Source organism: Rhinolophus sinicus, linkage group LG09 (genome assembly GCF_036562045.2).
Source record: "Rhinolophus sinicus isolate RSC01 linkage group LG09, ASM3656204v1, whole genome shotgun sequence".
NCBI lineage: Eukaryota > Metazoa > Chordata > Mammalia > Chiroptera > Rhinolophidae > Rhinolophus > Rhinolophus sinicus.
In genome coordinates, this window is record NC_133758.1 from 41,498,854 (window position 1) to 41,643,032 (window position 144,179).

The 144,179-nt window shown below is 42.1% G+C and overlaps 1 protein-coding gene, 1 long non-coding RNA gene and 1 pseudogene across 5 annotated transcripts; 2 read left to right on the forward strand and 1 right to left on the reverse strand.

The window, feature by feature from the left end:
* Window positions 1-28,017: 28,017 nt before the first annotated feature.
* On the forward strand, window positions 28,018-29,467 carry LOC109452344 (histone-lysine N-methyltransferase SETMAR; annotated as a pseudogene).
* Window positions 29,468-42,811: 13,344 nt separating this feature from the next.
* Window positions 42,812-73,211, reverse strand: GATA6 (GATA binding protein 6). 4 transcript variants are annotated; one of them, XM_019741248.2, is made up of 9 exons: window positions 73,099-73,211; window positions 72,103-72,214; window positions 69,588-70,750; window positions 64,977-65,146; window positions 61,228-61,353; window positions 60,266-60,353; window positions 60,067-60,170; window positions 44,071-44,202; window positions 42,812-43,915 (listed from the first exon to the last, which is right to left on the reverse strand). In XM_019741248.2, exons 3-9 carry the CDS (start codon window positions 70,711-70,713, stop codon window positions 43,862-43,864), a joined length of 1,800 nt encoding a protein of 599 aa, XP_019596807.2. In that variant the 5' UTR covers window positions 70,714-70,750; window positions 72,103-72,214; window positions 73,099-73,211; the 3' UTR covers window positions 42,812-43,861. The 4 variants fall into 4 exon arrangements, with proteins under 4 accessions (XP_019596807.2, XP_074196345.1, XP_019596808.2 ...); XM_074340244.1 differs by lacking the exons at window positions 72,103-72,214; window positions 73,099-73,211 and adding an exon at window positions 71,149-71,847; XM_019741249.2 differs by lacking the exons at window positions 72,103-72,214; window positions 73,099-73,211 and adding an exon at window positions 71,000-71,094.
* Window positions 73,212-73,715: 504 nt separating this feature from the next.
* Window positions 73,716-77,838, forward strand: LOC141573158 (uncharacterized). Its single transcript, XR_012498784.1, has 2 exons — window positions 73,716-76,459; window positions 76,587-77,838. It is a non-coding gene; the product is annotated as an uncharacterized LOC141573158 (long non-coding RNA).
* Window positions 77,839-144,179: the final 66,341 nt, after the last annotated feature.

A 144,179-nucleotide genomic window follows, 5' to 3' on the forward strand; every position in this document is an offset into this window, starting at 1 on the left:
AAGAGAAGCTGATAAAAAGGCAAGGTTTTTACAAGCAGGTGTAATCTTTGGGCCTGGTTTGTGATTCTAGAGCTAAAATAAAAAATGATCACCCTAATAAAGACTCTGGAAGATCACTACGTGAAAGTTCTATTGCCAGACCATGCCTTATGCCAAGTCAGTGGATATTTGCTGGAGAGTAGTTCAGAGGTCAGTCCCACATAGGAAGAAAGAAGGACAGAAGACGTAGAGAAGTAGCCTCTGGAGAAGGGGCTTGAGACATACCTGAGGTTTATTGCCTTCAGACAAAGCAGAGGGCCTCTGTGTGGGTCTCATCAGAGGCTCACTGACTCAGAGAACATTAGACCTTAATGATTTCAGCCCTTTCATCTTACAAATGAGGACACTGAGGCCTGAAAAAGTGATGTGCTGTGTCCAAAGGTTCAGAACAATCTGACAGGTGACACCCAGTGTGTGGGGGTATTTCTCCAAATTTAAAGCATCAATCTGGGCTAACCAATTTTCCTGATTTTGAGCACAGAAGTTGCCAAGGGCTATTTCCTCATACAAAAGGCCTGTCCCATCTACCCTCAGAAGTATCCCAAACAACCAGAAAGAGAGTTACTGAGAAAAACACTCACCCTTGACATATTTTTTTACCAAATGAAAAGAAAAAATAAATAAATAACTCAGCACAGTAGTGACTAATTTCTGACACAATTGTATAAAGTATTTGTAGGGAGCCACTAACAGAACCATTTGGAAAGTTTTGTATTTTTTCCCTAAAGACCTACATGCTGCCCAGAGCCGACTGTAAGCTTGAAAGACTTTGCTCTGACACTTTCCACTTCCTGCTCATCCTCCTGTTACCAGGATGTGAAGGGGGTGCAGAGGATGAGAGAAACTTCCTGCTGCTGCATAGCTGAGGCTAGGCTGACCCAGGCTGGAGGAGGCTCTGTCCAGTGGAGCTGGGAAGGAGGAAATCTTGTTTCCTCTGAAATCACCCAAGAGGTGGTACAGAAGGACGTGTAGGAAGTCAGTTAATTGTGGCTGAAGTCACAATCTGTTTCTTAAACATGAAGATCACCACTCCGATTACCTGCTGAGAGAGAGGAGGGAATAGAAGGAAAGATTTCCTCTGTCACTGGGAGAAGGGGCTACATTGGTCAAAGAAGGTCACATGACATTCCCAGCCATGAAATCCAGAACCCAGGCACCGTGGGTGCCTTGCCCTCCCATAAGCAAAGGCTAATGGCACCCCACTTAGCTTTATGCACTGCCAAAAGCAAGCAAGCAAAAAAAAAAAAGTCTAGTTTTGAAAGCTTCTCCTGTATAGTTCAGACAGGATCATTCACCATGCTTGGGAGGGGGCCCAGGGAAGGAAGGCATTTGGGAACCATTGTTAGCTGGAGAAAAAAATGCTCATACTGTAAACATGTATAAATGGTCTGGGTAACTTAGTTGCCCAAGATCCTGTTGCGAACTTTTACTCATTACTCTTATTGTTATTGTCAGAGACATTCCCTCCTACACATCCTTCCTTGCTCCTGGCAGGAGACATGTCTTGATCAAAAGCAAAGAATATTCTCTCTCCCCTTCCAATTATGAAGGATGGGGCTGGTTGGGGTGAGGGAGAAAGTACACTGTCAGAGCAGTTCACCATTAGTAAGGAACAGGGCTTTTCATAGGCATGAGCCAAGCAGAATAACTTACTCCAAATAGTGACTTCTGAAAAGGAGCTACAAGCCCCATGATTTAGGGAATTATGAAGGGCAATTTAGAAATACCTTTCGGAAAGGAGACATTGACAACACGATTTCTATCAAACCCACAGAGACTGGATACCACACACAACCAGGAACTGAATACTCTCATGTAGGAATTTACATTAAAGAAGTCTTGATATAAACAGGGCAACCTGAAATGAAGCTGCATTCTTTTTCCCCATTAAATCAGGGTTTGGTCCAACCTTAGTTTACCAGCAAGGAACCCCTGAGATGGAACATGGAAGTTCATCTCTCGAGGCCCAGGTCCAAATGCCACAGTCTCCTCAAGGCCCTCCCTGGATTCCCCAGTCAAAATAATCATCCTTTCTTTGTGATCCCACAACACCTTCCTCCTACCTCTATGGAGAGAGCTTTGCCTGGCACAAAATAAACACTAAATTACTATTCACTTAGTGGCTTATTAAAACATAAATCAGTGAATGAATGAAAGATGTGAGAATCGTGGACAAGTCTTTCAAGGTGAAAGCACAGCCTTTAATCTATAAGTGCTGTGCAAATATTTCTCCACCTCTGGGAGTAGCATATCTTTAGGAAATAAACTTTTTGGAAGAAAACAATAATACACTTCCTAAAGACTAGAAATTAAAAGAATAAAGATTGTACTCTGAGATTTAAATTTTAAAATCATACCCAAAACAAGAAAAGGAATACTTGTAACTTATTCTTCAAGTATTGGTAAAAATTAACTCTTTCACCCCTGAAGTGCAGGGTCTTGGTAATTAATAGAGCACAGTATTTCTGATCTAGTTTATTCTGAGGTGAGGGCTGGAGCCACGGTGTAGGAAAATATCTTTCACCTCACATACAAGAGAAAAGAATTGGGGTCATTCTGATATTTTCGATGGCCCTTCTACCTCATCCTCTCCTCTCCCATTGCAGCCCTCCTTCCATTATCAGGGCCATTCCTCATTGATGGTTCCCTTTTTTCATTGAAGAGGTGGCAAGGGTTTAGAGAGCTGCCTTCTTTTCCTCTGACCCACCTCCCTTTCTGGTGCCAACTCCCATTTGGAGGAGAGTAAAGGAATTGTTTGTGTAAGGAGTGGCTCGGCCTTCCTTTTCGGTCCCTGTTGCCACCCCCTCCTCCTCTGAGCTTTACCACCTAATTCCCAGCAGCTGGCTTTGTTGCTGCAATAAGTGGGAAGGGTTTCTTAATGTGGCACAGAGGTGTCTGTAGGCAGGCAACTATGGGACACCGCTGGTCACAGCTGGCTAAATGTGGTTTGAGAGACTTGTTTGTGCTCCTGTGTGACTAATACTTACCTACCGGCTGGCTGGCATGAGACCTCTCTCCTACTCATCTGGCACTTGTACACAATCAATGGGCTTCCCAGACACTGCCAAACTCATTCATTGGCAAGACAGAGAGGCTGGGTTTCGGTGGGACTGAACAGAAGGGCTCCCAGAGGCCCTGGGGACGCAGAGACATCAGGCATGTTCTTCCCTTGAGGGTTTACACCCTCTCAGCTGATGGGGATAATTTATGGATGGTTCTAGCAAATAGTAGGAAATACATGGGAAGGACTTTAACTTCTCTAGTTGAACAAGTCTTTGTCTATTTGCAAAATAATATTATGTTTAGGAAAAGAAAGGGAGGTTTAAATTAGTCAAGGACTTAGAGTGATGGGCAGCATATGACAGGCTTTGGGGTTAAAAGAATTAGTAAATAAACAAATGAGTGAGTGAGTAAATGAATGAATGGACTGATAAGGAAACGTGGAGGCACAGGGAAGGCAAACAGTCTCTGTATTCTAGGAATTTACCCAACAGATACCCTCCATATATGCAAAATGACTAATGAACAGATTAAATAAATTATGGTACATCTGTGTTATGGACTACAATACTATGTGGCTGTTAGGAAATGAAACATCTGGAACTGGCCTGGTGGCTCAGGCGATTGGAGTGCCGTGCTCCTAATGCCGAGGTCGCCGGTTCGATTCCCACATGGGCCAGTGAGCTGCGCCCTCTACAGCTAAGATTGTGAACAATGGCTCTCCCTGGAGCTGAGCTGGCGTGGGCTGGCGTGGGCTGGCGTGGGCTGGCGTGGGCTGCTGCGGGCTGCCGTGTGCTGCCAGGAGTGGCCAGCAGCCAGCATGAGTGGCCGGCATCGAGTGAGAGCTGCCGTGAGCTTCTGTGAGTGGCTGACCGACAACTGGTGACCGACTGCCTCAGCTGGGGGAGCACAAGGTTCATAATACCAGCATGGGGGCCAGCCCAATGGTCAGGCGGTTGGAGCTCCGTGCTTCTAACGCTGAAGGCTGCCGGTTAGATTCCCACATGGGCCAGTGGCTCTCAACCACAAGGCTGCCGGTTTGACTCCTCAACTCCCGCAAGGGATGGTGGGCTCTGCCCCCTGCAACTAAGATTGAACATGGCACTTTGAGCTGAGCTGCCACTAAGCTCCCAGAGGGCTCAGTTGTTTGGAGCACGTCCTTTCAACCACAAGGTTGCTGGTTCAACTCCCACAAGGGATGGTGGGCTGTGCCCCCTGCAACTAACAACAGGCAACTGGATCTGGAGCTGAGCTGTGCCCTCCACAACTAAGACTGAAAGGACAACAACTTGACTTTGAAAAAATCCCAGAAGTACACACTGTTCCCCAATAAAGTCCTATTCCCCTTCCCCAACAAAAATCTTTAAAAATAAATAAATAATACCAGCATGAGCCAGGGAGCTGTGTCCTACACAACTAGACTGGGAAACAGCAGCTTGAACCAGAGTGTGTGGCGGGGGAGGCAGGAAAAAAGGGCATGGGGGTGGGCGGAATGAAACTTTGTGTGAATAAAACAAAAGCTAAGAATAGAACAGAATGGATAGCATGCTACTATTTGTATGGATAAAATATTTTTTTTATATATTTCTGTAAATGCATAGACTGTCTCTGAAAGGATACAGCGTAAATAGCAATAGTGATTGTGTCTGAAAGGAGAAATAGATGGCTGGGGCCCAGCGGCAGATGGAGACTTTCTTCTCATTGGGCACCCTTTTATATCTTTTGAATTTTACACTCTATATGTATATTACCTATTCAAAAAAATCAGTACATTTTTCTATTAATCAAAAATAAAATTAAAAGAATAGGTGAATTTATAGCTATAGAAATAAACATATCAATCATATATTTAAAATTGAAAAAAGTCACAAAACATTTACAGTATGATACCATTTATGTTTCTAAAAATATGTTGCATGTGTGTATACATACACGTGTGTATGTTAAGACATTTTTAAAAGTTGTGGCAGGGGAATGGTGAAGAGGAGTTTACTTTTTATTCTATATATTTCTATAATATTGAAAACCTTTATAACGTGATTATTTAGTAATTAAAAATATAAATCTTAAAAATCAGACAGCTCTATATGTACTGACTAGTTGTCTCTAAAATATAGTGTTAGATAAAAAAGGAACAAAATCATATACATATATATTATGCAACTGTTTGTGTGGGAAATTTGCATATAGAATGCATGGAAATTCTCTGGAAGGTATATGTGGCATTGGCACCAAGGGTTCCCTCTGGGGAGGGAAAACGAGTGGCTAAGGAATGGATCAATAGGAATATTTCCTTTACGTGGAGTACAATTTGTGTATTTTGACATTTTTGTGCCATATCTATACACTACCTAGCACTCTAGTCAAATTTTTAGCTTATTTTAATTTTTAAAACATGGAACTTCCTTATTAGACTAAATTGTATTACAAATAAGATTAAAAACCTGAAAAAAGTTGGAACATCAAGTGGCTTATTTCCCTCAACACACGCACTCCTGATTCCCATTCTAGAACCTATGTTTTCTTGGAAGCTAGTTTTTCTAGGCACACAAAAAAACACTCCTCAAAAGACCAAAACACAACTTCCTTTCTACTCTCTCTGCAATCATCATCCAAAACACAACTTCCTTTCTACTCTCTCTGCAATCATCATCCTTTTGAAATCCAGCCTAGAGGCCTGCCCCTGGGTAAAAAAAATATTGAGACAAGACTAAAATCAAACTATTGCAATATTTGCTGGAAGCAAATTATTCTAATCATTCAAGATTGTTTATCAAGAGCCTATTATATATGTACAGGGACTGGCAACTCACACCCCCATATGTCTCTCTCTCTGTGTTTTTTTTTTTAATAGTAGCTTTGTTTTATAAATTGTCTTCTTTTTTCCCCCTTCTTCCACCCCCCTCCCCCACTCTGGTTCAAGCCATTATTTCTCATTCTAGTTGCGTAGGACACAGCTCCCTGGCTCATGCTGGTATTATGAGCCTTGCGCTCCTCCCGGCTGAGGTAGTCGGTCGCCGGTCGTTGGTCGGCCACTCACAGCAGCTCATGGCAGCCTCTCGCCCCTGCCAGCCACTCACGCTGGCTGCTGGCCACTCACGCTGGCCACTAGCCACTCATGGCAGCACACGGTAGCCCACGGCAGCACACAGCAGTTCACACCCCCATATCCCCCTTAAATGTGTCAGGCTCACAGATATTGAGGCCCACTTTTTAAAACTCAGATTAATGCAACCGATGGAATGTTTATTTTTAATTCTACCTGTTTCAAACCCTTCTCAGCTACCAATCTGAAGCCCACCATCAAGACCAACAGTAGCCTGGGCCCTTTCTTCTTTCTCTGACCTCCCGTCCTAAACAGCTCTCTTCTTTCACACTATCAGTCCTTCCATTATATTGACTACTTCTTTGGCAATTCACTGTGCACCATCCTGGGACAGATGACTCTTCTTTTACTGTGAATCCATGATTCATATTTGCTGGTAATAATTACAGTGAGAAAGATCTAGGACTTACGAGGCAGGAAGACAAGTGGGCACATTTTGGTGGTACAGCCTGGCAAAGAGGAGGGAAACCAGGTTAGATGCATAGAGCTTTTTCACTGCCTTCCTGGCAATGGGGGAGAACCCAAGAGAGGAGAGGGAGGAGAGAGGTGGGGCAGCTTCAACCCCTTGGATCATGACAGGCCCGGTCAGCGCTCCACAGCCTGAGTTCTAGAGTGGGGTCTAGAAGCCAAAATGTTGGTGCTCCACCCATGGCACTCCCATCCCTCCCTCCCACACCCACTTCAATGAGCTTTAATTCCCGCAGCAGCTCCCGCAGGCTTCCCTGAAGGACCAACCCTCGAGCTACTGGAGCCACTTTACGCAAAGAGCAGAAAGCCAGAGGGCCTGCAACTTCTTCCCCACAGCAGCCCTGCCCAGTAACTCAAAGGTGCTGGGATAGTTCTGAGGTATAATTTACATTCTTGGATTGTGCCCCCTGGGGACTTCTCCTGAAACCACACCCTGGCTTGAGGACCTCTGCTTCCCTGTCCTGCTTCTCCTGCTCCCTTACTTGTCTCCCCAGGGATCATGTCCTTGATAAATCACATTCACAGGCAACCTTCTCTGGGGGCCTGCTCTGAGGAGGTTGTCCTAAGACAAGCAAGGTGGGGGCTGGGGAAATGCCCTTGGCAGTTGGAGAAGGGAAGCAACAGAGTTTTGTTTGCTTTTTATTTTCCTAAAATATCCAAGTTCTTTTGTGCAACACCAGTTGATGCAAGCGAACAGGATGACGCTTTGACTTCTGGTGTACTTGCATCTCATTGACTAAACTGGACTGTAGTAACCAAGGGCAAGGCCAAGTAATTAGGCTACATTCATGATCGTAACCTCCACTTACTGGACCACTCTATGCACTGTGCCAAGAAGTCTCAGCTCGTTCTCTCCCTGTTTTCAATTCCTCAGAACAATCCTACATAATAGTGTCCGCATTTTATAGACTAGAAAACCGAGACTGAGAAATGAAGTAACTGGCCCAAGGAGACACATCAGCGAGCAGGCTTGCCTTCTCCTGTAACTTGTTTGTGCATGTTGAACCACAATGCTAGATTCTCTGTATCCCCTGCAGGCCACACAGCACCTTGAAGACCATACTTCCTCAAAACTCTTTCCTGATTTCTCTGAATGGGAGAATCCTAAAAATAACAAAAAATAACTCTTCAAATTAGCAGATTGCAAAATCCTGATATTACTCAAATCTAAAATAATCTAGGTGGGGGAGGGGAAGCTAAAAACAGTTTATTTTAGGATCACAGATGTCCATCAACTCTCCCATACCCTCCTAAAAAGGCATGGCTAGAAAACAGGTCTGAGGTCTCCATGGTTGATCTGATTTCAACTTTACAACTTTATAACTTCCACTTTCTCCCTTGTTACACATGAGCTTTACCTTTGTCTTTCCCTCTTCCCTCCCAAGTAGGCCAGGTGAGAATTTTTATAGAAATGTTCTTTGTACACTTATAAAAAGTAAGAAAAAAAGTGAACACTGAGCTTTTCTGGCTGTCAGGAAATGGTATCTATAAAATAGTATTTACAAAATTAAACTCAAAACATTGTGGGTCATAGTAAGAAGGGATACCACATAGATGCATATAAAATTCTTAAGATGGATTAAAATTAATTCTTTGTTTGCTTCATTAATTGGAGAGTCATTCCATGCACTAGCTTATTCAGTGGTTATTAATATATTTTAAACGACAGCACAGCACCATTATAAAAAATGCTGAGCACTACTCATTTAAAATTAAAAAGAAAGCTCCATTTTATTTATCAAGCTTGCTGCCTCTCTTCTCTATCTTTGTTTTGGGCTCAGATTGTGGGTGTATCAAATAGGACCAGGGACCTTCTCTTCCCTGTGCAGAAGCAGCAGTGTGTTCAGGGCTGAGAAAGCATCAGAGGTGGGGATTGGAGTAGGGGTGGGGGCATGAAGGCAATGGTGTGCCTGTGGAGCAGCAGAGACAGGGAAGGGAAACTGCAGAGGTGGTGGCATGCCCAGTGGCCAAGCCAGAGGCAGGATGGGGAAAATGGGGACCACAGAGGCAGCTCACCAGAGAGGCAGTTGGAGTAATAGGGAGATCAATGGCATACAGGGCATTGAGCAAATAAGTATACACAGTACTGAGGATCACGGGAGGCTGCTTCTCATCATTAGAGATGAATCTGCAAACATTGAAAGGGAGAACGCCAAAAAGAATATTGAGGTGTTGGATTCAAGTTAGATGCATCGGTGTGCACTCATTTTATAATACATGCACAGGAATAGTGTGTGTGTGTGTGTGTGTGTGTGTGTGCCAGATCTTGGATTTCTAAATATCACCCTCTACTAAAAGAAATTAGAGAGCCCTCTGGAGACATGACTGATTCCTAGACTGGGGCAGTGAATCTGAAATATCTTGTTGTGCAGGAAAAGTTAAAAAAAAAAAAGAAAAAGAAAAGAAAAAAATGAGGAGGACATGATTGGAGCCAGTTTGAAGAGGTTCTCTCTGGTCAAATATGTATCACTTTGAGCATCAAAAATAAATAACGATAGAAGCAGATAGCCCATTAAATAATAGGACTCCATGCATCTATTCATATATGAAAAGCAAATAAGTAAAAAACGGAAAGTTCTGCTTACAATAGAATGTCAATAGATGGCAGAAGAAATGACAAAAATAGAAAACCATTATTTGACAGCCATCACCTTGGTGGTTGATTCATAAGGGAGTCATCAGCGGAGACTTAGGCTGGTGGGAACAGGATATCGATGTGGTCTCCTCACAAAATCTTAATCAGTTATGAAAGGAAAGTGGAAACGCTATGGTGGAAAAAGCAGATAACAGAGGCTAACATCTCCAGTGGTGAGAGAGCTGACAACTTCTCAGTGCACGGCATCATTTCTATAGGATTCGTGCCAAGAATGCATGGCCTGAGTCTGGTCATGAGAAGATATCAGACAGACCCAAGGGTGGGCCACCCTACAGAATGAAATGTCAGTACTCTTTCCACTCAAGGTCCTGAATGATAGGGGAAAACTTAAAGAACCAGTCCAGATCAAAAGAGTCGGTAGAGATTTAACAGCTAAATGCAACATATGACACTGAATTGTATCCTGGACAAGAAAGAAAGACGTGACATCAATGGGTCAGTTGGCAAAAGGTAAACGGAGTCTGTGGGTGAAATGATAATGTCTAGAAGTGACTTGGATGGCTGTACGGTGGTTACGTAGGACAGTGTCCTTGCTTTGGGGAAATACACACTGGAATAATTAGGGGTGATGGAGTAGCATGTCTGCAACTTGCTCTCGAGTGGTTCAAAAAAAGACTATATATAATTATTTATGTATAATATGTATAATCAAACTACATATATGGAGAGAGAGAGGGAAGGTAAGAGAAAGAGCCTGCAAATATAAAATATTAATAATTGGAGAATCTGGGTGAAAGGGATACAAGGTTTCTTTGTATGGTTCCTACAACTTCCAAAAGTTTAAAATTATTTTAAAACAAATTATTTTTACAAAATAGAATCTAGGCAGCACTTGAGATGACCAAGAGAGGTATTAGAATGGAAAAAAAACTAAAAGCCAACAAAATGGGAGTTGGAAAAAAAATCAATAAAGCAATTTATGACCTTCTCCCTCTTGTCCCTTTAAAGCAAATGGATTGGAAAATACCTCAAATAGAATTCCAACTGGTTCCCTCCCAAGCCAAACCTGACTCTATGTGTTAATATTGTGCAGCAGAACAAGCAGGGGCTTTGCTGTCAGACAGACCTGGATACAGAAGCTGCACGTGGAACTCTGTGCTCTTGGGCACATTATTTACCTTCTGAGCCTCAGTTTTCTCATCTGTAAAATGGGGCTGGTCATAGATATTTCACAAGTTTCTTTGAAGATCGAGGGGAGATAATTTACAGACAACACATAGATCATCCAGGAGCAGACCGTATGGAGACAGTTGTTGAAGCAAAGTTCTCACCGAGAACTCACTACTCTTTGGGGTTTACATTGCACATCAGTGAGTTTTTGAATACTGAAAGCTTAACTTTCACTCCTGAGTTTGTCATGTAACAGTTTGTGTTTAAAGGAAATAAAGCAATCCAAAAACTGTTGCAATTAGGGATCGGGATTGCTATACACAGAGAACGGTATAAAGGGGACCTCAGATGCATTTATGATTCTGATACCTGGTGAGACAATTACTGTTTAAACAAATTTGTAACTTGCTGGGTGTTATTTATTTACCCTGTGCTTGGCAGAATGTGCACAGCAAAATTCCCTCCATCTACTTCTGAAACAAGTGTTCCTCAATCACAGTCCCTCTATTACACCCTGAAATTTATGACATTTCAAATAAAATGTCTGTTGCTGACATTTGCCGGCTTTGTGAGAGGGTTTTGGTGTTAACCAATATTGACTTGTCAGTTTTCTTGACTGTAAGCCCCTCAAATCCCATCTTTGTAACCCACAGAGGTAGGCGGTGATGGGTCCAGAATTTCTATACAGGAGACGATGAGGTTAAAAGGAGAGAATTGGGAAACTTATCTTGACCGAATGTTTTTACAGCAAGCGCAAGTTTGATACAAATAGCTAAGTTCCCTCAGAATTTCACACAGAATTGAAAAATAACAATTGTCCAGATCAAAAGACATTCTTAAGATGACTATTATCATGATTGCTGGGTCGGCCACTGTCCTCAGCCCAGTACCTGGCACAGAGCAGACTTTCACACCAGCCCACCCCTGTACTGCCAGCTGAATTGTAGACGTTTAGATTCAGCTCTCAATGACAAGGCAGAGTCAGTCACCGTGCCTTCACTGGGCTATTATCAGGTGCTACTCTGTCTGTCCTGAGACTCTTACACTCAAAAGCACAAGACAAAGCAAACACCTGTGGGAAGTAAAGGCAAACGTAACTCAAAGAAGGTGTATAACCACAGCTATGTCGTCCTGGGTGGAGAGGGGCTGCCGGAGTGATTGTGGTGATGGGCCACCTGGGACTAATGTGGAAGGAGTCGGAGGGGAGGTCAGCAGACCCAGCCGCACTGTTTCTTGCTGCCAGTTGAAAACAAAGGTCTCAATTTTTTTTTTAACTGATGACACCTCCCCAAGGAGTCTAAATGGTTAAGCCACCCCCAGATTCCCAGGTTCAGCCCTTCATTCTTTCCAGGGACTGTGTATAGCCTTGACTTGCCTGTCTCTAGGAAGATCTTTCCGCCAAGAATGGAAGCAGAAAAAGCAGGCTTTGGGATATTTTGGCAAGTTGACCCAGTGGCAGGCCCACTTCTGATGGCTACTTTGCATCCATGTTTCTGGTGCGTGGTTGCAGGACCAGGTGCCCTATAGGACTCACCAGCCCTCGGAGGACAGCCTCTCAGAAGCCACAGTTGGTCCTCAGAGGGTCTTTGAAAGCACAAAAATGTTTGAAGCTCAGAATATTCTCTCCCATCCACAGTAGCCATCCTGTAGATCTGAAACACTTAACTGATCATTAATCATGAGGAACAGGTTTTGTGGGCAGACACCCGTACAAACTCCCAACTGCCATTAACTTGTATGTCGAGAGGTGAAAACACTGGGTTCTGAATACCAGGAATGTGTTTCTCGCCAATTGGAGGACGATTGGGTGAAAAGAGAAATTTATGCAATGCAAGCTATCTCTCTTCTTTCTTCCTCGGATTTTTCTCTATCTTGAGTAAAGTTCATTTTCTAGAGATCAAGCCTGGTTGTAAACACAGTCTTTAAAACCTTTGCACTGCTTTACTGCAGAATTTATGATCTGTTTACATTTGAGGCGAGGAGCAGGCAAGAGGGGTAATCCTGAAGCCTTTGGTAGACTACTCAAAAGAAAAAAGGGAACGTAAGACACATGAATAAAAATACTTCCTTGTTCCATCCATGATTTGTGTGTGCAGAATTCTCCCGAAGGGAGAGGTCATGCCCTAAGGAAATTGGCCCAACCAGCCCTCTGTAACCATTAGAATAAGCCACTGAGATCTTAAGACAAACTGCCAGAAACGCACAGATTTCAGCATTTGGAAAATGCACATGAAAATATCTGAGGTAAATGCCTCAGTGGCGATTTGGAGTGATGCCAGCACTAATGCCTTCTGGGAACTAAATGACAATTGCCAGCGTGGCATTGGATCTTCCCTGAGTGGAACTTAAGTTCAGCTGGGTCCAGGGCCACAAGAGAGTCTGGAACTGTCCCAGTCACTCGGTGGACACCTGGAATGAGAACCTTCCAAACAGGAACTGCCATTTTGGTGAGGACTTCTGAAAGTCAGAGGCCAAGGCTTAGTAAGAATCAGATAATCCAAGATTTTTTCAACATAAATCACAGAAGATTTAAATTCCTCCCTCACCGCTACAGAATTATTTGTCATCTCAGTAACAGAAGTTTTAATGTAAATGAATGGATAAAGGAGAAGAATTAAAAGACCTCGGTTCTAATGAGAGCTGATACCTACTGGTTATGTGACCTCCAGCAAATGACACCCAGCCTCCAGTACCTCACCAGTATATTGGACACTAGTACTTGCCACTCAAAGGTACAATGAGGATAAGATAGTGCATGTGAAAGTGTTATGAAAAGTTAATATCACAAAACGTAAAATATTTTATTACTAATAATGGTGATAATGGCTATGATAAATACTTTTGAAATAAACTATCAGCCTCCTACTCTAGAATGAATGGGTTTTAGAAAGAGAAATGTTCCCATTTTCTTTTATTTTTTTTATATTTTTTTTTTATTGGGGAAGGGGAACAGGAATTTATTGGGGAACAGTGTGTACTTCCAGGATTTTTTCTTTTCCAAGTCAAGTTGTTGCCCTTTCAATCTTAGTTGTGGAGGGTGCCGTTCAGCTTCAAGTTGTTGTCCTTTCAGTCTTAGTTGTGGAGGGCGCAGCTCAGTTCCAGGTCCAGTTGCTGTTGTTAGTTGCAGGGGGCACAGCCCACCATCCCTTGCGGGACTTGAGGAATCGAACTGGCAACCTTGTGGTTGAGAGGACGCGCTTCAACCAACTGAGCCATCCGGGAGGCAGCTCAGCTCAAGGTGCCGTGTTCAATCTTAGTTGCAGGGGGCGGAGCCCACCATCCCTTGTGGGACTTGAGGAATTGAACTGGCAACCTTGTGGTTGAGAACCCACTGGCCCATGTGGGAATCGAACTGGCAGCCTTTGGAGTTAGGAGCATGGAGCTCTAACCGCCTGAGCCACCGGGCTGGCCCCAGAAATGTTCCCATTTTTGTAATAGGTCCCAGTTAGGGCACCCAGGACAGCCACAGCTTTTGCAGATCAGCTTCACCTGTACGAGCTCCTATCTCAAGGTACAGTCTGACAATGCTTTCGTCAGAGGGGGTGTTGAGGTCATGGCTGGGTGTGGGCACTGCCATGTTAGTAGAGGAGAATCAACAGGATAGGGTCAGGAAAACGGGCTTCTATTCCTGGCTTGGTCACTTATTATCTCTGGTATTTCAAAGAAATTGTTTGATTCCTTTGGACATTCAGTGTTTAGGACTGATGTAAACCATAGGCTTCCTAAGTCTTTTCTAGTACTAAATTCCTATGCTTCTCTATCAGGTAATAAGTAGATAAATTCAAAAATAATAAATAGTTGACATCAGGGGGTGTTTTTATTATAAGCCATATGTTAAGTCACAAAAGGGATTAAACTGAGATCTACTGTGAATCAACATCAAGCGAGAATTAACTTGGGTTTTGTTGAAAAGACTTCTAGTTACTCTGCACTGGGCTTGGCAGCCATTCTTACAGGGTACACTTGCAGTGCGCTGTTTGAAAGACAAGATTAAAAATCTGTAATCATTGATTTAAGGAATTTGAGTAATACTGTCTGGCTTTTTACCAGGCATCTTAAATATTTAAGAGAGAATGTGTCAATATTTGGATTAAACAAAAGGAAGATACAAGAACACATGCACTCTTGGTTACTGAGATAGCCCCCACTTCAGTAAAGAGGCAGATTTTCTTGCCAGCATAAAGCTGCCCTAGTGTCAAACACGAAGAAACAAAGTAGTAAACAATTTGAATTCATGTATGTTCTATCCTCCTTAAGGCTTCTTTGAATCTGCTAATATATGAGACATGAAGTAAATTGGATTAGATCATACAAGGTTTGGAGGGAACTAGTTCCTTACAGGTTTAGCTCACATCATTCAATTCCAAAATATAAGGGAGAGAATGTGAGTGAGAAACTGTAAACACTAAATCTATATAATAATAGAGTACTCATTTAGAGCACGTCAAAATTCTGGAGAGTTGAAATTTCCAAGCAAACATAAGAAGATATAAATGACTTCTGAAATGTTTTCAGTCTAGCAGGTTCAGGATGCATTTGCCATTGCCTAATTTTGGGAAAGCCACATCATTTATTTATGGGTGCATTTGTTCATTCATGCCTAATAAACCATGTGCTAGGCTGTGCAAGGTGCCTGCTGGGTGAGCGGGGCTGGCTAGTCCATCCTGCCATCTTTCTCTCAATACTCTTATGAATGAGTATCCATTGCCATGAACTTTGTTTTAGGAAGTGTGGCGGGTGAATTCTCCTGCTCTTGGCTTAGATTCTCTGACATGGTGGGGGGGAGGGGTGATGGGGAAGGGGAATAAGCAAGATGATGGCAAACAAGGTGTTGACTCCTGCAAAAATAAGAGGACTCAGACTGCTAGGGCAGGCAAGGAAAGAATGCTAACAATGGAAAACTCTCACACTTTCTTGTCCCAAAAGACGTCCTTGCGTATTTCTTTTAGTAAAACATGCTACCCAGAATGAACTGAGGGGTTTTCACTGCCTTGGGCCTTCTAGAAAACTCTATGGCCCTTAGGAGATGTTCAAACTTTGTTGACTATTGACAGAATGGGCTTAACACATAAAACATGGCTACTAAATAAGTGAAATTTCACCTCAATCCTGGAACTTGATTTATCCACACAGGGCCCCAAACTCACCCACATTATAGCGTCATCAGATGTTATGGCTGCAAGACCTTATTTAATACAATTTCCTTATCTTACAGATGAGCCATCTCAGACCCAACATCACCACAGAGACTATAGCAGGAGCACTAGACTGGGAATCAGGAACAGACTCCAGGCCTATCATTTCCCCTGTTTATCTAAAGGGTCATCTGGAAATTCCTCCAGGAATGCAGGAGGCAATGCGGTGTGCTGGTTATGACTATGGTCTATCGGCAAATTTGGGATGTCCCCTGACTGAATGTGGCCTGAATGTCTCTGAACCTCAGTTTCTCACCTGTAAAATGGGGAAAATAATAGTGCCTCCCACACTGGACTGTTTTAAGGTATAAATGAGGGAAGGCGTGTAATCCCACTGCCCCTGTGAAGCCGAGAAGATATGTTGCACTGTACGTGCCATGCAAGCCAGCCCAGGGAATCTTTGTGCCCCTTGTACACTGCGAAGAAATCATAGCCATCATCAGAAGCCACTGGGCATGTCTGAGAGACATCAGAGCCAACCTCTGATGATGGAAGGGACCCATCTACTGGACATCCCTCCAGTCACTACATCTCCCTTTGAGGAGAGGAGCCAAGAGGCTGAGGTCTGGGGAGGACAGACATGGTCTCAGTCTCTCCAGACCTGTCTGCTGGAGAAGTCTTTTGGGGAGGAAAAAGTGACCCAAAAAAAGTGACAGGCAAACTGATGAGTAAGAGCATAATTGCAGGATATTCCTAAACTCCAACACTAAAGCAAAAGGATTATTGAATAATGTTAACTTTACGCAGCATTTCAAAGAAAGGGTCATAGAGGTTTGTAGGAGGAAGAATTTCCATTGCAGTTGCCCACAGCAACTTTAAAAATCTTTATTAGACATTTCTCAGCAATCTTCTCATCTGCTGCTCCCCCTCCACCGACCCAGAGAGCGGTTCTGTCTCGCTCCTACCCCATGAAATGCCTGGTCCTGCTGGCTACTCTTTCTCTGTTGGATGTTTTCCTCTTCCAACCCCTCAACTTTGAATCCTTCTTTCCACCATTGTATAGACTGGTCAGCTCTGCTACCTCATATTCCAAATCTGGCACATTTTCAAAGACATCACCACAAAATGCTGTCCATCTAATAACATCCAGCATTGTTAGAAGGCAGCTGTGGTTATAGATAGCAAAATTTTTCCCTTTTCATCTTATCATATTGCTTTTATCCATAGTATACATGCTTACTGGTCAACCCATCCATTGGGCCCCTTTTCAACTGAACCCATACTCCCCTTTCAGTAACTACCCTCCTCCATGCAGTCATATGTTTCCAAGGACATTGACCTTTATCCCAGCTCCAGTGGTAAACCCTGACTAATCTGAGCCAATTAGAGTATAACCATTGCCTTTGCCAACGGATGAGTGTATAATTAATTAGGGACAATGAGAAGTGACAGGAGGCTTTCTGAGCATTTCTGGGAAAGGAATTTCCTTGCTTTTCTAAGAGAGTTATAGGATGCCAACTCTCTCCCACTAGACGTGAAGAAACAGTCTTAAGCTGACTGCTATCGGCTGCCATCCTACAGCCCAAGGTGAAGCAGCCTTGGGATTGGCAGACAGAAATGACTGAAAGAACCTGGGTCTTAGATGTTTGGGGGCCTCTGGACCTCTAGCCGAAACCAACCCTATCTCTGATGTCCATTTACTTAACCAACTACTTGTTTAATCCAGTTTCAGTTGAGATTTTTGTTTCTCACAGTCAAAAGCATCCTGAGATAGACCCCATTGTTACCTATGTACTGATCTTAAGATCCAACTAGACCACAAATTCTTGGAGGACAAAGACTTAGATTTCTGTTGTATGTCCCACAGCAGGTGGGACAGCATTGCATGTACGGCAAGAATTCAAGTATTCAACAGTGGGCTGGTTTGTTGTTATAAGATCCTTAAAATAAGGATCATTGGTTTTTGTACATTCACACTGAAGTATTAGTTGGCGCTCAGACACCCATCAATAAACAATTATTAGTTACTTAAAATAATGGCATTGGATATTCTGGAATTTTAACCATTTTGGAGTCATAATTATATATTACAACTCTGAGCTTCAGGGAATTTGAACATTTTCCTCTATCTTATCCTCTGTATTCCTAGGAATCAACTTCCACATAGGTAGGATCTGGCCAAACCCCCACACTGCAGAATCTCGATGGTTTTTAATAAATGTGTTGTTGAATTTGGAAACAAGATTTTAGTGGACATATTAACAAACATTGAAAAAATAACCCTTTCAAGGTAAATTCAGCTGAAAATTCCCCAAAGTCTAAGACGGAAATAAAAACGAGCTTAATCAAGCAGCAAGTCAATGAGCTGCACCTGCTATCCCACAGGGTACAGACTATACTGTTTCAGGAACCATACAGCAAGCAAAATATTCAGAAGCACCCAGAGCCTTTGACAAAATTATAACACACAGCAGCACTGTACAGTCTGTAGTCCAAGCGTCAACTCTGACCAGACTCGATGACGTACGTGTTTAGCAAATACATTTGCACTTGCACAGAAAGCCTGCTCAGAAGCCACACACGTCCTCTGGAGGCCTTCAGTAAGACTCTATGCATAGTAAACAACCAAGCACTTGTGCCGAGTTTAGGAAAAGAAAGATATATTTATTAGGCTTTCTGACAACACATTAAAATTCTCGTGTTGGCTCAACATAGTGTCGATAATTTATGTAAGATTTCCTGCATATTGCAGTGATCAACCTGCAAATTTCTATCCCAGGCTCCAAGTTCTCTCTTGAGCTTCATTCATCCTATGCCTGGAATCCCCTACCACTCATCTAGAACTCTTATGCTGTCACTCTGAGGGCCCCTGAAGTCCCCAATTCCCTAGGAGATGGGGACATTATCAGGCACCTTACCTGAAAATAAACTTCACAGCGTTCTCCACTACTCATCTCCCAGACTGCATTTACCATAATGGAAATACTTTAACAGATATTTGCTAATGTTTTCAATGTGTTTACTTATATCTCCTTTGTACCATGATCATGAACTTCTGAATGACAAGGACCTTGTCAAATTTATTCAAATTGGGCAACAGGAAAAAGACATAAAGCAAATGGGCTTTCATTGTTCCTTCTCCTCTGTTCTGGCATGCTGCTCCTCAGACATCTAGTGCCGTAGATACCGCCAATCTCTGGTCATTTGCTTCCTCTCCCTCTTTTCCCATTTCAAAATGGATCTTTCCTTTGCCCCAGCACCTCTGCTTTCTGCCAAATTTTCAAATACGCTACATTATAATGAGTATGGGTTACTAAGCTATCCCAGCCAATTGGCATAAAAGGAAGACAAATGATAGGAATTTGATGTAACATGACAATAAAAGAGATTTTGGCTCTAGGAGCCTACAGAGTTCAGTCAGGTGGGTATCTATTTGCATTACATACTAAAGCCAGCTTTAGAAAATGGCCCACCATGACACCCCACAAAAAGTAGAGCTTTAATATATGGTGTTAGTAACAGAGCAATAACAATAAGAATCACTTTCCTATATACACTTCTTTCACTGCTTACGAAGCACTTTCACATATATTATCTCATTTTTGACATGTGTGAAAATAAAACCTTAGAATCTAAGTGGCTCTTTAAGCATGCCACTCAACATTTTTTAAGGCAGTTCTTACAAACTTAGGGAAATTGCTATTTTGTTTGCAGGTTCACTCTTCTACTTCCATAGACAGGCAGGAAAGGACTTGAAACCATTATCGTCTTATTTTCTATTATACATCTCTACTATGCTATGACCATCTCTGTGTCTTGGAATGTTCGTGGGAGGGAAGGAGAAGCTATTTCTTCCTGCTAAGAAACCCGATAGCAAGGCAAGCAACATGTCAGGAAGTAGTGTTCTTCCGCAGAGGAAATGCTTATGACTTTTTGACCTTCAAGGACTACATAAAGGGAGATATCCTTCCTCACCCCCTCCCCCATGACCCCATTATGCCACTTAGGAAGGGATGAAAGAAGCAACTTCAGGGAAAGGGTGGAAGCTGGAGACCCAGGAAATTGGGGGTTGATTTCACCAGGCATCGCCAGCATGTTGGACCCAACCCAAAAGATGAGTTTCCAGCCAGGACCTCTACACCTTCACACAAACATAAACACTGTAGGGGTGTGCCTGCCGAATCTCCAGGTGGTAGTGCAATTCCTGCCTTCTCCCCAAACACGCACATTCACAACTCCCCAGATTCCAATTGGGAGTAGGAGGCAGAGAGTGGAAAGGCAGGTCAATCAGATACTTAGAGATGAAACATCCCAGGTGTGAGGCCAGAGGCCAGGTGGCTCTGCATGAAAGGAAGGTGGCAGTTTTTGTTTATCTAGAAAATGCAGGAGGGAAGGCCTGGCATACTCAAAATACCTGTTTCTCTATTCTTTTCATCCAAATTAAATCACTGGAGAAAGATAGGATTTCACAATGTCTTGTGGATATAACAATTTCTAGTCTCTGCTTACCAAAGTCTTCCTCCTCATAAAATACCCCAGGAGATATAAAAGCTAATCAGGTTATGTTTTATAGGAGGGGTACTCAAGGGAATTCAAGAGCAGTGAATGGTTCACTTTTTAGTTTCCAAAACTTTGCTCCACAGTTGGGGAAATGCTACATATGATTTCTCCCTCAGGAAAATTCCCAGTGCCTCTGAGCATATTCAGTGCTCTTAGGATGCATGGATGAATAGACAGATAACTATAGTAAAATCTGTATATCAAAAAGACAAAAGATAATAAGTGTTAGTGAGGATACAAAGAAAAGGGAACACTCGAACACTGTTGATGGGATTGCACATTGGTGCTGCCACTATGGAAAACAGTATGGAGGTCCTCAAGAAATTAAAAATAGAACTCTGATCCAACAATTCTACTTCTGGGTATTTATATGAAAGAAATGAAATCACTGTCTCAAAGAAATATCTGCACCCCTATGTTAATTGCAACATTATTTACAATAGCTAAGACATGGAAACAACACAAGTGTCCACCAACGGATGGTGGAAGAAATGGGTAAATGTGGTCAAAAAGTATAAACTTCCAGTTATAAGATGAATAAATCCTAGGGATGTAATATGATGCAACATCATGACGATAATTAACAATACTGTATTGTATACTTGAAAGTTGCTAAGAGAGATTGTAAAAGCTGTCAACACAAAATAATGTAACTATGTGAGGCGATGGATGTGCTAACTAACTTTATTATGGTAATCATTTTGCAATATATACACATATCAAATCATTACATTGTACCCCTTGAACTTACACAATGTTATATGTCAATTATATCTCAGTAAAGCTGGAAAAAATAAAATCTCTAGCCCCTACGTGGTTGCATCTAGGTGTGCCCACCTGGAACCCTTAGGTTGCCAATAGTTCACTTTGTGAGCTCTAAATAACTACTGAAGCAGCCCACTTTGGAGACATCTGATGCTCTTTGACGTTTAATAGTTTGCCAACCTAAGATCTCTCACATGTATTTAAAAGCATGTGTTTATTTGACACATGCAAACTAAAGAAGCCCAGAAGAGTTAAATACAAATTCAGCATTAAGTATAATAAGTACTTGCCTGAAAAGCTACACATTAGAAACTTCTTATAATAAACCTTTTCTGGGAGAGGATGAGATCTTTTTAAGTAGAATTCCAGTGACCACCACCATGTTTCCCCGAAAATAAGACGTAGCTGGACAATCAGCTCTAATGCATCTTTTGGAGCAAAAATTAATATAAGAGCTGGTATTATATTATATTATATTGTATTATATTATATTATATTATATTATATTATATTATATTATATTATATTATATTAGACTCGATCTTATATTATAGTAAAATAAGATTGAGTCTTATATTAATTTTTGCTCCAAAAGATGCATTAGAGCTGATTGTCCGACTAGGTCTTATTTTCCAGGAAACACGGTATAATTTCTAGCACATACTCAATACATGTTTGTTGAAGGAACATAAGAAAGCAAATGAATTTCAAACTATCTCTTTCCATTGAATTTGCAGACACGTGCCAAGTTTCAGGTCAGTTACCTTCCAGCTATTCTCATGCTTACCAGATTCATAGTACCACCAACTTGGAGAAACAATCTCAGAGAGATAGGGTTATAGACTTCCCATTTTTATTAATCTGTTTGTTCCCACATCCTTGACTTTCAGAAATTAACCTTCTAAACTTCTGGCCTTCTTCACTTCAAGAGATACAGTAAAAACACGGAGTTAAGTTCCTTACTTAATCTAGAAGTCCTAGAAGACCTGAGTCATGAACCTCTAAGCATGGTACATAGGATTCTGAATGGTCCTGTCAGTCACTGATTTGCTGACACTTCAAACAAATGATATCTACAAAACGGATGTGAACTTAGGCCGTTACCTCTCAGGGTCAAAGAACTGATTGAGCAAAAGAAGCCAGTGAAGTGAATAAAAACAAACTGGAGAAAGGAGACAATGAAAATGTATTAGTGTCAGCCTCCCAGTTGCTCACAGGACCATCAGGCACCGTTGTCTGGCTTTCCTCCGCATGGCCTGGTCACCCTGCTCGCTCCTGCACTGTGCCATTCCAGGAAAGGCAGCCAGACTTGGAGCGGGACTCGCTCTCTGAGCACTGCACACACAGCACCTACACTCATCCCTTCCGTCATCCACTCCCCACGTTCAAAATTGTATTCTGCCCAACAGTGTGAATCTACTTAATGCCACACACCGGTATGCTTTAAAATGGTTAAAATGGTAAATTTCAAGTTATATATTTTACCACAATTTTTAACAATGAAAAAAAAGAACGTATTTATCACCAGTTGAAGAGCAAACCTAACAACTATAATACATTAGAGGATAAATGAGCATTTATCATAATAACAATAGTTAACATTTATTGAGCCCACACCAAGGCTCGCATTTAAACAGTCTATCCACATAATAACTCCATGTGATAGAGGCTAATATTATAGCATAAATGAGGAAACAGAGACACAGAGAGATGAAGTCACTTGCCCAAAGTCACACAGTAGTAAGAGTAGATGTACCAAGAGACCCCAAAGACATAGATAAGCAATATATGTGATTTAATTAAATGCAATTTAAACAGTTATGTTTACCTGTTAGGAGTTCACTCCTGGTAGGGCACCAAAATGGGTATTAAGGAGAGCCTAAATCTACTGGAGATTCAAATCAGCATTATCACGGCAGATCTGCAGCATTTCTGGAGCAGTTATAACATTCCAAAAATGACTTACAAGTGCCAACTCTTCTGCAACCCACATGTCAGAACACTCTGTTTAAATGCCTCATGTGGACTTCACATGGTAGCTAATGGCTTCTTTTAGCTGACTAGCTTTCCTTCTCTTCCCTCTTCCAGGTCTGTTTCCTGAAAATACCTGAGGCTGCCATTTCTGGGCCACATGTATTAACTGTTTCACCAATACAAAGTCCAATGTGTTCGCTGGAATTTTAACAACACAAGAATGACTCCCATGAGACAGAAATCCTATGAGAAGAGACAACAAAAGCAAATCACAGAATACTTATAAAGAAAAAAAAAATGATGAAGTTACACCAGAAATCACCATCATTTCCCGTATCAGAGAGACAGCACAACACTAGACAAATACATGCTGAGTTTAAATTCTGACTCAACAATTTACAGCGTGAATCCTTTGCATTCTTTTGCCTCAGTGTTCACTTCTGTAAAATGGAAGCAGACCTATAGCTACTTCACAAGTTGTTATAAGAAAAAAGAGAAAATGTATATAAAAGCATTTGTTGAACTATAGAACAATATGTAAGCAGAGTTATAGGTATCCGTCCTATGTAATTTATATAAAAATAATAGCAAATTCATAAGCATCAACACATTTCAAATACAAAAACAGATTCTGCATTAGAAAGAACCCATTTGTAGAAACAGCTGATTCATCTAAGTTGTTTTAAAACCTGATGTGAAAGGCTCTTACCAGATAGGATTTTGATTTCTATCCTACTTGATGTAATATCTATTTAACTAATAAAAAACTTTAGCTAAAATGATCAAGGGAGATTAACTATATATCATTAATATCTTAGGATAAAGTAAAAAAGGATAAATTTTTACACTTTGTTGATGTCAACAGAGAATGAACAATCCCACATATTTGACCCAAGACATTTTTATATTTGAGAAATCCTCTCTATAAAGTTTACCCTCCATTCGGAAACTTCAAATATTAATTGCCCAATGTCATTAAATGATTACTCAAGAGGTGTTTGTGTGTCATTCCCTTTTCTATAGCCGTGAATTCAATTTGGCGGGACTCAAAATGCTCCATGAAGTGTAGTTCAAGTCGATAGTACCCCAATCAAGCATCTAGAAGAACGGCAATACCTCCCAGTAGCAGAAACTCCAGATACTTTTCTGAACACATGGGTGACAGCTCAGAACCACCCGCTTTTTGTGAAGATTCTTTCTTTAGTGGTCTTCCCAGGAAGCCCCATTCATTTCCAGCCCCGGTTCTACCTCCCCAGAACAACCACTCACATCTTCCAATTATTAACAACTTACAACGGCAACATTCCACCTTTGCCAAGTGCCAGCAGCTCTGTCTGTTCTCCATGGCACATGTAAAGGCACGGCCCTTGCCTTGTGGGCTTGTGATGTAAGGAGGACAAGAAATAATATTTAGATAAGACATCAGATCCAGAGGCTGATAAGATTCAAATGTGTGTTGCTCCCTCCCCTCTGTATCCCTCTTCAGAAAGGAGCCAGGGCTGAAAAGATGGGTTGTTCGGGTGAGACCCTTCCACGAATTGGGAGATAGATGTTTGAGAGGAGTCCAAAGGGGCAGATTTGGGCTGAGGAAAGATAGTGAGAGAGTGAGTGGGAGGAAATGAAGGTGGAAGAATAAGTAGAAACCAAGAAGGGATATTTTAAAGGGACTGAGAAAGCACCTCAAAGAGCAGCCTGTGAGATAGTTTGAAAGCAGTGAACACTCCCTCCAGCCCCACCAAAGCAGAAGAGTAGCACCATCTTCCCAGACCCCTACTTTCAGTTGTCACTGCTATTTCTTTAAGAAAACAATTTAAAAGAAGACAAAGTATCTACGCAGCAAACTGTTCCTTGGCCACTTAAATAATAGAAAATCTAGAAACAATCAAAATGTCCAACAGAGGGGTTGGTTAGCACATTGAAGGTGTCAATGTGATGAATATTTTGCAAACACTGAAAATGATCATTATGACGACAATGTATAACCATGCAGAAACATGTATGGTATAATATTAGGAGAAAAAAAGCACAACACTAAATGGGTATGTTACAATGGCCTTGACAAAACACCAAATAAACGTGTATGTGGACAAAAACCAGAAAAAAATGCAAATATAAAAATACAGCAATCATATTAGGATGGTAGCATTAAGGATTTTTTTAAACTTTTTAAAAACTTTTTTTTTTAATTTTTATTGGGGAATATTGGGAAACAGTGTGTTTTTCCAGGACCCATCAGCTCCAAGTCCAGTCGCTGTTTTCAGTCTAGTTGTGGGGGGTGCAGCCCACCATACCATGCAGGAATTGAACCAGCAACACTTGTTGTTAAGAGCCCGTGCTCTAACCAACTGAGCCATCCAGCCATGCCCTCAAACTTTTTTAGCATTCGTTTAACATCCATCTTTTTGGTTTAAAAAGTCTTAAATGCTATGTTGGTCTCATTAATGGAGACAGCCTTCCAGTATTAATCCAAGTATCTCAGAAGGGAAGAGGGAGGGAGGAGGTGGAGTGGTTTTCGTTATATCACCTATAACCTATACTGCTTTAGCAAGGTAGAGGGGTGCTAATTAGCAATTTCTCACATTTGCTAATGAATAAGCCACCTCTGGGAAAACTGCTCACAGGTCACTTGGGGGCTCCCCCTACCCAAGTGAGTTTTTGGCTTGAAATCGAAGCTGTGAAAGCCCTAGATGCTAAACAGCCACTTGGACCATTTGCCTCAAATTCTGATAGCCCGTCTTGTCAGTAACGCCTGGCTTCCCTGAGGCCAATTTCCTCGCTGTTCACTGTTCGAGTGAGATCTGAGCTTGGCATCCCTAAGCCAAGCCTAACCATCTCATTCAGCCTTGATTTTCTCGGTATTTTGTTTCTTAAAACTTGGCACCATGGATAAAATTAAGAAAGGGCTATTTAAGTGCTCGGCCACAACAGCACAGCCAAATTTTTTTTATGTCATTTTAAAGAATCACTTTTGTTATACTGTTTTCCACCCTGATCCTAAACCTCCTGTGAAAGTGTTAACTCTCACAAATACAAACACATGCAGAGCTAGTTTCCTCCCTCAAAGGCTAACAAGTAAAGCATCACCTATTTTGCAGACCTGGTTAGTATTTAAGCAGCACAAGTGGTCTGAGACCCCAGGGCTTGGAAAGCCAGAAACCTTGAGGTACATGGGGAAGAGTCCTGAGAACCATAGCCCACGTCACCTATCTCACCCACCAGCATGAAGCTGAGGCAAGTCACTTCACTTACTGAATTTTTGTTTCTTCATTATCCAGAGGATGAGTAAGTAATACGCAGCCTCCTTAATAGTGTCATTCACCCACCCATTAACCAGACATTGTCACAGAATCAAATGAGATACAGGAATAAAACATTTTAAAAGTTTTATACACATGTTAGTAACATTATTCAAAAAAACAAGCAAAACACAGAATAGGGTATGTTTCAGGGATGCTAACTGCCCTCAGGAGCTGACATCGAGGGCACAGCATGGGAACCGGCCTGGAATGTCTGTAACCCTAGGGAGATCCAGGGCTGTCCCATGGTAGCAGAGCCCTTTAAAGAGCCACCACAGGTCACAAGCATCTATTAAAGAACAAAAGGGAAACTAGCCCAAAAACCAGAGAGAAGCAAAACCTAGCGCCTGGAACTTCTGGGCAGGAAGGAGCCCACAGCCAGAACCTCCAGGTTCTCATTACCCATCATCAGAGCCTGCAAGAGCCCAGCAGGTCCCGCCCCTTCCCACCAACTCCAAGCTCACTGTCAGTGGTGTGGGCCCCTGAGCCACCCACACGTCAACACCCTGGGTTTCCCTTGGATCCTCTCCCACTGGTGTTGCCAGATGATGAGATCATGGCACTTGACAAAACCCTCTCTTTCAAAAGCACCTTTTATCCAAATGGATAAAAAAGGAATTGAACAGACTTTATCTTACTGGCTGTGCCATCTTTGGCAAAGGCCACAGCTCACATACTCAATTATTGCTGTTATTTTTAATATATATTTTTAGAGCAGTTTTAGGTTCACAGCAAAATTGAGTGAAAAGTACAGAAAGTTCCCATGTACCTCCTATGCTACACACACACACACACACACACACACACAGCCTCCCCCACTATGGCCATTCTCACCACAGTGGTACGTTTGTTACAATCAATGAAACACCTCATCGCCCAGAGTCCATAGTTTACACTGGAGTTCACTCTTGGGGTTGTATGATGTATTTCATCTTCAAGGGAGAAAACAGGCGAGAGGGATTCAGAAATTCACAAACCAATCCCTAAGCAAGGACTCCACTCTCCACAACCGGAATGTCCCTCTCATTCATCTTTAGTGCCAGCCTTTTCTTCTTCAATCATCAAGCCAGGGAACACTTGATGTGTATTAACATGTGGGACAAGTTTTCTTTTTCTTAAGGCATTTATACCAGTGTTTCTCAAATTTTCACGTGAATACGCATCCCTGTGAGTCTGGTTAACTCTATATTTTGCTGGAATAGGTCTGGTGTCAGGTCTGATCTGTTCCAACAAACCCCTAGGGGACACCAATGCTGTTGGACTTCAGAACACATTTGAGAAAAAAAGCTCTGGCTTCAAGGTGTGGGAGCAGGGGTGGGAGCTTTCAAGTTAAGTGGATTTGGGTTCCAATCATAGCTTTGCCACTTACTGGCTGCCCAGCCAATGATTGGATCTGTAAAATGGGATGAGCCAACCTACCTTGCAGGATTCAGTGAGATCGTGAACGCAAAGTTCATTTCAGAGTTGCCACTCGAAGAGATGAGCAGCAACTGTTATTATTCCTTACATTGCTATCATCCTTATTGTTACACAGGTAACGCTTTTTTTTTCTTTTCATAAAAGTGAAAAATCCTCTTCAAATTTCTTTCAGTTGTGAAAATAGGTGTACCAATGGAGGCTTTTCGTAAAAGCAAAGTGGCATATCATGAACTTTTGGAAAAAGGGATACTCTTTGCTTTATACCATTTCAGTTGATGAAAGATTTCATAGGAACATTCTACTTTTATTAAGTTGGTGCAAACATAATTGCAGTTTTTGCATTGTTGAAATTTGCCATTTGATATTGGAATACATTCCTAAATACATGTGGTTATGTTACATATCATTTTTAACGCACATTTCTCACTTTATGTTTTTTTGCTAATGAGTTATTATTGCTTGCTGTTTATTTTATATTTATTTTAGACTATGGAAATGATGTTAGACAAGAAGCAAATTTGAGCGATTTTCTTATTCGAGTTCAAAATGGGTCGTAAATCAGCAGAGACAACTCGCAACATCAACACCACATTTGGCCCAGGAACTACTAATGAACGCATAGTGCAGTGGTGGTTCAAGAGGTTTTGCAAAGGAGACGAGAGTCTTGAAGATGAGGAGCACAGTGGCCGGCCTTCCGAAGTTGACAACGACCAATTGAGAGCAATCGCCGAAGCTCATCCTCTTACAGCTACACGAGAAGTTGCCAAAGAACTCGACATCGACCATTCTACAGTCGTTCGGCATTTGAAGCAAATTGAAAAGGTGAAAAAGCTCGATGAGTGTGTGCCTCATGAGCTGACCGCAAATCAAAAAATCGTCGTTTTGAAGCGTAGTCTTCTCTTATTCTACGTAGCAACAACAAAAAACTATTTCTCAAACAGATTGTGACGTGCAACGAAAAGTGGATTTTATATGCCAACCAGTTCAGTGGTTGGACTGAGAAGAAGCTCCAAAGCACTTCCCAAAGCCAAACTTGCACCAACAAAAAGATCATGGTCACTGTTTGGTGGTCAGCTGCTGGTCTGATCCACTGCAGCTTTCTGAATCACGGCGAAATCATTACATCTGAGAAGTGTGCTCAGCAAATCAATGAGATGCACTGAAAACTGCAATGCCTGCAGCCGGCATTGGTCAACGGAAAGAGCCCAATTATTCATGACAACGCCTGACAGCACGTCGCACAACCAACGCTTCAAAAGTTGAACGACTGGGCTACGAAGTTTTGCCTCATCTGCCATATTCACCTGACCTCTTGCCAACCCACTACCACTTCTTCAAGCATCTCAAAAACTTTTTGCAGGGAAAACGGTTCCACAACCAGAAGGATGCAAAAAATGCTTTCCAAGAGTTCGTCGAATCCCGAACACGGATTTTAATGCTACAGGAATAAACAAACTTATTTCTCATTGGCAACAAAGTGTTGATTGTAATGGTTCCTGTGTTGATTAATAAAGATGTGACTGAGCCTAGTTATGATTTAAAATTCACAGTCTGACACCACAATTACTTTTGCACCAACCTAATATTATTAGATAGCAAGGGAAACCTGTGTCTGATTTTGATCAGTTTGTCCTTTACCCATCTCTGTAGACAAAAGCCATACTCTTTTGCAAATTTTAAATACAACCAAAATTTTTTTCTTCCACTCTAGTTTTTACAAAAAAAAATCAAGAAACAGCATTCTCTCTCTGCCCTTGATCTTCTCTTTCAAGACTCTGATCTATATTTCAGCCTTTCCCACTTGGCCTCAGATATATTCATTTGAATTATATAATGCTAGATTCAGACAGAACTTTAAAAGGTCTCAGTTGAACTCCCTCATTTTTATAGGAAAACTAAGTCCCAGAAAGATTAGGTGCTTTGCCCACCCTCTTCCTTTTCTGGGAACCAGAAGTTGGGTTTAATTGATTACACAAGGAGGCCACTAGACTGAGACCATTCTAATGACATAGTGGCCTACATAAACCAAAAGTCTGTAAATGCCTCAACGTTAAGAAATTAAAAGCTAAGGACACCAATAACAATCAGCCAATGAGGTGTTCCCAAATAAGGCAACAACTTAAGCTATAGCCAATTAAATCCTTTTCCTTGCTTTGCTTCTGCGTCTTCTCTATAAAAGTCTTGCCCCTGCCTCCTGTCAATGGAGCACAGCACTTCAGGTTTGGTGCTTCCTGATTCAAATCAATTTTTGTTCAAATTAACTCTCAAGAATCTTAATATGCCTCAGTTTATTTTTTAACACATCACTTTCCTTAAATCAGCTTTGTGTATAATAAAACACAACTCTCACGTACAGGGGACAGTGGGGGAGAGGCAGAGTGATACACAACAGCACACTTCAAAATCATGTGCAAATATAAAGAAATCCTCTAGATTCGTGGTTCCCAACAAGGGGGGTTTCATAGGCCAGAAAAAAAAAATGTAATTGGAGGTGTTATCAACTTTTTATTTGTCAAGAAAGAACTGTTTTCTGTAGTTACTATTCACCATCACCATCATCCCATAAATGAAATAAATATTTTATACCAAAAAATCAAATGAACATAGTCTCAGAATAAAGAGCACTTATAACTTTAAGTTTATGAAAAACTCAATTATATCTCCTTATTTTTCTCATTGTACTGCAAACCAGCAATCAGAAGTGAACACTGATTTTTAATCTACATTGAGTCACAAATACCTTTGAGAATCTGATGAAAGCACTCCACCTTTCCCTAGAAAAAATGCACATACCTACATACATATGAAATTTCACAAATAAATCCAGACGTTTGTAGGCCCCAGGTCAAGGTCACCTGAACTTAGCTGACAATTTAGCTTCCCCCTGACTCACTAGTGACTTCATCTTCTGGTCATCATTAGTGGCTCTGGAGTCCCCTATAAGCTGTAGGAGATTCAGGACAAGGTCTCACAATCAGGCAGTAAGGCTCTTAAGATTAGACGTCTGTAAAGTGGCATGAATTTTCATGAGAGGAATAAGAAAGAGTTTTTCTTTCCTTTTGCCTGGGCCCTGCCCATCAATGATACTGCCAAATCCAAAAAGATCCCGGAAAAGCCCCAAACCCAGAAGTTTATCAAGGTCCAGGACCAAAAAGCTTCACCTGGTGGTATGAGGTCATGGGAATTCTGGGAAATGGACTGGGAAGAGAAAGGGCCATTGTGAAACAAGGCCAAGGAATACAGATTTAGGTTTGTCTGGGCCTCACCTCCAGATGATTCTCAAAGCCCTGTGGAGGGGGCAGCAAAAGGCGGGCGAGCTGACAGTTGGTCCAGGTTCAGCCCAGTGGGCAATAGTGTAGGAATGGGGTAGAGAGCACCTAAAAATCCTAGACATAGGGTCTAGGGACACTCAGAAAATGATGGATTGGCAGGTACACAGATACCATGATGCATGTGGGAGACAGAATCATCATGCCTGCTTTGGATTGATGAGCAATGGTAAGATGCTTCTTGACCTTCAGTGGCAGGTATATACTCTGTAGTACTCAGAATGGCTTCTCAGCAGTGTCTGTCTTAAGGTGGTCAAACCAACGTGCACCACCCATCCATTCAGCTCGTAGTTCCTAAGGTCGTCCATATAGAACGTATGAAATGTCTATAATATGCCTCTGGAAAAGGCCCGGCAAGGAAGAAGAGATCTTGGTTGCAAGCCTCAGTGCCTGTGTATTAAAGAGAGAAAATCATACTTACAACCTACCCTTCCATCCTCGCTCCCTGAAAGGCCTGAAAATATAGAGTACCTTATCTGTGCTGCACAGGGAGGCATTTGCTGCTTCCTTAAAGTCTATAAGGATTCTTGGCTCTAATAGCTTCAGAATTTAGGAAGAATTAGTATCTAAATAGATGTTATTCAACAGAAATAGGTCTCCCTATGTGGATTATCAACGTGTTTTTTGAAGACAAAAGTTGGGGAAAATCCTCACGGTGGCTGCTGGGATGAGAGAGACACAGATGAGAAATCTTTGGGGAAGTAGGAATCCTTTAAATAATTGAAACCAATTCTTATCTGGAGAATGCTAAAAGAGGTGATAATTTGACATATTTAAATGTAAATTTACGGTGGATTCAGACATTTGGCTGTGGGTTAAGTAGCCACAGATAACTGAAACTGCCCCTAGGCCCCACAAGGCGTTCAAAGATACTGGTAATACCTGATTTCTGTTTGTTATTTTGTGTGTTGTTTTTTTTTTCTTTTTTCTTTTTTTGGTAATGCCCTATTTCTTCAGTTGGGTGGTGGTTAACTGGATATTTGCACTATTATCATTCATTAAGCTATATATGTGATATATATGCTCTCTTGTTTATAGATTTCATTAAAATAAAATATTTCATTTAAAATTCTCTATTCCCATTGCCTACTCTACCTGAAGTTAACAGAATCAGCCAATGACCAGGTCAGATTTGCGAGTGTATCTTTTCTTGCCTCTGTGTTTTCAGGTCTCTCCCTCTGTACTTCTTTCCTTTGTTGGGCTTCCTGTTTCCTGACCCTGCTGGAATGTGAGTGCAAACCCTTCAAGAAGAGAATGTGTGAACAGGACTAAGTCTCAGCCTTGTGTGTTCAGGAGTGAGGCTGGACCACAGGCCTGCCTTTCCACTTTGGAAAAGAAGAACAAGGAGCCCCAAACCATTGGCCTTAGTTCAAATCAGCCCTGTGAGAAACAGCTTTGTTTACTCCATGCGAAAGTGGAGTTGAGACAAGTAGCTGTATTGACCTGGCTGGTTTGTAGTAACCAACCCAAGAAGACATGAGTCAAAGGGCACGTGTGACACCAAGTTTCAACTGCAGCTATTTCGGGAATGTCAATTAAAGTCACATTTAGAATGTAGTAAAGTGACCCCCACCCCCAGCCAAAATTAAAGAAAAGAATAATTTAGAACCTTTCTTCTTTGAAGAGCAGAACAGTTGAAAGAAATGGGTTAATGGTAATTAACAGCAATTTAGGGCTTGAATGAAACCACGTGGAGAGAGAGAGTGAGAACGTCCTTGTCCCACACAAATGATGCTGCAAAGAGTGGCCAGAGCATCAGGCTCACCCCTGCGGGGGGCAGCGCCAGGGCCTCAGCTGTCTTCTGCAGCCGGAAAAGAGCTTTTCTCCAGCAACCCGTAGAGGTCTATTTGTAGTTGGTTATTTAGAACATTATTTCCTATCATTTCTATCACTGAAGGTTTTCTAAGTCTTCTGACATAAAGCTGCATTTTAATTTTTTTTTCAATATACAAGCCTTTTGAGGCCTTGGAGAGATAGTGACAGGGATTAATATCCAGGATTAACTAATTCAAAGACGTTGGCTCCAGCCCTGGGATGTCCATTTCCACTCTGGCTCCTCCCAAAATTGTTCTCAACTAAAGGTTCTATTTTTAATTACGTTCATTGATAAGGTACTTGAGGGAAAAAAATAATATTTCCTGTAATGATTCATCACTTCTGCCTAGAATGGAAGAACTGCCCATTCCTAGAATACGGAGAATCCGTTTTAAAGAAACATGGCCTAACCCTCCCGTTTCATATGTGACAAGCTCAGATGACCACACCCTCATGTGTTGTTTTGTTTTGTTTTTTAAAAAGGACAGCTAGAGTCTTTGATATCTCTGAAAGTGAGCCTCTTGCCTCAAACTTAGTAGTGGCTCTGCGGGGCTCCAAGACTTCCTAAACAATCTGAGGGGAGAAAAAGGAACTAATTTTTATTTCAGGTTCACTCTATGTCAAGCGTTATGCTTAGTAGTTCACATACAGCTTTTCATTTAATTCCACAACCTTGTGAGATAGCCCATTACCCCCATTTTACAGATGAGTAAGCTGAGGCTCAGGCAAGTTAAATATTATGATGAAGTTAGCACAGCTGGTAAGTGAGAAGGCCAAGATTTAAGTCAAGATCTCTCTTATTCCAATGCTTTGGTTCTTTTCAATATACTCTACAGTTCCTAAACTTCGAGAAAGCGAATGCAGAGGGGGCATCTATCTATCATTACCCTGGAGCTTCTGCTATGAACATGTCTTTATAATGAGATATACTTTTAAAAAATATTTTGTAATCCAAAAAATACCTATTGAGCACTCACTAGATGAATGACATCATCACATCATAGTGATTAAAAAGTCATCACTTTTCTGGTCAATAAACTTTTCTGGTCATTAAATTCTGAATGCTCTGAAAACATGGAGCCATTTCCAAAAAAGTGAAGCAATCACAAGCTGTAAATTCCTAACAAGTCTCTGCGAATCATGCACCAAAACAAGAGGAGCAGAGAAACTCAACATTAAAAAGTGAGAAGGGAACTCAAATGGCATCAAGTCTGAATGTCACCCTTTCTACACAAGTAAGCTGAGGCCAAGAAGAGTCCAGTGACTTGTCCGGGGTCACACATCTAGACCATGGTGAACCAAGCCCAGAGCCGAGCAGATGGGAGCAGGCAGCTCCCGCACTTCAGGGTAGCACCTTCTACAAAACTCCCTCCACCCCCCACCACCACCATCCCCATAAGAACCTTCAGAGAGTCACCAAGAAATAGCCAACACAGATGACTGATCCTGGGTGCATTCCAACAGGTGGCTAAGGCTCCCTCTAAGCTGTATCATCTCAATGTCCTTTAACCTTAGACTGAAGGCCAGTTCCTAAAGATCCACAGCCAAACTTGTGCAATGTGATGGTTCATGTTATGTGTCAAATTGGCTAGGCTATGACACTCAATTGTTTGGTCAGATACCAGCCTAGGTGTTGCTTCAAAGGTATTTTTTCAGATGTGACTAACATTTAAGCAGTAGACTAAAGCAGATTTCCCTCCATAACCTGAATGGGCTTCATCCAACCAGTGGAAGGCCTTAAGAGCAAAAACTGAGGTTTCCCAAAGAAAAACTCCTCCTCGCAAATGCAACATGGAAATCCTGCCTGAGTTTCTAGACTACTACCCTGCAGAATTCAGACTTCAGACTCCAACGTCAAATCTTAACCTGTGGCACCAGCTTGCTGGCTGGCCCTATGGATTTCAGACTTGCAGCCCCCACAATCATCATGTGAGCCAATTCCTTAAAATAAATATCCCTCTGTAGATAGATTAGATTAGATAGATAGATAGATAGATAGATACGATATAGATAGATGATATATAGATATAGATATGTAAAGAAGTACACACACATATACATATACATATTCATATACACATACATGGTTTTGTTTCTCGGGAGATCTCTAATAGCTGGGGAATGAATAATGAAGTTCTAGGCTACACATGAAAAGTAGAAAGCAGCTAAATCAATGAATGTCTACATCATGAAGGCACCGTGCTAGCACCTTGCCCAGGGTTACAAATGCTGCTCTACCCATCACAAAGCTGAAGCTGAGTAAGGCTTCCAGGCTGATGACAGGGCTGTGAGGTGGTAATATTGCTCTCCATTTTGAACACTGAACACTGCAACTTGGAGAGGTTCAGTTACTTGGTCAAGCCACAGAACTGGTGTGTGGGGTAGGATTCAAACCCACATTTGCATGACTCCAAAGTCCACCATCTTTCCACTTCCTCACACCCCTGATTTATCTATAACGTCATAAAAGTCAAAAGGGGAGGTCTCAGGAAAAATGGAAAAAAACTGTCAAATGATTCAAAAAGATCACGGAAAGAAGGTTAAATTGGGAGCGGCTCCCTCCACTGCCTCGATCCAAGATACAACCACCAACCAAAGGCTTACTGGGATCAGTTCCAAAATGAAAGAATGTCTCACCCATTTGTAAAGGAGAGGAGGCACCTTCAGGAATTGCTCCTGGAAGGACCCAGCTGGAAATCCCACCACTAAATCTAATGGTATCAAAGAGTCAGAAATAGTTGTAGACTCAAGTCATCCACAAAATAGTTAAATGGAAAAATAGAATAAACAAAGGAAGTCCTGGTGAAAGCACAAAGAATAATAAGAGTGTAAGAAAGAGTACATGGGATGATAAGAGTTACAGAAACATTAAATACTGTATAATCTATGCCAGTGTGTTCCACACAGACCAATCGGTATTTGGCATTGCTTTATAACTGATAGGTAATACCCAATCGGTGCTCCCAGTGATTTTCCATGAGCAAGATGTCTTTGTTATTAAAATAAAAGATGCTCTGCATTAAGTATAGTGGCTTTATAAAGTTCATTCAACTGGAGTCATTGCTGTCCCGGCCAGTCCAGCTACTGGTCATTGCCCAGTTGATTGGAGCCGGAGATGTCCTCTCTGCCAGATTCAACAAGAGGGGAGCATGAAGGGTGCAGTCTCTTATTTACAAGCTGTGAAGCCTGCAAAAACTTTGCAGGGTCTGTCTGTCCATTTGGTGATAACTGATCTCCAGCGGCTCAGAAAGGAAAGCTGTTTGGGTTAGCAAGTGTAGGTGTTTGTCCTGATTTCCTGCTCTCATAATGCTTTCATTTATTCCAGCAAATGTAGCCTGATGATTCACTGGAGACTAATGGTCATTTGTGCTACTCCCTGGCGGTAACTCAGATCTGGTGTTTGGGGACATACGCAATCTTAGGAAAACTGTATTGGCGCAAGTCTCAGGAGCTTGTTAATTCCTACGTTAATTAGTGAAGCAATATCCAGAGTAGTAAGAAGTTACCAGCCTCTTCCAAAGGCCAACCTTTTGCTCACAATCTTTGGTTCTCGAGTTTCATACAGTGACCTCTCAGCCTAGCCCAGAGCCAAGGCCATTGAGCCACGAGTCTGGAAACCTAGGTTCCACACTGACCAGCAGAACTTAAGCTCTTGAGACTCAGTTTCCTCAGCTACACTTCAGCAAAGTCCTTTCCATTCTCTAAAGTTATATGAATTCATGATTTAAGTGAATAAGTGCGTTAGGAGACACTTTTCCACCAACACCCAAGCCAACAGCAGGGCAAATACAAACTGCATATTCTCCCAGAACATGCAAGAGAATTGACTGAAAAAAGAAATATGAAAAGGCACAATGATTCTGGGAAACAAACTTAATATACTCAGCATACATAATGACCAATTAAAAGAGATACACAAACATCAAAAAGTGTGAAATACCTAGGAATAAACTCAACTGGAAATGTGCACAAGATCTACATGAAGGAAAGTTTAAAATGCTAATGAGGGATAAAAAAATATTTAAGCAAATGAAAAGACATACTTCATCTTGAACAGGAAAACTTAACAAGTAAAGATACTAATTCTTCCTAAGTTAATTTAAAATGTTAATAGTATTCCAATAAAAATGCCAACAGGATTTTTAAAAGACTGAATGAACTGATTCTAAAGTCTGGATGGACAAATAAATAAATGAAAACAATGATCAAATTCTTATGTTTTTAAAGATGAATGAGAAGCAGCTAACCCTCTAAATATAGACTGCAAAGTATAATAGCCAAAGCAATATGGTATCAAAGCATAAATAAACAGATCATTGGTACAGAATAGAAAAATCCAGAAATAGACCCAAATATATATAAAAATGTATATTAAATATACATCCACATATGAATTTATACAAGAATACATATACACATGAGAATCTATATATTTTTTTAATTCCCATTTGAATCAGTGGGAGGTAAATGGATTATTGAGGAAATGATGCTGGGACAATTAGGTTGCCATTTGGAAAAAAATAAGGTTGAATATATATGCTACATGTTACAACAACCAAAAACATAAATTCCAGATGGAAACAAAATGTAAACCTTAAAAGCAAAATCATAAATGTACTAGAAGAAAACACGGGACTTTTAAAAAAGAAAAGATGGTCACGATTTTTTAAAAAGTATAAACAAAATTAAATGAAAAACCAGGAATAAATATCTTTAAAGTATATTTTAGACAAAAGGCTAATTTCCTTCATATGCAAAGAACTTCTCAAATCAATGAAACTAGTAAGCCAGTTGAAAAAAATAGGTAAAGAATATGAACAGAATTGAGCAGAGTTCACATGTATGGAACTACATATAGCTCTTAACTTTCAGAAAAGATGTTCAACCTCATTCACAATAAGATAAATGCAAAACAAAACTCAGAGATGCAAAAATGACAAAGATCAGAGTATTTGATAACAGACATTTGACTAAGGGAAAACAGGCACTCTTGTACATTAGTTGGGGGTGTGCACATTGGAACCTCTGTGACAGCAATTTGGCAATATAAACTAAAATTAAAAGTAGATACTCCTTGACTCAGTAATGCCACTACTAGAAACTCATCCCATAGGTCTATTTGTGTATGAGTAAAATGACACAGATATGGTATAATAATTGCTTAAATAGCAAAAGATTGGAAACAAATATTCTTCAACAGGGCACCAATTAAATAATGAACTACCCAAATATACTAAGTAAAAAAAGCAAAATGCAAAGCAATGTGTATAGTATGCTACAACATCTGCTTACAAATTTGAATATATATACTTGTATATGCTTGTGTATGCATCTATAGTCAATGCATATAATCAATACAAGAAATAAGAAGTTAAATCTGGGAGAAGAACTGAGTGAGTGGTGAGCAGGGGTGACAAGGACAATTGTTTTCCACTATATTTCAATTTACAACTTTTGAATTGTGTAGTATTCAAAAAATATTAATTAATGCGAAAGCCAAAATACACAGACCAGCAGAGGACCTGCAGAATCAGATTCTCTGGGGAAGGAATCAGGGGCTGTGCAATTTTATAATAACAAGCACTGTGTGTGATATAGTGCACCTAGAAGTTTGAGAATCCCTGACAGACAGCATCATTAGTAATGCACACTTATCAAAATAATAATAGCAACAATGATGTAAGCAGGAATAAACACTTATTTAAAAAGATAAAGCCTAAGACACCACTGCCAAAATATTGCACAAGTGTTCCTGAAAACAATTCTTTGGCACGAACAAGCATAGAAAGATTTTACACAACGAAGTATTCCTTGTTCTCACCTTCTGGTGTTCAGTTTTAGCCACTTTTAATAATTCCCCCAGCTTTTCATACTTTGCAAAATGCTTTACCCTAATCTTTTGAGCTAGATAAGAGCATAACAAGCCTTACTTGAAGTTACATGGAAAGGGGAAAAATGAATTACTCAAAGACAGCACAACACCTCCAAACTACTTTCCAGCTAACAACTACGCACTAACTTACGTATTCTTAAGAAAACTGTAACCAGAAGAAGCATATACGTTTGTAAGGTTTCCTCAATCTAGGAATGCCTGTGTTGCAAATCACAATTGTATAATACATTTCTGAGATGCTAGGGGAGAGAGAAAGGACATAGCCTCAAGTCTCAGAGAGTTCTGACTCCCTCCTCTGTGTTCGTCAATTTCTTCCCCTTTAAATCAAGATGAAAAGCCAATAAGGTGGAGTGGTTAAGAGCCTGTGCTCTGGAGCCAGACGGCCACTGTGTAACCTTGGGCAAGTTACTTAACTTTTCTGTGCCTCTCTGTAGACACATCTGTAAAATGGGACAGCACTACTTCATTCTTTTGGTATAAGGATTATATATATCAATATATGTGTAACACTTTGTATGGAAACTGGCACATAGTAAGTAATAATATTTGCTATTATTATTTCAGACCCATCTTGGAGTGTTAAAGGAATAAAATTCACCAAAATAAGGGTAAAAGCCAGGACAGGGGTCGAGAGACAGGGAGGAAAACTCTGTAATAGCTAAGGAGAAGACACAGAAGGCAAACAACAATGAAAAAGTTGGTTGTTTCCAAGACATAAAAACCCAACTACAAGATATCGAAGCAATGGGCCAAGCAAAGCAAAGCTGTTTTTTCCTCGTTCTGTGGACTGCTCAGCTGCCAGACGTTTCCATTTTCCGGTCTGGGTCCGTATCACTGCAAGTTTTCTATCTGGGGGTTCGGCATTAGGGGATGACAGCACCTCTTATTAAGCCCCTGTGTTCATCAACATGACCAGGACTCTCACCTTCTGTTGCCTCAGGCAACAGGAGGACTCGGCCTCCATAGATCAAAACCTGAGGAGGTGAGGGAACCAGAAAAAAGCAAAAAGGAGATTCCAATCTCACCAGCTTCCCTAGTCATGGAGCGGCCAGTGGAGGCCGAACCACAGACCCACCATTGCCTCCTTACCTAAATCTGCACATAGGACTGTGGAAGGAACCTTCAGACGATACTGCCCGATTTCTCCATTTTATGGTGGCTGAGGAGACTGAGGTCCAGAGAGAGGAAATGACTTGCCCAAAACCTCAGGAATGTCTAGATGATTCTCTTACCACAGGGGACCACTGATGACTGAACTATAAGCCCTTCTATTAATTAAACATTATTTCATCTTTACTTACTATATTTTAGCCCTTTTTAGAATGTCCATTCTTTTGAAAAGCCACGAAGCTAAATGAGTATCTCTTCAACTGAAAGTGACGTCAACTGTGGGACGATCACTTTCCTGTGACAGCTACTGAGCAGGAAGAACAGTGAGCAGCAACTGTCCTGCTTGTTCTCCAGGGCCGATTGGGGAGATGCCACAGAAGACTTGGCGGGAGCGGGGCCGCTCACTCTGATGTGAGTCTCGGAGGCTCAACACGCGCCTGCAGCAGCCTGCCTCTCCGTTAGAAGCCATTTGGAACTATCAACCGTCATTTATTGATCCAAAGTTCCTATGAACTTACTCGGGCTTTCAGCCTGCTAAGATCTCAAAGTTGACACCATTGAAGACAGCGTATCATTCCAGTCCTCTGTGGGTTCCACAGGTGAGCACCTTGCCTCTGAGCCTTGTCCCCCCACCTCCAGACCATAGCAGAGGGGCCTGCTGTCGTTGCCGCTACAGGTTCAGCCACACATTCCAGCTTGAGACCTCAAGTGGCCAGAGCCGAATTTTTACCCACAGACCATTTTCAGAGATTTGGCCTAGCAAATTAGTTAATATTTCTTTTCTCATTTAAAATAATCCAACTCATATCTGACTGCCCATGAGAACTTCCAAACAGGAGGTAACTAGTGTTGCCAAACCTACTTGCTCTTTCAACCCAGAAACAAAACACATTTTAATTAGCTAGAGACGCTTTATTCTGAATATTTGGTCCCTGTTCCCTGCTCCAAACGTCCCCCCCAACACTCACATACACACCTAGTGTTTCCTTTTTAGAGTCACAGGGATCCAAAGACCCCATGGACAATGCGGGGACACAGAACTTAACGCACCAAAGCCACCACACTGCCCCAAATTGAAAGCAGCCTGGAATCTGGCATAGCCACCAAAGACGCTGTGTTGCCCTCCCAGCAGCTAATTTATCTATGATCTAAAATTACATCAAATTTCCAAGGACTGGGGAAAACATTTCCCATGAGCAAGAAGTTAATTTATTTGCAGGGGGAAATGAATGGCTCCCTTTGCTTTCCTGACCCTCCCATAGGCACCAGGAAACAACACGAAGTGACCCTGAAGAGAAACCCCAGACAGAGCTTTTGGTTATGTAAGATGGCCTAAAATCAGCCATGGGTGACAGAGGACATAAATCCTGCAACCCACAGTAATAGGTCTAAGGACTGTTTAAGCAGAGGTGCACCATCTATGTAAATGCACTCCCTATTATGACTCGTTTTTTGTATGTCATACTTTGAAGGACGGGTATAGATTGTGTTTGGAACAAATTATCAAACTTCTGCTTTATACAATCACAGGTGAGAGAGTTACCATTGAAAAAGCCCAAATTAGTGGAGTTCATTGTATTAGGACAGGCTACAAGAAGCCCCTTCCGTCTCCTTCTGCCTCTTGTAATTTATTTAATGAAAGCTAGAATTCTCTTCCTTTTGTGTTCTAAAGAAAAAAGGAGCTTTATTTAGCAACCTAATGGCATTTTAGGATTAGAAGTAGCAACAATTGTGACCATCCCCAGAAAAATATATATACATATATACATATACATACACACACACACACACACACACACACACACACACACACTCCAATCATTTGGAAGCCCCAATAAGAAAAATTCATTTTCCAATCAAAGCTTATTAACTCTAACAACTGCCAACCCTCCAGAAAGCACTCAAAGTAATGAGAACCATAAGAGAAGGGAGGGGGGAAAATGAGGGAATAATAATTTTCTTCTGCTGTCAAACCAGCCCTGTTCTGTAAAACAATCAGCTGAACTCAGACTAGTATCTCTCAAGCATCCTTCCCATCTATCTCGGCCACCCCCAGGACTGGGGGGCAGGATCCCTCGTTTCCCTCTCCCCAGCCTTGTTGAAGAAATACAAGTGAGCCAAGGGACATCACTCTCAGACCATAAACTTCTGATTCTCCACAGGAAGTAATGCATTCCAAACACCCATGTGGTAAGAGCTCCTTCAAAGTCAACACTCAATGCTTACTAAGTGCCAGGCCCTGCGCTAGGCTCTTCACATGGACTCTGATTTAATCCTGTGTTATGTTACTGGCCTCATTTTACAAGTGAGAAAAATGAGTTGGATAACTTGCCCAAGGTCACAGAGTTGGTGCATGCAGAGCAGGAATTTGAGCCTAATGGTCTGACTGCAGATGCAGCACTCTTAACCCATTGTTCTAGCCTCCCATTTGGTTTCAGGCTGCATGTGGGCTTCAGTGACTTCCCCAGACAAGGACAGACACCCCAGCCCTGAGTCTGACTTCCAACATCACCCCACCACAAAAGAACACTTCCCGTCCCTTGAAAGATTCAGACTGGACCCCATAGAATGGCCATAATCAGTACATGAAAAGAAGTCAAAAACACCCCACACTTCAGGAGCCAGAATAAAATGCCACCATATTGTGTAGTGGAACAGCCTCCTGGTTTCCTGAAATCCACCAAACAATGAAAAACAGAGACTGTTCCGATTACGTCTTCTGGAGAGTATAAGGACTTCAACCTCAGATGAGCTTTGAGACTTAGTGACACTTTGCAAAACAGGAGAACTGAAAGGAAACAGTTTCTGGGCCATACAGCATATTTCATTCAGAGAGAAAGAAACTCTGAACTTTTAAAATGTTTTTAAGGATTGATCCTAAACAAAATGCTTATAATCTAGATAATGTCATAATCCTGGATCCCTTTCACTTATAAAAATTGTCCCCAATGCAAACTGAAAGTAATAATTCCATGTGCCAACTTCAAATAAACCAAGGTATAAAACAGCTCCAAAAGTACAATTCATTGAAAGGAAGGCCGTAAGGCAATTTGCAAATGTCACATGCACTTGTTTATATGAATATCTATAGCCACATACAGTATCAAAATGAAACTAAAAGGGAAGGAATTCACTGTACAGAAGACAAAACAATACCCTTTTTATTTTTAAAACTCTGGTGAAATAGGTTTCCATATGACATCCCATTTTTTAAAAAGTTAATGTAAACCAACCTGCCTGTGGGTTAGTCACACTATAGAGATTCCATCATAGTGTGTACAGATGCCTAGAGTATTTACAAATGTTGTCTGTTAGGTAGTAAAGTTTTGTTGCAATTTTTCCAGCACATATTCCACAGTAAAACAAAGGGAGGATACTGGTGTTCTTGTATAAAAATTCTTAACAAATGGATAAAGGCAATTTTCCTGAGAGAAGATTTGTTCTTGAAATATTTTTAACAATCGGAAATAGAGAAATGGGATGTAGTTGTAAAAGAAGCATAAGAATGTCTAAGTTAACATTTTTCTTTTAAATTATTTAAGTACCATTAAGTTAAAATGTTTACATTCATTATAAAAAATGTTGTTAAATCTTATGCAAATGATTTAACACTGATTGCTGCAACGCAAATTGCACTTTTTAAAAAAATTATTGTATACATGGAAGAAAAATATCTTGTTTGCTACCCTGTTTACAAATTTCGACCGACTTTTCAGATCAGTCACACAACATGAACTTTGAGAAACTTCAGTCACAGTGTACGTTACAGTTATAATGCAGTCTTGCAAACTGAGTAATATTTTTGACAAGAGACCTCATGAACCAACTCAGCCTCCAGAGGTGTGTACCAAATGGCCTCAAATGGTCTTCTCCATGAACGCATGTGAAATTTGTGTGTGGAAAAGGTATGAAGAAATTCTGGAATAACCAAAACCGATCAGAAGAAGCACATGATTTGGGGCAATACACATAAAACCTTTTTTAAAAATCTCTCTCAATGTCCCTTAGCAGGCAAGGCCCCAGTCCTAGTCCCAGTTTCTGGAAGTGGCACAGTGGACACTGAATCCCCTGGCAGAACCAGAGGCAGGCTGGCTGGAAGTGGCCATGGCCGTGGCCAGGGAGGGGGTGACGTGCTGTGGGCTGCACTGGCCCTTCCCCAGATGTGCTCCATCTTCTCCCTGGCTCTTCATTGACAGGGACTGGGTGGTAAGGCAGAGCAAGCCTCTTGGGAAATGCATCTCTTTCAAAATAAAGGCACGGAAATCACACGTCAGAGGAATGTTCCATCAGCATACTCGCCCGGTTTGGACGGAATCACCGCAGGTCCCAAGGGCCCTCCCGCTCCCAACAGCGGGCTCAGGCCAGGGCGAGCGCGCACCACGAATCCTGTCTCACCGAGGACGATGTGACTTCGGCTGGCGAGGCCAGGCTGACGCCTATGTACAGCCCATCTTGACCTGAGTACTTGAGCTCACTGTTTTCGGGGTTAGTGCTTTCTCCCGCGCCAGACATCACCGGGGCACCAGCCTGGCAGAAGAGGTGGGCAGAGAGGAGAAAAAGAAGGGGAGAAAGTTATCAATAAATTTGTCCAGTAGTCTACTCTTGCTAGGTAAACACGTGGGGACAAATGAGGTGGGCAGTGCCATTGACCTCACTCTAGAGATTTAAGCTCTCAGAAACATTCCCGTTATCTTCAGGACTCACCGAAATAACCAACCGGCAAAATGCACAGCTGGACAACAGCAGACAAGCAATTGGAGGAAGGCTATTTGTAAAAGTGCCAAACCCTAAGATCTCTGACAGTGAAACAAGCCACACCACATAGGTATACAGGCCCTAATGATGCCCACACAATCTAATCATTTCCAAAGAGAAAGTGCAGCGCACTGTACACACACACACACACACACACACACACACACACACAGCTTAGCAGTTATGTCAAAGTCTTAAAAGGAAAGCTACACAGTTCAGCAAGGCCTGATAAATGAAATTTTTGAGCGCTGACTTCATGGAAAATTAACCCATGCATACACAGGTTTAAATAGCTACCTCATTTACCTTAATTCTTTCCAAGAAGAACAGGCTATGTTTGAAGCAGACCACATTATAAATAAAAAACATCCTATATCTGTCATGATCATGGCAATTATTTCTTGAAGCAAAAGGTCACCTTTCTCTTGTTAAAGACCAAATAGAAAACATTATATAATTTAGTAGAATCAAATCAAAACAACTAAAACCATGTTTAGACTATGGTTTGAGAAAACAGGTGCATTTGACTTTTTAAGAACAAAATCTAGTCATAATTACATACTTTTTAATCATGCCCCTTTCCTTCTAAAAGCTCAGCAGCCTTTTATTTCCTTCATGCTTTCAGGGTCCCATCCCATAAATTACTGGATATTTGTTTTTTGACACAGGTAGAACATTTTGTACTTTTCAATGCATTCCTTTTTTACATACACAATCCCATTAAATCCTTAAAACATATGTCGGGCTGAATTGATGCTACATTCACTTCAGAGACACACATGGCACCAGACACAGGCAGAATCGAATGAAAGGTACACCAAATTCCCTCAGCTCCATTCAAGGGCCTCAAAGTAAATGTGGTCTTACTCTTCCCTGGATAAAATCTGGTTTTCTCTTTCATCTTCACAACCTCATAGGGCTGGGAGGTGGGACTTCAAGAGGTCTGACCATGTGACTGCCTACCGTGTTTCCCCGAAAATAAGACTTAGCCAGACAATCAGCTCTAATGCATCTTTTGGAGCAAAAATTAATATAAGACCCAGTATTATATTATATTAGACCTGGTATTATATTATATTATTATTATATTATTATATTAAAGACCCGGTCTTATATTATAGTAAAATAAGACCGGATCTTATATTAATTTTTGCTCCAAATGAAGCATTAGAGCTGATTGTCTTATTTTCAGGGAAACACGGTACCTGCCCCTCCCAACTGCCTCCCAGCTGGACAGATCAAATCCAGCCCCTCTGCATGTAGCGAACCCTTCCCTTCCCTTTCTTAGCAAAAAGGAGGGTTTGTAAAAATCCAGCAACAACAATACCTCCACGTCCAAACTTTTTTATTTTTTATTTTATTAGTTTTTTTAACTTGTATTTAAGTGTGTTTTTCCAGGACCCATCAGCTCCAAGTCAAGTAGTTGTGGAGGGCGCAGCTCACAGTGGCCCATGTGGGGAATCAAACTGGCACCCTTGCAGTTAAGAGCACCGTGCTCTAACCAACTGAGCTAACCAGCCGGCCCCCAAACTTCTTTTTAAATAACACAAACTTAAAGACTTAAACCAAGGGATTTGGGTCCATAAAAAAGCAAATTTCAAAGTCATTGAGATGTCTACAATTTTAAATAGAATCTTGTGAAAATTTTGAAATAGCTGAAATAATTCTGTCAAACACATTGAATTGATGGATTTTGTTACACGTATAAATATGGTATTAACTTTACCCCTTCCATCCAGAACCTCCACTATGAGCAAAGCCAACGTGGATCCAGATTTAAACCCCAAGGAAACACACAAAAGGGTGATATTAAATTACAAAAGGACTCTTCATTAGCTATCATACAACTCGTAGAAAGAGTGAGTTCCTTTACAAATGATGTATGCCACACCCTACTTTGTATTGAGCTATTTATTCCCCCAAAAAGAGCACATCTGCATTTATCTAACTAAATCTGACTTTCAGCACAGCAAGTGCTATTCTCTGAAACGAAGAGGGTGCCTGGATTGGCCCAGGAAGCAGCCCACCTCAAATGACCAGAAGTGCAGAGATAGCAGAGTGCTCTGTCGTCACCACAAGCCAGCAACGAGGCACATTAGCAAGGTATCCATGAGAGCCGGGCTCTGGGAGTCTGAGCCCCAAAGAGATAGTCACTCCCTGGACAAGCTCCCAGGCTACATGAGAAGCCAGGACACATATACACTCAAAAGTAAGACTGCTCAACTGCCTGTCATGAATGATAAACTCGTGGCTGAGACAGAGAGATGGGGCAAGAGGTCAAAAAAAGGAATCAGAGAGGGGAAAGGATTCCTGGGAAACAGCCATGGGCAGCTTGCATGGTGGGGATAATCGCGGGCTATAAGTACCATCCTGGTTCTGTCACTTACTGAGTATGCTCACCTCAGTAACTGGCCCTTGTCTTACCTACCTCAAGAATGGCTGTGACAATTAAATGAGATGTTTGTAGAAGCATCAGCCTGAGGCCTTGCCACATTAAACATTTCCATAAAGGTAAGCTATTGTTATCAGGTGAGGAAAGGGTGTTTAGAATGGGAGGCATGCAGGACATGGGGAGGCCTGTTCACAAGAAAAGCCAGCTAAAACAGAAAGGTTAAGCAAAGGAGTCAAAAGAGACAATGTGGCAGAGGTAAATGAGAAAGCCTGACCCAGAACTTTCTGTGTCTCCGTTTCCTCACTAGAAAATGGAAATAAAAAGAGGCACCGATATCATAAGGGTGTTGCAAGAATTAAACTAGTTAATATAGGTAAAGCCTTTACAACAATGTCTGACAATAGTAAAGACTACATACGAATACACTACCGTACTACTAGTATTTTATTATTGTTGTTAAGGAGTGTAGACCTAATCAAATCTCCCAATTCCATCCTTCACCAGGTGAGTTACTGCCATCACTGGGTGGGAACAGCAATGGGAACTCATCCATAACTAAGTGAAAACCACCTCAATGATGACCTTATTCTAATTGTTACTGACAGCTCTTTGCAAAAAAAAAAAAAATGGTGTTTCCGCAGCCCTTTAAAAGGCTCACTGCCCCTTTTTCAAATAAGCCACTTAAAGAAATCTGAATAATTTGAATATTATTCTTACACCTGAGCAATAATCCCAAAAGCTACCAGTTGAAATACCTATTGTCTTTGTCCAGACAATAATATTAAACTGTATGGTAGGCCGAGAGTCCTACTGTCAAACGGCAGGCAAACCCCAAATTACATGAGTGATGAGCTCAAAAAAAAAAAAAAAAAAAAAAAAAAAAACCAGCTCATTTGAAATCAAAAGCAACATCTGAGTCTCTTATAAAAAAAAAATGGAGCAAGTACTTATGCCTAAAACTTGAGAACCTTACTTGTAAATGGGGATACACTATTTAAACATGAAATACTACAATGTAAAACTTTTATGTATGTCAATTGTACCAATAAACAATAAATTAAGATTTTTATGTAACGGTGCATAATGAGATCATAATGATGAGATCTCATGAAACTGATAACCCCAGTACTCTCATCCATGGCTGGTGGGGCTTTATTCTGGTACATGCCTTAGGAGGCAGTTACAGTTTGCAGAGCCATCAAGAATTTTATATTCTACTTAGCTCTGTGATTTCACTTCTGGAAATGTATTATAAGGAAAGAATTCAAAGGAAGGGAAAGGCCCCACATGGGAAGACCTCCATTGCAGGTTTACTTATAATAGTGGAAACCATGGAAATAATCTAATGTCTAATAATATGGGGATGGTTTGGAAAGGCAAGGCACATCCGCTTAATAAACTATTATGCAATTATTAAAAATAATAAGCTCATGCAGCAAAATGGAAAATATCCTGTAATGCAACATTAAGTGAAAAACAGCAGGATATAAATTCTAAGTATGTCATAATTACAACTTGTCTATGCACACACAAACACAGGAGTATTTCAAGGGTGCCCAAGAGGGCATGGGGGACAATCTGAGGGGGCCCAACCTATTAGCCACCTATGCCTTTCTCTGAACATTTGCATTAAATGGTATAGTCTAACTTTAGGGGAAGAGTAGAACACACCAGCAACAGAAACATGGGCACAAGCACTGTACAGATGAGCCAGCCTGGATGAAGTAGCATGAAAAACAGGGAGGCACCAGAGAGAAAAGAGGATCAGAAGGGGCCTCCTACAGCTTTAAACTCACCTCCAGCCACCAGGCATAGGCTGGAACCTGGCCAGCCATGCCCACGTGAAACATGGTTCCACATCAGTTAAATAGCAAACACACTACATGGGTTCACCAGTGTAACTAGAGCTCTTGAAACTGGTATTCTAACTGTAGAAGTCTAAATTGGCACAACTCCGTAAGAAACCTGGCATGTCATATCATTATTCATTTAAGTGCCTTTCCTCATTGGTGATATTCAAGAGCTACCTATTGAGAATCAGTACAATTTGGGGAGAAAATCAGAGAAAACTTATGACGACCCTGGACCTAGTACACACACACACATACAAAAACACAAGTATAAGTTTCAATTGGTTCATATGTCTTCCCACATCTAGTTAAACCCTTGAAAGGACTTGAGTTCAGATCACAGACATCTCACCATAGCAAAAGCAGGTACTTCATTAACCTAAACCAACCTAATCCATCATTGTTTCTGAAACAACAGTAGAGAACAGAGCTTGGGAATGCCCGCAACTGAACCATCCTTCCTCCTTTCCGAGGGCAGCTCAGGCAGGCGGAGGTCTTCCCTTTCTCTGATCAAAGTGCAATATGAGGGTGGAGCAGAAATCTGTTCTGTGTTTCCATTCACAGCTTATCTGCCCTCCACCCTCCCACAGACAACTGAAAATGGAAGCACTTCCTGTTGAAAAAAATGTGTTATCAGCACCAGACCCAGCCTGGGCTTAGTACTGAACGCAGGCCAGTGTAGGTGGGAGACAATTGACTAGCGACGGGCAGCACAGCAGCTGGACTGGAAAACTCCCTCCTAAAGGAATAAATGACTTCAGGGACAACTTGGCTACTGCAGACCAGGACATGGAAAATATCTACTAGCCTGTGAAGTAGGCACAGTTCATCTTTAGATCACTGGATTTTTTTTCCTGTGAGAATATGCCTTTGTTCATTTTCAGATATATATCTGAAAATTCAAGGATTTCTGATTTGATAAACTCAATGTAGTTAATGCCCAGCAAGTGTCTCAATCACAGTTGGCTCACCAACTTAGTCAGTTCTCTTTCTTCTCGTTTACTCCACATATCCCATAATAGGCAGACCCAGACAACCACCAGCTGGGATGCCCACCTAGGCAACTCTGGAAAGGTAACATATCTGAGCAAAGGAAACCCTTAAAGGACACAGCCTGTCCAGAAGAAGAACAGGTTGTCTGGCTTGTGAATTATAAACATACATTTCATTTTTGAGGAAGAAAACCAAAAAAGGAAGTCGACTGGGAGGTACTCAGTCCTCCGAGCTATAATCTCTCTTAATGCAGGCTCGATCTGAAGAAACAAAACACTGCACCCCAGGCAGGTTGAGGATGAGTGTGTGATCATTTCCAGAGCGTAAGACTTTGATGATGATCATACTGCCGTCTTAGCTCGAATTCAGACTGTCGGCTTTCATGGCCTCTGATCTGTCCTTCCTACACATCTAAGAAAGTTTGTGGTTACGGCTTTTTCTTGTGTGAGGGGAAGCCAGCAGTCTGTCACTGCCAAACTCTCTTCTCTGCTTTTGTAACCTCTTAGGTTAGATTCTCGCAGTGCTTTACAGCTGCCTTCCTCAAAAGTAAAACTATACATAAGTTCCAACAAAAGAGAAACACTTTCAGATAAATCTAAATTTCCACCCCCAAAACAACACTCGTTTCAGTTTGGATGAAGGTAATAGGACCTGACATAAAAGTGATTCAGTAATAATTTAGGAGGCCATACAAGGAAGGTACACAAACACACAAAGGTTCTGTCTCTACCCAGACATGTGAGAATCGTCAATCACAACAAAACCCTCTAATTCTCCCATAACAGCTCAAACAAAGCAAGAGGATACGAGCACCTTCTCTCACAAGAAGGGAGAGTCATGGTCACCTCAGCTGATGACCTAACTCAGTTTTTAGCAGAATAGTTATTTTTTTTGTCATTTAACAAACAAATTCCTTACTGGAGAGCTCGCTGGCTGCCCCCTTGACCCCTCCTGCCCCTTCTGGGTTTGAGTAAACTAGGTTATATTCATACCCCAGGATGCTGCCTTTTCAAGGAGAGAACAATTCTACAATCTACTCTGGTCAGAAGAGCAAATTGTTTTACACATTTATATACGCTCAAACAGCAAGCATGTTGTGGTAAAGAAAGGCATGGCCCAAAGTTTATAAGTATTCTGGGATTGTCAGTAAAATACTGATGTACAAATATAAACTGTGGGGTAGGGGGTGTAGGTTTATTCTACAACTTGAAGTCACAGCATACTAAAGAAAAAGTTTTTCTTTTGAAATTAATCAAAATGAATAACTATTCCAGTCTTCAAATTAAGTGGTAAAGGATCCTGAGGCAAGATTTAAAACCTGGTAAATTACGATCTGGCTTTTCAAGAGATTGGACGAGCATCTGAATCTCACCATCTCCATTAGAGAAAGCATACCATGGTCCAAGGACGAAACAGCATTTACAAGAAAGTACTACGTATCATAAGGAATGAAAAATTGCTATCAGATAAATAAAATTAGTATTGTTTTAAAAAATGGTTACTTTGTTAATACAATAGTTCTACGTCTCTAAATTTCCCCCATTAGGAAAGTAAGGATTTATTTCTAATGTCTTGGAATGAAAAAAAAAAATGCCATGGAAATAAAGCACATCACTATTAACTCCCAAGATTAAATTTAAATAGTGCTATTCTTCTTAAGCTTCAAAGAGGTCTGCAGGCATCTCCCACTTATGCTACGCCATACTCCTAAGGGCCAGATGGTAGGAATTACTTTTCCCCTTTAGTAGGAGGGAAACAGGCTTCACAAAACCTTGGCAGCTTACTATAGTCACACACAGAACAGCAGCTAAGCGCCTGGCTGCCTGAATCTGTTTCCTTCCAGCTGCTAATCTGTGAACCCCCAGAATAAACTTCAGACCATATCCAGGCTACCCCATCCATCAAGCAACTAAACTTAATGAGAGCTTTAAATTAAAAGTATTTGTGCTTAATAAGATAGAAATGATACTGGAGTGTGTGCCCCAGCTCTGGTGAAAGGAACCATGGATGCGAACAACTACCAAACGGGGCGACACACCACGTAAATCAGATTTTAAACATCATCAGATATTGACTCGGAATTGTTTACTCATAAGACTCCAACGGGACATCAAAATCAATACGTGTTTATTTGTTCAAATCTTTCTTAAAATCTGGGGTCAATAAAATAATCTCTGTGCTCAGTCTCACAAAGTCTGAGTGCTGGGCTGGTGTGATAAGTAGCAGAATTATGAATTATCATACATGCCAACACCTGTCTTTGGAGATGCTTTTTTAAACTATTAAAATTTCAGAGAAAATTAACAGGTAGGGCTAAACATGAACAGAGCTAACAGAGTGTATTTAATTCATATCCATTAGTTCTTCATATTCTAGTAACTCTTTTGGCAGACACCCATGAAATGCATAATAAATTACTTTTGTTCCAGTAAAGGAATTCATTTTCTTCGAAGATTCATTTAGCAATAACATTTCAGAGCATTCTAAGCCAGATTTCTTAAATTTAGCCATGTTTTCCCGTAACATTATTTCAAGTTTTGTGACAATTTTGTATATTCTTAGACACAGGGGGGTAAAACTGCAAAGAATCTGTAATCTACAAAGAAAAGCTGTGTTCTGACATGAAGCCTTCTAACCTGAGGCTATATGAAAAGGTGAGTGACATTCTTCCCACACTTATTTTTTACCTAGTATTCTGGTTTTCAGATTGTGATAATGTGTCACTTATTAAATAAACCACACTCCTGTGACAAATTGGGTGGACATATATGTTATAAAATATTTAAAGAGCAGAACAGTTTTACCATTTCCTAATACACATACAAAGCCACTGGATATTAAGGTAGTACTATGTATTTCTAACTAGTCATTCTTACCATCCTCCCCGTGACACATACACGCGTGCGCACACACACACACACACACGAAAAAAAAAAATCTAAAAAAGGCCTTGAGATCAAAAGGAAAGTATGCAAACTCCACATGCTTCAAAATTCCCTGCCAGGGTGACGTGTGACTTTCACAGTGAAGGCCAATGTGGTCAGAGAGGAACGTGAGTTATTAGAAGGGGCTGTGAAAGAAGAAAGAAAGGGAGCCTGGCACATAGGGAACGTGAAGATAAAATGCCAGCAAAATATTTATGTTCATGGCTTGTAGCAAGTGGCAAGTAGGATATTAATAACTATGATGATTGGTCAACTCCTGGGAGTGGTAACGTCCTGGACTGGGAGGCAGGAGACGTCGGTTCCAGTCCCGGCTTCAACACTGGCTTGTTTTGTGACCTTATGGAGTCACTCCGGGCCCTGGTTTATAAATGAGGCAATAATAAGACGTAACCGCAACTCTTAGACACTTGTGGGAGATTAATGACTTTTTAACTCTTTTTATTCATTTAGAAAAAGAGTATCTTGGACTATAAGCTCTGGGAAAAAATGGACATTTGCCTATTAAAAACTGGTTTTTTTCGATGCTTTTATAAAAATTAATTGAAGTCAATTTGAACATTCTGAAAACTTCCAACTAACTTAGTAGTCACTGTATGTACTTAAATTATACCATTAGAAGTATTCTAGTACTGCAATCTTATATTTAATATTTTAAGAGAAATGTTTAATAATCACATTAGGTACAACAACAGTAAATTTTGCTACCCATTTTTTTTCTATTACCCAACTAACATAGCCTTAGTACTATAATACATTTTATTAATAAGTATAATATTAACAAGACAATGCACACAATGTGCCTTACATATTTGGTCACGAGCAAATCGCTTCTCTGGTGCTATTTTCCCACCTGTTTTAATGGGACAATATTTAATGCTGAAAATTACTAATCACAATTAGTCACATTTCATTAAGAAAATGTTATACCTTCTCTGCACAGACTTCAACATCACACATACTATCGCACGTTAAGCTAGCATGCCCTGGTGATGACTCTGCATCTGCCAGACCTAACTCCACGTCCAAGTCCTGCCTCTTAATTTGATACATAACCTTGGTCCTGTTACTTACCTTCTGAGCTCCCCCAAATGAAAAATGGTAATAAAAACATCTTCTTAGTAGAGTAATAATTAGGAATAAAAGAGAAAATGTACATAAAACACCTGGCACGTATAATGTATTGACAGAAGCTTGTTTCCTGCCTTCCTATGTCCACTATCTTATGAGAAAGGGAGAAAATTCAAAAGCAAGAGTACGCTGATAAAATGCAAGACTAATCCACTAATGTCTGGCTTTCAAGTACTCTAAAGGCTCTTGTGGAATAGTTAAGTTAGGAGCTCAGCAGTAACTTTTTGTCCCTATTTCAGCAGCCTCTTGAATTATACCCTTTATTCATAATCACGTTCCTCTAAGTGAAAGCAACTCTACTGTATATAAAAGTCCTTTATAGATGTACCTTTTAGCTATTTAACTATTATAGGAATAGTTAATAATAATAGAAACTATTATTTTGTGGCCAACCATAATGCCATAGTAAATTCAAAGTGCTTCAATCACTTGGAGAAAAGGACATCGGAGTATAAAATTTGCTAATAAAGAAGTAAGCTACATGACTAAAGTGGTGTTTTCCCATTTTCACAATAGGATGCAAATATTAATACATAAAATAAAATCTATAAAAAAATATTAAATATTAATCTGCAAATTACCTAACCTTCCTTCAGAAGACCTTATAAAGACATCCAGATACCCTAACAACTGTCGGTCCCTAAATCACCGCCTGTCGGCTACAAGCACTTAAAGATGGGCATTAACTCTTTCAAAGCACTTCAAGCACAAGATTTAGCACCATGCAGCTCAGAAGTACATCTTCTGACAAGATCAGTGAATGATGTTATTATCAAGAGGTGACGACAATAAGAAAACAGGTCTAGCTCGGAACATAGCAAATCCCAGAAGAATGAGACAGGAATGAAGATACCTATTTGAATAGTAAGTGACCACAGAGTGGGTAAGGTCCACCCAAAAGCACAGAACCAGTCAGTGAGGAACCTGAGGTGAGGTCCTTCTCTCCGTCTAAAGATGGCTGCCTCTTTTTGTGGAAGTTTGTCACCAACAAGGAACCACAAAGGTGAGGAAACTTTTTTCCTATCATTAACATACCACATCTAATGTTTCCATTTGGAAGAGTCACCAGGCAGCCACCCCAAACCTTCTTTCCCTGAGCAGCCCTGGGGACTGAGAAACTAATTATAAGCCATAAGGTCAGTGTGTGTCACCAACTCCAAGGAAAGATTTTTTTTTTTACTAATTGTGAGGAGGAACCCTGCTTATAAAATGTACAAGTAGGAGCATGCTAGCATTTGTTTATATCAATTATCAAAATACTCCCAGCTAAGAATGTTTTAATTGTTGGACTCTAGCATAGAGACAGAAATACATTTGTCACTTTAGTGAGGGATAGAAAAAGTCCATCATTTAGCAATGAATGTAGTTTGGGCCCCACTTAAGGCCAACTTGGTATTAACTTGAAATTGTTTCAAAGATCTACCTTCCGCCTATTTTACCAGCCTCACCTCCTGCCTTTGGCTTCTTATACCCTGCACTCCAGTCATACTTACTGAACTCCAAAATCTACGTCTCTGAAGTGCCACAGATACCATGCTCCTCTTCCTCCTAGAGACCTCTACCCCATTGTTTCCCCTACAAAAATCCTACCAAGTAAGTCAAACTTTCTCTACTCTATGAAGCCATGTCCAGCTCTGCAGTCAGAATCTACCATTCCCTCCTCTCACCTCCCACTGTACTTTGTCACTCATTTAAAGCACTTCCAAATCTAACCAGCAATAAGTTCTGTCTATACCTGCCCCCATCACCTTATGAACAATTTGAGGCCAGGGCCCTTGTTTTACTCAATTGTAAACAGAGCCTCACAATGCTTCTCAAAATGGAACAACAACGTAAAGCAAGGGCTAGTCATACATAGTTCATCTCCATTTATTTCAACATTATATGTTTAATGATGACTTCAACATCATATTTGCAGTTTTAATACAAATTTAAGTAGATTTTAATTTTTTAGCAATTATTTATAGAACTATTTTTAGGCAGGCAAAATATGTTCAGCGATTTATTCTCAGACATTAAGTCTCACTGTTTATTTTGTCCCCAAATTAATCTTTCCTGTTTCAAAGGAAATTAAAAAATACCTTTTATTTAATAAAACTTGGGGATTGAACTATAAAGTTTATAAATGATATATGTTATATGTACACATATTACACTTATATACATTATACACACATAACACACACAAACTATCCTCCAGTTTTACAAATGTTTAGTTACAAGTCATAGGAAGAATAGGAATATTTATAGACTATTAAATCTTATTTAGGAATCACTGAAATAGAACATGTTACTATGTCTACCTCCTAACTAACAATAACAACAAAAAAAACCTTATAAGACATAACTCAGTCAATAAATGGAATTCAATGCAAGATTTAAATATTCCTACACTCCACAGATAATATAAATGCCAAAGAAAATTTGATGTGTATTTAAGTCAACTAAATACACATTTTTCAGTAAATATACATGTATAAGAAAATTTTAGACAGAATGGAAGACTATTTTGGGGAAATTTGTCTTTAAATTCAAAAGTCACAAAAAAAAATAATCAACTGTCTCTCAAAAATTAAGTTTAACACATTTCTTAACAAAGAATTCCAAAGGAACGAGACATGAGCTATTTTAACCCTGGGCTATATGGCAGTGGGTCTTCCTGATCTTACACAGGACACAAATTGCCTTCTCTCTACGTCCAATATATACACACAACACACGCACAGTTATAACAAAGAGAAACTGAGTCATAAGATAGCTGGGTCAGCAACCTGATGTCCATCAAAAGGAATGGCTCCTTTTTTCCCAGGCAGAGGTTTACTTAAAACATGATGTAGCAAGCTAAGACGTGCAAAAAAAGTTAAAGAAATGAGACCTCAGAACAGTGCAAAAATGATTTTCGTGGCACTTGGACACTTGTCCTAGAAGAATGCCTGTTGCTGTGTGATAGAAATCCTGCCCACACCTTCATCCTGCGGGGAAGGAGCTCTGGAGCCATCCCCCCCCACCCCCCACCCCCACCACACACACACACACACACACACACACACACACACACACACAGCACTAGGAGTGTCTCCCTCCAGAATACTCAGCTCCCGCCAGGTTAGCTCAGGAACCAGCCACACTGCGGACCTGGTGCCACCTCCTGAACGTGCCCACATGCAGGGCAGGGTAGGAACATCAGGACTGAAAAGAAGCCTGCTGGGAATGCCTACTAGTGATCTAGAACTGATTTCTTGGGGACATGAGGGGGGAATTAACACAGCAAGTTTGATAATACTTAGGCAACTTCCTTGCTATAACTCACAAGGTGGAGCAGTTACGCTGCCACTTAATCTCCAAATAGGAGAATGATTGTGGCCCCCGGTTCCTGCCTTTGACTGGGAGTGCGCCTAAGATTGCCCTTTGTTTTATAGCTCGGTTATCTCAAGTAAGCTAGGCTCCCCCTAATTTCCACCGCAGCTGGCACTGGAGATCAGTGGGATAGACCCATCATCATAAGAGGCTTCAATGCTGAGCCCCTGGAGGTGCAGGGTACTATGTACCAGACACAACCTTGCTATATGGATAGAACATTTTCCTCACCTACATATAGCACTTCACAAAATCATAGAAGCAGTCGGTCCCAATACCAACTGCCCTCCAACAGCTTAAACCATGATCAAAATGGCAAAATGACACATCTTAGTCAACATGGCCACCTTCCACAAATGCTTCTGCCAGCTGCTCACAGATAACTCCTCCAGCATGCTCTTCACTGCTCCTCAGCGGCCATGCTGGCCACTTGCAAAGACCTAGTCCACCCAAAGAAGGCTCTGAAAAGTGCACAGAGACCCAAACTCACACACGGGCACTCCTTGGTAGTGACCTGGGGAAACCACTGGAGCCTACAATTATTCTTGGAGGGGGACGGTTTCCAAAGGCAGCCAGTAGATTGGCTTCTGCCAAGCAGGCCTAGTTCCCCACAACAGACACTTCAGGTAGGGAGGGGCTGATGGAGACATCAGGATGGGCTCACCATCTGGAGAAAGCCCGGAAACCCAGGTGCCCTACCAGTGCCTGTGGAGCCAGGAGGAATGGGTCCCTGGGGAGAGGGGAGGAGGGCGGGCAATCCACCCCACACATCCCTACACCGCCCCCCCAAACCCCTCCTACCCCTGGGAAAGCTGTGGAGAAGCATTGCTGAGGCTGCCGGCAGCTCACACAGCCCCATCGTGGGGGCTGCCCAGGCTACAGAGGGATGGCAGCTTGCAACAAAAGACCTGTGTGGAACTGTTCTCAGATTCTCCCAATCTCTCAAATCCTGCTGCTTTGCCTCCTGGTCTCTGGTAGGGAACTGTGCGATCCTCCAAAGGGTATGGAGTGGCCCGCAAGTCACCTCTGGTGTGCTGAGTCCCAGGTGGGAGATGCTGGAACACCAAAGCAGCCCGAACTCCCGAGGTCTGTCTTCCAGACAGGCCAGGACCAAAACCTGTCACTGCCTTTTCACTGCCTTTTCACTGCTCCACTCCTGGGAGGGCCACTGATTGGAGTTGCAAACAGCCAGTTTTGAAATTTTACATCACAAAAACCACGAGAGCAAAATGGATTCCATCCATTAGGGTTCCAAGTCCCTGAAGACCATTGTTGGGCAAATAGCTCTATTTCTGTGCCATTTATCATTCAAATTTGGCTTTTGCCATGCTTAAGTTGGACTATATCACCAACAAAAGTGACTTGGAGCTGGCAGCTATCCTCATTTCAGCTCAAAAAGACAGACACTGAGGCCAAAAACCTGGCTGCTCCCTCAAGGCTTTGGAAAACCAGAACATTGTCTTGCCTCATTTAGCTACATAATTGCTTCTGAGGACTTAGTGCATAATCAAAACTATTTTAAAATAATTTTGATCTTTTCATTTCCCCACAAGGGACCCTCCTATTTACCACTGTAGATCATTAAAATTACATCTAACCCTCCTGTAAAAACATTGTACGCCAGAGTCCACCTTTATAAAGGATAGGAAGATTCTTTAACTGTGTCTGCAACAAACAAAAATCACAAAGGCTTTTTTCCTTTCCCTCTGATCACACTTCTTGTTTCATTAAAGAAAACACCCAAAACAATTTGGGTTAGAGGACAAAGAGAAAGAAATACTATTTTAAGCAGTGTTTAAAATTGTTTTAAATGTTTAATTTGTTTGTTGAAGACAATAAAAATACGATGAAAAGAAACCAGCTCTGTGGTTCCCAAACCCTGGCTGGAAGACACCTTGAGGGCAGCGGTTTCAATTTCACCTGGGGCGCTTGTTTTAAAAAAATTTAAATTTCCATGCCCCGCCCCCAGAGACTCTGACTCAGAAAATCCAGGGTGGGGCCCAGGAATCTGTAGTATTTCAAAGTACCCCAAATAGGGCAAAACTAAATGTAGAAAAGAATTACTAACTAAATAGGGATTTTAATGCTGGTGTTTCGTCCTAAACTACTGAGCATAATCCTACCATAAAGTCTGGCCGCCCAGGCCCCACCCTAGATCTTAGTGAGACCCAGTCATTTTTAAAAGGGCATTCCAGATAAATTTGGGAAACACTAGGGTGGGAAAATGCTCTTCACTTGAGAAAAATGGATTTTCAATCACAGCTCTATGGAAACTAATTCTGTGATCTTCACAAAGACCCTCGCTCACAAACCAAATTGCTCAGTTTTGTCACAGGCTGAAAGAAGCCTAGGCACGATAACTAAGGGGCATTTGAAGAAGGCAAGGCTTTCCAGCAAGAGGACAGTTAGGTGAAGGAAGATAGGTGAAAACAGTAGCACATGACACATTATGATGAGCTGTGCTTTGGGTAGACGATTTTTAAAAAGGAAGGAAGGAAGGAAGGAGGGGAGGGAGGAAGGAATAAAAAGGGGAGGGAAAGGAAAAAGAAAAAAAGTTAGACTTGATATAAGCAAAAGCAATTTAAATGTCATGGGCTCTGAGATATATGAAACCACTGAGCTGGTAGTTTTTCTGATCTACATTAGAAATAGATATATCAACTCAGATAAAAACCTGGAAATAAAACAATTTAAAGCACTTCAAACCAAAACTTCTTGCTTTTACTTGGGTTAATTTAACCATAAAAACATGATATAGATCTTAATTAAGAGGTTTGTAAAGTACTTAAGTTTGTCATTTTGTTGACATTTAAATGTAATTTCCTCTAAAAACTATTCTTAGGTATCAGCTAACTAAACTGAACTGTTGGTTTAGATTATTGTACTAACAGATAAGATAAAATTTGCGATAATATACTAGAGAGCTAGTCACTAGTTTTTTAAAAAGAGTCTACACTGTTTTAACACTTACCCCTGAGGCTGTCGGTTGTGTTGTAGGGGAAGTATTTTTGCTGCAATCATCTGAGTTAGAAGAAGTGGAAGTTGGAGTCATAGGAACGGAATTATTGCTATTACCTGCAACAGTCAAAATTAACCTCATAAATATACATACACTCTACTGTTGAGGCTGGCAAATACTTTACAATCAAATAGCATTTTATTATATTTACCAGAGCAAGCCTTTGACTTATTTATATTCTTAGGTTTTCGTTTCCTGGTTTGAATTCCCTCTTTTTTCATAGCAAGCGGTCGAGGCACCTAAAAAAAATTTCACATAGGCCATACGCTTAATAAATGTATTGAAGAAAAAGCACACTTTAACTAAAGACCCAACATCAGTACTGAAAGCCTTCATTTAAAAGAATTTGGCATAAATCTCAATCCAGTTTTTATATATACTCAATAGATTCCAACTGCACAAAGACTACACTTTCCCCATCAAAGGCAGAGGTCCCCACCTTCAGAGAAAATGGTGTGATTTACCGGGAAGAAATGATTCCTTCAATTAACATTTATTGTTTTAACAATTGCAATTACAGTGTAAAATCATTGAATGCATATTTTTATTTCAAAGAGATCATATATTCTCTTCCTCCTATATATACAAAGTTATTTTCCTTTTTTACGACTGACATGTTTATATTTTGTGCTATCCTTAAAATGAAGTATAGAATCTTTCTAACTATAATTTTAACTATCAAATATATTATTACTTCTTTGTATAAATATATCTGATTGTATTGAAATTTTTAAAGTTAAGATATAAAACAGTTACTGTGCATTTCTAGTTGGTTCCATGTTTTTTCTTTATGCAGTTTTTTATTTTTAAAAAAAGGATTACTACTGTCATGTTAAATTCTAAAACACACATTTTCCACATTTTAATATTTCTAAAATTGGAATGTCTTACAATGGACATGTGTGACATTTTAATTGCCATCATTTTTTGTTTCTTATTGGTATGCAAGATAATAGCTTAATATGATTAATACCTTCCTAGATTCAATAGAATGCATATAGAAAATCAGGTTTTTCACTTTCATCCCTTCTCCATTGCTGATTTTTTTCTTCACTGAAACTATGTACAAACTCTACGAAACGCGTCTACATGTGAGCAGAATACGTGACGCACCCCATGGAGTTTCATGTAGAGTCCACATGCATTGCACACAGGCTCGCCCTCGGCGTTTCTGCGCCACAAAGTGGTGGTTGTGGTGTGGCAGTTGGCACAGGACAATCCAAGCCGCCGGGAAGAAGGCTACAACAAAGCAGCACAAGAAAGTAAGTGCACAGTTAGAAGTGATTTTTATGTATATGCTACACACATCAATGTATTGTGTCTTTGTCATCAACAAACATGGACCTGGTTATTATAAATAAGAGGTCCCTTGAGAAGAACAAATTTGAAGTGTAATTCCTGGACCAAGAAACTTGAGTGTTACATAGTGTGCTCAATCCTAAACATATGACTAATGTGCTCCAGTGTGTTGGGGTAGATTATACTCATAGAATAACCGGGATGCAGTCACAACGTTGGCCAAAAAGTGCACTCACTGCTGTCAGGTCTGAGATATAAGAGTCATGAAATGCAATTGCAAATGCCTGCCAATGTGTTAATCAGGTCTATTTCTCAGATATGTGCGGAGGAATAAACCAGAAACTTCAAAAGTGCCAATATATAGTAATAGAAATTGATTTTGGAAAATGTACAGAATTTTTGTCAAAAAATATTTTTAATACATTCCATAATTATCATGATCAAATGCTGCCTGAATTTTTGTATTCTCCATTTTACAAAGGATAAGCAAATTTTATGGCACTGTTTTAATGCTGGCATTGTCTTATATACTATGAAAATAATATATTTTATTTACTCTGCCAATACAGTAATTAACTTTTGTTCACACAAAGGGTTAGATGGTATTATCACAAAAAGTTAACCCCCTAGCACCGACATTCTGATTTCCATGTTCCCTATACCCGTAATATCATTAAAAGGAATTTATTTCCTCTAAATTATTGTGTGAATTATAAAGAATGAAAATTTAACCCACTATAAGTTCCTCCCCTGAATGGCAAAAAATCTAAATTTGTTTTTAAATTACCGAGATACGCAACTCAAAAAAAACGGTGCCATGACTTCAGTAAAAAAAAAAAAAACGTGGGGGAAATCCAGGAACCAAAGCAAGTTTAAAGTTACAGAATTTGGGAAGTGAGCTGCACTGATTAAGAAAAGAAGTTATAAAGAACGCACACAAAAAAATTGAGCATGTATTGAATATTCACAGATTAAAGGACAGAGATTGCCAAACCCTTTGCTGGCAAATTTAAAAGATTAAATTTTGTATTTACAGTTCACATCCTGTTATATTACTTTAGCATCACTCTTTACAGACAAGTTATAAAAACAGAGACACTGGTAATCCTCTTAGCACTAAAACATTTGAAAAAGTTGGTGCTAAGAAAAAATCAATTTGACTTTTGGTTGAAATGAATATGCTTGGCTGACAGGAGAATTATTTGGGGAATTGCTTTGCTAAAATGATGAAAACATATAAAACCTTACATATCAGGGCTTTTTTTTTCTTTATTTTTTTTTTTCTTTAGGGTTAAAAGAAAATTTCCTAGGAGAGCACTCTTTTCTCTTCATAAATGTGAAATCAATAAACTAGGGACAGGAAGGTTCATTTTATAAACAGGTCATTTATGACAGTTTCCAGTGGAATTTGGAGCCAATGTGAAGCAAACCTGTTATCAGAATTTGCCACTATAACAAAGAACTTTATGACTGTCAACTGCAGATCATAAGTGAAGCCAGTCCTCATAAACATGTAAAATGAAGGTGAATGGGTTATAAAAGTTCCTTGTAACAAGTGATCTCAGTTATGTTCATCACTGACAAGGAATTCAAGTTACACCATAAATCTCTTATTTTGCAATGTATTACAAGTTCAAATTCACAGTGATTGGTTCTGTACTGCTGGCTAAACAAACTTGGGTTCAACATTCTACTTCTGATAACTAAGGTAGATACATCAAAACCATAAATAAGAAGCCCACAAGGAGAACTAATTGATAAACACACCCTGCAATTGGTATCATTTATAACCCATTTACAAAGCACATTGGTTGACCTTGGTTACTGCCAAGACACCTGTCACACAGAAGGAAAACTAACTGATTTAGAGATGTTAAAATTATTTTTCTGGTAAGTTATGTTTATTGGTAAGGGCACAAAACAAATGATACCATCTAAATATGGATGTTACTAGATCAAATTTATAATGTTACTAGAACCTAAATGGCTACTATCCTACCCATTTTTCCCTCAATCTATAGAAAAACATTACCTTTCCGAGCTCAGCTAATACTCAGTTCAACGCGCCTTTACAAATAAATAAATAACAATGATAATCAGTTTTATTGTGAATACACTGGCTAATATATGAGAACAGGAATTTTCTTGGAATATTTTCTGGCCACTACTTTTTCTTTTTTTTAATATGCATGTAAGAAAAATAAAAACCATAGGGAATCAGATACTGAAGTTAAGGATGGGCTTTGAAGAAAATTTTAAGTTGTGGGAGGTTGTAACAAGATTAAGGCACATACACTCATTAAATTAACCTTGGCCACTTTATTTTAAATGCATTAAAAACAAAACAACCATAAAACTAATTGCTTCTTCTTAAGGTGTCAGACTTACATTGTGATGCAATTTCACTCTAATCTATTTAACAGAAACAACATGTGTAGCATTTGTTACTGCTAATTAGAGTATAACAATTAAATAAATTACTTAGATACTTAAGATGTCTGGGATCTAACTGTAAAATATTTTACTTTAAAAGGTATTAGAGTAGGAGTGCTTGGCTAAACAAATGTTAGTCTTACAGTGGGGCTTGTGAAAGCTTTATTTTCTCTAATCACTACAGCAGTAAATACCCTCTCCTAAACACACACACACACACACACACACAACACACACAACACAATGACAATAAGAGATTAATCCCTAAAGAAAATCAAAATGTCCATACTTTAAAACATAGTAAAATGTGTCCATATTGGTGAAAATCCTCAACTTAAGAACACACAGACTGCGTTTTTTCTCAAGTTCTATGTAGCTCTCTGAAGAGCCAGATTTCAAAATAGCTAAGGTTAGAGTAAGTAAATTTTCACCAGAGTCAAGGGCAAACCAAAAGATGGATGGAATTTGGGGCTAAAACCTGTCTCACTCCAAGGAGAAAAGGTAGAAGGGACCCAGAGGTAGAAGGGACAGAATCAAAGGAACCCCAAACAAGGCGGTGGGGAGAAAAGGAGTCTGTTGTCATGTTCTGTGGGGTGAGGGAGTGGGGGTGTATCACAAACAAGCATGGTTTTTCAAGAATAAAATCCAAACCAGACTAGAGAGTACATAATGAACAAAAAAATCTTCCTTCACCTGACCTGGGTCGGTCCCCTGTCTTTCTCCCCAGGGGTAACCATCATTACTAACTTCTTGTGTTTCCTTCCAGGATTATTTCTGTGCATTTACAAGGACATATAGAGATATGTAGATATAGATTTTTGTACTGCAAAAAGATGGTAGCACCCTACACCTTTCTTTTTCCTACCTCTTTCATTTAAGGATGTCATTCTTTCTCTGTCTTAAGTTTGGGAAAAGGCTGTTTTCGTTTCCCTAGACTTCCAGTCGGGCGCCAGCGAGTGGGGAGTGAAGGGTACAACTTGGTCCCTGAGCTCAGGTCAGACCCAGGCGGTCTCCGGCCGCGCCGCACCTGTCTCCGCGGGGGCTCCGGGGTCGGGCGGGCTGGGCCGGGCGGCGCTGGAGCAGCGCTGCCCAGGGGTCCCGCTGCAGGCGAGAGTGGCGCTCGCACTTACCACGCGCTTCTGCGGCTTGATGAGGGGCCGGCTGAGGCCGTTCATCTTGCTGTAGAGGCCGCAGGCGTTGCACAAGTAGTGGCCGGTGCCGTCCCGCCGCCAGAGCGGCGTCTGGATGGAGCCGCAGTTCACGCATTCGCGACTCTCGGGGGGCAGGTCCTCCAGCAGGTCTGCGGTGAGAGCGGGGACGAAAGGCCCGGTGAGGCCACACCGTGCGCGCCCCTCCCGAGACTCCCCCGAAGACCCCCAGTCCCCCTAGTCCCAGTGCTGGCGACACACTGCCACCTTCCCCGCCCGCGCCCGACCCCTCGGGTCTTTCGGGTCGGCAGCCAAGCCGGAAGCTGGCTGGTCCCTATCGATCCTGACCATTCTCTGCACCCCTAGGCGCGCCCAGTAAAAACCCAGGAAAGTAGGAGCCAGTTCTGAAAACATAACCCGAATCATTTGCCGTTTACCACCAAGAACCTCAGGGTGGAGAGATGAGCTGTGGAGAGGTCGCTTTGGGTCCCCTGACCCCTTCTTTCTGGCTGTTCCCAAGCTTTTCAAAACTGAATCCATCATAATTACAGTATGACATTTACCAAATCCGAGCAAGCCGTATAATATTCACACTGATCACTGACCCCCGCTCCAGCCCACTAATATCCCAGGACACACTGAGGTTGCTTTATTTCTTCTATCTTTCTTTTTTCTTTGAAAAAGTATTTACTATATCTGCCACCTTTCATTTTCCCCGATTAAAAAAACTAGAGATTTAAATTAGAAATACTGTTCTTGGGCATTTATATCAATTAATTAGAAAAATGGCTCAGGTCTCCTCAGCGAAAATAACGCACTAACATCAATAGGTACAGAGACAAATGTATTCTTTTCATACTACAAGGACCAGAGACTAGAATATTCTGATTTTCATTAGGTTGCTTCTATCTCCAACATTTCTACAAACGGTTGATATTTTATTGATTCAGAAAATTACTAAGACCGCCCCAGTGCTAAATAAAACCGTTTCCTATTGTCCTACACTAAAATTTCAACTTATGCAATCTTTCTAAATTGTGTCTATTTTGCTATTTGATTAGTTTTTGGAGTTCACAACTAACCTAAACCTGTTAATAAGAGTAAATGGCTGTAACATTTATTATTTCCCCATCAGTTAAATATGAATGAATATTACCTAAAATGGGATAGGTACTTATTAATTAAGTACTTTTTAAATAGACTTAAAATAAATATCTCCTTCTGTTTAGGGTTATTTATATTACAGAAAGTTTAAACGTTCCAATTTGGCTTCCTTTAAAGAGCATTTCTGAATCAATTTTTAAGTAAATAAACATCACACTTTAGAGAAGATTATGCATGCTATCAAGCCATTCTATTCTTTCTCATTCCCATGCAGTTTACCACTTATTTCTAACATTAACTGTTTGACATATATTTAAATGTGTCTTTGGTATAAATACTCTTTAATTCCATTACTACTTTTTACCCTTACAAAAGTCTCCTTTCTCAAGAAATAAGTTTAAAAGAAATGAGCATCCTACATAATGAGTTCAAAGTTGTCATGGGGATACTGCAACTTACAACATATCACAAAGATTTATTCTTCTCCACCCTAAAAGCCGCTATTGACTACGGTAATCAGTAAAACGCTCAGGACTTCAAGGACACTGAAGTTAAACAAGGTATTTGTCTTTGTTGTTGACTTTAAAATGTTACCTATCAGAGCCTCTCTCTATAGAGGAGTGGGACATTCCCTGGAGAACCCAGCCCTACGCCAGGCCTTCTACCCCGGGCTGGAAACAATAAAGACTCCCAGGAGAAGATAGTGTGAACTCTCCGGGTAAATCTCTTTAGTCATCTGAAAACCCAAAGACAAAACTTAAAGTCCACTTTGGATAAATAAAATTTATGAAGTTTACTTAATAAAATCTATAGCTCCCATTCTCTCCCTACCTCTCCCCACCCCTTACCTAGCAGCTACAATTCTATCAGTGATTAAAATAAGATAAACATTTTTAAATAAAAATTACAAAATCTGAAGGGGCTGGAAGCTCATCAGTTTCCCCCTAATCATCTCTCTCCTAACATGGCTGCCTCATGTGCCTCTGGGGAGTGAGAGACTCAGGGGAGAGGGACTCAGCCAGTGAATGTCCTCCCAGGCAGGACCCAGAGAATGGAACATAGTTTCCCGGAGCTTAGGAGGGCACTGGGCCTAGGGACTAGAATGGCTTGTGAGGACCCTGAGCTCACCCCAGGAATCTCCACTACACACTGATCACAAAAACCTGGGAGAGGTGTATGGAGCAGGTCCCCAGAGGCCTCCACACCTGGTGGGTTGAGAAAGCTCAGCACTCAGGTTTTAGCCCGGCTGTTTGCCCAAATTGATTCAAGGGTGCCTCCAAAAATGGTTTGTTTAAAAAACTCAAAGGGGAGAAGCAGAGAATCTAGCTAAGAAGCTGAATAGGGGTTGGGGACGGAGGTCTCTCTAGCATGAAAACACCTGTGAGGACAAGCAACGTGAGGGTCATTTGCCCTCCCCACCTCGAGACTAGTTTATTCTCATTCAGTAGCTTCCCACCTTCTTAAAAGACTGCAAAAAAAAGCCTGGGTGTGTTCCCAAATCCCTTCCCATTTTTTTGGTTGGCTTTTCTTTTTCACATACTCTGGGTCTACAGAAGATTTTTGTAATTTTTCAGTGTCTTATCCAAAAGGTGACAAAATTAATGAAAGGTTAGCCTATGTTTAAAATGAAAAGAAACATAACTTGCCTACAATTGCACCCTACTGCTTCTAAAAGCATTTTCCACAGAGCTAGTTACTTTAAACACCAAACAAAAAATGCCAATTATGTTTTTTGGACTACTTCTCTTTCTCAGGACTGTGAAATGCTGGAAGACTAGGGGAAAGGAGTATGGAGATGATGCTAAGCTGTGTCACCAACTAAACAGGCAGAACTTGAGGACCTTGCCCCAACTGCAGCTGCCTGCCCCCTACCCAACTCACACACCCTTTCAGAGTGCAAAAGCCTCACACCCTAACCATTACCACCCTTCCCATCCTTTGAAGATTCCTCCTTGCCTCGTCTCTCTGCTTCAGGGAGCCAGACGTGGGTCCTTATGCCGCAGAAAGAGTGACAATGCTCTCTGCTCTCTCAAGTCTCTACTCACAGTGACCTCTGCAGGGCCTCCCGACCCCACTCTACACAGGAGGTTAAAGATGGTCTCCAGAGACAGCTTTGTAGGGGCAAGAAGAGCGAATTTTTATACCAAAATCTTAGAGAGGGTGGAGGAAGAGCTTGTTGCCCCCTCCCAGTATTCCTGGGAGGGTGCTTTTCAGATAAGATCCTTCACTTTCAGGCCACTACAGTTTCCAGCGTGTCTTTAGAACCTAGCAATGCCTCACTTTATCCTACCTAATTAGGGCCCCTAAAGTACTTGGCCCTAAATAGATGGCTGGGGCTCCCACGAAATGCCCAGACTTGGAGTGTGAGAGCACCAGGTAGGATCGTGTAGGCTGATGCGCCTCCTTTGTCATTGCCACCACTGTGACTCCCACAGCTCCCCTCAAACAACAGGGGAAAAAAAAGAAAAAATAAAAAAGCTTTGTCTTAGGAGTCCCTCAGGTTATCAAACAGGTTAAATATAGAGAGAGACCTGTGAAAACACCAAGAAAGACACAGAATGCTGCAGCTGAGGAAAGAAGCCAAAATGTCTTCATCAGGCTAGAAAAGATAGTTCACACCCTCCCCTGCTGAAGCAGAACAAAACACTTCAAAATATGGGAGTTTCCAGGTATTTTGACAATTATGTTCTCCCAGGTCACCCCAAATTGCCCCAGACACTAGAAATAAAGTGTGAGTGGGATTGGAAACTGAAAATTTGGTGGGCTGAACTCTAGAGGAAGAACAGATGTGCTCCGGGACCCCTGAGTCCCAACAACAGCCCCAGACACCCTGCCAGCTGATGTGAAGTCAAAGCACACCTCCCCCCCTCACCCCCCCACACACACATCAGTTTTCCCTCAGGATAGTCACAAAGCTGACCAGTCTAGGTGTCCATCTCACTGAAGGGGTGGCGGAGATGCCAACTAGGTCCTTAGGTCCTTTCCCACTGTGGAGTCCTTTTAAAACACACTTCTCACCTTTGGAGAGGTGAATCGGTCGAGACTGTATGTGCATATGAGGGGAAAGTGAATCAAGTACCCAACACACTCCTAAGCTTACCCCCTCAAATGGAGTCTCACTCTCCCACTCCTGTAAACTAGTGTCTGCGACGGGGCTCAGGTCCTGTTGGTTCCCTCCCGGGCTCATTTTTTTCCAATTGTTCACCCCATTCACTATTCAAGTCCCCGAGCTTCTCCTAGGCACTGAGCATTCAGTCTCTTTAGTGGAAAAGAACTGAGACAGTTCGCAAAATAGAACCACCACATCAACGCTGTCAGATTCTGGGTCGCCCAGCCAGAGGCTGGCAAATATTGCCTGGGGCCAGGCCGACTCCTGGGCACCCCGACGGGAAAGCTTTGAAAACAGGGCCCAAGTCAAGTAGCTGCTCCACAGCCACTAGCGTCCCACAGTCTCCGGTCCCCACCCTCACGATGCGGCGAGACCCTTACCTGCGCTGGGGCCCCGCGGCACTGGGAGAGGGGCTCCGGCGCGACTCTGCAGGCTGTGCAGCACCGGGGTCTCGAAGGGTCCCGCGGGCCAGGCGGGTGTCAACGGTGCACCCACGTAGGGCGAGTAGGGGCTCGGGTGGTGGTGGTGATGGTGGTGGTACGTTCCGTTCAGTGGCCGCGCGGCCGACAGCGAGCTGTACTGGTGCTCGCGGCCGCCCATGACCGCCAAGCTGCCGCCGCCGCCGCTGCTCACGCCGCCCGCGCCCCCGCCGCCGGCCGCCGCGTAGCCCCCGGGGTCCCGCGCCGCGCCGTTGGCCATGGGCGGGCTGGACGAGTAGGAGAAGCGCGCCGAGACGTGCGCCGCGGCCGAGCCGGCGCTCCCGGGCCCCGCGGCCCCGCCGCCCGCCGCACCGCCTGCGCTGCCGTACGGGGGGCTGTCGGCTGAGGCCTGGGGCCAGCCGGGGTGCGCGCCCGCGCCGCCCGCGTGATTGGCGGGCCCGCTACCCGCCCCCTGCAGGTACGGCAGGCCCGGTAGCATGGAACCTACGCGGGTGGTGGGCACGTAGACTGGGGAGCTGGCCGCTGCCGCCGCCGCTGCCGCGGCGGCCGCCGAGTGCACGAAGCCGCCGGGCGCGCCGTCGTAAGCGGCCGGCCCCTGGCTAGAGAGGGCGGCGAGGGTCTGGTACATCTCCTCGGGCTGCTCGGGTGCGAAGGGACTCAGCTTGGCGCCGCGGCTGGACCACAGCAGCTTGCTGGCAGTCGCGGCCTGGTCGAGGTCAGTGAAGAGCAGTAGGTCCTCCCAGCTCGACAGGGCGCCCCCGGGGCCAGCGACCCCGGGCGCCGAAGGTCCGTGGGGAGCCCCGAAGGGGTGCGAGGCGTAGGGACTAAGCAGCAGCGAGCGGGCCGGGGTTCCCGCCGCCGCCTCCGTGTCGAGCTGCGGCGTTCTGCAGTTGCCGGCGCTGCCTGGGCCGCGCTCCCCACCCCGGGAGCAGCAGGAGGAGGAAGAAGAGATGGGGGAAGGCGGCGTGGAGGGTTCCCGCGCTGGAAAGGGTCCGGAGTCGCTGGCGTCCGCAGCCGCGGCCCCGAAGCGCTTCGGCAGGCACCAGCCGCCGTCAGTCAAGGCCATCCACAGTCCGGCGCCGCTGCAAGCTGACTTCTAGCTCCTGAGGCAGGGAGACAGGGACGAGAGGAGAAATAAAAAGGGGTACCCAAAGGGCAGACTGTACGGCATCTCACTTCCACCCCTTTTCCTAGCTAATGAAATTCCTCAAGATCCCGTTTCTGCCCTGGGTGTGGGGGGTGGGGAATGAGAGAGGCATGGAGCCTGCGCAGCCGCCACTGGATCTTCCAAGGACCAAGATACCCGCCCTCCCTCACCGCACAACTCAGGTCCCGTCGCCCTCCCCGCCCACCCCTTCCACAGCATCCTTCATCCGCGCGCGCGCCAGATCCCAGGGTGACTGCGAGGCTGGCCGAGGTTTTCCTTCCTCCCCACAGTGGCTCCCTTCAGGCCGATGACACACAAAATAACTTTTTAAGTAGCTTTGAGTGTGGGCGCTACCTTATCCCGCCTCCTTGAGGGTTCCTCTCACCCGGAATGCCTCAGAGTGAAAGTTGCTTGTGTGAAAATCACTAGCGCTAAGAAGGCAACCTGTCTCCGAAAACGAAACCGCCGCGTTCTCCCACACTGGCTCTTTCAGAGCTTCCCGGACTGCTTTGACAGACGGAACGCAAGCCCCAGAGGAAAATGCAACTCTGGCCGGGGAAGGTGGGGCGCCGGGGTGGGGACAGCAGTCTCGGACCTTCCGGGCACAGGCAGTGCGGGGTGCCCGCGGGGCCGAGTCTCACGCCCAACTCGCGTCCCCGCCGCCGCGCCTCACACCCCAGACGCGGCTAGCAGTGCACTCACGCCGGCCGGGCCACCCCAGCCCACCCCGCGGTCATCCCTAGCCATGTAAAGGCCAGACCGTTCCGGAATCGGACGTAGCGGGGTGGAGCGGAGTACAGAAAAAAGGAGGGGGGACGTGAGACCGCCCCGCAGCCAAAGCCACCCCAAAGGGGAGAGTAGAAAGAATGACAGGGAGACTCGGAGGGGATGGAGGAGGGAGGTGAAATGCAATGAGGCAGGCCTTCTTGGGGCTACCTTTCCAAATCTCTTCGGCTCATCGGAGATACCCATTCTAAAGTGAACGCTCTCACACAGACCCGGGCTAGACAGCAAGAAAGAAGTCTCTTTGCCCGCCTGACTGCGGCTCCCGCCCCTTTGCGCCGAGATAACTCGGAGATAAGGCTGCGCGCAGATAAGCGCTTCGGAGAGAGGAAAAGACACCAGAAGTTGGTCTGCGGTGTCCCAGCAACTTGGAAGCCACTGCAGCCGGGAGTGGAGAAGGGAGACACCCTCGGAGCCCACCGCGGCCCGCAGAGGGCCGGAGAACCAAGGCCGAGTGGCCCGCGACGGGTGGGGGGTAGAGGGAAGGAGAGAGAGGAGCATGAGCAAGAGAGGAAGCAGCCGAACCTCGGGTGGGCACTGCGCATGGAGAACGGCCACGGCGGAGGGTGTTCCTGAGCGCGGAGAGAGGCCGAGGGTGCCGGCAGGCGAGCGCGAGTCCGGGGTCTGCGCAGCGTTGCTGGTGAATAAAAAGGAGAGAGGAGGCGCCTCTTACTGATCTGCCGGAAAACTGCAGCCTGCGCTCCTGATTGGACTCACCGAGCCCTAAACAAACAGCGCTCGCCGAAGGGTGCCAGGCTGTGGGTCGGAACTGCGCTCTGCGAGCAGCTGGGCGCTGGAGGTGAAGAGGAGGAGGAAGAGGAGGAGAAGGAGGGAGAGAGGGGAGGAGAAAAAAGAGGGTGGGGAGGAGACAGCGGGCGGCGGGGGGAGGGGAGCGCGCCGCCCTGGCAGACAATGAGAGCTGTGCAGCCTGCGAGTGTGAGCTGAGCTGCGAGCACTGTCCTGGGAATGGGGGCGAGTGCATCCAGGGGGCGCCGAGCCCAGGGACGCCGGGGGGAGGGGCGGAGGTGGCAGAACGCCTGACCTGGCAGGCGACTCACACCCATCCTTCGGCGAAGCACTTTCCTCCGCCCCAATTTACACACGCACTCATGGGGGTGGTGCTGGGGGGTGTTGGCACGGGAGGAGTTGGCTGTGCACAACCCCTGCGGGTGAGACGCGCCAGCCCCGGGTCAACGCACCCCCAAAATAAGGGGTAAAAATGCTTTGCTCTGCTGCCTTCCCCGTTCCTCCCTCCACATTAAATAAGCTTTTTTGCTCTGTATCTGTGTGTGACCGACCTTAAACTTTCCCCGACCTCTTCTCAAGACCCTGGGGCTCAGGTCGTGGTGGCCGTCGGGGTCGAGGCTTCTATCATGGAAAAGAAGGAACTCGAGTGCTCAGCTCCCTATCTCTGCCCTGCTTTTTAGAAATATACTAAATTCCTGGGGAATTTAGGGAAGTTCACGTCGACACTCTCTGCTAACCTTTGGGACTTTTAATTCGGGGTCGTGGTGTACTTACGTTAGTAAGTGGTGTACTAGGTCATTCCCTGAGGTGCGCAGGATGGAAAAGGGCTTCCATTCCAGTCGCTCCCGTTGATGCTCTCCGAGTTTGGGTGTCCCGTTTGCCCTGAGCTTTCTCTGGAGAACTTCAGGTAAGTCTTAGATTAAGTCCCTGGAAAGAGGGAGGGGGTCACCTTCCCTGGAACTAGCGCGAAATACCCTTCCCACCTCCACCCTCACATACACACCCCTTCTTCGCTCCCTCCAAATGGTTATCACAACTGTGTACAAACTGATACGGCCCTTAGCCGGCACAGGGACTGGAAATAAACGTCGCGGGGTTATCAGAGCCGATCTGTCATCAGCGAGTGCGCGGCCGCAGGTTCGTCCGCGGCAGGAGCCCTGATATTAAGTCTGGCTCCTTTTCTCTCACAAAGGGGACTTCTTCCGACAGACGTGACCCCAGAAGGCTGGCGAGACAGAATTTTAACTAGGGCAGGAGTTGTTTTGTGGGAATGGATTTTTACACTTTTTTTTTTTTCCAGGTAAATCGAAGTGAATGATTTTCTAAAGGTCAGTCTCCCCTGAAAGCGTTTGGGCTGTTTTTGTTTGTTTGTTTTCATGTTTTTCCAGTTGGGGAAGGGAGAGAAGACTCAGCAGAGTTGAACTGGGGTAGGTAGGGGCGTTGTAAAATATGGTTTCAAAAGATTGTGAGACCTCGTCGCTAAGTATATGCTTCCTCTCGGTTTAACTGTGAGCTGTGAACCTGTGTATCCTGGGGGAGTAGGGGACAGGGCCTGGCAGCGCGGGGGAGGAGGGCACGGAATCGAGGAAATTGGCGATAATAATTCTTTTTTCCCCACTCTTCGTTGTAAATTGCTGCTAAACATTTCTGAATTTTAAATTGCTACTGAGAAGGTCCATAAACCGTTCTCATCCAATTTAGTCACTTTTATTACATTCCTCTCTGCCTCCCCCGATCACTGCGGCGGCTCCCAGTTTCAATGTAGTAGCATTACCGAAAGACCGAAGGTAGAAAACTCTGGAACGGAGACTGGCGACTGGAGCAGGATCCAAAAGCTTTAAATTTTAACCCGAGTTCGATCGAGTGGGACTACCAGAAGAGAGCCGGGAGTCCGCGCGGTCCGCTTAACTCCGACCAGGGCTTCGAATGCCTTTCTTTTGGTTTTTACGTGAGTTCCAAACAAATTTTTAAATAGACTGAGTTTTGCAGAAGCTGCTTTGTAGGTAGGTATTTCTGTAAAGAAATGTTTGGTTTCCTTTGAGTCCAACTGTTTCTCGGCTTTGCTCTTAAAAGCAAAATTTGCTTTCTTAAATTCAAATCTCAGTGAGATGGTTTCTATAAAGACGAGTTAACAAATAAATCCTTTGGCTGTGAAGGCCCCCAAGCCTGAGACCCGAGGACACACAGCCCGCCGCGCCCCCAATTCCTGCTGTGTGTTTCTTTATATTTGCAAGTACGGGGAGGGGGGTGCCCGTGTGAATTTCCTTGGACATTAGCTAACCCCCTAAGGACCTGCTTTTCCCGAAGCTCCACAGCAGTGGTGAGATGGGTGCACTGGCCCCGGCACCCCTGGGACAGAAGTGAGCGGTGAAACAGACACTGACGGAAGTCCCCAACGTGAGAGTTCTAAGGATTCGAAAAGGGACCCAACATTTTGCCCTCCAGATTCCCAATCTCTTTTTAACATTGCCTAAAACAAAGAAGGGGAGGAGGGAAGGTCATTGTTTGCTCCTCTGCAGGGTCACAAGTTGGTGTTTTTTGTTTTTGTTTTGTTTTGTTTTTTTAGAGTGATTTTCCAACCAAATGAGGGAATGGGTAATGAAATGATTTTTCGGTCGATTAACTTAAAAATAAAACACAACTGTTTAACCAGTAGAGTTTACTCAGACAGAAAGAAAGCCAGGTTGCATGACTTTTCCAATTTTCAGTTTTCCCAACGCATCGGCTTTGGCCCTGGGGACAACACCCCGGGAGACCGGCACATTTTCAAAGCCACCCCCCAAGGTCCCCTGGCCCCGGCGCTCTGAGCCTCCTCTAAGCGCTCCACCAAGTCCAGGAAGGTGGAGAGAATATGGGGTAAAGAGGAAAGAATGCACCTCAAACTAGGGAGAAACTCAAGAGCTTTAGAAGGCCCTCATACTGCTGCAGGTAGACAGGCAGGCTCTCTGAAGTTGTTCCGTTTTCTTCGTGTTTTCTTTCCTTTCCTTTCCTTTCTTCCTCCACCCCCCCACCCCCCACACTTTCTTTTCTTTTTTCATTTTTTTTTTCCCTTCCGCCTGTCTCTTCTTTTGGGGGTTGCTAAACTTGAACGAAATCGTTTCTCTCCGGACTATTTAGACCAAAAGGATGGCCCCTCCGCAGTGAGCCGTCCTTCCCCAGCCGCCCTCCTCACCCTTGGAGAGGGGCTGGCTCCGGGGCGCGGCCTGTCCCCAGGGCTGATTTATTTGGGCCGAGACACACCACTATTCGCGATTCGAATTCAGCAAGAAAACAGCAGCCAATTGGGCAGGGGGCGGAGGCTTTGCTGCCAAACGGGAAAGGGTGTTTGGGGACCAAGTCGTGCGCTGCTTCCGGAGGAGCAGCGAGACCCCGAGGACCCCCGTCACCATGTGCCTTTACCGCTGCAAATTTAAGCCCATTATATTGCCATTTGACAAAGCTCCTGGCTTCAGACGTTTCAGAAAGAAAAAGAATACAATGTCTGACTTAAAACATAGTTTTAAATTGAGAGTTTTTTTTAAACCAGATTTATGGGGCCTTCTCGCTTATACCGTATTTCTTTCTGTGCCGGGGCCGCTTTCCCCGAGGGACACGAGGTTACCTAGGTGCCCCCCATTCCCGCCAGAGTCCTGGCCCACTAGACGAGTCCCAGCGGCGGCGGCGTGTACCCCCATTCAGCAGCGACTGTCAGTCCAACGCAGGCCATCGCCCAGAGTCCTGACGGTGGCTTCTTGGGGAGGGGGGGGGTGTTGTTTTGTTTTGTTTCTTAATGCTCGAAAATCCAAAAATACTCTTTAGAAATGTCAGGTGATGGCTGCGAAAGCGCGAACACTGTACAGCCTAGAGATCGCCCCAACCCCCCGGACCCTCGACCCGCCGCGTGTCACTTTGGGTAAGGAACACGCAGCGCCAACGCCGGCCCCGGGCGGCCGGAATCAAGTCTTCGGGGCGCGGCGGCCGAAAGCCCGGTCCGGCAGCCGCTAGCCCCGCAGCCCCGGGTCGCCCCCCGCGCGCCGCCTGCGGCCGCCAGCGCGGCGCGGAGGTGGGCTAGCTACGGCGGCACACGAAAGGTCACCGCGGTGGCATTCCTCTGCGCGCGCTGTTTACGTGACTTAATGTACTTCATACGCCGCGGGTAAGTTAGGACCGCGATAAGGGGGCGAACGGGGGAGGGTCGCTGTAAAAGCCCCATGCTGGGCGCCTTCTAGCCCTCCCCTCATCCATTAACCTTTTTACTTTCTTCTCCCCTCTCTCTTTTAAAGCTTGTTATCTAGGCCACCCAATGACCGACGAAAGATTTTCCCTCCCTTCTTCTCCCAAGGCCGCTTTAAACCAAATAAATTTAGCTATTAAGGGCCAAGATGTCTGACAAAAGATCGAAAGGTGTCTTTCCGAGATCGCTTAAAGAAGCGAAGGAGAAGCGGGTGGCTCTCGGATCCCGATAAAGACATTCCACCCCGGCGCCGGCCTCCCTCCCCTCGGCCTGGATGCGCCCTGACACCCTGAGATCACCACTTCGGCGGCCCAGACCTCGGAGGGGCCCGGCGGGACCTAGGGCCCCAGCACCGGGAATGTGGAGGTCCCAAGGCTGCCGGGCCTGGTGGTGCCAGGCCCTGGGGTCTCAGGAGCCGGGGGACTCCAGGCCGGAGCTGAGCTCCTAAAGCAGCCCCACTGCACTTTGCAGAAAAACTAAACTGAGCTCAGTGGGGCCTAAACTACCATCCCATTTTGATTATTTTTTGATAGTGAATAATACTACAAAGCCAAACTACCCTACCTTCCCGCCCGCACTCCCTGCGGTTTTGCTGAAGGGCTGTGTTACTCCACATCTCTGGTTGTGGGGAGCAGACCTTCTTTTGAACCCTAGTCAGAACGTGGTGGCTGGAACCCGGCAGCTGAATTAGACCCAGGCTAATGGGAGGGTGTAGATTCGCAGACTAACAGCGTGCAGGTGGGAGGCAGAGGTCCAATCGTTCAGTCATTCTCAGGTTGGGTTTGGTTATGAAGTGTGGTATTTATTATTATTAATTACTACTGGCATCACTACATAAAGCCTAGGGCTGCCAGCTGGGCTGGCCCTGCCCCTGGGGTGATCCCTTCCCTTTCACCAAAGATGAAGTAGGAAATATCCAGTTTCCTGATCCAGGACTGGGAAGTGGGCTTGGAGAGTAAAATGACATGTTTTTGAGTTTCCCCTAGAATTGTCTGTCCTCCCCCTAAGTAGATGGAGCATTCCCCATACTCCAGGCCTGCATATGCCTTTTCTATCACTTTGAATATGGCAGGATAAGAAGCTGGGGGTGGCATATGAGACCCCCTTGGCTCCCCTACAGTGGGGCTTCTTCCCCCATTTTCTGCCTTCCCCCATTGTTCTTTTCTGTCAAAGCTGGAGACAGCCCTGATTCCAAACTTCAATCTAGCATCTTTAGCTTCTGTCTGTCACCTCATGCTGCGCCCAGAAGTTAAAGATGCCTCTTTTCTCATCTCCCCCTCCAAATAAAGTGAACTCTAAAACCATCACCTTATCTAATGCTTGCTCCTCACCCAGGCTCCAAGGAAGGGAAAAATTGGATCATCAGAGAGAAAGGGGTAATTTCTGCACCGAAGAAGGCGAAAGAGATGCAGAAAGTTCCAACCCACTAGACAGGCAGGACCTGAGCTTTCCCTGGAATTTGCTAGTATCACTAGGTGTGCAGGCAATGCCAATTCGAGGGTCAGGGTCCAGATGCCACTGCCCTAGAGCTGTCTCAGGTCAGAGACCTTTCTCACTGGATTTTTTTCCCTGTGGGGGTGGGGTTTTTAAAGGGCAGCAGAAAAAATTGGTGATAGGTTTTTGGAGATTTGCTAAGCAACTAACACTCCTGCCTGAGTCAATTAAAGGGGGGGGGCGAAGTGCCCAAGAAATAAAAATCACTGCATTTGCCTCCCAGAAATATGACCTCTCCAGTCAGCTATGTGGCAAATATGCAGAGAATTAGGACCAAAGGGTTGTCTACCTACATGCAGTCCTCCAGTGTCCTGCCCTTGCCCAATACTGGGTATGCACTGCGTAAAGAAGAACTAGAAGAGTTAGCCTCTAGTTTTGAAGTGTTTACAGTCTAGAATGTTGGCACTTCTGTAGAGCCGGTCAAGCAAAGTACCGCAGACAACTTCCAAGATGAAGGGGGATGTCTGAGCCTTTTTTCTTCTTTAGTAAAATACCCAGACTCAGATTGTCATCTAAGCTTCATTGTAAATTTGAAAAGAAGGGAGTCACTCTAGTTCACACAGTGAGGGATTTTCTAGAAGCCCAGACTCTAGGCCAGCCTGCCTGGGTTTGGATCCTGTCCTCATCACTTACTAGCTGTGTGACCAGAACAAGTTACCTAGCTATTCTGTGCCTCAGTTTCCTCATCTGTAAAATGAAGATAACAAAAGTACCTCCCTTCCAGGATTGTTGAGAGGATTAAAAGATTTCTTATATGTAAAGTGCTAATAATACAGGAACATAGTAAGCACTATGTGTGAACTGTTATTACCAATGTCTACATTGTAATAGATTCACATACGTGTGTGCCACACCAAATTTTAATTTCTTGTGTTACCCAACTGTCCCCAGAAGCTAAATTAATTCCCAGGAAAGAACTTCTTTGAGACTGCTCTTCACCAGAGGTCTCAGGCTCTTCCTACCTACCAGCAGTGAGGACTTTATTTATTGCATATAGTAGGAAAGGGGGGAGGAGGGAGGTGAGACAGAAAGTTTCTTGTTTTTGGTTCCTTTGAAGAGGAAACATTCCTTGTTGTTCCCTTTGCACATGCCAGCAACAGACCAACATCTTCTACAGGACAAAGATAGTAATCTTGAGGCTCATCCTCTGCTCCAGGAAAAGAATCCGTCTTAGCAGCCCCTCTCTGGAAACTTCTTTCTGCAGTAAGAAGGAATGAATTAACAGATGAGATGGGGCCTCGAAGAAGGGTAGCAGTGAGGACTGGCATTAGATATAAGCATCCCTTATATCTAATGGTGGGAGAGAACTAATTAAATTGACCTGGTCAGCTAACTATACTTGTCTCATGTTTTTCACCTTTCAATTTGGTATTGTTATATATGTAGGGCACCTATTCTACATTTTTGTTGAGGAATGAAAAAAATAAAGATCTCTGAGGAGCTATGGAACACACTACTTTTTTCCCAATTCTATTGAAAATAGAATGTACTGTTGACAGAGGAAAATCTAGGCCATTCCAGACATTTTTCAACTGATTTTCTTTCTGTTTTTTTTTTTTTTTTTTTTTTTCCCTTCTAGCACCCCGTCTTCTAAACCAAGGTCTAAACCTCGATCATGAAAACTTTAAAAAAAAAGAAATCCATGGGACATAACAAAGAATACTGTTCTCTAGATAAAATGACAGGGAAAGAGATTTGTTTTTCAGAAGGCAAAGTCTGGGGGGAACATAAAAGTCTTCCCCTCCCTGCAGGTTTTCAGCCGGGTTTGTGCCCAGAGCCTGTTTTTCTCTTGTCTCTGACAGTCCTGATCTTCTCTACATTTGATTTACTGAGTGCTGTCATTTCTCTGCTCTTTACTTTCACAATCACACATTTAAACCTGATAAAGTTCAAGACCCTGAATACTTGCAGCTTTCCCAGATTTACAGTCCTCCTGCCCCCCACCCCGGCCATCGGTCTGAGGCTGATTGAATCCTCATGGACAGAAGCTATGGGGGATCAGCAGAGAGCCAGTGGGCCCAAGAAAATTGGGCCCATGGGGGAATGTTAGCCCCCATGTCAGCTCTGTTAGCAAAGCAAACCTTAGTAGCTTCTTTCCCCTGGGGTCAACATCCTCTCATTTTAGTTCCACCTTCCGGTTTGTAACCTACCTGTGGGCAGGTATAGGAACTGTAAGTTGCAAAATTTAGTATTGATGAGAATTGGGTGCAAAATCATGGTCAGCTGGCATGAGTGCCTGATTTTCTTGGATCTACTAAACAGACTTGTGGTCAAGGGCAAGCCACTTAACCTCTCCGTGCCTCAGTTGCTCCATCTGTAAAATGGTAGAAATATTACTTTCTATAAACATTAATCACCAACTAATGACTTAGATCTTCCTTCCTGCATGTAGCTCTGTCAGGGCCCCAGGAAAACCTCTGGCATATGTCTGATCTGGCTCTTTGGACTCTGTCAGGTTAAATAGAAGCCTACAAGTTAATCTAAATACTATACCAGTGGGCTAAACAAAAGGCGTGATTCATCTCCAAAGACAGAACAGTTAGCTTAGGCTCAAGTTTGCAAACCAGTGAAATGTCTTCTGATGGAAGATGCTATCTAAATAATCTGTTCATTGCCTATAAATATATAATAAGTCAACTAAATCACAGAACACTAATGAAAAGCAATCACTGACAATGAATGTCCTTAATTTAAATATGCTTACTATCTGGGTCTTCATATTTACTAAATAAGTAATTATTTTACACGATTTAATGTTTCATTTATCTTGAACTATCAGAATTTTCTGAGTAAGGTAAATATTTTAGGTAGCAGCAGTTTAAATATGTCTTTAAAAAACAATCACTCCTGCAAGTCCATGAACTAAAAAACATGTGTTTTTTCCCCCTTTAAAATTTATATTTTAAAGGAAGCTAAACTGTCATAATATCTAAGAGGAAAATTGTATTCACCAGTTAGGGAAGGAAGCAAAATTGTTGCCTACCTTCTTCAAAAGGCTTTTTCTTTCTTTTTTTTTTTTTAACCTATCTAGTCTGAAGACACCCACTAAAATATATTCCATGATGTTGCTTTTTTCTGACCATAATAATATTCACTTCTACAGAGGTGAATAAAAATAGAAACTTGATTTAATGGATATCAAATAACTTTCTCTGGCTATTCCTGAGCCAGATTACTGCTCTGTTTATAATACGACAAATTAAAGACATGCAATTATCCAACAAAAACAGTGAGAATATTACACCATTTTTAAAAACTGCCTACCACAAAGCCAGTGCCCAGCAGACTCTAGCCAAAAACCACAGTGTGGATCCACAAATAAAGCTGTCAACCTTTGCATTTCAAAGGCATCTTTCTATAGAGAGCTCAGCATGCTCTGGGCAGAAGTGAAAAAGGCTAGGCGAATGGGGGAGAGCCTTCCAAGGGCTGAGGTGGTGGACCAGACACAGAATCTGTCTATACCTCAGCACTGCAGCTACATTAATATATGGATGTCTGGGTTCAAACCCCAGCTCGACAGCTTGCTCTCTCTCTCTGGCGGGGTGTCCTTATGCAAGTTCCTTAATATCTCTACTTTTCCTCATCTGTAATAAGGGGGTGGTAATAACAGTAGCCACCTCAAAGAAGACTTATGGAGACGGAATGAGTTAATATTTACGAAGTGCTTAAAAGAGTGCCTTGCTCAATATGCAGGTTGTTTGAACTGTTCGATGAACAAATAAAAACATAAACTATTTCAGGCCACTTCTTAAAGGGAAGAGAGATGAGAGGGAAGAGAAGACATACGAAGACCTCAAAAAAAGTTACGTAGAAAGTGACCGAACGCATTAGAAAAAGATATGGGAAAAAGCCTTTGAGAAAGTTAGATATTTCCTACTGGGGATTATTTAAGATCATAAACTCACCCTTTCTGTATACAAATGTGCCAATGATTTAATCTGTGAATGGAGTCATAGGCTTTTGCTCAGCATATCAAGTTTATATCACAGGCAAAAGTGAAAGTTGCAGAGCTAATGCAACTTTCAGGGTGCACATATTTTAATGTCTAACAAATGTAAAAGGTTCTTCTTTCTGACAGAGTTGGCACCCTTTCTCCCTTGAAGAAGCACCACATGATGGCTAGAACTTTGCCTGGGTTTGCAGCACCCATTCTGTCCTCATGAGTTCCCAAGTTGTGTTCACAGTCACAACTGGTGTGACTCTAATGACAGTGAAACCCATCACAAAACTAGTGAAGGCTGTCACATGTATTTCCATCACACAATGTCCTCTTTTTTCTCCAACCCCCCCCCCCACCACCACCACCACCACCACACTCCCACAATCATGGCTGCCCTCTTTATGCTCAGTCAACACTATGGTCATTGTGACATGTGGTGGATCACAGGTGGCTTATCTTTACTGTGTCCCTGCGCTCCTCTAGTCTGTGAGACCTGAGGGGCACAGATCATGTCTCATTCATCGTGTATCCCTGTCGATGCATACAGTGTTTAGCACATAGCTCTTACTAAATGCTTGTTGAGCTGTGTAATACTGAAAGTTTTAAGATATTATGCTTCAAGTCCAAAGCATGGATTTCAGCACTATCAATATCACACCATGCTACACTAAAGACAATGGTTTCTTTATATGACTTTTTTTAATTAAAATTTTTTCTTCTATATTCTCCTAAATAGAATCCTCAACCGGAAGGCTTAAATAGCAACTTTTGGTAGGATTCTATATTGAGTAGAGTTGATCATCAAACGCTATCATTATAAGTTATTTTGTGATCAATAATCCTAATACAAACAAATCTCAGTGGTAGCCTGTGGAAATTCACTAATCCTGGGTATTGTATGCTTGGTCCTTAAAGGAGCTACTGTGAGACTATTATTGCAGCAGGCATTATTCCTTTACTTCCCAGACTTTGTCTCAGTTTTTATGGGCTTTATATTTCACTACATTCTATTGCCTCCAACTTCAAAATGCTTTCCGTAATGTTTTTCTCCTAATTCAGCCTCTTAAGAATATTATATTATCTGTATTCAGAATTCTGTATTAGTCAGTAATTTATTAAGCCTATTAGAAAGAGCACTTGAAGAGCAGAATTAATGGCTAATAGTACAAATCAGCAAGAATTTATTAAACGTCAATGGCATTTCCAGCACCATGAACACAAAGCAGAAGTGTAACTTCCATTGTCAGTGCTGGACGCGTGCATTTTTTGTTCTCATTGTTCCAATATTAAGGAACAAATTTTAGTCTCGAGAGCAACAAAACAGATTTATGACTGGTACCTACCAAAAATAAAATAGGAAAGGAGTGCAAGAGAAAGAGGGTCACTTCTGAAGGGGTCATTCAAATAAAAGGTCAAGTTCCTTTCATTTTTACTGAACACAGTGTAAGAATACTATCACTTACATTTTCCATTGTGTTGTTTGGGGGTAGTTCAAATTTCTTTTTATTGGTGGGGATGTGCCTAATGTGAGAACAGGTGCCCTATTTGAAGAGAACCAACCATCGTTCACACCACAGATCCTCCCTCCTTGGTAGCCTTCAAATACATGGGAGACAGAGCAAGACCTGCTAAAGAATTAAGTTCAAACACTCTCACACAATACCACAAGAGGTGGAGCACCTTACAAGAATACTGTAAAGTTTCTGCCCTAAGGATCCTTTCTTAAAGAACTGTCACCATAAAATATTTTACCAAAAAATAAATCATATATATATATATATATATATATATATATATATATATATATTTTTTTTTTTACTTAACTAGATGTACCCCAAATATAGATTCATAGCACAGACCCAGAACTGCAACAGTTCAATTGTACTTCTGTTCCAACATCAAGACCAGATGTCCATGTCATATTTTCTCTTATTTGCGTCATCCCTCACACTGATACAGGGGCTGTGGGCTGGAAGAAGAGGCTGGAGAAAATTGTTTTTCACTTCTTCCCTCCATGCATTAACCCAGTGCTCACTGAAGAAGCATTATTTCTGGACATAACCCTAAGTAAGTCCTTCAAGAGAGAGAAACAGCATCCAAACAGCTGCTTTTTTGCCTGCAGAGCAACTGCTGATCCGCATCACAGGGGTCCCGGAGACACTTCTTTGTAGGTGACCATGCTATGAGGCAAAACAAGGCAGAGAATAGGAGTGATATGGAAGGAGGATCTATTCCAATTGGCACCCTCTGAGACTCAACAGGGAGAATGAGATCTACGGACTTCTTTTGAATCAAGATATATAGGGAAAGCCTAGGGCAACGTTATGAAATAAGGCAAGTTGTCTTTGGTTCCTTGTTCCCATATCCTGTGTAACCAACAGGGTCTCTCATCAGGCTGTCCCACATTCGATCCTTCCCTTCTTCCCTCTCCCAGCAACTCATCCCCAAACAGGTGGCCACCGGGCTTATCTAAGCTAGTGTGCTACTGGGAGTTATTGGGCTAATAACTGGCCCTTCAGGGTAGCGTAGTATTGTTTCAGTGGGGACTTTGTGTAGTATAGTTTCTTAAGGGAGTGACTGGTAGAATTTCAGACTCCTAAGCAAGTCTAATGGGAGAAATTTGGTGAGAGAGGTTAAGGGGAGGCTCCAAGGAACATTTCATTCTTACCAGGTGGGCCATCACCTGCTACATTGTAAGTAAGACAGCTTTTGCCTAATCATGATTCTAAGCATGGATCTTTTTATTTCAAGGCACTCTTTGTGCTTACTTGATCACTTGTTTTTCAATCTATAACTTAACTATTGAACCAAAAATACTATGAACCATTACATTTTTGTATTGAAACCATCTAAAGATGGTAAATATCTCTAGTCTTAGGAAAAGTCCCTGCTTTGACTAACCCAAGGGTGGAGAAGGAGGAAATTACAATTTGTTATTGCTTAGAAATACGAGCCTATGTGGATCTCTCAGGTTTCCATAAAACTGAAAAATCAAAAAATGAATATGCTGTAGGACATAGACATAGGGTATTCTGTGTATAAATATTTAGAGGCAAGATGTAAGCACTATGCTAGAATTTCATAAATGGTTAAAATAATGATGCCAAATCCTCAACTACTGTGAAAACAAACAAGATACAGCTTGCTGAACGGGAAATAAACAATCTTCAACTGCCATATTATTAAAAAATACTGCTCTATTACAGGGATTTGCTTGTACTTACTTAAAATGAACCAGTAACAAAGAATCGAAGAATATTAAAGCTAGAAGATGCCTTAAACTTCATCTAACATTATACTCTCATGAGAAACCTGAGACCTAGAGGGTCCCCAAAATTCATTTGTAAGTTGCTTGTTTGGAAATTGGAGCAGATTTTCTCATAGAAATATGTGATAAATGATGGCTAGATCCCAAAATGCCACCCTTCCCCTCCTTATCATACAATATTATATACTTGAACAGTTTTGTTTTCCACTATTATTCACTGCAAGTACATAACATTGAATCTATTTTCTGGGTTAATATGAGTAATTGACTACTATTCATAACATGTCAGAAGGAAGATACAACCTTTATATATGGGCCATATGATGCCTAGATACAAGATATAATACCTCCAACCTTCGATAAAGGTTGGAATGTTTTTGGTTCCAAGACATAGAAACTCTTCTCTAACTAGGTTGAACAATGAGGACATTCATGTGTTCATGTAACTGGAAGTCCAGAGTCAGTTTAACCCAGGAATTCCTGCTCCGTTTCTCTGTCACTTTTTTCTATGTGTTTCTCTCATATGTTAACTTCATCTTTAGGTCATTTCTCTCAGGTGGCAAAAGGACTGTGATGGTTCCTGTATATCATGGCATCCAGAAGAAGAGAGAGAAAACCCCAATTACAGGATTCCAAGCAGGAGTCCTGAGATTGATCTTGATTGGCCCCCATAAGTCATATGCTCACCCCTGAACCAATGACCTTAGCTTTGGAATGGAATGGGTTGATTAGGTGAAACCAACCAAGAGTTAAGGTTGAGGTTGTCTGCCCTCAAAGTATGTGGGAGATGCTGTAAACTAAGAGGAAAATGTGGGTCCACTGAAAGGATAAAGGAGATGAATAGACAGATAACCAACAATATCCTCTAAATCATCTTTTCCTGTTGACGCCAACACCCTTTCTCCCTCTCCCCCGCCCCCACTGATGAGGTAGAACTAAGGAAGCCAAATTGGAATGGCACACAAGTGTGGGGATCAGAGGAAGAAAATGGAAATATTCTACTTCTGTTCACTCTATCCTAGAGTACCACATCCTCTAGATGCCCCAGACCATAGATCCCCACTCTCTGTCTCGAATCCTAGCTACTTAGACTTTTACTCCAGCTTAGAACTTTTAGATCTACTGCCACCACTAGAAAAGAAAATATCAATAGAAAAAAATATATTTTCTTGCATTGTTTAGAAGTGGCTACACATCTTCCATCTTCCTCTCCATCTCATTCCTTCTCAAAGGAACACATAAGGGTCCTAGAAATATGACTTATTCTTTATTCCCTGACAACATAACCTTGGTACCACTGACTTCCCAGCATGCTTTGGGATGAAACTATGGTGGCTTTGAATCCACTTTTGATGATCTGTCTTTAGCTAATCTGTCTTTAGCCAATGTCTTTAATAGAATTGCAAGGTTAACCATGATGCTATCTAAAGAAATGTACAAAGAAAGTGAGATTAATACTGCTTTCCCATCATATTAATAAAAGTACATTTATCCAACTCTCTACAGAGTATCCTCTTTTTGACTAATGGTGGTTACAATATTCATTCATGAGCCATCAAGCTGTAGATGTAATAAATAGGCTTGTAATTGGAAAATAAGCTGGAATTGGATTTATGACAATCAATGCAAACACAAATGTAAAATAAAGAAAGGGTCAATTACTCAAACTTTTCAGCAAAATTGTCCCACATAAAGATTGATTTAAATTTCACTCCCACTGTACTCCAAAAATGCCGATTTCTAAAATGGTGGTTTCCCACTGAATGACTGGCTCAGCGCCCAGACCTCTACCTCTAGAGCTTTCCAGAGTTCCAAGTAGAGGGATTTGCTTGACTGGAAACCTGGAAATAAATTGTCCTATTAAGGGTTAAACTTAAAATAACTATTATGTTGCAAAAATAATAATACTTTACATGTTCATAATGGCTTAGAGTCGTTTTAAACTCTGACTTATCAAAGAGATATGTTTGTGCTATATTTAGGAGCTGACGGATACCTGCTGTAGGTACTGAGCAAAGCTTCCAGGCTGACACCTGGTCTACCAGTCTCTGAGGTAGAATATTCAGTGGCAGAAAAAGACAAGCACCAGAATGGAATTTTCTTTACGATAATGGCAAATAATTTTGGAAAGTTTTGGCTTTCATTATATACCTTTTTTAAATTTTTTGTTTGTTTGTTTTTTTGTTTTGGAATAAAACAAATACGTAGAAGTGAAAGTTAATTTTTTAAAGTACTCTCTCCTTTTGACTGACTCATCTTTCCAATAGTTTCTCCCTTTTAATTAGCATAATTTTATCTTGTAAAGAGAAAGTCGTTTTTAATTTGAGGCCATGAATAAAGTGACAACAATCAGCATAACAATATTAGTTGTTTTGTGTTATTAATCGCTCAGTTTGGGGCATAATTGCTCCTTTGCTTTATCTCACGAGCATTTTTTTTTTTTAAATGTCAAATGCTTTCTCCTCAACTTAGATTGAGGTTTCCAGGCATGTTTTCCAAATTATCTATTCCCCTTTGGTTTACTCTACCCTTCACAGGGGCCCAGAGTTAAGTCTGGAGGAAAACGTTAGTTCATTCTCATCACACTGAAGTCTGTTTTAAAGGAAAGGAGTTGTTTCAAAGCCTTCATTTCTCTCAATGTCAGCATTTAAAATACCTGAGGCACTGGTCTTAAATGGATATAATCCTTTTGGAAAGTAACTTGATAAACAGCTCTAGTAGTCAGAGTTTATTTTATAACATTACGACATAATCTTTAACAGTGGCTAATTGTAAAGAATTTATATGACCCACAACAAAAATATGGTTAAATATGGCACATCTGCACAATGGATCATTCTATTGCCATTAAAAATGTATTTTTGAAGAATATTTCATAAATGGGAAATGCTCATCATATGGCATAACATTTCTATGGCTGGTAAGATAGGGAGAGCTTTATTTTCTCTTTTGTGTGTGTGTTTCTCTATTTTGTTTCTATTTTGTTCACCAAGTTTCTATAATGAGCATGTATTGTTTTTTGCAATAAGAAAAAAAAATTAGGAATTCAGGACTGCCTAAGCTGGGCCCTTGTTCTGGATGTGAAGTCTGGCTGTCAGTGGATCAGTGGGTGAGTCAGCAAATATTTATCCAGTGCCTACTTTGTGCCAGGTAAGGGGACACACACGGGAGACACAAATGACTTAAAAATAAAATTAAACAACAACCAGAAGGAACACCTATGCTGAGGCATTCAGAATTCACAGTGGGTCTTGATTCTGTGAACAAGTAAGGATGCTTGGTATCTCAGTAGTGGAATCTAATTACTGGTACCCTAAGGAAAAGAAGTATAATGACAGATATACTGGTAACTTTTTAAAGTTCAAAATGCCAATCACCAATCACAAGTTCCCCGCATCTAAAATTTCTTTTTGCCACAAGCTATTTTTAGGAGAAAAAGATAAGTGACAAGAAAACAAGGTAACACAAATGATGGTTTTTTAAAAAAAATTCATCTCCTCCCTCTTTTTTTTAATGAGACTATGCAATGAGAGTTACTGTTCATACTAATGTGAGGTACTGTGCGATTTTAAAGAAGTAAAACCTTTTCCTTCATCTTTGTGCTTGGATTCCTTGAAGAGTGGGGACCCTGCTGCATACAGTAATGTTCAGTTAGCCAGAACTTATCCATTCTGGATAAATGGAAGATTCCATAGTTAGAAGTTAAGGTCATTATCTAGAATTCAGCTTGAGGTAAAAAAAAAAAAAATTATTGTAATTTATGTCTGCAAGAAGCTTCTGTTTGAAAACCTATTATTGTTGTTTGCAAATAATAGATTGGAATACAATGGGTGAAAAGTACATAATAATTAGCCAAAAAATTATTTTGTTCAAAAGCAAAATACTTCTTGAAGAGATATTATATTATCCATACACAAATAGAAGTTTTTTTTAGAGACTACTTTTTAGAGTAGTCTCAGGTAGGAACTGAGAACTCAGGCCCTGGAAACTAGTCCCAGTTATGCCACTATCTGAACTGGAGTAGTGTATCTGCATTCCTGGGTTTCTCATCTGTAGAATGGAAGTGACAATTGCTACTTTCTTATTACTTTACAGTGAGGATTTAAGGATAAATAACATATTATAAAGTGCCTCTGATTCCTTGGCAGAATGAGCTATGACTAGCTGAGAAAGACTCGGAAAATCAATAGTCAATGCAAATACATGCACATGCTCCATCACCTTCATGCCTTTGTCTGGGCACCTCTACCTTCTCCATGTGTTTTGAGAACAAAAGCAACACAAAATAAGTGGTAGACAAACATTCTCTTCTTTTGCTTTAACAAAGGGTCAAGGAAATCCATAAAACCTGTCCAAGGTAAATTACAACTAATAACCATACAACAAATAATGAAAATGGAAAACTACCCTCTGGAAAACATCACAGTAATAACTGATTGAGGGAAGAATCGTCAATGAAAGCTAAAATTAGTAAAAGTATGATGAGAAACCAAGGTCAGATTTCCCATTACAAATTTTGAAAGGATTTTATTTGGATGTTTTATACAAATTTGATATTTAATATTTGCCCTATTACCTTCTGGCCAAATGGTACATAGCAATTGCTTTAATGTTGTAATCCTCTCTTTCTAAATATTCACCTTTATGCTCTTCAATGGCCTTCCACTTAGTTCCCTACAACACACACCAATCTTCTTTCCCATCTCACAGGTACGCTTCTTTTGAATGGGGAATAGATTTGAGTTTATCACTGTATGTCAGTCTTGATTCCCATCAACAAGATTTCAATGAGATCATCATGTTTACACCTGGTTTTATAATCCCAATTGCTACCTATGCCCTGTGTGTTTGTACGTAGACATCTAAAGCCCTAAGTATTATTTCTGGCCTCCTTCCCAACTGTTTTCTCATGTGAATCACCAGGCACCTACTGCTGCCTTATTCTTTCTATGTAATTCCTACTACTCTTCCGAATAACTGGATTCACAGGTTTACCTGGGTGCTTTCTTCTCTTCCCTTACCTATTCTCCTTTTACGCTCCATGGATAAATTATTACTTATCTAGTAAGCTCCTGGGTTTATTATTTCCCAATTTTGTGAGATATCCTCTATCCCAGCCAAAAATCCATCATTTTCATAAAATAACTACCCAGAATCAAGATCCAGAAATCCAAATTCAGTTAAAAAAAAAAAAGGTAAAAGAAAAAAAAACAACAACAAAAAAGAAAAAACCATCTTCATGACCTGCCACTCAGATCTCAGATCTTCTTGCATGCAAACTTACAAATGTCAGTAGTTAAGACATAGGGAAATAACCAACTGGACTCCCAGGTCCTAATCTTCATAGTCTCTTAAAAATGCTCTTTTCTGATGAAGTCATTCATTTCCACGGGAGGCAGACTGACCACTTTTCAAAGTCCTAAGTATTATCTTCAAGCAATCAATCTCTTCCACTCATCTCAGCCAATACATTGTCCTGTCAATTCTTCCTTTCTAAATGCTTAGTTCGGCCCCATTTGCATCTCTTCTGCGTTGCCTTAATTGAGGCCCAGCTTGAAACATTGTAATGGTCTCTTACAGTTTAGTCTTTGCACTGCCATCAGAATTATTGCCTGATGCTTCTCCAAAACTGTCAGTAGCTCTCATTACTACACAGTGAAATTCATCACCTTTGACAATATGGCCCCAATCCTCTCTTCTGGCCTCATCCTACATTTTGTGGCAATCCAGTGCAAAATGAGCAACTTGAAATTCACTGAATGTATCGTGTACTTCCACGCTTTGGAGCTTTTCTCTTTACTGTTCTCTAGATACATAGCAATGACCTCATCTCTTCAAGCTCATTCAGAAAACCTTCTCTAGTGCTCCTCCTTACCCACACTTTGCCAAAGTTAATTTCTCCTTCCTTCAGTTCCTCTTTGAGCTAGCCCACTATATTTCTGTTGCCTGGCAGACAAAGACTGCATCATAATCTTTTCTTTATCTTCCCCAGCACCTGACTCAGAGCCTAGCACACAAGTGCTTGAATTATTAAATTTCTAAGAATTTGTGGGCTAGTTGGTTCTTACGTGGATTGCTTGAAATTAGCCATGGTGGAAGTATTTACAGCACAGAAATTGACAGCACTATAATAGAAACTATTTTTTAAGAAGCATTAGCTGCTTCTTAAACTTTTATCAGCCCACCACTGATTATACAAGTAATACACAAATACAGTCAAAACCAACTGTCCTCTTTAATACCCTCCATACCCAGTCCCAGGTTCCTTCACAGAACTGAACAGTTTGGTGTGTGTCTCCAGACCCCCTTTCACATGCCTTATGTGTTATAATATTCGCAGAGTCTGAGCCTGCTAGTCTGTTGCCTCTTGTCCATGAAACCGTCTCAGATTCCCTTGCTATCACTATTGTGACTTTCTTCTGACCTCCTTCAGCACTAACTACATCATATATAATTTTTGCGTACTGGTGTTAGTAAGATTTTAAGTTATTTGGAGAAAGGTATCATACATACCTTAAATGCCTATATTTTCTATGGAACAGACCCTAATTAAGATGAATAAGCTCTGGAGATCTAATGTACAGCATGGTGACTATAATTAACAATACTCTGTTATACTTGATAGCTGCCAAGAGAGTAGATCTCAAATGTTCTCACTGCATAAAACGTGGTAGTTACGTGAGGTGATGGTGTTAACTAATCTTCCTGTGTTAATCACTTCACAATACAATGCTCTATGTTAATTACCTCTCAATAAAGCTAGAAAAAATAAAAATAGAAAGAACACACTTTGAAAAATGTCAGTTGGTTAATTCCTTGATTCAAAACCTGGAATCATCCAGTGCTGCCTGAATAGACCATGAGATATGAAGGCATGAAAACAATAATAAGTACAATTGGAAATTTGCTTTTGCTTTTTGTATAAAGAGCAACTTCAGTTTTCTCAGGATATTGCAACGCCCCACTCAGGGAATAAAAGACAAGGGAGCAAGGCTATGTTTTCGTCTGTTAGCATGTCTTTAGGTAGGTAAAGCGTCTCTCTCTTCCTACTGCACGCTGCAAGCCTGGAGCCGCACAGTATAGGAGAGAACCTTTGTGCTTTCAAAAAGCAGAGATTCTAATGCTCAGCAGCCTTTCCTTGTGGGTGTTAAACTGCCATTTGTCTGGTAAACCTACTCTGCTGTGTCCAGCAAGACACTTTGCTACAGCTTAAGGGCCAAACTTGGGTTGCCGACCTGAATTTCAGATATGGAGAAGAGGTTGTACCTAACAAGTCTAATGCAATTGAATTTCTTTTTGACCCCCAGAAGCAGAAAGATTAGGGGTTGTCCCATCAAACCCCTCCCTCACTCTCTGCCACAGCCCCTCCTAAAGTGAGACCACCATGCCATCTATCTGAAGGACACCAAGATATTGGTATATTTAAACAAATGAATCAAGCTAAACCAGCCCTTTTCACAATAAGATTATAAAATTGAGATATCCGAGGCAAGGTGATAGAGGTCATAGGTTTCAGTCCTTATGAATTGTTTTCTTAAATGTTAAGTGAAAAAGTTAAAGCCAATGTGGCTATGCATGGGGGAACTTAGTCCTCCTGGTTACAATGTAAGAAAGGTGGTTAAATCTTCCCCCGAGATGAGAAATCACAGGTATGGCTACCCTGTGCTGTAAATCACTTCAGAGCCATATTGAAAAACTAGGAGATGCTGTTCTCCTTAGAAGGAAAAATGGGTCCCGCGTCCTTTTAAACGTTTTCCTGACATTTCAGGTGTGTTCCTTTGCTTCTTTTCAAATAAACAGAGGGTTCATCCCCTTTCATTCAAAACTTAGTTGTAACAATTTAGGGCAATTATTCTACAAGGCTCACTCCTGATGGATTCCAGGAAATGGGAAGCAAGTTATTGACAAAAAGCAGGGACCCCAAGAGCTCACAAAGTCCAGGGGTCCCTAAGATGTGGGTTACCAATGCTAAGGCTGACACAATAGCAGAGCAATTCTGAGAAACTCAACTCCCCCTGAGTCACCAATACCCTCTTCAAGCAGGATCCCTGACAGCCACCAGCCCTGGCAGCCATTTTATTTTATTTTTCACAAAGGAGCATAAGCAATCTCTTTACCAATGTTGAAAAACATTTTTGGCTTAGATCTTTTAGGGTGGTCAGCTTCAGTATCTTCCAGAGCTGACATACACGTGGCTAGACCTTGCACTGGGCTTCTCTTTGCTAATCACTTTCTTCCTCACGGAGCTGCATTTCTCCAAATCTACCAGGCCTTGTCAAATTCCCATGCCTTCATCCACGCTGCTTCCTTTGCTCAAAATACACTTCCCTGGGATAGCACCATTATCAGGCCGTATTGTAGGTTTTCTGTTTGTTTTATGGTCTCTCTTTCCCGGTAAGCCATGAGCAGCTTGAGCTCAGGAAGCAGGACACACTCGTTTGGTTTATCCAAAGACTATCATAGTGGCTAGAACATAGTGGTGTTCAATACATGACAACTGAAAGAATCAGTGGGTCTAGATGAAGCATATCCTGATGTTCTTTGTACTAGTCTTTCAACTTTTATGTAGGCTTGCTTGAAATTTTTCAAGAAAAAAGATTGGGGAAAAAGATGAAATGAAAGGAGGTCACTAAATTTCTGAGTCACAGTACCTAGGAGGTGAAGTCGGATAAATTTAGTCCTTCCCTAAGAGCGGCAGTCCCTCCAAGGATCTAAAAGTACTTTAAAATGTTTAAGGTGGCTCTGCTTGTATGTGAGTGTGCTTTGGAGGGGGTGGGAGGGGTGGGCAGGAGCTGCCAGGTGGGGACATGACTACAGGAGTGAAATATCCCAGCTTCTGTCAGGGGAGGAGGTCCCTCTCGAGCCTTGGGTCAGCTCAAGGAGGACTTGAATAAGGACAGTGTAAGTGGAGTGAAAATCTGAGAGGCAGAATTCCACCTACTCCACACCCTAGGAGCAATAGTCCTCTATACTGCTCAGAGGTGCAGCAAATCCCACCCCTGGGAAGTGGCTACCAGGGATATCAGCACCTCAGCAGGCTCCACGGTGGCCAAATATTTCCGCCACAAGGATCACTTTCTCAGGTTCAGACCCCTCTGCTACCAGGCTGTGCCTACTAATCAGAGTGAGTCAAGACCTTCATCCCACCCCCGCCCATAGCCTTGATCTGGCCATCCTGCCACCACAGCCCCGAACCTCCACTTTGGAGACAGAGAGCACTTGAATTGTTTGTCGTTTGAGAAATTAAGAATTCACCGTACATCTTTGCTCACATTTTAGAAATCTTCAGCCCTAGGATTCAACTTCCTCCTCTTTTTCACCTAATGACAAGTGTCCCAGTGACCTGACCCTCACTGCACCCCCAACCCCTTCCTAATGTAGTTCCCTCCTCTGAATAGTCGCCTCTCTTTGGTCATTGTCAATAGCAGCCACAGAGGAGCCCTTGAGGAATCGGATCATTGACTTTTTTTTTTTTAATTAGTTTCAGGTGTACAAAGCAATGTAATTATTAGACATGAACACCCCTCACAAAGTGGTAACCCCATCCATCTACTGCCCCTCTGACATCGTATACAGCTGTTACAATACCATTGACTATCTTCCCTATGCCGCACTCCACATCCTGGGCCTATACGTAATCTTTACAACTTTATTGATTGTATTCCCCACACTGTACTTCACATCCCCATAACTATATTGTGTCTACTAATTTGCACTTTCTAATCCCTTCACCTTCTCCCCCATCCCACCCCCTCCCATCTAGCAACCATCAGTTTTGTTTCTCCACATCTCTCAGTCTATTTCTGTTTAGTTTGCTCGTTTTTCTGTTCTTCAGATTCCAGATATAAGTGAGATCATATAGTATTTGTCTTTCTCAGTCTGAGTTATGTCACTTAGGATAATATTCTCTAGATCCATCCATGTTGCAAATGATAAGATTTCATTTTTTTTTTTTTTTTTTTTTATGGCTGAGTAATACGCCATTGTATAAAGGTACCACAGTTTCTTTAGCCAATCGTCTATTGATGGGCATTTTGGTTGTTTCCATATCTTGGCTATTGTGAATAGCGCTGCAATAAATATAGGGGTGCATATATTTTTTCAAATTAGTGTTTTTGATTCCTTTGGATAGATACCCAGGAGTGGAATTGCTGGGTCATGAGGTAGACTCTTACCTAACGAAATTATTAGTTATCATCTACTGAGCACTAATAGCCTTAATTTGAAGTGGAATGAGTAACTTGAGTTCTAAAATAGTGCTGAAAAGTAGGCAAAGTGTAGCCCCCTAAAAGGGTGGTGTTCTTGTTCCTTTGGAAAACCCCACATTTCATTCCTTTTCTTGAAATGGCAATACTGTCTTACAGGCTGGGGGCTGAGAGATGCTGCCTCCTACACCCCCAAACCTCCAGGACTATCAGTGCTGGAAACAAGAGCTAGGGGTAATCCCAGCAGCTTCCCCCAAGGGCTCTGGGCATAAGAACGGCTGGGAGGTGTCAATAATGGAGTTGAGACCAAGCTCACTCAGTCTCCCTTCAGCTCTGACATTTCCTCTGTGTCCTCAGTTAAATCATTTGATTTTTCTATTCCTTAGCTCCCAATTTACAAAATGGCCTTCTTTACACTTGTGTTATACATTTTGGTAATCATTTAGAGGATTAACATCAGGTAATGACTGTAAAAAATATTTTAAGACTAAAATAATTGTATAGATTTTTAAATACGAGGCATATGTATATAGACATTATCACAGAAATCACAGGCTATATTAATGCAAAACCTAAACTCATGTTTCATGCGACACACTAACAGTGAGTGTGTGTGTGGTTCTCGGAATGTAGAAGTTTGTTTCCTTACTATGCTTCCCACATTATATAATTCTTCTAAATTTATTTATATTAATTCTAAAGTAAAAAATGAAAGAACATATTTCTGAAGTACTTCCTAAGTGACAAGCACTGCACTAAAATTATAAAGAATAAGATAGGATTTTGTTCTCAGAATACAGATTAGCAAGGCAGGCAGATATGTAAACTATCTATGACTAATGAGGAAAAAATATAAATGGCTTTAAAACACATATGCTGGAACTTATGAATTGATGAGGGTTATATCTTTCAAGTCAACACCTTTCTACCTCCTGATGGAAGGAGGAAGCTGCCATTATTCAGAGTATTTGGGGAAATTCCAAATTGAGAATTGTACTCAGAGTCCAAATTTTCTTTTCTGAATATTTTCAATGACTGCAAATATTCATCCTTGAAGGATAAATTCAATTTAAAATATGTTTTTTAAAGAGCCTGGAACATCTTGTCATATCGAAGCAAAAAAGAATATTAGCCATGTCAAAAGAATGTAAGAGCCCATTTGAAGGGGCCCCTGCTGGCCAAAGATGTGACCATTTCTGCATCAAAAAGGATAACTGCATTGGAATGAAATGCATCAACTGTGTTTAAGTCTTTGAAATCATAATGATGTTAAAAAAACAAAACTCATTGTTCATCTGTGGAAAATAGCAAGGGACTAACTCATTACTTTGAAAACTGATAGGCAAAGCTTTTAATCTGCTTTTCCTATATAAACTGTATCTCAGGATAACTAAATAATAGAGGGAGAAGATTATATTTACTGAGGTATTCCAACTAACAAATGAAGAAGAAATAAAGGAATCAATTACCATTTTAAAAGCCCTGATGAATTCATTATCCAGGCAGTGACCATCAATGACTACAAACATCATAAGAGACAACTAGACATCATGTACCTCTTAAGGGAAGTATGCAGGTAGTCTTGATTTTTTAAAAAATCTGAATTTTATCAAGCCGCAGGAACTATCAACTTATAAAAAAATAGGGAATAGGTGAACATATTTAACAAATATCACAGGGATGCAATCAATACAATCTAGGCTGTAAGAACTCTACAGGACTAGCAACCACTCTCTGAATGTCATCCACAACAACAAATCTAGGGTGAGAAAGAAATTATACAGAAAACCACATATAAATTAAAAGAGACAGGGGGCAGCCGGTTAGCTCAGTCAATTAGAGCACAATGCTCGTAACACCAGGGCTGCCAGTTCAATCCCCACATGGGCCTGTGAGCTGTACCCTCCACATCTCGATTGAAACAACTATTTGACTTGGAGCTGATGGGTCCTGGAAAAACACTTAAAAAAATCAATAAAAGTTTAAAAAATATATATATATGTATATATATATATATAATAAAATATCTAAAGATCCTCATTTTAAGCATCCCTTACTCTTGAGTCTTGCTTTTGCTAGGGGCCCGCTCCAAACCCTTTCAAGTGTACTTTCTGTTCTAATAATGGCCTTGAGCCACTGCTTTCTGCTCAGGCCCACTTTTAGCTCTTTGAAGTGTACTTTTTTCCTAATAAACTTTTTTCCACTACTGTAAAAAAAAAAAAGAGGCATATCAACCAAATTGCAATGTATGGATTTATGTAGATCTAAATTTTAAAAAATACACTCACAGTTACAAGACAAAGGGAAAATGTGAATGTTGACTGGGTAATTAACAAAATTAAAGAATTATCTTTTTTAGGTATGATTATGGTATTGTAGTTATGTTTTCAAATAAGAGCTCTTATTTTTTAGGATGCATACTGGAATATTTATAAATTATTTTTATTTCAAAGAAAAAACTGGAAACAAAAAGATTTTAAATGACTCTTCAAATGTCCGGTCAACAAGCGTTTTAAAGCTGGACATTATTTGGATTTTCAGACGGTCTGATTTGGCTAATAAATCTATTCTGCAGACAAATGAAAAAGAAACATTTTCAGCAAATGCAGTATTTTTAGAATAAGTGTTGATCTTTGCAATGAGATGCCATTTTCACAAATCAAATTAGCAAGGATTAAAGAAACATATGAAAAACAGCATCAGTGAAATTTTAGTGAAGTAAGCACAATGACATGTTGCTGGTAGGGCATATACTGGAGCAGCCCTTTAGGAAAGCAATTTGATAATGTACATAAAGAGTTAAAAATCTCTGTGTTCTCTAAGCCAGTAATTCCAGCATCTGCAAATAATTTGAACTATAGAAAAAAATTATGCACCAAGATATTCACTGTATCATTTTTAATATCTCTGAATTTTAAATTACCCAGTCCTGCAAGAGGAAAAGGGTTAACAAATTTTAATCCTACCATAGACATCACAAATGATAGTTGTGATGAATTTTTAGTAACATGAAACTTGTTTCTTTATGTTATGTGAAATGTTGGATACAGTATCTTTACAAGGTTTATAACTATGTAGTTTTACTTATAATATTTAATTTCAGTTTGTTTCACATGTTTAAAATCACATGTTATATAAAAGAAAAAAACAATTTTGAAATGTTGCCTTTTCTCACTCATTTTACGAAAAAAATATTAACTTCACAAACATCTTGAAAACAGTGTCTTTTTCTTTGTTAAATGACAATTTTTAAACTGGATCTTTCTTGACATTTTACATATAGAAGAGTGTGTAAAACCATGGATTTATTGCTCAATAAATTTTTTCTAAGTGAGCACAGAGATATACACAACACCCAGAGCAAGAATGCAAACATTGCCAGAACCCCAAAACCCTCCTCAGGCCTCCTCTCAGTCACTATGCCACAAAAACAAACCATTATCCAAACGTGCATTATCCTAAATAAGTTTTGTCTAATTTTGAAGTGTATGAGTGGGACTATACACTATGTGCTTCTTTGCATCTGTTATCTTATGCTGAATTTACATTTGTAACATTGATCCACAGTGCTGCATTTAGCAGTAATTCTTTCTTATTGCTGTGTGTATTCCCTTATTGACACTCTTATCTGTTCCACTGTTGATGAACATTTTATTGGGTCTAGTTTTTAGCTATTACAAATAGTGTTACAATGAACATTCTTATATGTGTCTTTTATTGTACAAATGTACACATTTCTGTTGAGTATATACCTAGGAGAGCTGGTAGTAATAGAGTGTATGTGTGTTTTTAGCAAATTCTGACTCAAAATTTTCCAGAGTTGTGCCAAATTATGCTCTCATGAGAAGCATATGAAAGTTCCAGTTGCTTCATATTCTCACCAACACCTGATATTATCAGTCACTTTAATTTTTGTCATTTTGAGATGTTTAGCGGTACATTCTTATGGTTTTAGTTTGCATTTCCCTTATGACTAATGAAGTTGGACCCTTTTTTGTATGTTTATTGGTCATTTGAATATCTTTTTTTAGTGATGTGCCCATTTAAGTCTTTTGCCCATTTTTCTATTAGGTTGTCTTTTTCTTATTAATTTGTGGAAACTTTTTAATATTCTGGATATGAGTCCATTGTCAGATATTTTTATTGCAAATATCTTTTTCCCAAGAATGTCTATGTCTTGCATTTTAACTCTCTATGTCTATGTCAAGTTTTAAAAATTTCGTTATGTGGAAAAAAAGACAACATAAATAATTTCATTATATTTTAATTGGTGGAAAATATGTGACCTTTTTCTTCTTATTTTTACTTCCTAATATTTTCCTAAATTTTTATTTCTCATTAAATTCTAATGATGAAATCATTAAATGCTAATGAGGATGATGAAGGAAAATATCCAGGAAACAAACTTGGTTTTATCATTTGAAATGAAGAAGGAATTTTCATTCTTATTATTAAAAAAGCAAAAATTAAAGTCACCCCCTAAAATTCCTGGAAAGTTCTCAAGAGATAATACTGTGAATGGAAGAGAGTCTTGAAGGCAAAGCCTCTTTCCTGTCTAAGGGACATTGTGCGTTCCTCGGCTTCCTTCATTTTCCCTAAAGGACAGGCACACCGTGGGCCACCAGTTATCTGACATGACATGACAGTCAGGTGCTTCAACAAGCCTGTGAGTTACTGTATCCTTCTTGGAATCAGAAGGACCTAAAGCAGATAGAGGGCCATGTTGGTGGGTAAGAGCCTTTCTGGTCAACTTTGAAACACCCTGTCAAGCACTGGATGAATTTGCAACTTATCTTCATGTATTAGAGCTTTCAGTTGAACATGGGACCATGAGTTTAAAAGAATTTAGATGCAACATCTACATTCAGTTTTTCTTCCTGAAATGAATTAGAAGATGTAAGTATTGAGGAAGAAACCAGTGGAAATGAAAACTATTTGGATGTGTAGTGAGCCACGCTGTTCCATTAAGAGTGATTTTTAATAATGCTAATCTCGCCCATTTGTGCTTAGACACAAGGCACAGCTTCCTTCCTTTGCCATTCCTAAAGGGTATTTTTATTTCTTCTTTTGAATGGAGTTGTTTTATGTGGACACAATTATTTTCCAACATTACTTCATAACTCTGGGAACATATCTTTGACCTGGAAATTTTTTTTTTTTTTTAATATGACATAAAGGGGTTTTTAGAAACTGCTGCTGACTGCTAAGAAATACAATCATTCTGTTTTGTTCTATTTTACACCATAACCACTTAAAGATGCTCACAGATTTCCTTACTTAATATTGCCCAGTCATCTAAATCTATAGTTTCCAACCATAAAATAGGGAACAAAAAACAACTTTGCTTGGAGGGTACATGGAGATTCTTACGTCTACCTTCCTCGTGTCTATGATCACAGGGATACATTTCTTAAAATTTCTGTGCTTAAAATGTAAAGGCAGAGCTAATTTTGTTCCTCAAATGTGTTAATTCCTCTTTGAAAATATTCATTTTTGAACCTGGAAAGTGTTTGAGAAAGATGCAGGGTACTGTCAGCTCAGAGGGGCTGGGCCTCACGCATCCCCTGGCACCCTTTCAGATTCTGCCTGGCACAGTTAACAGGACCAATACCCTCCCTGGAGTACTGCACAGGTGTTTCAGAGTTACACAACCTGTACCTGCCCCTGGATCCTGCTTCAGCTCCCCACCCCAGCCTAGAAGGTGCTGGCCATGCTCCCCGCTCCTATTCCCAAGGCAAGGAGCAGCTCCCCCACCCCTTTCCCTCCAGCCTGACCAAACCCTTCCTTCCTACCTAAATATTCACAAAGCACCAGCACAGACTCCGGAAGCTGGAAAGTCACGTGACCTTCATGCTTTTGCAACCCTTTTATATTCCTTGCTAAAACCCACTCTGAAGTTTGCTTTTTAAAAAATTTGTTTTGAATTAGTTTGTTCTTTACAATATTTCTGCAACTGTGACCAGAACCAACCTTGTCATCGATCTGGCTCAATCAGCCTTAGAGGACAGGGTGTGAAACTGACTTCTGTGTCACTTGAACTACAATTTTCCTAAATGTCCTACACTTTCAAAGTCATGTAAATGCTGGCACTAATTAAGCTAAGCAGTTTGTCTCTCAGGTTTTCCTTTAGCACATTATCACCAAGACATATGTCAAACTACAATTTTGGAATGAATAAAACACATGGAGTCCCAAAAGCCCATCTGAAAGAGCTTTTCCCCATATATTCCAACTGGGCTCTGCCTTCCCAGGCAGCAAAAGCTCCACTCAAACTAGGCTGCTTAGAAAACCAGATTCCCCTGTCATCTTTTATGGACTAACCGTAAAAGGAACAAGCTGCAGCATCAACAACAAAAAAGTAATTGCTTGAGTCTCTAGATGTCTCTAAACCTAATTTTCCCTCCCCTTCTTTTTTCTTATATCATATTTTACAGAAATACAAGCCAAACACACTTAAAGACCAGCCATCAAACAAGTCAGTCCCCAGCTCTCCCTAATTCCGATTCTCCAGGTATCCATCCCTGGAAATTCTTTGTCAGCTAGGAAGCTGTAATCTTCATCACTGAGAGAAACAAGCCCCTCTTTTCTGGAACACTTCAGCATTCTTTTTTTGCTTTGTTACTAAGTACAGAATGACATTTAGGCAATTCCACTTCTGTTGGTAAGATGCCTTGCTCCAGAGAAAAGGAGCTTCTTCCTGCTCTTGACTTTCCTTCCCATTAAAGTGACTGCAAACAGGTGTGCAGATTGGGAGAAGGGATAGGTTAGAAATGCTAGTACTATGGACCCTGCAGGAAGAATCTCTAGCTGAGGGGAGGGCTGCTCCTAATTTGTCACAGCATCCTCCATTGGCTTATGTATCATCAGGCATGAACAGTGCCAAGTTCTGTTTCCTCACCCCTTCATCTTCTTGCTCCGTGGCTGGCAGATAGGGGAGGTGGATGAGATACGATGTTTTTATTTGGGTCAACTCCAATAATATTAATTAAGGGCAAGCAAGGCGCTAGAGGTTGGTTTCAGAAAGAAATAGTCTGTTAGGATGTCCTCTTTTTCTGTTTTCACTTCATTAATGAAATATAATCCCTGAGATTTTGAGCTCTCCAGATGATTCTAACAGGTAGCCAGAGTTGAGAACCATTGGTCTATACCTACCAAATGAAATCATTCTATTTGTGGAGGTTTTAAATATACTTGGTGAAAGAGCATTAAGTCGGTCCATACACTTTGAGTGCATTCAAATAGGCACTATGTAGAACCCACCCTCAGTCCTGGAGCCGGTATGTTATAGAAGCAGCTGTCCCTAGAGGAGTACTGGGCACCCACCTCCCTCCTCACAAATTTGTTCAGACAGGTGAACTCTGCTACAAGTGAAGGCTGGGCCAAAAAGGGAGGAAAGATATCTCTGAAGACAACACTAAGCCAGATGAGTGTGGAGGAGCACAGGGCATTTGCCTGCCGTCTCAGATCCCCTGGACCAGGGTGCTGATTACTAAGGAATGGTTATATGTTACATATACAGGGATAGTTCTGTGTATGTAGGTTGCAGTTCTTTCACAAGGAACCTATTGGTTGGAACACCATAATTTTCCCTTTATGGGCTGCTTTATGGGTAGGGACTCAAATGCAGAAAGAGAAACCTCAGGATTTCACTCCCATTTTCTACTATGGCAGTCCAAGTGACATCTATCTATCTATCTATCTATCTATCTATCTATCTATCTATCTATCTATCATCTGTCACCTATCTATGCTTTTCCCCCCCTGAGCTTAATGACAAAAGTCTAGCAAACTCTGAGATCTTCTTTAGACCCCAGGGAAGCCAGGTACCACTTATCTCTTATGGGGAATAAGCCATGAGCCACCACGTCACAAGAAGCCACACCCCCTCTCTGTGCTTCTCTGGTTGGAGCAGGTTTCCCAACCTCAGACTTATCCAGAGCACTCTGGACTGATGAGCTGAGGGCAATGCCGTCATCCCCAGGTACAGGGTCACCTCCAATGTGTCCATGGCAGGTAGGAAACTGACAGAATCTGGTCTCCTCACTACTGGGCTGGACTATCTTACCTGCTATCCTTTCATTATTTAGATAGATTAATGGTTTTCTCTCATTCACTCACATAAATCAAAGAAGCTCAAATGTTCCAGATAACTCTAGATAAAATAATTGTGACAGCAATTCTTACAAAGTAAGCCATAGCATAGTATGGGAAACACTCCCCACAGAGCAGCCATGCATCGCAGACACATGGGGAAATTTCCAGTATATTCAGAAAGCAAATAAAACGCTAAACACCAGGTTAACACCACCCTGGAGATGCAGAAATAGAAACCATTGAGAATATACAGCTGAGGAGAAAGATCAATTTAATTTATAATGTCAATCCCAGGTATGTTTTTAGGAGTGTAACAATGAACAATATTTATTCATTTAAAAGTTTGCCAAGACTCTGCCTTTGTAAAAATGTATTTTAAATATGATCAAAAAATATAAATATTGACAACTAATCTATGGCTAAGGTCTACATGAACAGACACTTTAAATGCAAGTCAGTATAGTCACAAGATTATATTATTTGCTTTTTCTGCCTGGACCATGCCCATCTCAGCTAATATCTGTTGCATAATTTTGGATATCTACAACATGTGTCAGTCAACATTTATGGAGGCCCTACATAGGCAATACTTTTATGTCTTGAAAACAGTTCAAGAAGTATTCAGTTTAACCCTAGTTGAGGACACTGAGGGCCAGAGAAACATGCCTGTGTGCCCATGTTCCCACATATGCCTCACCTAGCCCATGGGTTTATTGTGTTCTGCCTGCTTAGCAGGTGACGTGAAGGAGGAACACAGCCTCAGCATTAGGCAGGACTGAATTCAAATTCTACTCTACAGCTCACCATCTTTGTGCAAATTACTTAACCCTCCTGAGTCAGGCCCCTCATCAAGCCTACATTTCAGGGTTGTTATGAGGCTTAAGTAAGATCATTTAGAGTGTTCGACATGTAGTAAGTGCTAATAGTAAATGGTCAAGAAATATGAGTTCCTTACTTTCTTCCTCTAGTTTGTTCTTTTACCCTCATTATGCTTTGGATTTTTTACGTGATGGGTTTTTGAAACATCTCATAAATACTACTTTGATGTGCTAAGAGGCCTTAATAAAAATAAGATGAGGAAACTAAGCTTCAGCTTATTATGAAGTCTGGTATTAGAAAAATGACTTGTGGGGGCAGTTAGTTCAGTTGGTAAGAGCATGATACTCGTAACATGAGGGTTGCCGGTTCGATCCCCACATGCGCTAGTGTGAGCTGCGCCCTCCACAACTAGATTGAAGCAACTACTTGATTTGGAGCTGATGGGTCCTGGAAAAACACACTTAAAATAAATTGAAAATTTTTTTTAAATTCAGAAAAATGATTTGCAATTGGGAGTTCTAGTAGTATTTTATCACACATAACAATGACCACCCTTATCGTTGGAGAAGTATAACACTCAATCTTCATCCCTGCTCTGTGGGGTCTGGGTGATCTTGCTGTTCCCCTTGTCTTGGAGGTGTGGGTTCTGCACAGGAGGAGAACAAGACTCTGGACTCAGAGGGGTTTTCTGCTGTCTAGTTGCTGAGAATGTCTTGATCCAGGTGAGAACTTTTCAAGTGCTGATGGCAAGTGCTGGCCATGAGAGCACTGGAGAATAACTGACCCCCTCCCTCATCAGTCCCTACTGCCACTCCCTCCAAACCATGAGACGCTCACCCTTTCCACCTCCTTGAGGAATACTCCACTGATTGTTGTCATGTGAGGGTCCTCAGGGTGACACCAGGTGAGGGAGTAGCTGGTTTCAATTTTGGGATCTTTGAGTTGTTGGGCACCTAGCACATTACCCCCAATACACACATACACACACAGTTCAGGTGAGTACCTTGAGTCAGTGAAAGGTAAGATCCTAACAGAACAAGGGCAAGCAAAGAAAGGGTGGAAAAACCAAGCTCACGAAAAAGGACACTGCCGATAGAAGTTTAAGTAAGGACCCTGGGAGTCATCCCAAGTTGGGGACAGGTAGATGGTAATCAGATGAACCAGATTTCTGCTTGAGATTTCATAGCACCATAAGTTAACTGAAAGCAGCACCTTAAAAAAACTAGCCAATAAGGTAGATGGCATAAATAAGATAAATCAATCTATAGTATTTAGATATAATTTTAATAATAGTTTAAGAAAGCACCATATCTCCAGCCTCATTGAAATGTTTAATATAATTATATCTCCCCCAAATCTAAATTGTCTAGGCAAAAACACTTCCATTTTTCCACCCTGGTTTCCTATCTTATTTTCACAGCCTTCTTCTGCCATATTTTGAATGAGTTTATTAAGTCATCCTCTTCATAGACAATGAAAGCATTACAATGTTTTTTAAATTAAATAAACCTATCAGTAGCCCGTTGGTTTATAATTTTAATGTCTTTTATTTTTAAAAAGTCAAATGTAAACAAGAAACTACTAAGGCCTTGCTCTTAAGCAAACATGGCTTCCAACAAATCAGATGAATTATCTAATGCAATATTGAATATTTTCCTTATTCTGTCCATTGGACTTATTTTTCCAGCCAAAAATTATTTGAATGTACACACACATTCATGTCTGTCATTTAAATATACCTAAATGTTTAAAAGCTTTTCAGGTGTTTAAAAACTTAAGAAATGCCATCCAAAAGAAGACACTGCCGTTGATTAAAAGGACTCTGAAGAATGGAAAGAAGAAACCTGAAGGAAGACTAGGTAATTATTCTGAGGTGTTATTGTAGAGGGAATGGTGAATGGGTAAGCATCAGCAAGAATATCACCATCATCCAGGTGACTCTCCGTCACCCAGGCCTGCTCAGTCCAGTCCACCCTCCGACCTCATTTCTGGCACCCTTTCTTACGGGATTGTAACTCCCCTTCACAGGTTACCTTGGGTGCTTACAGAGTGCAGGAAGTGTACCAGATGACCTTTTAGTCCTTTCAGTCTTACAAAGCTCTGGTGTAGACTGTTGGAGCTCTCCCAACTGCCTTATCGACACTCCTGAAGGTGCTGGCTGACTTGGAGCCAGAACCAGCGACTGAAGGAATACACCTGATGCCATCTATGAGGAAAATACCGTAACTCTCACTTGACGGTAGAAGAAACTGGGGCTCAGAGAACTCAAGTAACTTGCCAAGGCCCCAGGGCTCGTTAGTAGAGAAGCCAGGATTCCAACTAAGTCTGTCTGGTCACATCCATGCCTCTCCCACCCCACACCAGCTCCCTCCACTGAACGCACAGGCTCAGGTTCTCTTCTTATTGCTTCTTTGAGCTATTCCTGTCCTTACCTGAGAGGCTCCAGAGCCTGATATGATGGCACACTTATTATGCTTTCCCCCATGTCCTTCCTCTCTTCTCTGGGTGATAATGGTAGTAGTTGGTGAAAGGCAGAGTAAGTTGAGGAAGAGAAAGCAAGTAGGCAGAGCCAAAGCAGCTTTACCCCAGCACCCTGGGACCTTTCTCTCCATTTCAGGAGGAAGTAGATACCTCCAGACATAGGCCAATGTATAAAGGAGCAGGCCAGTAACCTCTGTGACTCACCATTTCCACAGGAACCACACCTGGGGCAACGTCCAGCCCAGTGGTCAGTTACCCCAAAGGCTTTCTTCACCATGTGAAGACATTATCAAGCCTGCATCAGACCCACCTACCACCATCATTAGATGAGCAAGTTCCTGACACCAGGCCATGGGGCAGAATTCTGAGGTTCTAGAAGGCACTGACCCAGAACCAATGCCTGGTATCCTCAAAAGAAGTCTCTAGAAATGTTGATGTCCTGTTCAGGCCATACATGGGGAAGGTGGGGTTTGGACGTGAGGCCACAAGGGAGGAGCGAGCCTACCCATGTGACCTTGGGAAAGTCACATCCCTAGGCAGCGCCTGCCCTCATGTACACTACAGCCTCCCTCACAGGTCACTGCAAGAACGTGCAAATGAGCATGAACTCATCACTTGAACATGGAAGGAACGTTAAAAGCCTGCATGGAAAGCCAGGAGGAGCCGGCCCTGCCAAGGGTGAGGAGGTTGTTTGTACAGGGATTGGTCCCAGCAGCACCATCTGTCGGTGAGCTCACTTCCTTAAGGACATTTCACATGAGATCAGTCAGGTGTCGTTTTTTAAAAAGAAAAAAAACCCAGCTGTTCAAGGACATTTCCAGTGCAGGGTTGGTCACATGAGGCACCCACAGGCGACCCATAAGGACAGGAGCCCCAGAGCCTCCAGCTTCATGGGCTGCAGACAAGGGACTCTGAAGCCCAGGACTTTGCTTGGGCAGGAACTGGGCTGGCCAGTGCAAGGGAAATCTCTGGGCTCAATGAAAGTTTCTGCATTATCTTTCCCCCAGACCTTGCATATTATTTCCCACCCCCATTTAAAAAATATATCAGGGCTGGCCCGGTGGCTCAGGCGGTTGGAGCTCCGTGCTCCTAACTCCAAAGGCTGCCGGTTCGATTCCCACATGGGCCAGTGGGCTCTCAACCACAAGGTTGCCAGTTCAATTCCTCGACTCCCACAAGGGATGGTGGGTTGTGCCCCCTGCAACTAGCAACGGCAACTGGACCTGGAGCTGAGCTGCACCCTCCACAACTAAGACTGAAAGGACAACAACTTGAAGCTGAACGGCACCCTCCACAACTAAGATTGAAAGGACAGCAACTTGACTTGGAAAAAAGTCCTGGAAATACACACTGTTCCCCAATAAAGTCCTGTCCCCAATAAAATCTCAAAAAAAAAAAAAAAAAACCCCACAAAAAACGTACAACCTTAATTAAAGAATACTAAAAATATATATATCAATACATAGGCACAAAATATATACTGCATATGTAGCCTGTGTCTGAAGATTTCATTCATTTTGGGCATATGGGGATGGGCCAGGATGGTTGAATACGACAAAGAGCTCTGCCTACAGGGCTGCTGAGATGCCAGTGCTGCGAAGAAAAAGCCGGGAAGCTGTCCTGAGAGATGTCCTCAGACAAACTATATTTCCATTAATGAAAAAAAATACAGTCATTCAAAAGATTAACACTTACCATACTGTGGGTCAAAATATTCCACAAAGTGAACCTTCTTTGAGATCTTTTTTCCCTGTAAGGAAGTGTTTTGGATACACAGCATATTTCCTCTTAATTTTATCCAAAGAAGAAATAAGCATTTAAATGGAAGCTTAATTTTGCTAATATCCAGGGATGATAATAATTGACTCATTTTCATTAGAATAACTTGTAGTATTGATATAACATTATACTTAACATGCTCAAGGCATCTTCATTGTCTTGTCCCACTCCAAGGCCACCAAAGTGACTGTCAGAAAACACCAGTGTAATTCCTCCTGTGTACAACCCTCAATGGCTCCCCGTTGCGTATAGAAAAAAAGCCAAGCTCTTTGGCAGGGCACATAGTCCTACCCCAGCCTAAGTTTCACCTTCTTTTTCCACTGCAACTGAAATAAGCTCTGCTTTTTCCTCCTTAACTTTGAACACACTGTTCCCTCTTCCTAGAGTTGCCTTTCTCCTTTATCTGTACTCTGAACAGTCATGCCTCAGGATTCTGTTCAAATATTGTCTATTTTCCTGATAATTTTTCATTTTCAATAATGTCAATTATCCTCCCTTTTGTGTCCCCACTTTATAATTTAGTGTATGTAACTCATGATGTAATTAATAATCTGTTTGCCTGTCTCTGCCACTGCATTACAATCTTAACAAACAGGAGCTCGAAGTTCACCAATGGATACCTGTAGAACCTAGCACAGGATATCATGGAATTGTCTAAGCATCACTGTGCTGCAAAATAGAAAAACAAAACACCACTCAGCATTTTCATGAAGGTTAATATCGTATGAGTAAGAGGTCTAGCTGCCTAACGTGTAGTACCTAACTATCCATTAAAACTATTAATATTATATGTTTGTTAAACGAATTCTTGAATCTCCCTTTATCAAATTATACTTAGATGGGAATGCAGAAAGTTCACTTGTTTAAATTTGTGCTAAGTTGACCTGGTAAGAGAAGACAGTTTGGAGGCAGAGCCTCAGAATGAGTTCTGGAATGTTCAGGCCTCGATTCTGACTCACTTCACCTCTCTATGGCTCAGCTTTCCATGCTCTACAAACTAGCCGTGAGCATTAGTCACCGGCCCACCCCGCAAGGCAAGCAGGTCCAGGAGAGCCAGCTGATAACATTCCTGGAGTCCTGTAAGTAGCATGGAGACTATGAGGCAAGGGCAGTGGTAGACACAAAAATCAATCGGTATTTTCCTAGTGTTCAAAGAGCCTATAATTTCACACAAGCAGCAGAGGCATACATGAGGGACAATAACACTAGCTAGAATTTGGTGACTACTATAAGAAAGGTATAAGCAAAGTACATTCACAGCACAAGGGAGGGAAAGAGGAATTTTATCTGAGGGGATGAGAGGTAGGGGCTCAAGTGGATTCTGTGCCCATCCTGAGCCCTATGTGGTACATGGGTTATTTCATTTAGTCCTCATAATATTGTGAGGTAAAGGTCATTAGCCCATCTTAGAGATGAGTACACGTGGAGAGGTTGAGTAACCTGCCTAAATCACACTGATAGTACACGAGGCTTCAACTGCAGGCCTTTCTGACTTTGATGCCAATGCTATAAATGACACCAGCCTGACCCCCAAGCCTCATACAAGAGGTGAGACCACAGTGGGGAGGATTGAGTGTCTCAGGTAGAAGAGACCATGTGGACAAAGATCCAGAAGATAACATTTGTGTGTGGGTGGGTGGGGAACGGTGGGGGGTGGAGTGGAAAGAGGAAATTGTACTGGGGGAAAGGCTGGTAAACGAGTAGACTAGATCTGGGAGCACTTTTCAGTCTCGGTCCTAAGACGATGTTTTACGTAATGACAAGGACATACTAATAATAATACCACTTTGCGGTCATGGCAGTGCCTTTCTTAGGAACAACTTAAAGGCGCTTTAAAACCTGTGATGTCAAATTCCTGCTGCCATTTACCCCATTTTATGGATTGGGAAACAGACAACAAGCATTTAGTAACTTAAGCAAAGTCATGACACAACAGGCACCTTGAACCACTAATCCCTGACAATCTAAAATACTCCATGCAAAATTTAGTAACATATGTACCCTGAGCCTCAGTTTCCTCATCTGTAAAATAGAGACAATGACAACTACAGGGCTGTCTTTAAGAGCTTTTCAAAATTTATAAGATAACACAGAGTAGGATGTACAGATAGGGAGATAAGCAAATATTTCCTGTGATCCTGGAAATGTCTTTAGGGCCCTTTGGAATAGGATTCTAGTGTTCAGAGAGATTTATCTGGAAGCAAGAAATCTGCAACTTAATGAGGCTGTGCTCATGGGTGCTCAGGAGAGGAAACCACCGCCTTTGCACATCTGAACCACCACCAACGACTTGTTGCTGAATGTGCTACTTTGCTCCTACTAGTAAAATCTTGTCAAACAGGAAGCAGGTTTTTAAGGCAACGGGGTCCCTGTGAGTTCAAACTTCTGTTTTCAAATGTTCTTACAAGATGCACAATTGGCACAGACTTACAGGAAATATTTAATTGGAATCGGAAGGCGCTGGCTCCACGGGCCTTGTTTTATATTGTCTGCAGGCTCCTGCTGAAATGACTTTGGTGTGTAAGCACCGGTCACTCATTTTTATATTTGCCAATGGGGAGTGAAACCAAAACAGACTCCAAGGGTGCTTCGGGGGCACAAGCGGAGTCTCCAAGGGGTTAGGAAAAGAAAGCGGGGGAAAGAGTGTCATGTGAGAATTACTCTTAGAAAAGAGAAGGGCTGAGACTGAACTCCAAGTGACATATTTATGAGCTCAGTATCGGTTGCTTGTGCTGATAAGCGTTGGTCATTCAAGGAAGGAAAAGTCACCTTTGTGTATATAAAATATACAAGATTCATAGTCTGAAAAGACTGAACAGGAAAGCATTAGGTAAATAGAGGATATCCCTTAAAGTATAATGTGAAAATCAAATTACTTCAAGAAGGAAGAAGGGAGGTGTTTCTTTCTGAGTCAAATGCTGAGAAAACTAACGACTCCTTAATTTGAAATCAAGGTTAACTGGCTTTCAGACTTTTGTGGCCAAATTCTGAGAATGCAATGAAAAGAAATTCCTCTTCCTAAGAAAGGCCTTTCAATCCCCCTTTTGTGTGTCCCCTGCCCAGCCTCAGTGCTAGAGGACAGGTTCTAGAGTCAACTTACATGAGTTTAGATGAGAAATGGAACTATAGTTGCCTGCCACAGAGCCTGGCATTTTGCAAGCATTCCATAAAGGTAAGCTGTTGTTATCATTATAACATATACCACTGGTTTTCCCAGAGGTTTTTAATCTTGGGACACCCAGAGTTTTGCAATTGTCCCAACTAAGTTTCAAGAATTCTCCCAATGCTCTCAGAGAAACAGATTTAATTTTAAAATTCATGTCGCAGTCTAGAACAATTTAGTAGGTGAGGATGGGGATGGGGATAGAAGAAGATTTCCTGGAAATTCTAGCATGATTGTTTCCTAACTTCCAAACTACTTTGATCCATGGAAATGATTTCCTTCCTTCCCCCACCCCACGCCTTGGTTTTAAGAGTATTCATCTTTGGTTTTGGACTATTCAATGGCTTCTGGATTAGGCCTCCCAAAGTAGATAAAATTCCTTCTGCCCCACTCCAGCTACCCCTAAACTTTCCCCCATGCCTTATTCCCTACTTCCTCTAGGAACCTGCAAGATTCTGGTCTGATAAGCATATCTCCATTAGCAATCAGGCTTTGCATATCTCAGAACCCACCCTCACCCTCAGAATATTCACCTCTATAATCCACTAACTGACCAGTCTCCATTCATGCACAATGTAGGTTTCTGTGTGCTGATGGTTTGTGACAAATGTTCTTCCCTCAGGCTGGGTTAGACGAGAGATTCTCAAGAAGGAAAAAGACAGGGAATAAGGCCTTATCTTTGTAGAATTTTCTATCACACAGGGTAACCTCCTGTGGCTTTGAATCCACGAAGTGCATTTTTGGAAGTCCCCTTTTAGTGTCTGTTGCTTGTCAGTGAGCTGACTGCATAGAGTGAAAGTTATTCACAGAAGCTCATTTTTCAGATCTGTTCTAAATTGCCTTTTCCCTCCTCAATCCTCTCTATAATCTTCCACAGTAAAATACATTTCTAGTTTGATTTTAAGCCACTGCCTTATAACTCTTTTCATTTTGAGATTCACCCAAAATGAAAATCTCAGTGACATCCTAACACTACTCCTTACTTCATATCCCCAGTCCATTAGCAAACCCTAATTTGCCTTCATTTATTTTCAGAACCCATATCCTGCTCATCCACTCCCCCATCACCGCCCTGGTCCAAGCCACCATCATCTCTTACCTGGTTTACTACAAGAATCTCCTAACTGGGCTCCCCACTTCTACCCTTCCCCTCTTGATTTATCTCCACACAGCAGCCAGAGGGAGCCTGTTAAAACCTAAGTCAGAGCATGACATTTCTCTGCTCAAAACCCTCCAATGGTTCCCCACCTCATTCTGAGTAAAAGATGAATCCCTATACAGCTCACAAGACCCTACACCACCCAGCCCCCTTGTGCCTCTCTTATCTCATCTACTGACACCCCCTGCTCAATACTTCTGCAGCCACAATAGTCTCATTTTGGTTCTTCAAACATGCTAAGCATGGCCTCACCTCAGAACCTTTGCACATTCCAGCTGCCTGGATGGTTCTTTCTCTAGATAGCCAGATGGCTCGCTCCCTCACCTCCTTTAGCTCTTTCTTGAAAGCTCACCTTCTTTTAAAAAAGTCTTCCTTGACTGCTGAATTTAAAATTGCAACCCCTGGAGTGGCCAGTTAGCTCAGTTGGTTAGAGCGTGGTGCTGATAACACCAAGGTTGCCAGTTTGATCCCCACTTGGGCCACTGTGAGCTCCGCCCTCCTTAAAAAATAAAAATAAATAAAATTGCAACCCCTGCTCTTATATCATTTATAATCATTTCTTAATTTATTTTTCTCCATATTATATGTCACCACTTAACGAGTAGAGATTTATCATTTATTTTGTTGATTTTACATTTCATCTCACTGGATTTCACTACAATGTAAGCTCCAATAAAGCAGGGGTTTTGTCTACTTTGGTCCCGTATCTCCAGTGCCTAGAACAATGCCTGGCACCCAGTAGATGCTCTAATCATACTTGAGCTCAGTAAATGAATGAATAAGATGAATGCCCTTCGTCCTATGAAGGACTGACACAGTCATGCCAGTGAGAATGGGAGTCAGATAGAACTGGTCTTGAATCCCTCGGTCCACCATTTGCAAGCTGTATGATTTTGAGCAAGACATCTAACCTCAAATTCTTAGATTTTCATCAGTAAAATGGGAATGATAACAGCACTTACCTCATAGGATTATGCGGCTAAACCATTTATAGAAAAGCCTTTGCCCAGTCCATCAATAAGTGCTAGATATATTTGTTGTTATTATTCTCAGATGTCATAAACACCTACAGTAAAATAATTCAGGAAGAAAAAGAACATAGAATCCTTTTTAAACTAACTACCAAACAGAAGAGTGGCTGCAACTGAAGAACCTATTGGATTCCTCATTAGAAATCGCTGCATTCTCATTATTATAAAGCACACCATCAATAACTTCCTCAGAGGAACAAAAAAGGGCATGGTAGGAAGTAGAAAAATATTTTCCAACCACCACAGATTACAAAATAGACTCCCTTCATTAATCAAGTGTTTTCTTCTTCCAGTGGGGTAATCTCAAGTACATGACACAAGATAAACACAGAGCCATGCTCCATTAAATTTATGAAAGGATGTTTATTTTTATCACATTTATTAGAATTGAAAGATATCCTTTAGATCTCTCAAATCAACATCAGCATCCATGTTTATTTCTGGGTTGCTGAGTGCTTTAACAAATAATAAAAGGTTGATTCTCTCATCTCTAGTCACATGGCAGACGGCAGAGTGTTTAGGATGGTTAGGATGGTGGTACACCACACTGATGTGTTGGGGTTTTGAAACAGCTTTTCCTGGTGGGTTAAGGCAACATGACATTCTGTGAGATTCAGAAAATAGGAGTGGTTCTATCTGCTGGGAGAAGCGATCGACTCCAGTTAGGCTGTTTGGAGACTTATTTAGGCCTCTCATGACAGGTAACAACACTATCCATAATTCAGAGCAGTTTGGTGCTCTGCCACTGTCTGTGCTAGGAGTGGCCAAGAAATAACCCTAATAACCCCGCTCCAGCTGCCCCCAGTCCTCTTCCCTCCCCTCCTAGTACTGCTGTCTTCTTTTCTGGAGAAGTCAAATGAATGCAGAGGTCATGGCCATGATGCTGGAAGGGTGGTCATGCCCGTGTTCCTTCCCAGCACCGACAGGCGGTCTGGCAGTGCCACTACACACACGTATGTCCTTTGCGTGGCGTCCCTCTATTTCTAACCTGAAAAGAGGATCAGGGAGTTGTTAGGCAGTGAAGATTTCTCCATCTTTTATCCTCTGCTACTCTCTTCATAGCAAAAGTATTACAATTACTTTAACTCTAAATAAAAGTAAAACTGGAAGTTCAGATATTGTTTACCTATTTTTTAGAAGACAATTTGGTAGGATTTTTGATGAAAGAGACATAAGAATGAATGTCCTAGGAGGGTTCAAAATATTCTTCAACTCCTAAGAAACAGGCATGGCATGAGTACAGTACTGAGGGATAGCCCTGGGTCCTTGGATTTGTGTCTTGCTGCTCAAAGAACTTCTACTGTTAGCTGGGTAATTCTGCAAGCTCCACCCCCATCTCACTAACATTTCCAGTGAATGTCTTTCCCAAAAGATTTCGTCCAGGACCAGGCCAGGAGCCCCCTCCTTCCCCCGCCCCACACTCCATCCCCACTGACATTATCAAACCTCCCAAACCTGCTGTTCATGCCAAAATTAACCTTTCTGGATATTCACGCCACAGTGAAGACTGTCACAGATGCCCATAATCAGTAACCCCAGAAAAGCTACTGCCCCCCGCACAGTATCAATTAGTGAGTCTCCCCAAAGATATCTAGTCTGTTCCCAGAAAGGGTCCCTCTGTAGTGGGATGAGGACAAACTTTCTAGTCTGAAACCTGATGGCCACCATGCCTTTGGAGTGAAGACCATAGCAAGGTGATGACCAACATCTGGAAGATAGTCTTAGTCATTTCCCTTCTAAGAAAAGGTGAGGTCTTTGCATTTCACCTAAAAGAAAGGGTGATCCTGGAGAAACAGGACACTGAAAAATAGACATTCCTCACTTGTACCTGTGAGGCCTCTCGTCCTCAGTGAAAGATACTTCACGATTGACAACTTTTAAGCCTGTAAAAGGATGCTTGAAACTTCCTGGTTGTGTTAACACATTGCGTACGGCGGGGTTTAAATCCCTGGTGAAGATTCTCGTGATCTGTACGCAACGTGTTAAGAATGCAATGACTCAGGGAACTAAGTCAGGCTGGGTTTCTATTTTTCCCTTTTGTTCTTTAATGCTCTTGGGGCCAATGACATTTTGGGAATGAGCTCCTGTGTACTGCAAAGCACATTAGACTCATTTGTAGACTGATAGTTCCACCTTGGGAATATTGTTCCATCAACTCTAGCCTGGGTGTCCTCAGCTGTAAACAGGAGACATTGGTTCATTGGCTTACAAGATTTATGACCCCTTCCTAACTCAAAATTTTGTGATTCTGTGAAAGCAATTACTTCCCCCATTATGCTTTCTGTTCTGGAGTGAGGTCATCAGAGTGGGAAGTGGTGGCCCTGGAATCTAAAATGTCTTCTCCAGAACTGCATGCCCACCATATTCAGAATGTCTGCCCTGCAGCAGTCAGCTCTGCATGGCTCACCCAGAACCCCAAGAAGGAGGGTGCTTCCACTATGTGAGCGACCTCACCTGACAGGAGACTCCTATGCAATTACCACAGTATCGCCCCTGGTTTATTGATCAGAGTCCCTGACATGGGGCCTTCTCTGTCTAACAACTTGGTCATTTAATCACACTGTTTTTTTCTTTTTCCAACTACCAAGTTCTTTCCCCTGAAACTAAATGTGAGGGAGCAGCTGTGGATCTGAGGCACAAGAACAAAGGACCCCTCCCCCAGAGAGGAAATACAGAAAGGATTATCCTTTTTTCAAAGGTGCACTAATGAAATACTTTCCTTCCCCTGGACTGGCAATTTTATCAGGGTTCACTGCAGGGGGAACAAGATGCTATTGTCTTGATTTAATTGGCATAATATCTCCCCTACTCCAAATGATCGTTCAGGTGACTGCTAAATGCTTTCTGCTTGAAGGTGAAATCCCTTTCAACTTGGCACCTTTCATCTAGCCCAGGCCCCTCACAGGGCCCCAGAGAAGACAGCCCTGGCTTTTGCCCAGTGTGCTTCCTTCCCTGAGCTGATGGGTGCTTGTTCCCAGGGCTCTGGAAGGCTCCTTCCCATCCTGTTATCTTTATCCCTCGCCTCCAACAGCAAGAGCACTAGACTAGTCAATAAGGAAGCCGCCGCTATAGTCCCTACAAAAGTCACAGAATTACAAAATTAGAGTCATTTCTGGATCTTCACTGAGACTTTGCAGTTGCAGTGAAGGGAGTTCAGGGCTGGGGACCCACATGAGGAGAATTCACCCATGAAAAGATGACCTTTTTGTCCCTCGGAGCGGAAGAAAGGGAAGAGTTGAGGAACTGCCAGAGATTGCATGACCTGATTGTTCTATCTCTACGGTCCCTCTTCCTTAATACTCTTACCAGACACTGGCCAGCTGTCCCCTCAGCCAATAAAGTCAGGTTCGCTCTACCAGGACAGGGCTGGGCAGGTGACCACTGCTGTTATCTCCATCACCTTCTAGCTAAGAGAATGTGGCAGCAAGCTTCCAGACATCACAGCTGCCTGCCTGCCACTTGGGAAGCCGTATTTCCAGAGGAATTGGAGAACAGAGAAACTCAAAAGGGGATCAGGTCGTGTTTTGGAAGGTGTAATCTCACCAGAAGAACAATGGGAAATCCGAATATCAAGCAGACAGATAGCAGGAGACACTTGCATACAGAGCCACACTTTGTTCCTGGCTCAATTCTGAGCTTTCTTGATAACTGAATCCATGACTAATGTCCCTCCCACCCCATTCACCCCGCAATCGTGCATACTGCTGAAGAAGACTCTTAGATCTCAGGTTAGAACTTCAACCCAATAACAAGTTAATAAATTCCTAAAGTTCAAATGAAACTTACTCATGAGATCTGTTCATTCCCACCAGGGTACCTCTTCCCCACCCACCCCACCCATCTCATTCGGCAACAAGGAAAAGAGGATTGCAATCTCTAGGTTTTTTTGTTTTTTTATCAGAACTTTCTGCTCAAGAGCTTCTCTAAACCAACCTGTCATGACGGTGCTTGGGCACATGTGTTCAACAGCCTCATTCCCAAGGTGCTGTGAAACCAACAAGAAAGCCAGGCCTCTGAATCAAACTTACTGGTAACCTGACATGAATTACCCCAAGGAGACAGTAGGCTTAAATGTCAAGAAACAAGAGGTTCAGAGGTGTTTTCTTCTTGTGGTTTTTGGTATTTGGTAGTCTAGAAAGCTCAGAAAGACTTCGTCAAAAATATCTGGAAGTGGGAGAATTTGTAACATTATGTTCCACTTTTTCAATTGAAGAACACCTTTTACTGAGACAGAATCTCACCTCATACCTCCAGACCGAAAAAAAGAGAAAATATTAAAAAACTTTAAACTAATTCAAGGAGCCCTATTTTCCCTATTTGGTTGGAAGAATATGATGAACCTTCATTTTAAAATTTTAATTCTGGAAAAAATATTACATCATAATTTGCCCAGGATGAAACCAGAGGTATCTACCTATGTATCAACCCACTGTGATGCAGTGTTTTGATTTTAATGAACTTTTTCAAAAGCTCTAGAGAGTCAAAGAAAGATTACCTAGGGTCATGCCTACAAAAACTCTCCTTTCCTTTGGGGACTGCTCCAGCCTCTATGACCAACTCTGAAAATAGAATTATGGTCACCCCATTATATGAAGAGCCTGGAGCCAAGGATGACTCAAGCCTAAAGAGGCTCCCACCTCCCACCACAGTGATGTCTAGCCCCCATGCACATTCCAACATGCAAATATCCACAGAGGTACCAACGGTCGTTAGTTGCTCTGAGAAGGGATATGGGGTTAGAATGGAAAGAGTTCTTAGTTTTCAAATATGAGCTTGGACTTCCAGTTATAAGAGGAAGGAGTCCTGGGGATACAATGTACAGCATGGTTACTATAGTTAATAATATTGTATATTTGAAAGTTGCTAAGAGAGTAGATCGTGAAAGTTCTCGTCACAAAGAGAAGAATTTGTAACTATGCATGGTTATGGATGTTAACTAAACTTATTGTGATAGTCATTTTGCAATATATGTCAAATCATTATATTGTACACCCACAACTAATGCAATGTTATATGTCAATTATATTTCAATTAAAAAAATATGGGCTTGGAACTGAGTTTCATTTTATGAGAAGCCTGTTGCCCATTGAGTCTTGACCTGCCAGCAAACCAGGGGTGGACAAAGAAGCAGGAGCATGGGGAGGTGCTAATTTCCCACATCCCACCCCCAGTCTGACCCCACTGAGAAAAGTGTCCACATCCACTCCAGATACACCCCCAACTCCAAGATGAAAGGAGTGAAGGAAGGGTCAGTGCCCTGGCTGAGTCTTGAGTTGAGTCAATATTTCACTAAACCTCTCTGATTTTCTTCTCTAATACCTTTTATGTTTAACATTTCCCAACTGCCTTCCTTTCAGACCTCTCCTCCTTAGGCAATCACGAATGAGCCCATCAGTAAATCTCTATTTTGCCCAGAGGGTCGGGCAAGGACCCTTCTGACTACTGGGTTGAGTTCTTCTCAGACAGCAGATCTGCTAAGTGAGAAGAAAAAGAGCAGATGGAAGGGCAGAAGGGACAGCTTTACCTTCCAAACCACATGGCAAAGTTTATAGGCCTTTCTATATTTCAATCCTTGATTAAAAGAGAGTTCATTTTCAACCCTGACAATACAAAGATGTTAAATATTTTTCCATAAACAAAAAGCACAGCTATTAGATCCTATTGTAGGATGGGAACTGTAATGTTACCTGATAATAAAATGGTAAATAATGATGACGTTCCCACAGCCACAGAACTGCTGGTTCCCCCTTGGAATCATGCCATTCACTCCCAGGGTGGCCTAGAACAGTCTGCTACTTCTACTGAGCAAATGGACAACTCAACCCATCCAGGCAACTGGTTATCCACTATCTACCAGAGAAGGGAATGCCCCCTTGATTTTTTCAAAATTCCGGATCATTCGGTTGTATGTATTTTTCTATTGCCACTTCCTCTTCCACCACCAATATATATATTGGTGGAAGATATATGTATATATATTCATATCTTACAAATTTCATTTCAGAAAAAAGCTTTTAAGCATCAGATTTTTATTCTTTTCTTTGTCCTCTACCCAGTACATGATGACTGGTTTATTCTGCTAACTTTTTTTTTTTTTTTTTTTTTAACAACCTTTGGCCTTTCTGCTGCTCTCCAGGGCAAAGTCGCAGCGTGGTTCTCCTTTTGGTTTTTCTTATAACAAGGATTTATTAGTTCCCCTTTTGTAGGCACCTAGAACTACCACTGACCTCTTTCGTCATAAGGTTAACACTTTTATTTCCTCAAACTGTCTTTCAGGTTTTTCTTTTTAAACACTTCTTAAATCATAGAAAATTGAGTTACTAATCCTAGATGTTACTGTTCCTGGTATTTATGTGTTGTTTACCAAAAAAAAAAAAAAAAAAAAAGAAAGAAAGGAAGAAAGAAAAAGGTGGAGAGAAGGCAGGTAGTAAGAGAAATTTTAATACCTAAGCATAAATTGGGTTTTAGCTGGTAGTTCTCTAGCTCATTGGGGGTTTTAACATCTTATTTCCAAAAATGTGGTCTCAAGGGAGTTTCACAGTAAATTGTCAAATACTTTTGATGCTACTGTAGTTAGCAAATTCCACAATTAACCAGTTTGCATCAGGAGAGTTTATAGCCAACATTTGTTCGTTTACCTGTAATTTGGTTCTTTAACACAAGGCATTGGCTCCAGTTTGCATGCCAGAGCAGTGAAGAAGCAGGAGGCTGAGTCGGCAGTCCTGGCACCATCGCAATTCACTGTGTTGCTAAGAGTAGTTCAATTAACTTACTCGGCCTGTTTCTTCATGCAAAATGAACTCTTTTTCTGCCTACCTACAACTCAAGGCCATTCCAAGATTAATAGAAGAGTGCTTGCAAAGCTGCTTGCAAGAAAGAAATGGGAATCATTAATTTACTTGTGCAATCAGTGTTTCATGTGGACTCAACGTGTGTGTCATTCACCTAGCCTGGCACAGGGATGAGGAGATGGGATGGGGCCTGGAGCCTTCAACTGTCTTGCTGTGTCATCGAATGGACCTCAGTCAGGTCAGAGAAATGCATGGTGACAGCTACAGGGGAGGAGAGAGGTGACTGTCTTGAGTGGCCCTCGCTATGAAGGCAGAAGAAGCTCTGCATGTGAGCGGTGATCCTGCTTTTAAACCCTCTGAACTGTTGTCCCTATAAGTGTGCTTATCACTGTCAAAATGATGACTGAATAAAAAAATCATCATTATCAATTTAAGTTGGGACAGCTTGGGTACTGCGGCCTGAGAGATGACCAGCCTGATCTGTTGTGGGGCCAGTCACCTTTGTAAGCCAACGGAATTTATAACAATTGATGTGGAATCATTCATCAGTTCCTTTTTACAGATACTGTGTGATATGAAATGTCAAAATACTCACTTCAGAGTATTATTTGATTGTGAGAACATACTTAAAAGATCCTTTAAAGTTGTGATAGAGATTCATGGGAAATATTTTTTCACATTACTATCTGATTCTTCACTCTGATATTTTAAAAACTCTGTAACCATCTCAACTGATGAATTTAAAAACAAATCTAATTCATTAAAAACTCTGTCACGTTAGGTTGTTAGTCATATGAGTACTTAGAGCCTTTAAGATATATTTAGACAGAACTTAAATAAAATGTCTACATTAGGGTTTTTCATTGGGGAACCCTGCCATCTGCCCCCATGAGGGGATTTCTCCTGGCTGATGTGAGGGGCTGTGTAGTACCTCTTACCTACCACATCCAGGATTAAGCATAGACATATGGAGAGTCAGGGGGTCACTTCAGTTTGACCAGGTCTAGAGGTACCAGGTTGCCAAGACCAAGGAAGAATAAGAAGGGCTTTAAAAACATCTAACATATTTATTCTGATATTGTTTATCTACGTATCTGCCTTCCCTCACTAGACCATCTCCTTGAGGCTAGCTATTTCATTCATTCATTCATTCATTCATTCATTCATTTATGTTTACCTCTAGCTTTTAGCTCTGTCCAGGCAATCGGTAGCTGCTCAAAAACTGTTGAACTGAACTGAAGGCCAAGTCCTTGGAGGGCCAGAGTCAGATGGTCCCAGCATCTGTCTGGGGGAGGAGGAAGAAGCTTTAGTGTCTTCATGTTGGAGGTGAGGTTCAGCCTTTCATCTCCATCCCCTGACTGATGTTGTGAGGCAGGTGTTTTCACCCATCTACAGAAACTTAACTCCAGGACATCATGTGTCCCCCTCCTTGAACACCTCCACCCTCTCTAATCGCAATGAGTAGGTTGAGCTGCTGGACAAAGAGCTCCTGGTTCTGTGCAGCCTAACTCCCTGGTTCTCCAACTCCTACTAGCCTCTCTGAATGAACAATAGATGGTGGTGAGGTCTAAAGTTCTTCCCCTCCCACTTTCTTCTGGAGTAAGCCCCAAGGGGCACCATGGGAACCCCATGACACAAAGTCCCAGTGTTTAGAAGGACCCCAGCTTTGGCTCAATACTCTGCTGCCACTCTCCTGAAATTCTTAATAATTTTTGAATAAGGATGCCTGCATTTCCATTTGCACTGGGTTCTGCAAATTATGTAGCCAGTCTTGTCTCTCAGGCCCAGGGCACTAGCAATGAGAAAATGAAGGACAAAATCAAAGTGTGCTTATCAAAGAGTGTCTTCAAAAAGAAAAAAGGCCCCAAGTTAATTTTCATCACGGGCTATCTCGTAAACAGGAAATACCTGTAAATGCTAACATGGTGGAAATAAGTCTCTTCTTGGAGGAACGGTGATGAGAACGAACGCATTCTTTGCTGCCTGTAACACTTTCTGAGTTTGACTCAGAGGTTCGTTGGCAGGACACATAAATAAATTTAAAAGTTGTGGTGGTACTGCCTAAGGCAATATATATATTCAACGCAATTCCTATCAAACTACCAACGACATTTTTCACAGAAATAGAACATATAATCCTAAAATTTATATGGGATAACAAAAGACCCCGGATATCTTCAACAATCTTGAGAAATAAGAACAAAGTGGGAGGTATAACAATACCTGACTTCAAATTATACTACAAGGCTACAGTAATCAAAACAGCATGGTACTGGCATAAAAACAGACCCATAGATCAATGGAACAGAATAGAGAGTCCAGAAATAAATCCATGCCTATATGGCCATTTAATCTATGACAATGGAAGCAAGAATGTACGGTGGGGTAAAGACAGTCTATTCAATAAATGGTGCTGGGAAACTTGGACAGACACATGCAAAAAGATGAAGCTGGATCACCTCCTTACACCACATACAAAAATAAATTCAAAATGGCTTAAAGATTTAAATGTAAGATCTGAAACCATAAAATTCCTAGAAGAAAATATAGGAAGAAACTTCACAGACATTACCCGGAGTAAGATTTTTACTGATATATCCCTCATGAGGGAAGTAAGAGAAAAATAAACATGTGGGATTACATCAAACTAAAAAGCTTTTTCACAGCAAAGGAAACCATCAATAAAACAAAAAGGGATCCTACTGATTGGGAAAAGATATTTGCCAATGATATATCTGATAAGGGGTTAATATCACAAATTTATAAAAAACTCACTCAACTCAACTCCAAAAAAACAAACAACCCAATTAAAAAATGGGCAGAGGACATGAAGAGACATTTTTCTAAAAAGGACACACAGATGGCAAACAGACATATGAAGAAATGTTCAACCTCACTAACCATTAGAGAAATGCAAATAAAAACCACAATGAGATACCACCTCACCCCAGTCAGGATGGCTATCATCAATAAATCAACAAACAACAAGTGCTGGCGTGGATGCGGAGAAAAGGGAACGCTGGTGCACTGTTGGTGGAAATGCAGATTGGTGCAGCCACTATGGAAAACAGTTTGGAGATATCTCAAAAATCTGAAAATGGAACTACCTTATGATCCAGCAATCCCACTCCTAGGTATCTATCCGGAGAAATCCAAAACTCCAATTCAAAAATCTTTATGCACTCCTATGTTTATTGCAGCACTATACACAATAGCCAAGACCTGGAAACAACCGAAATGCCCATCAGTAGATGACTGGATTAAGAAACTGTGGTACATTTATACAATGGAGTATTACGCAGCCATAAAGAAGAAAGAAATCTTACCATTTGCAACAACATGGATGGACCTAGAGAACATTATGTTAAGTGAAATAAGTCAGAAAGAGAAAGACAAATACCATATGATCTCACTTATATGCGGAATCTAAAGAAAAGAATAAGTGAATGAACTAATCAGAGACAGTTTTGGAAACATGGAGGAAAAACAGAGGGTTGCTAGAGGGGTGGGGGTGTGGGGATAAGGGGAAGGTGAGAGGTTTTGGGAACGTACAGAGGGATAGTGGATGGGGGGAGGGGGGTTCACACAGTGTGAGGGATATAAATGATAAACGTCTAAGTTTTGCTTTGTCTTGTGCACCTGAAACTAATTAAAAAACAAAACAAAACAAAAAAAACAAAAAAAAAAGTTGTGGTGGTAGGGTAGTGAGATTAAGGGGGAAATTATTTTACCTTAATTTTTCAAAATGTACCCTGAATTTAATGGTAAACGGACATTTCAAGGAAGAATCATAGGCTTCAAGGAGAGCATGATTGGAAGGTAACACAGAGTGTCCTATGGGGTTAACCTGAGCCTGTGGAACCTTCCTGTCATATTTTATCCTCACAGTTCCAAAAAGAAAAGAAAAGATGGTTACGGAAATGAGGGTCCAGGAAAACTTGGCTAGTTATATCTTTAATGATTATCAAAGGAGTATTGAAGTGTAACAAGGAAAAATTACTTGAAATTTCTGGAGGGATTTTGTTAAGACGTGTGTCTGTGTGTTTTTCTAGGTTAAATTTCTAAGCTACAGAAAGAAAAAAACCCAATATCAAATAAAGGGAGATGGGCGTCAAATTAACGGGTGTCCCAGGGTAGAAATTCTTTCTAGTGAGCTCATTCTTTACATCTGTCCCCATGGAGGGTCTCTCATCAAAGTTACCATAGAATTTTTCATCACCTTCTACAACAAATTGTGCAGCATTCACTCATCTTTTAAAAAACTTTTTAAAAATAAATTTTTTACTTTAAAATGGTATTAAACTTATTTTAAAAGTTGCAAAGGCCAGACAAAGATTTTTGATATACTCCTGACCCAGTTCTCCTATTGTTAACATCCTCTGTTACAGTGGTACTTTTGTCACAACTACAAAATCAACATTGGTACATTACTATCAACTAAACTCCATGCTTTATTCTGATTTCATTAGCTTTTCCTCTAATATCCTATCTCTGTTCCAGGATCCCATCCAGGATACCACACTGCATTTAGTTGTCATGTCTCTTTAGTTTCCTCTGGTCTGTGACAGGTTTGCAGCCCTTTCTTGTTTGTCAGTTTGCAGAGTACCGATGAAGTATTTTGTTGAATGTACCTCAATTTGGGTCTATCTGATAATTTTATATGGTTAGATGGTTAGAGGTTATGGGTAACACCACAGAGGTGAAGTGTCCTTCACATCACATCACATTGAGGGTACATGCTATCAACATAACTTAGCACTGAGGATATTGACCTTGATCACTAAGCCAAGGCAGTGTCTGCCAGATTCCTCTACTGTAAAGTTACCCCCCCCCCCTCTTTCTCGCCATATTCTAGCCTTTGGAGGCGAGTCACTAACCACAGCCAACACTCAAGAGGGGGAGGGGTCAGGAGGGAAATTTAGCTCCACCTCCTAGCAGGAGGAGTAGCTACGTAAATTATTTGGAATTCTTCTACGGAAAAGATTTGCCTCTTCTCCCTTCATTTATTTATATCAATATAGACTTGTGGATATTTATTTTATACTTTAGGTTATAATACAGTACTACATTATTTATTTTATTGCTCAAATTGTTCCAGTTTTGGCCATTGGGAGCTCTTTCAGGTTGTTTCCTGTGTCTCTTCCACATGCCCCATCCTTTTGTTTTATTTTAGCAGTTTTTTACTTTCCAGCACTACAAGATGCTTCAGGCTTAACTTATAGTTCCCTGACCCAGCCTTAGCAGCTCTTGTTCCCTTTACTAGAGAATGGTATTAAAAACCAAGATCTGTGTACTGGGTTCACCTGTCATTTTGTTCCTGTTTTAGGCATTAACCTTTCTCTCAGTAACTCCTTTGCTTAAAAAAAAATCTCTGTAGTTCTGATTATCTGCAGAACAAAGTCCAGACGCTTTGGCCTAGTATCAAGGCTCGTTCACAATTAGCTCCCAATCCAGCTTCCCCAGGGTTATCTCAACTCTCCATAGGTCTCTCATACCTCAGCCAAATACCTTATACTCGCAGGGTCCTAAACTTCCCTTACCGTCTTCCACCTTCCCAATTTTGCTTATTCAGTTCCAAGCACTTTACCCATGCTTTCTCTACAATCTCATAATGTTAAAATTTCCCCCTCCCACACACACAAAAATCACTTAGGATGATTTCTCCTCTTCCATCAGTCTTCAAAAATCTCCCTAACAGGAAATAATGACTTCTTTTGAAATCATAGAGATACCAGCTTTACATATGAAAAACATGAGCAATCTACAAAATATTTTGAGATCTCTGGTTTCATTTAATTATTTTACAACCTATTTTGCAGGTGAAAAAAATAAAGCCCAAGATCGTAAAATTACTTTTCCAAAGTGCCAGCTAATGAAAGGCCAAAGCCAAGATTAGAACCCCAATCTCCTGATTCCAAATCCAACGCTTTTACCTTGTATTATCTTTATTTGAATGTCTGTGATCTCTCTTACTTGATCATAATTTTCGTAAGGATTGAGCCTATATCCTGCATATTTTCATATGATTCCCAGCACCTAAAAACATGTTTGGCTATAGTAGGGACTTGATAATTATTGACTAATAAAGGAATAAGCAAAATCTCTCTAAAAACCAAAAGGGCATATCAACTTACTTTTCCACAAGGAATATTATGAACCTGATACATTTCTTACCTGCATCATTACTATTAATATCACCAGTATTACATTTTCTATTTTGCTTTTATCTTTACCAATTTTACAAGCAAAAACAAGGTCATGCTGTTGTCTTTGTGTCTCTTGATTACCAGTGATTTTGAACATCTTTCATGTATTTACTGGTACTGGATAATTCTTTCATGTCCCTGTCCATTTTCCCATTAAGGCAATCGTGATTTTCATAATGATGTATGAAGAGCTCTTGTTCTTTTATATATTAAGAATACTGATCTTTATCATTTTTTTGACAAATATTTCCTTCTTCATAGTTCAACACCTCTTATCTGTATTTATATTTTTAGAAGTACTGAATTCTAAATTTATGGGAAGAATATTGATCACAGTATAATTATAACAGAAAAACTGGAAACAGTATAAACATCTAATAATAAGGAATAACTAAACAAAATACAGTGCATACATTTCACTAGGATGTTATTCGTTGATTTTAAAAATGTTTTTTAATAAAAATAAAATACTCATATCCATTTCCACTGAATATTCAATGAAAAAGTATGTAACTACAAGTGTGTGTGTGTGTGTGTGTGTGTGTATATATATATATATATATATATATATATATATATATATATATGTAATATGGGCCCATTTTAAAATATGTACTCAATTGTGTAAAAATTATTATCAATGGTTATTTTGGGGTTATGGAATCATCAGCAATTTTTTCTTTTCTTCCTTAAATATTTCTGTTTTCCAAACTTCCTACAGTGAATATATATTTACAAATAAGGGGGAGAAATGTGTTACTGTTAAACACCATCAAAAAGTGTGTATTTGAGAGGCACGTTTCAGGGTGGCAGGGGTATTAGGAAACATCTATAATTCCCATTTGCCGCAGAGAGAGAACCAAGGCCCAAGGGAGCAGAATATCTTTCCCAAGGTGACCCAGACATATAAATTCTGTAGCCCTGTATTTCCAGGGAGTTGCTTGGCAACCTATGCCCCCTCCCAACCTTTCAATAAATATATTCTCACACATCACACACAGGACACATCTCGATAAGAAAGCAGGCAGTGTCTGTAAAGTTATATCCAAAAAAAAGGTCATCAAATAAGAAATGTAGACTAGACTACAGATTCCAAGAATCTACCCTGTCCTCATACCCAAAATGTCACCACAACCCAGTATTTACCATAAGAAGCCAAATAATTGTACCTCTTAGTTATCAAGGCATGCAAGAGTCACATTTCTCAGTGACCCCCCTGGGGAATTCATAACTTGCTAATCCCAGCCAGAGCATTCTTGGAAATGCCACCTGCCTAAGCCAGCCATTCTGAGAACAGAGGCATGGATCCTTGTCACTGGTGAGGGAGCTCCAGAAGTTATTTAGGGATGAGTGTTTCTGTGAGAACATTGGTGGCTGGTGAGCAGCCCCCACAGGAGTGTGGCTCTGTCTGCACTTAGCACAGGCCTGGCAGAATTTCATACCATTCTCTGTCCAGGACTCTGGCCTTCTCCCCCTCCTCCTAGAGCTTTGTGGTTTTCAGAGAAGGAGGAAGTCCCAAAGCAGGTTGATAGATCTGGGCGCCAGAGAACCTTCTCACTCTCCTCTGCTCTGCTTTAAATCTTAAGGGTGGGGGAGAGTGGCTGATGCCTGCAGCCTGTGTTTCCCAGGATTTGCCTCACTTGGCTTCTGTTTGGGATCAACAGGAGCCAATGAGAGGTTCTAGTGGGAAATGGGGAGGAGGAAGAGCATTTGTGTCCCCACTTTTCTGCCGATAGAGGAGGCCTCTCCTCCAGCTCCAGCTTGTGCAAGATGGACCTGCTGTGGCTCCAGCGTCCGTCGGATGACCTCAGTCCTTACACTCAAGTAGTGCCACCTCCTTGTGTTACCTGTCCAGCATGAGGTGGTGGTGGCTTCCTGCTGTAGCTAACTTCTTGGCCGCCTCACTGTCCTGTTTGGCTTCTCAGTCATTCTTTTACCTACATAACCAAATCCTGGCACTGAAGTCCCTCTGTTGGAAATACTCAGGGTGGGTTCTGTCTGGGCTGGTTGGACACTTACCCTGGCAGGAATAGGGGATACCATCTCAGTGGCCTTCTGTCCTATTTTCAGTTCAAAGATCCAAAAGTGGGAAGAAATTGGTGTGGACTAAAAGCAACCGCTCTGTGGATGAGCAGGCCTGCAGAGCTGGCCACAGCTTCCTCGTGACTGGAGCATCAAAACCCAGCATAAGTCGTGCTGAATCACCTCACACACGGAGACATTTTATAAGTTACCAGCAAGAATTAGGTGCAACGTGGTGGGTTTTTTCTAATGTTTTTTAAAGCTGTCAAGATATTTCTTCCAAGAGGTCTAAGAAACCCTGGAAAAATCAGCTCAGTAGCTAATTCTCTGGAGGTGGTCACCTGAATTCCGTATCCTTCATGGCCACCCCTGAAAAATTTCCCCTTGGGAAATCACCTTTGTCACCTTCCCAAGGAGTGGGTCAGAGGTTTTTCAGCAAAAATTCGGTGTGACCTCATGGAGGATGAAGGAAGACAGAGGAGTCGAGGAACCATTCGCGACGGCCAAGTGCACTCCAGAGCCTCTAGAGAGGGGAGCCAGGGACGGCCTCCACTGCCTCTGGCATTTGCAGCCCTAAGAGCTGGACTTGAGGGAAGTGGGTGGCCCCTCGGCGGCAGCCACGCTGGCTCTGGGCGGTGCGCCGCCTGGGAGACAAGAGGAGGCCTATTCTGCCACAGCGGATCTCCCGGACTGGGAGGAACAGCAAGTGCAGGATCAAATGAGTTTCACCTCCTCTAAAGTGCTCTGCTGACTGAAGATGTTTGAAGCCAAGGCCCACAGGGCACATTTGTCAAGCTCTCAAAAAATAGAAACCAGGATCAAAGCAGAAGCACTTTCCAAATATAAACATTTGTCACCTACATTCACTTTTGATGTGCCCCATTTTGAATACATTCTCCTTTATAAGAAGGACAGCTTAATCTTTCCGTACACACACTTGGGTCCTTCAAATGGAGCCCAGGGATAATTTGGGTGGGTGGGGGGAGGTGAGAAAGGAAGTTCCAGCCAGGCAAAATAAAAGGGAGGAGAAGAAAAATCCCTCCAGAGGAGCGAAACAGGAAGGAAAAAAGGAAACTAACATTTATGGAGCCCCTGGCATTTTATACATTACCTCATGTTTTCCTGCAAATTAACTCTGGAAAGAGGGTATCATTATTCCCATTTTGTAAAGTGTTTAAGTCACGTATCCAAAATAGCTCAAGCTTGTAAGAATAGAGTTAGAATGTCTTCTTAGCTGACCCTGCAGTCTTTGCTGCCACCTGTAATAAGTGGCCTCAGCTAAAGAAAGGTGAGTGACCTCAGGTGCTCAGTGCCCATTCACAATGTTGTATCTGGAAGGTACCATGTGTTTTAGAGCTGGAAAGCACCTCTATGATCCTCTAATCCAGCTCTTACCCAAGACCTGCTGCTCAGTTCCAGAAGGACAACTTTAGTTCTATTTTTGAAACCACTCAGCTCTGCCACGTTTCTACAAAATGGCACAAAGGATCTATGTCTATAAAATGAGCATGTACCTGCTATCTACTGATGACAAGACATTTCCCTCAGCCAGAACATCCCTTCTTTGCCCATCCAAACCCTACTCATCCTTGAAGGCCAAGGTCAAGGATCAACTCTCTCCATAAAGCCTTTCAGACCATTTAGCACCCATGGGCCGCCCATGTTCATTTTGAATACTGTAGTGTTATATATATTCTTTAATGGTTTTCATGGATTAGCCCTTAGGATTGGTAAGCACCTTGGGGCAAGTGGAGCAATGAGAACAAAATTCAATATGGGAGGTAGGCCATTCCCTTCTCAGAACCAACCCAGTGGTTGGAAGCCCCTGGGAGTCTGTGCTAAAGGAACTGAACAAACAAGAGTAGAGGATGGGTGCTGAGGGGTCTGGCCTCCCTAAAAGTTCAACGGAGTTACTGCCCGTGACTGGCTTCTACTGGCCTAGGCAAAGGAAAAAGAGAAATCAATTTTCTTTATCAAAAATCATGAACCTAGAAATCCTTCTTTCCAGAAGAATTAGGCTCTAGAAGGAGGAATGTGGGACAGATGTTGGGAGGAAGCCTTTTCTGACCTATCTGGCCAGGCACTGGTTCTGGTTACAGCCTTCCCCAAAAGAGAAATCTTCCTCTCTGTGTTTCCCCTGAACTGGAAATGAGCCTGCAGATTCATTTAAAGGCCAATCCAGAGAGATTTACACTCCCCTTGTTGATATATTCCTCTAGATAAAATTGTAAGATACATAATTATAACAAGAGATCAGGTTTAATTTTGGAAATCTGGTAATTGTTGAGCATGGTTCATCATCTTTAAAGCAAACACACAGTCTTCGAGATAAAGTCCATTCCCCTACGATGAGGTCGTCTCATGGAATGCTACTAGTCCTGGGCAGGGTTTCAAAGCCGTTAAGTTTCTCTAGGTGAGACAGAGCTGCTGGGGTTTATGGGAATGTTGGCACCCAGGTGACACACTGGATAATCTTTAACAGAGGAAGTCTGTCTGGTGCCTGGCTCTTTGTTCCAACTCCACTTTCCTATTTGAGAACCCTTGTGATACACTTGCTATTCACAGCCGCGTTTTGGACGGTCACGAGCATGGTCTGGCATTGGTTGCTGAACAAATAAAGCCCCCCCAACCCCCCACCCCCTGTCACCCTGCCTGAGTCTATCTCCCTCCTAGCCAGCAAGGCAAGGGCAGAATTTGCCCTCCACCCAGTAATATTTTGGAGAGGTAGTGGGGTGCATTTTCTAAAACATACTTTATATCATTTGCTTATTTGCTTAGGTAAAACAGAATATATTTGGGGCTCAGAACATGTTTTGTTTTCCGGTGTCACACAATGCCTCCCTTATAAAGGGCAGTTTCTCCAGGAGGACATAAACTCGTATCCAAACAATTTCTTGAAGATTGTTAATAGAGAAGGATGCAAGAGACAAGTCAGTGTCTTCATAACCAAAAGAAAACCTTGGAAAAGAGTGTCTGAGACACCAAGAAATTTTATTTGAAAGCTCTGAGTCTTTCTCTCCCCTGCAGGGAGAAACTCTTTGAGATACACAGAGAATATACGAACAAATGGGTGGTTAACACAAGAATGACTAGATCAACCGTTACTTTTCTCCTACACATCACCTAATGCCCACTGAACTTTATTAATGGCAAAAACAATATCTGAGATGACATTGAAGCCATTGACTCTCTCCCAATGCCCTTCTGGTAAAGATGAGAGTCTAGTCACCATCATGAGTCCATTGTGACTCATGTGTCCACTGGTGAGCACATTGTGATTGCGTTGCTGTCATATTAGTTACCATCTGTCCTATTAGTTAACCAGACATCCTTAGAGAGCAATGACTGCATGTCCAGCGCTACTCTTACACCCCCATAGGATGGGCTCAATGATTGCTCTTAAATGATTGAAATGAAAGGCATGTTTTTGTTTTGTTTTTTAAACATACTCAAATGGCCATTTAGCATCACATCTTGCAACAAACATCTATTAAATACCCACCCTGGTTAAACACAGGGATTCAGAGATAAATGAGACATGGTCACTGTCATCCAAGAGCTGGGGACAGGAAGACTGAGAAGCAGCTATGAAAGAATTGCTACAAAAAATCCAGGCAAGGAGTTAGGAGGATGGCTGGGTCCCTCTCCCTAGAGGGAGAGCATGGCCCAACTCACCACTGGCTTCCTGAGCCTGCAAGGGTCTCATCCTCCTCAGAGGAGACCCCCTTGCAGGCAGCATTAACAGAAGCTGAGACCCACAGCTGGTACCAGTGGACAGAGCCAAACGTTGTCAGTAGCCACAGAGTGAAGCAGAGCAGAAGTCGGACTTCCACACTGAGCCTGTGAGCCCACAGACCTGTGCTATGAGCACAGGGAAAGACAGTGTCATCAACACTGCTCTCAGGGTCCCTGCTGTACCACCGGCCCCACAATGCTCACCAAATGCTCTCCTAGGGGGTGAGACCTTGGACAACTAGGGGGCAGGGAGCAAAACCTAAAGGTATGGACACCTCTGCAAGATCAATAATAGAGTGAGACCCAGCACAGCCCAAATTCACTAAATGTTAAACTAGATGCCTGGGGGGAATAACAACCTTCCCCGACAACAAACTTTCTATCAGCAACTGACTTTACTACCAACGAGAATAGAGGTCATTATGCAGACAATTTAAAGATTTCTTCCCTAAGGGGATTTCCATTAGACCACCAGTTTGGTAGAAAAATAAGTGTTTTGCTTCCGTATTATGACACAGAGGACTCATGACACTGAAATTTCAAGACATGAGGTTTCGTGCTTCCTCAGACCATACACCTGTTGTAAAATGAAGGATTGAACTGGGTGATCTTTGCGGTCTCACATTTAATCTATTAGCTTCTCTGCCCCAACAAATCGTTTCCCCAAAGCCCTCTATCAGCAAAGCCCAACAATGGCTTTTCACTCAGCCACTATTTGTCTTCATCACTAAAGGCCTTTCTCAAAGACAAAGAAAACTTATAGGAAAGAAACCGTAAGGAAAAATGAAAAAAGACCCTATAATCTCACCCAGATATTTATCCATCACGGTGCTTTATGTAGAGAGTGACTTTCCTGTTATATTTAGATTACAATCAAACTGTAAAAGAAGTGTTATCTTCCTGTTCCTGCTTTTTACTTTAAACTCTGAGACCTTTGTCCCCCTATATTAGAGAAGCTGTAAATACTACAAGAGTGTGTTTACATTTTTAAAATCCATTTTCCTTGATCATTTGTACAAGGAAGAAAAAAAATCTTTGTACTAACACACCAATTCATTTTGACTTTGTAAAAACTGTTCCCCACAGAAACTACATTTTGCATGAAGTCACCTGAAGGCCGCCTTTCCATTCAACAGCATTTCGTTTTTCCCAGAGGCTGCCTTTCCATACAGCAGTCTTTCATTTTTCCCAGCTTGAAAGCATTCTCCAAGTTGGGAAGCAGAAATACAGACCTGCCCTTGTAAACTTGGGACAGACCTTGTAATGGATGCTGGGTTTGGGAGTTAGTTGTGTTCTAAACTTGAAATTCATGTTAGCATGGAATTTATGTCTAGCCTTTTAGAAAAGTGCATTTAGTCATCTTTCTTAAGAATTAAAAAAAATCTCAATCTAGTGATCAAGAAACCCGATAGCAGCTCTCACTTGGTCACTGGGAAAGCTTACACCTTGCTAGAGAAGCTTCTGATGGCCAGCAAAAGGTGAAGTGAAAGACACACAGACGAAACCCAAGTGAGATGTTTGGCAGTAGTGGTCAGGTGAATTTCGGCTGTCCCAGGAACAGATTTGTGAGTGTCTATATTTACGCTGCACTCGTGCACATGCTCACAGAACACTCCAGTGACTTAGAGCAAAACGTCCGCTGACATTCACACAGAGCAGCGACCCTGGCAGGAAACAGCCACATGGGAATCACACAAAGTAAATGGAGCCATTGGAGGCAGGATGGTGATGAAGTCGTCATAGTTCAGTTGCCAAACTCCTCAGGTCCTCACTGCCAAGGAAGCAACTGAAGAAGGCATTTCTTATCCATTATATACCCAGTTGGAAGAATTTAATGGCACCGTGTGACAAACCCAAACGGGAGACTTCTCTTCATTCTAAAGTCATTGCCCAAACTTCCATAGATGTCATGACTTACAGATCATTGATAGTTCAAAATAGATACCTTTATTTACATCCAGAAGAAAATGTGTGCCCTGTTCACATTACCAAGAATATTGTTAACAAGACCCAATTCAGTCAACCACATTATTCCACGTGACCCTATGAAAAGCTTTGTTCTTACAGTGGTGGGTAGAGGGAAGAGAGGAAAAAGGACAAGATTCAGCTATAGCCCTCAAGAAGATAAAACAAAAATAATTATAATACAGTATAGAATACGACGATGGCTAAGTGAACCTGGCACATATTTACAGAACGAATGAGTAATTAAATGGAAAGAAAATAAGTATTTTAGAAGCACAGGAGACATGGGGATTACTTCTGGCTGGGAACATCGAGCAGCTGACATTTAAATTTGACCTTGAATAGTGGACAGGGTTTTCTCAGTGATAACATGAAATACATTCCAGGTCACCGATGAGAGTGAGGAAATAGTAGGGACTGAAAAATGTACATGTTCGTGGGAGGGTGGCTAGTGTTTTGCTGGGATGGAATATTTAAATAAGGCCTATGGAAACTGGTTTGGGTTCTAACAGGCAGCTTGGAGTTTGAAAAAGAAGTTTCAGACACCAAAGCAGTTGAGACTCTGGGGGACTTTGTTTTTTTTAGGATAGTCTTTGTGACTCATCAATTGATCAAGCTATTTGCAAAATAGTGTTCAGTTCACTGCTTGAGTATCTTCATTTATGTTGGCCTGAACCATTCCAAGTATATTTCAAGTCCCCTAAAACAGTCCTGTAATTAATGTTTGAGCCAAATTGGACTTACTGCAGTCAATGTGGCCCATGTCACAAAGGATGAATTATCAGGGCAAAATAGAAAAATAATCACGGCAGTCTCTTGGACTAGCATGGATGAGGAAAGGGAGGATCTAACTCCTTCACAACCCATGGGAATCCAAAAGCAGCTGAGGTTTCCATTGAATTCAATCTAATTAATAGTTATTAAAAACATACAATGCGGGGCCGGCCCAGTGGCTCAGGTGGTTGGAACTCCATGCTCCTAACTCCAAAGACTGCCGTTTCGATTCCCACATGGGCCAGTGGGCTCTCAACCACAAGGTTGCTGGTTCAACTCCTCGAGTCTCACAATGGATGGTGGGCTCTGCCCCCTGCAACTAAGATTGAAAACGGCACCTTGAACTGAGCTGTCTCCCGGATGGCTCAGTTGGTTGGAGCACGGGCTCTCAACCACAAAGTTGCCGGCTCAAGTCCCACAAGGGATGGTGGGCAGTGCCCCCTGAAACTAGCAATGGCAACTGGACCAGGAGTTGAGTTGTGCCCTCCACAACTAAGACTGAAAGGACAACAACCTGAAGCTGAACGGCACCCTCCACAACTAAGATTGAAAGGACAACAACTTGACTTCAAAAAAAGTCCTGGAAGTACACACTGTTCCCCAATAAAAAAAAGTTCTGTTCCCCTTCCCCAATAAAAACAAAACAAAACAACATACAATGCTCTTATCCATTCTGATCTATGCTAACAAGTGTCCTCTTGAAGCTGATAGTCTAGAAGGGGACATCATCACAAATAAACATAAAGAGCTATCAAGAGAGTGGTCCAAATAGAATGTCCTCCAGGGTCACATAAGAGGACCATTTGGATGTGGGTGCTTTGCAAAAGAAGTTAGGAAGTAAGCAGCACCTCTTAGGCAGGATTCTGGGTTGGGCAGAGAGGACCTTCCATCAGGTCTTAGGCAAACCAGCAAAAGCCTAGGGTGGTGGTTCTCAGCACTGGCTGCACATTAGAATCACCTAGGAAGCTTTCAGAATTACTCATGCCCAAGCCCATTCAGAAATTCGTATTCAAATGATGTAGGGAAAGTCCTGTATTCTTAGAAGCCTGGTGATTCTAATGCACAGCCTGGGTTGATAACTATTTCTATGGAGCAGGAGCATGGGAAGGACTTTGGAGGAAGAATGAGCTGCACTGTTTGGGGAAGTTGGGCATAGGAGGTGAACAGGGAGGGGCAGAACCTGCAGAGTTGGGGCCACCTAGGTGTTAGCAGGCCTTGGTGCCCATGATCCAGTCCCCAAGCATTGAAAGCATGCTTTTCCACAGACACAGCTCTTCCAAGTTGTCTAGGACAGAAAACAAAAGGAGAAGCTGCTTTATACATCTCAACCCTAGACAGAGTCCTGCATTGGTGATTGCATGGTATATTTCACCACTTTTCCCTACAAATCCTTCCAACCAACACTCACAAGAAGTAAGGAGAGCAAAGAGAAAATGCAGAAAGATATTTTATCTTATTGGGGAATATTGGGGAACAGTGTGTTTCTCCAGGGCCCATCAGCTCCATGTCGTTGTCCTTCAATCTAGTTGTGGAGAGTGCAGCTCAGCTCCAAGTCCAGTCACCGTTTTCAGTCTTAGTTGTGGGGGCGCAGCCCACCATCCCATGTGGGAATTGAACCAGCAACCTTGTTGCTGAGAGCTCACGTTCTAACCACCTGAGCCATCTGGCCACCCCTCAAAAGCTCAGCAGCAGCTCATTGTCTTCAATCTAGTTGTGGAGGGTGCAGCTCACTAGCCCATGTGGGAATCAAACCAGCAACACTATTGTTCAGAGCTCACACTCTAACCAACTGAGCCACCTGTGTGCCCCAAGATATTTTATTTTATTTTAGCAAAAGAAGAAATAGCAGGCAGTAGAGGAGAACTAGAGAGAAGAGTAGCATAAAAAATTCTCTTTCAGGGCTGGCCCAGTGGCTCAGGTGGTTGGAGCTCCGTGCTCCTAACTCCGAAGGCTGCTGGTTCGATTCCCACATGGGCCAGTGGGCTCTCAACCACAAGGTTGCCGGTTCAACTCCTCCGAATCCCGCAAGGGATGGTGGGCTCGGCCCCCTGCAACTAAGATTGAACACGGCACCTTGAGCTGAGCTGCCTCTCAGATGGCTCAGTTGGTTGGAGCGCGGGCTCTCAACCAGATGGTTGCCAGTTCGATTCCTTGAGTCCCACAAGGGATGGTGGGCAGCACCCTCTGCAACTAGCAATGGCAACTGGACCTGGAGCTGAGCTGCGCCCTCCACAACTAAGATTGAAATGACAACAACTTGACTTGGAAAAAAAGTCCTGGAAGTACACACTGTACCCCAATAAAATCCTGTTCCCCTTCCCCCCCAAAAAAAGTTTTTCTTCTCTCATTCACCACCCTACACACCACCAAATAATGCATAAAGAGCAGGAATACTATTTTGAGTGGCTCTTCCTCAGTATTCTGGAGAAACCGATGTCTTTATCTGGTCTAAGGGAGGCAGGGCCAACCTTTCAAGTTATATCAGGCCTAATTTATGAGCCACACACTATACAAATCAGGTTAAGTCTTCATTCAGCAAATGTACTGAACATGTACCAGACTTTGTGTTTCAGGTGTTTGAGAACACAGCGCTGAGGAAGTCTTGGACCTGCCCTCAGGAATTTACCCACCAGTGGAGAAGACAGCCATGCAGACAGACATTGATCTTCTCCTGTGATTGGGGTAGCACAGGATTTAACTGGGGCACACAGGAGACGCATCCCAACCAGGCCCGGGAGGCCACGTAGCCAGAGAAACGGGTTAGGGTGAGGATGCTGAACTAAGGCATATGAAACCTGACAGAGGACAGAGGGGATGGATGACCAATTATAGAAACTATAAGCAGTTCGGTTAAATGTGACAGAACATAGAATTCCAAGGATGAGCTTATTTTTAAAAAACGAGACTGGGAAGAGAAGCAGAGTAAAGTCTAAACTTTATCTTGGGCAATGGGAGGCCAGCAAAGGTCTTGAAGGAGGGAAACGATATGATCAAGGTTTGTGTTTCAAAAGATCACTGTGGTTTGGAGGATGGATGGAGGCTGGAGGGAGGGACAGCAGCAGCCAGCCAGGGAGGAGAGAACTGGCAGCATCCACACGGATCCATTCATTTGACCAACCGGGGTTGACTGAGCACTTGTAGGCACTGGGTTCGGCAGGGACTGAGTGTGCCTAAGACTGATGGGAAGTACTTTCAGAGAGTCTACATTTTGGGGGGAATTATTTTAAAAAATAAACAAATGACAACACAAATGATTAATTACACTTAGGATAAGTGCTAGGAAGGAGAGATACAGCATTCCAAAACATATAACCAAGGGGATCCCATCTGGTGTGGGTCTTTCTTCTGGTAAGAAAAGGCTTCCTGAGGAAGTGATATTTAAACTAAGACTGAATGTTCGTTTGGCAAAGTTATGGAGGGGAGCGGCTGAAGCAGAAGGGCTGGGTGTGAGGAGCAGTGGGGGGGAGGGTTGTAGCAAAAGAAAGCACATGTGAAAAGGCCTGGAGGGCCCCGGGCATGAGGGGCACATGGGCAAGATGAGGCTTCAAATGTAGTCAATAGCCTGAAGGCAGGACCTCCTGGCCATTCTTAGTGGAGAGTGTGGTCTTTATTCTAAGAGCAGAAGGCAGGTTTGATGGAGTAGAGAATGATACGCTCAGATCTGAAGATTGCTCCGGCTGCTGGGTGAAGAGAAATCAGCGGTTTTGGAAATACTAAGAAACCAGAATTCATCAGAGTCAAGTCTAGGACAGACACCAAGAAACAAAAGCACGTAAGCGGATAGAACTGAAGAGAAGACCTTGAAGGAGACGTTGAAGCAGCAACTGGACAGGCAGAAAAAAAACCATGAGAGAGTGAGACCCGGACGCTAAAGGAAGAATGTTCATTGTGAAGTCAAGGTAAGATAGGGACAGAAAAGTATCTCACTGATTTTGCCCCAAGCAGGCTATAGGTGACCTTGGTCAGAGCCGTTGCAGCTGAGTGGTGGGTCCAAACCAGATTCCAGCGGTTTGAGTTTGAAATGGAAGCGAGGAAGCAGAGACTTGAGTGTAATCAACTGTAGCCTGAAGCAGGGTTATTGAAGGGATAGGGAGAAAGTTTGATGGCTCCTGTGAGGATCAAATGGGATACGGCAAGTGAAAAGGCTGAGGAAACTCTGGTGCTCTGTAACAAACTTGTTCGTTATTATTGGAGCATGGAACACTGCCAATGCCCTCTTCCTATCTGCCAAGCACGACTTTGTACTTTACGTTCACCAGCTCCTTTATTCTTCACCATAGCCCTGTGAGATTCACACTATTGTTCTATTTTATAGATGACAACACTGAGGCTCAGAAAGGCACTCGCCCTCACTGTTATCAAGTTAGAATCACAATTTAATCCAAATCTGTCAGCCTTCAAGGTCTGCGCTCTTTCCATTACACTGCACTGCCTCTTTGTGTTATGGAGGCATCTTCAAACAGAGGTCTCCTAAAAACCCCTGAATTCCCACAAGATCATGGCTACAGTAACTGGACGCTGTTCATTCACTCACTATCCTCTGTGGTTAGTGATGTTAGGTGGTGTAGTGTGATGTGTATGAAATTTGGTTTCAGCCAGACTTGCCTTTATCCCCTATTATCTGTGAGCATTGATTTTTGTGTCGGGGAAAAAAGCCAAAGCAAATTAAAAAAAAAAAAAATCTATAGGTTTTTATGGAGAAAATTTAATTATGAACTTAGGTGGAGGAATATTTATAAAGCATTTTGCCCAGTACTGACACAACAAACTTTGTAAGTGGTAGTTATTGTTCCCAAGAACCGCACTTCCATGAGATAGAATCCTAGAAGTGGAATTCTTTGGTCAAACTCATTTTTAAAAGCTGTTAGTTCATACAAAAGTGCCCTCTGAAAATGCTTCTCTGTCCTTTCCAGGTCTGGAGCAAAAGGACTCCAGGCCCAACACTCTCTCCACAATACCTAGGCACAGTTGTGATCAAGAAGTCTCTCCAGGAAAACAATGGAGCTCGCCAAAAATAGTTAATATTGTCAAGAACACTTTGTTTAAGAGGGTACATAACACATATTGGGAAGATTTCTATTTAAAATGACCCAGCAAACAATTTCTAAGCACTTGCATTTTGCCACCTCTGTAAGGTGCTGGAGATAGAAATAAGATATCATGCCTGCCCTCATTTGTTCACAATCTGGAATAAAAGGCAGATCTGGCCCCAGTAGAACATTCCTCCGGAGGCTGCAGGAAGGTGTGACACAACCAGAGGTATGTTGCAGAACAGACTTGAAGAAATCTGGCGTGCAAGTGACATGGGATAAGAAAAAAGTGAGGGAGGAAGGGGCCAGATTGTTAAGAACTCTGAATGCCATATAAGGGTTTTTCATCCTCTCCCCCAAACTATATGAAACTATTAAACCTTTTAAGCTGGGGAATGACATGCAGACTTCCATTTTAGGAAACTCTGGCTATGGTGTGGAGAATGGATTGAGGGAAGCCCATCTAAAGATGAGGAAGTGGGCTAAGATGTCACAGGTTGTACATATAGGGACCTGGGAAGGACAGCTGTCAAGGCAGAAGAGCAGTGTGAATTTCATGTCTTATTGGACTGGGAAGTGGGGGACCAAAGGGTAGAGATGTGAAGGATAAAGAGTTTCTTGAAAACGTACATTTTAGGTCACTGGTAAATACACTGATTTTACTAATGTAGTGCACTGCCCTTGATGAAGCCTGATCAATGAGGAGCTGTAATGGATCCCTCAGTCTGCTGAAAGAAAGTCTTGTAAGAATGTAACAGGGAGGGCAGAGCCCCAGGGTGAGGCTGGTCCCTGGAAGAAAGTGGAAGGAGATTCAAATCTGACTTGGCTATTTGCAGTCAGGGACTGGCCTCGGGTCTTCTCTGACCTGAGGCCTTACCTCCTGGTCTACCTGATGGCTTCCCTTTACTCGATTTGTAATCCCTTTAGTAGGACAAAGGGCCTGAAATGCCCACAGCCTTCCAGGCAGGGGGAAACAAAGACGACAGCAAAACAACTGCTGAAGTTTCTCAGCAACGAGACCATTGCTGCGATTAAAGTGATTCTGGAGAACGATGTTTTTCAGCCCCACAGATCTCACTGTCACATATGTTTTGGATGAACTCTCGGGCCCCCAGTTTTCCAGGGATCCAACTCTGAGAAACACTGCCCTGGACTCACCGCAAGGAGACAATGGGCTTCTCAACAAATCTCATGCCTGAAGTTTTCCCTCTTCCCCAAACCTAGTCAGAAACTTGTTTTCTGAGGCCCAGGAATGAGCTCACCCTCCAGGGGTGTAATTCAGTATCACACCAACCAAGCAGGATCACAGGACACCCCCACCATTGGCCAAGCACTCCCAACACGCTCCAGAGACTCACAGAGGCCAGCATTGTAGTTCCCCTCCCCCAGAAGAGTCAATAGGAGCCAGTCAGCGTAAACAGATCCGCCGCTGCTCCGCTGAAGCCACGCAGGAGCATCTAAAGGAGCATTAACAACGCTGCTTTGTGAGGTTGCTGGCGCGGCGCCATCTTGCTCCTCACTCCCGAGAGGCGGTGAGTAGTACCGGCTGCATTTTTGTGCGTGAGCCTCACTACACATTTGGGAAACATCCACGAGCTATTTGAGTAGTTCATTTTGGGCTGCAGGTTCACCCCAGGCAGAGGCCAAAGCCCCACATCATGGCACAAGTATCATCTCTCCCCTGTACAGGGGCCACTTTTTTATGCACGTGGACCTGTGTCTAGTCTCACTGGAATGAAGGGAAGCAAAATAGGTGAGTTGAGGCAGGGGGCCGACCTGGCAGCATCCTGTGTCCTTTTCCACCCTAGGAGCTTTGCGCCTCACACAAAGACCCTCCTTCAGGCAGCCAGTCTGTGCCAAGTTGGTTCTGTTTTCACACCTCTGTTTGGAGATAAGAGGTAATGCTTAGGAATCACATAACCAAGTTGCAAAATAAACCTGATCAGCTAAAATTGACCATTTTAGGTGCCAAAGTGGGAGCTAGCTTGGTAGGTCCTCAATGGGGCCCCTGTTTTCCTTCCTCCTCACCCAACAGCAGTACATTTCTATCAGCCTCCAGTTGGCGCTGGACCATTGGCTAAGGCTGAGAGAACGCAGGGATTTGTGCTCAGTCAAGTGCACCGACATTCACTCCCTCACTGCCTTTTGGAAAGCACTTGGGTTAGCTGACACCAGGAAGCCTGCCTCTGACCCTTCCAACAGTGCAGGCAACTGCCCGGTTGGCAGGCAACACCTGTCAGGAGCTCTATTACCTGGACTTTGGGGTTTTTAAGGGACAAAGGCTAGATGTTGAAGGGTCCTTGGATTTCTCGTCCTCTGAGTACTACTTACTAGGACACCTACAGCTCAGAAAAGCATACGTGTACAAATTTTTTACTCAGGACCCACTTTCAATCCATACTTGATCCACTTTCTAAAATAGAGTGGGAGAAGCCCACATCCAGGTGTGTAAGCAGACGCTATAGGGAGGTGTACCTCTGGGAGAGACCATTGTCTCAGCCTGACCCTGCCCAGACTGCTGCTTTGAATCTAGTCCTGGTTGTAGACTGCGCCTCCCAGAACCACAGATGTTTGCTCATTTCGGACTGGCTCCTCTCTTAGCCGGTGGTGCTTAAGAGGCTTCCAACCACCGGGCCAAACACTAGCTAACTACAGTTCACCATTGAAGTTTTGTGTTAGAATCATCATTCCCATTGCCACCCTTGAGCTGGTATTGCAACGTTTAGGGAATCATCCGCTTCACAGACCTTGGGTTCAGAGATGGAGACCCCCACAGTCCCCATAACACCTTGCAAGAAGAATATTTGTTGAATTAATGGATGGGAAAATGGGTGGATGAACAGAGTCATTCCTATTATCAAAATTGAATGAGATTAAACACCAACACAGAGCTAACCCAAACGTGCAGTCCCTGGGCTGGAGTAGGGTGGGGGCAGGGAAAGGAGGTGGGTGTCAGGCTGCTTAGGTTGTCCTTGCAAATACAGTACTGCTCATGCATCAACAGTTAGGTACCAACTAATGCCAAATGTGGATAGGAAGCCTGATGAAGACTCAGAACATCTTAAGGTTGATTGCAACTGGTGACTGCCACTCAGAGACAATCAGAAACGAGTGGCAGAACACCTCTGTCTCACTTTCTTCTCTCTCAGAGTCGGTGGTCTTGACCATGGTGCTTTCATGGGTAGAAGGCAGCTCTGCCAGGCTTATGCCACTCTTCCATATCCTTATTCCCTCTCACTTAGCAGAATTTGATTCTCCTCTCAATTATTCAACAAACCTTTTAGAGCAGGGACCCCAATATTTGCTCAACTACTACCTCTTTCATCATCATTATCATCATCATTATTATTATTCCATGGATTCTGTGTACTAAAGATCCTGTCTACCAAACAAACTGCATTTATCAAGTAACACATCTTTGCAATCAGCACAACTAGTGTCACCACACTAAGTAGATGCAATTCTAGCTCAAAACAAAGGACCTGAGTTTCTTTAGGCTATGCATCTTATCCTGAGTCAATGCCATAATTTTGTTTTGCCATTTGTAATATTAAAATGACTTTGAGAACTCCCTCTCCCCCCCCCCCCACTCCCACCTAGTACTACCTAGAAACCCCAAGTTAGAATTAAAGACAATAAGTTGAGCTCGTCTTAAGGGAATGAGATTTTTGGAGCTTGCAGAATAG

Bases quoted from the DNA above. Each gene is read 5' to 3' on its own strand.
- GATA6 (XM_019741248.2), bottom strand. From the start codon at position 70,713: ATGGCCTTGACTGACGGCGGCTGGTGCCTGCCGAAGCGCTTCGGGGCC. The intron at 65,147-69,587 runs GTAAGGGTCTCG...CTCTCACCGCAG, and splicing joins GCCGCGGGGCCCCAGCGCAG to ACCTGCTGGAGGACCTGCCC. The intron at 61,354-64,976 runs GTAAGTGCGAGC...GCTTTGTTGTAG, and splicing joins TCAAGCCGCAGAAGCGCGTG to CCTTCTTCCCGGCGGCTTGG.